Source organism: Diceros bicornis, chromosome 18 (assembly GCF_020826845.1).
Source record: "Diceros bicornis minor isolate mBicDic1 chromosome 18, mDicBic1.mat.cur, whole genome shotgun sequence".
Lineage (NCBI taxonomy): Eukaryota > Metazoa > Chordata > Mammalia > Perissodactyla > Rhinocerotidae > Diceros > Diceros bicornis.
This window is the reverse complement of record NC_080757.1, coordinates 55,089,917-55,230,424: the sequence shown is the minus strand read 5'-3', so window position 1 is coordinate 55,230,424 and position 140,508 is coordinate 55,089,917. Positions and strand designations below refer to the sequence as shown.

The 140,508-nt window shown below is 47.6% G+C and overlaps 6 protein-coding genes and 1 pseudogene across 14 annotated transcripts; 5 read left to right on the top strand and 2 right to left on the bottom strand.

Moving 5' to 3' along the window:
- Positions 1-33,401: 33,401 nt before the first annotated feature.
- Positions 33,402-44,335, top strand: CD300E (CD300e molecule). Its single transcript, XM_058562059.1, has 5 exons — positions 33,402-33,441; positions 39,262-39,609; positions 42,100-42,210; positions 43,056-43,178; positions 44,319-44,335. Exons 1-5 carry the CDS (start codon positions 33,402-33,404, stop codon positions 44,333-44,335), a joined length of 639 nt encoding a protein of 212 aa, XP_058418042.1.
- Positions 44,336-48,860: 4,525 nt separating this feature from the next.
- On the bottom strand, positions 48,861-56,743 carry LOC131417716 (uncharacterized). Of its 3 annotated transcripts, none has more exons than XM_058561517.1 (3): positions 55,244-56,743; positions 51,832-52,003; positions 48,861-49,317 (listed from the first exon to the last, which is right to left on the bottom strand). In XM_058561517.1, exons 1-3 carry the CDS (start codon positions 55,317-55,319, stop codon positions 48,939-48,941), a joined length of 627 nt encoding a protein of 208 aa, XP_058417500.1. In that variant the 5' UTR covers positions 55,320-56,743; the 3' UTR covers positions 48,861-48,938. The 3 variants fall into 3 exon arrangements, with proteins under 3 accessions (XP_058417500.1, XP_058417499.1, XP_058417501.1); XM_058561516.1 differs by having other exon boundaries at positions 51,832-52,006; positions 55,244-55,420; XM_058561518.1 differs by having other exon boundaries at positions 48,861-49,629; positions 51,832-52,006; positions 55,244-55,401.
- A 5,363-nt stretch (positions 56,744-62,106) lies between these two features.
- CD300LD (CD300 molecule like family member d) lies at positions 62,107-78,422 on the top strand. Of its 2 annotated transcripts, none has more exons than XM_058561515.1 (4): positions 62,107-62,229; positions 70,792-71,121; positions 72,517-72,580; positions 74,263-78,422. In XM_058561515.1, the coding sequence occupies exons 1-4, from the start codon at positions 62,175-62,177 to the stop codon at positions 74,408-74,410; spliced, it is 597 nt and encodes a 198-aa protein (XP_058417498.1). In that variant the 5' UTR covers positions 62,107-62,174; the 3' UTR covers positions 74,411-78,422. The 2 variants fall into 2 exon arrangements, with proteins under 2 accessions (XP_058417498.1, XP_058417497.1); XM_058561514.1 differs by having other exon boundaries at positions 72,463-72,580.
- A 1,522-nt stretch (positions 78,423-79,944) lies between these two features.
- LOC131417963 (CMRF35-like molecule 6) lies at positions 79,945-84,300 on the bottom strand (annotated as a pseudogene).
- A 6,728-nt stretch (positions 84,301-91,028) lies between these two features.
- Positions 91,029-99,260, top strand: LOC131417714 (protein CD300H-like). Of its 3 annotated transcripts, none has more exons than XM_058561510.1 (5): positions 91,029-91,097; positions 91,253-91,441; positions 94,509-94,865; positions 96,930-96,984; positions 98,907-99,260. In XM_058561510.1, exons 2-5 carry the CDS (start codon positions 91,300-91,302, stop codon positions 99,037-99,039), a joined length of 687 nt encoding a protein of 228 aa, XP_058417493.1. In that variant the 5' UTR covers positions 91,029-91,097; positions 91,253-91,299; the 3' UTR covers positions 99,040-99,260. The 3 variants fall into 3 exon arrangements, with proteins under 3 accessions (XP_058417493.1, XP_058417495.1, XP_058417496.1); XM_058561512.1 differs by lacking the exon at positions 91,029-91,097 and adding an exon at positions 91,122-91,158; XM_058561513.1 differs by lacking the exon at positions 91,029-91,097 and having other exon boundaries at positions 91,172-91,441; positions 96,930-96,965; positions 98,876-99,260.
- Positions 99,261-108,589: 9,329 nt separating this feature from the next.
- On the top strand, positions 108,590-116,049 carry CD300C (CD300c molecule). The gene is given in 6 exon segments (XM_058561509.1): positions 108,590-108,766; positions 110,517-111,704; positions 112,291-112,385; positions 112,387-112,639; positions 114,477-114,591; positions 115,742-116,049. Coding segments are annotated over 5 exon segments (672 nt in total). The 5' UTR covers positions 108,590-108,766; positions 110,517-111,643; the 3' UTR covers positions 115,890-116,049.
- An 8,671-nt stretch (positions 116,050-124,720) lies between these two features.
- CD300LB (CD300 molecule like family member b) lies at positions 124,721-135,658 on the top strand. 4 transcript variants are annotated; one of them, XM_058561508.1, is made up of 4 exons: positions 124,721-124,883; positions 131,289-131,618; positions 133,449-133,527; positions 133,726-134,219. In XM_058561508.1, exons 1-4 carry the CDS (start codon positions 124,844-124,846, stop codon positions 133,934-133,936), a joined length of 660 nt encoding a protein of 219 aa, XP_058417491.1. In that variant the 5' UTR covers positions 124,721-124,843; the 3' UTR covers positions 133,937-134,219. The 4 variants fall into 4 exon arrangements, with proteins under 4 accessions (XP_058417491.1, XP_058417490.1, XP_058417489.1 ...); XM_058561507.1 differs by lacking the exon at positions 124,721-124,883 and having other exon boundaries at positions 130,676-131,409; positions 131,485-131,618; XM_058561506.1 differs by lacking the exons at positions 124,721-124,883; positions 133,726-134,219 and adding an exon at positions 134,227-135,658 and having other exon boundaries at positions 130,676-131,618.
- The last annotated feature ends 4,850 nt before the right edge of the window (positions 135,659-140,508 follow it).

The window sequence follows — 140,508 nt, the reverse complement described above, 5'->3', positions numbered from 1 at the left end:
CTTTAATTTTAAGCTGTAAAGCGTGTTTCCAGCATTACAAATGCCACTATTATTGGACTCCATATATGCTGGATGCACAATGAATGTTGGTTAAATGAGAAGTCAGGGACCTGGGCCGTTTGTATATAAGAGACTCGCACCAAGTTTAGGTTGGGGGTTCTTATCCTAGGATATGTAGAGGAACCTGGGGGAGTGGGGTTCCTGAAATATTATGTAAAATCCAGCATTTTCTGGGGTGTGGATCCATAGCTTTCATTACAATCTCGAGGGGAACTGAGACCCTCTGCTTAGCCCCTCCGCCCAATAAAAGTTAAGAACACTAGCTTGGGGGACTCTCCCTCCCCTTGAATCCCCCCAGTGTTCTCTCACCAGCCCTGTCCGGAGTGGATATGAGGGCTAAGGAGACGCCTCAGCTGCTTCAGGCTCGACTCATAGGCCACTGTCCCTGGACCTCCAGACCCATAATGGTGGCATTGCTCACCTTCAGCTTTCCAGATCTTTTCTGTAGAGCCCTCTCTCCCATTCCAGGCTATGCTTAGCACTGTCAATGTGGTATCCCTTAGTAGCTTAAAATAGAAGGAAGAGAAGGAAATGAAAAATGAAAAAAATGAAAGCCGTGAGGAAGTTGTTCACAGGGATGAAGGCAAATGAGTCAGCTGGCCAGAGTGTTTGTGGAGGAAGACGCAGGAGAGCGGGGCGGGGGACCCGGGGCTCACCGCCAAAGGAGCTGCTCACCGCTCACTGTGTGCCTGTTGTCCCTCTGCACAGGTCCTTGTGGTGCACTGCCATGTCCCGACACCAGCACCCCTTTCTTAGGCTGGTCTGTGCTGGGATTGAGTGTTTAAAAAAAACACACCACGAGTGGGTTAATGTGAACAAATGGTTTCAGCCATAACCACAAGAATCTTCTTGTTTCACATCCCTGATGGGTACTTCACTTGCAAAATGCAAAGTCCATTAGACTTATGAAGAAAATGCAGGCCTTATCTGCCTGTTCTAAAGTCTGCCAAACGCACAGTTAGTCTCCTTTCCAGACCAGAACATGCTTGATGGAGATTAAGGGCACCAAGAGACAGAGAGTGGGAGAGGATCCCCTACTAAATGTCAAGTGCTCAGACACCATCTAGGTCATGACTTCCAACGTTTTTGTTTTTCACTGACTCACAGTAAGAAATTTGGTTTTCATTGCAATCCTGCCCACACTAGACGACACAGAAATAAAAGTTTCAGTATTTACCATTAATACCTGAGGTGTACTCTGATCTGTCCCAACATATCCTATTTATAAGAAAAAAATCTGGGGGCCGGCCCAGTGGCGGCCTGGTTAAGTGCTCAGGCTCCGCTTCGGTGGCCCGGGGTTCACGGGTTCAGATCACGGGCGTGCACCGCCGCACTGCTTGTCAGGCCGTGCTGTGGCGGCGTCCCATATAAAGTAGAGGAAGGTGGGCACAGATGTTAGCCCAGGCCCAATCTTCCTCAGCAAAAAAAAAGAGGAGGATTGGCAACAGACGTTGGCTCAGGGCTAATCTTCCTCACAAAAAAACAAAAAAGAGAAGAAAAGATCTGCTCAAGACCCACTACATTAGTTTCAAGACCCACTAATGGGTCGAAACCCTCAGTTTGGACAACACCGGCCTCATCGTTTTGCCCTCTGCCCAAAGGTACGAATCTTCAATGACAATCAGTGTTCAGGGCCCCAGGGCTGGCCTTGCTCACCCAGTGGTTGAGGGAAAGGGCAGGAATGGCAGAGGGCTGTTGCCTTCATCCTGCTGGGAGCCTCTGGATGAAGTATCACACACTGATTCCAGCATGGGAAAAGAGTGTCTGACTTCCTTCCTTTTTTTGTTTTTATTAATCAGTTTTTTTCCGGAGCAGAGATTCACATGAAACTCAAACACAACTTCCACCCATGCTGAATCCAGTTACAACTTCAGTTTTATTTTGCAAGCGGCACCTTTCTCCCTTAGCTAATCATGGAGAAAGGCACATCTGAAAAGAGCAGGCAAGAAGCATCTCCTAAGCAAGGGGCTTTAAGTGAGTGCTGTGCACGCTCTTCCTTCTCCCTCACCAGACTTGTGTGTCTCTTACAAGAAACTTGAGGCAACTTTGCCCTTCTCTACTTGAGAGCAGTGGCCACATTCTGAGTCTCCTCTGTGGGGAGGAAACAACTGCACTTGGCGTAGCAGGCAGCTCAGACCTGGCTTGGGATTTTCCAAGCGTTCCTGTCACTCAGTCTCTTAATTTGACTGAAATGTCACTGAAATTTGCTCACTCCTCTGTTGATGGCATGCAACGATTTTGTTTTCCTGGGCTTGTTTCCTGAGGACAAGGCAGCGGCAGGTCTCAGCGCCAGGCTGGTGGGCTGACAGTATGATCCTAGAGTGAGATCAACTTCCCTCCACCTCGTGTAGACACGTGTGTGAGTTTACTCGGGCTGCCGTAACAAAGCACCACAGGCTGGGCGGCTTATAAACAACAAATGTTTACTTCTCACAGTTCTGGAGGCTGGAATTCCGAGATCCAGGCGTGGGCAGGAACGGTTTCTTCTGAGGCCTCTCTCCTCAGCTTGTAGACAGCCGTCTTATCCCTGTGTCTCCACGTGGTCGTCCCTCTGTGTGTGTCTGTCCTAATCTCCGCTTATAAGGACACCAGTCATATTGGACTAGGGCCCACTCTAATGACCTCATTTTAACTTAATCACCTCTTTAAAGGCTCTATCTCCAAATGCAGTCACGTTCTGAGGTACTGGGGGTCAGGACTTCAACATGTGAATGGGGGGGGCACAATTCAGCCCATAACGACATCTCCATGCATGTGCACATTCTGTTTGACCCTAAATAACAGCTTCTCTTTCTGTAATTCCTTTCCCCATTTCCTATCTTCTCTGGGGAGACTCTGGGCGTAGTTGGGGTGACCACATATTCCTTTTTTTATGCTTCTCAATGGATGTGTTGTGATAGTTAATAGTCTCCCCTTTCACCTTCAGTAACCTGACTTTTAGGCACCAGATTGCAGTGGATAGACTGGGAATCCGGAGACCTGGATCCGCTCCTGGCCCCACGACCATCCAACCATGTGACCCTGGGCACAAGCACTCACATCTCTAGTTTGGTCCCCACATCCGTAAAATGGCAGAGTCAGCATAAATGATCCTGTAGACCCCTTTTTGCCTCTAAAAAAGCCCCTTGTGATTCATGTTCAAATTAGTAAATGGTTTCTTTGTGTTATAGCAAGAAAGAAATAATTTTGATATTTATTGAATGGATTTCTTTGAATATAGAATTCCTTTGACTAAAGATGAAGTTTTGTGTAAAAAATACAGCAGCATATAAACCAATTTTAAATTATTAGAAAAACACATTTTACGTATAAAAGCTAATTTTTGTGATCCTCTAAAATGAATACTTTTCCAAGAAATCCTGAGAAAGCAGGTATGGAATAAATTCACACACTGGAAGTCTGCCTGAGGGGCATTTTTTCTTGTGGGAGGGACTTATCATGCTGAGCTAAGTTTGCAAGTCAAAAGAGAGCTGAGAGGTTTTTTCCATGAATTCATTTTTTGAGGCTCAAAATTGCTCAATGATCTCTATTTTCAATTTCCTTTAATTTTAATGTGTTGCTTGGTTAATGCAAAATATTCTATCTCATTGGCAGAGCATTCTTTTATCTCTCCAAAGCCCTTTCCAGGCTGTTCTCTCCCCTCCCTCCCTTTCTTCCTTCAGTTTACTCTCATTAAGCCCTACTGAGCCACAGATATTGGGCCAGGTCCTGGGGATTCAAGAGGGGGCAAGGCACAGCTCTGCCCAGTGCAGTGTGGGCTGCAGACAATTCCATCTGCAATTACAAGACACCCAAGTTCGTGCTGGAAATGTATGGGGGACTGTGGAAATATGGAGAGTGAGATGACCCAGCCTTGAAAGGTGCCCCCAGGGAGGCTTTCTGAGCCCTGATGGGTGAGGGTGTAACTTCTGGCTTTCCACTGATTATATCTTCATAACTCCCCCCCACATGGCCTAGGCTGATACCACCCCAGTGGGGAGTGAGTAGGGCTCCTCGTTACTGCATGTACGTGTGTGGGGAGGAAGTCCAGGCTCCCCACGTGGTCTCCACTGACGCCTCCGAGTGGAGATGGCTCCCTACGCAGCCTGCTCTGATACCACCCTGGCAGAGGGGTTGAGGCTTCTCGTTACAGCCTGGTTGGTGGAAGTCTAGGAGCCCTGCTCTGCCTTTGGGGGCATGGGTGGGTTGGGCTGCCATTTTCTCTGTGGTTTGGCTGGGGTAGGGAAGTTATTGTCCAAGTTTCTGTTTTGCTAGGCTGCCCCTTTCCTGGTTCTTTGGCAACAGAGAGAGATGGCTTGTGTTGGGGCTTTTTTTTCCTGTGCCTGTTGATGGTTCCTGGTTGTTGGCTCCTCCAGTCTAGGACAGCTCCAAGTCTGGGCTATAGGAAGCAAAAAGAAAATCTGAAGAACTCACCGACTCCTATGTTGTTCCTTGGGATCCAAGATCCCAGCCAGTCTACACTCTCTCCACCTTCCAGAGTCTTCTTGTATTTGTTTTACCGGTAATATCCAGGGTTGAGTTGTACTTGGTGGGCAGGAGAGGAAAAAGACTGTCCACTTCATCTTCTGGAAGTGGAAATGCAAGTTTTTCAGGGCCAAGCATTTTGTTTCTGATGACATTCCACTAGAGATCCTCAGTCTCATGGTTCTTCTGGAAGTGGGTGGAAATGAGGTTTACCACTTCCATCCTGGCCATAAGACACCTACACAATTCCCCACACACTCCATGATGAAAATAGAGACAAGTGTGGAGGCATTGACATCACAAGCTGGAAGGGGTCTAGATCCTTCAGTTGCCACTTGGAGATCTGCCTGACTTTCCTTAGTCTATGATGTGAGTGAGAAATAAACCTTTATCATATTAAGCCACTGAGATTTTAGGGTTGATTGTTATAGCAGCTAGCGTTATTTATCCAGACCAGTGCATCATTTAAGATCTCTTTTCCTCACTTTCTTCCCTAACCAGGCTGGACCTCAAAGTTTATCACTTGAACTAGGTGTTAGGCAATATTTTTAATGTTATCCCCTTGTCCTTCTACTATACATATTTCAAATCTTTCGTTTTCCATCACTCCAGCCACCCATTTGTCCCTGTCTCATTCTGGGGCAGCTGAGTGCTGCTGGATACAATTAAATAATGGTGCCAGTTAATGCCACTCCATTATTCTCCAAATTCACTGGGCCCTCAGCAACGCTTAGCAATCCTGAGACGTGCCCGTGATCAGTTCCCTCTCCCAGTCTCTATAGCTGCTTTTCCAAAATTTTACCATAATCCTCAATTCCCCATTTCAACACCTTCTTGCTCCTTGTAGTGGAATAATCTCCTTCACAGAGGTGTAAATGTCCTCAGTTTGCTGTCCTCTCACTTCTAAGCTTTTCTGGATGTTTCTGGATTTTCCATATTGCCATCCTCCTCTTCTTTCCTCTGGTTCCAGAGAGAGATTACCTTTCTCTCTATATAAGTGTATGAATTTCCTAGGGCCGCCATACCGAGTACCACGAACTGAGTGGCTTAAACAACAGAAATGTATTGTCTCATAGTTCTGGGGTACAGAAGGCCAAGATCAAGGTGTCAGCAGGGTTGGTTCTTTCTGAGGGTTTCTGGTGGTTTGTTGGCATCTTTCACATTCCTGATCTCTGCCTTCGTCTTCACATGGTGTTCTCCCTATGGGTATCTCTGAGTCCAAATTTGCTCTGAACTCTATCTTTCCCAACACTTGCTCCTCTGTCTGTATCTCTAGCTTAATGAATTGCACTCGCCTCTATCCAAGATGGAAGATCATTATCAATTGCATTCAAAAGATGCCCAGTGATGCTCCCCCCCACATGGCCTAGGCTGATACCACCCCAGTGGGGAGTGAGTAGGGCTCCTCGTTGCAGTGTTCTTTCCAAGATGAAACTCTTCTTTTCCTACAGTTTTTTTCTGTGTGGTAAAATATACATTTAAATTTACCATATTTACCATTTTAAGTGTACAGTTCAGTGGTATTAAATATATTCACATTGTTGTGCAACCATCACCACCATCCATCCCCATAACTCTTTTCATCTTGTAAAACTGAAACCCTGTCCCCATTAAATAGTACCTCTCCATTCTCCTCTCTCCCCAGCCCCTGGCAACCACCATTCTGCTTTCTGTCTCTATGAATTTAACTGCTCTAAGTACCTCATATAAGTGGAATCATACAGTACTTGTCGTTTTGTGACTGGCTCATTTCACTTAGCATAATGTCCTCAAGGTTCATCCACGTTATATTATATTGCAGGATTTCCTTCCTTTTTAAGGCTGAATAATATTCCATCATATGTATATACTACAGTTTGCTTATCCATTCATTCATTGATGGACATTTGGGTCCACATTTTAGCTATTGTGAATATCACTGCTATGAACATGGTATACAAATATCTCTTCAAGACTCTGCTTTCAACTCTTTTCCAGAAGTGGAATTGCTGAATCATATGGTAATTCTATTTTTAATTTTTTGAGGCATTCCATACTGTTTTCCACAGGGGCTGCACCATTTTACATTCCTACCAACAGGGCACCAGGGTTCCATTTCTCCACATCCTTATCAACACTTGTTGTTTTCTGTTTTTTGGATAGTAGCCATCCTAATGGGTATGAGGTGGTATCTCATTGTGGTTTTGATTTGCATTTCCCTAACGATTAATGATTAGCATGTTAAGCATCTTTTAATGTTCTTTTTGGCCATTTGAATATCTTTGGAGAAAAGTCTATTCAAATCCTTTGCCCATTTTTGAATCAGGTTGTTTTTTTTTGTTGTTGAGTTTTAGGAGTTCTCTATATATTCTGGATATTAATCCCTTATCGGATGTATGATTTGCAAATATTTTGTTTCTTATGTCTCTTTTGATGCTGCAACTTTGCTGGAGCCCTTGGCACTTGCAGAGTCTGCCTGTTGAACAATCTTAGCTGAATGTGGGCGTGGGTTTGCGGGTTGATGGGGAGTGGTCAGGGCTATGCTAAAAATGCCACTGCCCATAGCACCCCGCCCTCCACTGATCCTCAGAATATCCCCAGAGTGGGGCAGAGTTGACAGTGCAAGTTGGTAACTCAGGGGTGGGGTATGACATTGGGACAAGCAGCCCTGTGTCATGTGCTCTGTGATGCACCATAGACCTGGATTTGAGACGGATGAAGACAGAAGTACCTGTTCAAGCCTGAGAGAGAGGAAGAGGGGAGTGGTGGGAAGGTAGAAGGAGACAGTGAGGGAGAAAGAAGGTGAGGCAGCCACCACTGGTTCTTCTGTCTTTGTAAGTATTATGATATTTTTGCAGTCAAAAGGGAGGGTTGCCCCTGTCACTCTCGCTTGCTATCCCACTGAGCTGAGAATTTTCCTGAGCCCCAGGGAGGGGCTGAAGAAGCAACAATTACTTTGGATTTTCACCAACTAAAGCTCTAAGATCTACGTTACATTGACTAGCTGGGGGCCTTCCAGGAACAAGTGATGCAATTCAGCCAGAGGTGAGGGTGACCTCAGAGAGAAGGGAGAGGCTGACTGGGTGAGTTGGTCATTTCTTCAACCAACTGTGTGTTTTGCATCGTTGAGGTAACCCAAGGTGAGAGAAAGTGCATCAGATCAGGGTTCCGGGTTCTAGCCTGGCTTTGCATCTGACCAAACAGGCTGGTCTTGTTCAAGTCACTTAACTTTGGTTTCTTCAACTCTAACTTGAGGGGATTGGACTAGGACAGTAGGCTATGACGAGTTACTATCACTAGGTTATAAAATCAACTTAGGGGGTTGCAACTAGCATTTGAAAAAATGAAATAGAATAGAAACATCCCAGTGCATAGTTTGTAGTAAGGGTGAGTATTATTTTATGAGATTTTTGTTTCAGACATAAATATGGGTGGTAATTCTGGGCTGACGTGTAAAGCGTATTTCTTATTGTGGTTTCAGTCAAAAAAACTTTTAAAAACACTGGATTAGATGAAGTTCCTTTCCAGCAACCATATTTAATATTTCTAGGTTAGTTATCAACTACCTCAAGTCCATAAAATTTTTTTTTATCATTTTCTCTCCTCACCTGCAGACACACACATATTTTTAAAAAATTTTCCAGGGATCTGCTTTTATTCATTTGTTTTGAGAACTAGTTTTTGAAAAATCAAGAAGCGATGTGATAGCAAGAATAGAAATGGAAGGAGGAACACAAAAAGAGAGGCAGGAACTTGGCTTTGGAGCTCCAGGGAACAAGAGGGCCTAGAGTTTTATTCCTTTTGTAGATAAACAGTCAAGGAATGATCCATCAAGGCCACAAGATGTATCTTTCCAGGGCCTTCCTGCTCCTCTGCCTCCCAGGTAAGTGGGCCTTTGGACTTGGGCATCTCCCCTCTGTCGAGCTGATAGGAGGGAGGAGATCCTATGGAGAGCTCCCTATAGGAGGTATGGAAGGCTAGGAAAATCTTCCTGGAAGATTTCAAGTACTCTTCTATTTACTTTATTTTCCCATGTATCCTCCCTTGTGGATGGAGAAGGGAAAAATTATGCTCGGGGTAATTGCCCACCAAATCTACCGTTTTGTGGTTTGAGGCATAAACTGCTATTGGAAAAGGGGCTTCTACATGTAGAATTGGGTGTTGTCCTTGTTGGGGTGAGAAAGGGGTTCATGTAAGGCTAGTTAGCGCGTACGCTTCAGCCTATGCCCAGCTGCCTCTTATTCGCTTTCCACCATGTCTCTGCTCCCACCTAACTCCCCTGGCTGGAAAGGAAGCATCTCCAACCCTCTGCAGGACCTGGTGAAAGCTAGATTACCCACCGTTGGGTCCTCTCTCAGAATCCAGATATTCCAGCCTCAGTCTTGTAACTTGAGAGGAACTCCCTTTCTCTCCCTTCCTTCCTCTCTGTTCCAATTCCAAATCCCACTCATCCTAATGCCATGTTAACTTGGGGATTAATGAAGCCCGATCATGATGGGGATGGTCATAGATGAGTCCTTCAGAGGGCTGCTTGGAGGATTAAACCCATCAACACCTGTAAAGAGCATAGAACAGCGCCTGGTCCTTCCTAAGCCCTCAATCAGTATTAGCTATCATAATGATGATGGTGCTGGATCCTTGCTCAATTTTCTTTCACCCTCCACTTAATGGAGCGGGGTCAAGTTGGGCTCACAAAGCAGTGAAAAATCACCCAAGGGAGGTGATTCCTGCTGATATCATCTCCAGAGATTTAGGAAGGTCAAAATGTCTTGAAGAGAGAGGTGAGTGTGGAGAAAGGGTTTGAGAGGAGACGAGTACATGTGTGTTGTATGGGTGGCGGTTAATTTACCAGGGGGAGCACTTTTCTGGTCTCCTAGAAAAGCAGCAGAAAAATCATTTTGCTCACAGAACTGAGGGGAACACAGCTGCCCGTGTAGGCATGTGTTTGTACAATTAGGTGTTTCCTGTAGGGGGGTGAGCATGTGAGGACATGGGGGGACACTCAGGGATGGGTGTCTGTTCATTCAAGGTTGCTGCAAGGAGCAGTGATGGGGGGCTGGAGCCCCAGGACGCACTGGCTAAAGGTGAATGGGTTTGTGTTTTTCAGGCTATTTCTCTCTGAGCATCCCCAGTATCTTAAACGGCACAGTAGGAGGGACGATGGTGATGAAGTGCCAGTACAGCGTGGGAGAGGAGGGGCACAGGAAGTTCTGGTGTCGAGGGCCCCACTGGAAAGACTGTGTCCGAGCCATTGAAACGACACAGGTGGCGGGGCAGGAGGTGAGGCGCGGCCGAGTGACGCTCCGAGACAGCCCCAGGGAGCACTTTTTCGTCGTGACCATGCAGCACCTGGAGGAGGGAGATGCAGACACTTACTGGTGTGGAGTGGACAGGGCCAGAGGTGTCCCCCAGGCCCCGCTGGCAGTGACTATTTTTCCAGGTAATACCTCCCCACCCGCTTTGCCTGGCATCGGCTGAGGTTGGGGGTACCCGGTCTCTCGTGCTGAGGGGTGGAGGGAGGGTCCAGCCCTGGCCCCAGGACTGGCTGCCCAGGGGGGGAAGGAATGCACTTGTGTGTGTGTGCACATGCGTGAGTAAGAGCATGCATCTGTGCCCATGTAAACGTGACAGGTGGGATGAGTTGCGTGAAAACTTGGGCCCTGGAGTCAGAAAGCTGTGTCTGAGTCTCAGCTCTGCCACTCACTGGCTGTATGGGTTGGATGAATTATTTAACCGGCCTGTGCCTCACTTTCCCCATTAGTAAAATGGGATTAATAATAGTATTGCCTCTGGAGGGAGTGCAAGTATTAAATGAGTTGACAGCTGGAAAGCACTGATCACGGCACTGGTAGTTCGTTAGGACTTATGAGACGCTAGCCATCGGTATAGACATCCTGGCCAAATCAGAGCTGAGACACACAAACCTCCAGGGTCTGGAGGGGACGCTGCTTTGCATCTAGGCTCCAGGTCATCCCCTTGATGCTCTCCCTTGGTCATTGCAAACCTTCATGGACCGGGTCTGGAGAAGTGGACTGGTGGGGGAGTAGAAAGACTCAGCCTCTGGCCTCATGAAGCTCACAGCCCACCCCGAGTGGGCTTGGAGGGGACGGCAGATGTGGACTCTGGAGTAGGGGGTGAGGAGAGAAAGGGACAGAAAGCAGAGGCACTTGGGAACACTGGTGGGGTGGGAAGAGCCCATTATAGACCTGAGGCCACTCTCATCTGTGCAGATGGTGACAGGGGCAATGGAAGAGGAGCGGGGGTAGGTAGGGAGGAAATGGTGTTGGGGGGGTGGGGCCTACTCTAGGTACTGGGCACACAAGAGAGGCCCTCTGAGGAGGTGATATTTAAGCTTTGTCACCTCCCCCAGCCCCACGGCTTCCCTTGGGTCCCCCAGGCCTGTCCTCCTGGTCCTTCTTAGCCCAACATGAACACATCTGTATGTAATTAGTCCCCTCACTTGGGCCCCCACTCAACATGTGCAAATCCCCACCAGTGTTTTTCCGTGTTTCTCTTTTGCACCCTGTGCCTGATCTGTGTGTGGGGGTGAGGGAAAGAGGGAGGGTCTGGGTCTTGCCCAGTGCTCCCTGGGCTTTCAGATCCCTACGGTGGCTGGAACATGACAGAGCCTCACCCAAAGGCCTTTTGGGGGGCTTTCTTGAGGGCTGGCTGAGGCCCCTGAGTGATCCCTCCTTCCCACAGGCTGCTCCCGAGGAGACATCACTCCATGCCTGGGGCGTCCTGGTGTGAGACAGGGCTGAGGGCCTCCAAAGGGAGTCATACTGGGCTCCTCTTGGCTGGCCTTGGCACCTCCCCAACCCCCCAAGGACCGTTCTCCTCTCTCTGCCCTGTCCCTTTCTTCCCAGTGTCCCTTGAGGAAGGTGAGATGTGCAGTTTCGTGATGACTGCAGACTCTGAGCCATTGGGAGGTTGGGACAGAGAGTGACTTGTGACCTGGTCTGCAGGCTCAGCGGCAGTAGCGATGAGGACCACAGAGACATCAGCTGGCACGGGAACGCTGGCTCTGACCAGCCACATGTCTGGCCCTGGCCTTCCTGCCTGGTAAGAAAAGCTGAGTCCCCACAGGGAGTTCTCACTGTCCTGGCTTTGACAGGCCCCTGATGGGGATGCTGAGGCTGGGGCACCTCTGGGCCTGGTGTGACACCTTAGTACCAGCTGCAGGTCCCAACTAGAGCACAGGGCCCTGTACAGTCTCTGCCGCTGTTCTCTGTTCTGTCTCCTCGCCCGTCTCTAGTTGTGACCCAATGCTTGGGTCCCCATTGCAGCTCCGCACTTCACTACAGGGTGAGGACACTGGGCAAGTTACTTAGCTTCTCTGTGCCTCAGTTTCCTCATCTATAAAATGAGGTGATTGTAGTTACTATAGCTGTTTTATGCCAAAATTTAGTGGCATGATGTAATCATTTATGATATTCATGGATTCTATGGGTCAGGAATTTGGACAGCGTGCAGCTGGGAAATTTGTCGCTCTTCCAGGATGTCTGGATCCTCAGCTAGAAGACTCAAATAATGGGGGCTGGAATTACCTAGAAGCTCTTTCGCTTACATGTGGATGTTCACTCACCTGGCATCAGCAGAGACTGTCGGCTGGAATTCCACATGTGGCCTCTGCAGGTGGTCTGGGCTTCCTTACAGTACGGCAGCTGGGCTCATGAGCAAGTGTCCCGAGAAAGAGCCTGGTGGGCGCTGCATCCTTCATATGACCTACCCTCAGAAGTCCCACAGCACCAGTCCCACCGTACAGTCAAAGTAGTCACAAGCCCACTCAGGTCCAAGGGGATGTGAAATAGACTCCACCTCTTGACAGGGGAGTGGCAATCTTCCGGAAGAGCACACGGGACTGGAAATATTGCTGTGGTCATTTTTGGAAAATACAACCTGCCACAAACATAATAACAGCATGGCCTCACAGGGTCATTGTGAGGAATACATTGTGTCACACGCACAGGGTCATTGTGAGGACTACATGAGATGAACTGGGAAAGCGCGAAGCCCAGGACACATAGTGAGCTCCCAGCCTCATCAGCCGCTAGGCTTTCTCTCTCCTGCTTTCCCTTCTCTCTCTCTGTCCTTCTCAGGCCTGCCTCTGGGGAACAACTTAACAGAACCAGTGTGAGGGGCTGCTGATGGCCCATGACTTGTGTCCTGAGTTGGGGACCCAGAGGTGGGGTACAGAGGGGCCTCCTGTGTGACTGTGCAGCAGCCTTCTTCTCCCTGACTCTGTTTCACCCACCTGGCCCTTCCTGCTCTTTGCCAACTTCCTGTTCCTGGCCCTGTTGAAGGTCGTCCTTTTCCTGAGCTTCTACCATGGTCCGACCTGGTTGGCCTGGCTTCAGAGTCACCCTGAGGGCTATGGTCAGCCTGGCCCAGGGAACCTGCAGCTCCTGCCCCGGCGACTCTCTGTCTGGTGACACAGCTCCTGGCCTCTCTGCCTAAACTCAGCTCTGACCCCTCCGTGGGATGTGAAACTGGAAGTGAGTTGGACCCACCACAGACTTTTGCGCCGGGAGCTGAGTCACCTTTGCTGGATTCTTTACTGGGGTGGCCTGGCAGACATCAGGACATGGTGTAAGGACACAGGCTCTGGACTCAGAAGGATGTGTGTTTGAACCCCAGTGATGCCACTTACTTACCATGGGACCCAGGAGAGGTTGTTTGGTGGCTCTCATCATCTGTTTCTTGGATCTGTATGTAACTGAGATAATACATGGAGGGCACTGGCCACGTAGGAGGGCCTCCCATATGGAGCTGCCATTACAATTGCTGGTTCAGGTCCAGGGCAGCAGAGAGGAGGGATGGGCAGATGAAGGACCTGAGAGGAGTGAGCCAGCCCTCCTGGGACTCCTGCTTGACTCAGGGGGAAGGTGGTGTTAGCTCCCAGAAGGTCACACCCACATCTGTCTGAGTGCACGGTGCCCAACATGTATCCAGTAACGAGCAAAAGGGATGAAGAATGGAGGCCTTACCTCAAAGGGCAGCTGAGAGCTCTGCCCCATATGCAGTAGATGCTGGAGGAGGGTTTCCTTGTGACAAGTTACAACCAGAGCTGGGCTCAGATCCTTGCTTGAGGGGGAGTGGCCCAGCATGAAGGGAGCCTGACCCAGATCCAGAATGAACCTTCCCCTCTCCCTCTCTCTCTTTCTCCCTCTCTGTCCTCTATACTCAGTGCCATCTGCCTGGAGAAAAGTTCCTTTCTCTCTCCTGGTTCAGCCCTTATGCCCTGGGTACAAACAGCGCACTTCATCTGCTCCTCTTCTTAACTCCCCACCTCCCATCCCCTGGACTTGTGTGACCTTCAGAAGAGTCATGCAGTCCTTCTATATCTTCATCCAAGTTGTTGGTAAAAATATTGAACGGGTGAGACTCAAGGTGGAGTCTTTGGGCATCCAATTGCAAACCACCTATTAGGTGACATGGTCTCTTTCCTCCAGGACAAGGAATGTGGCAGGCACCCTTGACACTGCCCCTCTAGACAGGTGTGACAGTAGGCTATTAATTGGTTGGTACATCACTTCTAGTTGAGGAAAGATGTCCTCGCACCTTTTGATGAGTTAATTAGCAAGACAATACATCTGTTCACTCCTAGAACCCTAAGTAAGTGGCTTTCTTTTCCACGCTGAGAATGAGTTGAAGTCACAGGTGAATCCAGGATTACCCCATCTGGGCATGAGGTGGACATGAGTAGGGGATGTTCACACACCGTCTTTGAGGAATGTGTGGCTGAGGGGCTTACAAAGGGAGCCCAGTCAGAGCTGAAGTGAAATGAATGTGAGCTCCACCTGCTGATTTGCTTCCAATAAATAGAATATGGCAAAGTAACAGGATGCCTCTTCTGCCATTAGGTTACAAAAACATTCTGGCTTCAGTCTTACTGGCTTTCATTTGTTTTCTGTGATTGCCATGTTACTAGCTTCCCATGGAGAGGCCCATGTGGCAAGGAACTGAGGGAGGCTTCTGACCGACAGCTAGAGCAGCCCTGAGTTCAATGGTCTGTGAGCAACTGAATCCTGCCAACAACCACGTGAATGAGTCTAGAAACGGATCCACTCTCAGTTGAACATTCAAATGAGGTTGTAGCCCCAGCCAACACTGACTGCAGCCTCGCAAGAAACCCTTAGGCAGAGGCATCTGCTAAACTGCACTGAGAGTACTGTGAGATGATATATGTTCATTGTTTTCTGCTAAGTTTTGGGGTTATTTGTTATGCAGCAATAGATAATTACAATCTCATGAGCTGCCTGAGAGCGGGGATGGGGTTTTACCTCTCTGCCCCCTCAGGATCTAGCACAGTGATGACACACAGAAGATGCACAGAAATGTTGGCTGCAGTGAAGTGAGTTGAAGTCACTGGTAAATCTGTTACCGGATACGTACCCAGGTTCTTTAACCACCACACAAGAGGGGCCAAATAAAAGTAGAACGCCATGCTTATGGCAAGGAAAGAGTTTTTATTTCGGGTGACGTTAGCTGGGAGACGAGAGCTCTCAAATTTGTCCCGTCTCCCTGAAAGTTGGGAAGCAAGGGGTTTTAAAGGCTGTGAGGAATGTGGCTGCTGGTAGGGAGGGGGAGCCTGAGGCCTTGCTGGTCGGCACTTTCCCACCAGCCTGCCTTCGGCCTTGTGAGGCGGCTTGCAGGGAGGAGGATGGCGAGATAAGGGAATTGCAGGTGGGTGTCCTTCAACTGTCTCTGTCTCCCTGGCAGATGGTGGATTCCAGCTCCAGCAAGTCAAGGAGTTGAGGTCTGAGAAGCTTTAGCTTCTTAATATCAGTTTCCCTGTAACAAACCTCAAGGACTGGTAATTAGCCAAAATATCACTGTGAGCCCAGCTTGAGGCCATCTGGGCTTTTAATAATTTGTAAAACAACCAATATCTATGTGCGAATGTAACTTAGAGAAGCAGGGAAAGAGGATGAGTGCTTTTGGTTTTAACCCCATATATGTTGGGTTTAATATAGGGGCACTGATATTAGGGCTGGCATCAAATCCAGGATTGTCCCACCTGGGCTTGAGGCGGAGATGGGTAGGGATGTTCACGCGCCCCCAGGTGAGGAATGTGCGACAAAAGAGTTAACATCATAGGTCTGTTTTACTCAGTTCTTGCTTCTCTCTGGGAATGCTTGGAACCATGGCAATGACTCTTGGCCAAAGTCAATGAACTAAACTCCTGGAATGTTCACATGACATCGATTATCTCGTGCATTCCTAACAACAATCCTATGAGGTGGATACTATCATCCTCATGAAGAAACTGGGAACTAGAGAGGTGCTCAAACATGCCAGGCAGGGAGGGGGGTGCTTTCTGAAGGGGTGGGAGGCAGCCCAGTTGTTGCTGTTGGGGAGTCAAACAAAGGATCCTGAATTGGCCTTCAGCTGCACTGGACAGTCTAGACTGAGGGATTTCAGTAAGATTCGAGAAATGACTACATTTTTTTAACCTGACTGAACAAAATCATGCAAAACTGCAGGCCAGAATCAAAGGGGGACGTCACACTGTGAACAGTTTGTGAAAACTCTGCTCCACTTAATAAAACAAGTTCTGGTTGTAGACCCTGGCTTCAAGAAACGAGACTCAATAGCTAAGTGTGGCCATTCTGGAGAGTGATCTGTCAGATTAAGTGCATGTTTATCCTGGGATGTAGCAATCCTTCTCTGGGTGTATATCCCAGAGAAATTCCCATGCACATCCTTGGGGGGCACGCTAGAGGATATTTGTTATGACACTGTTCATGGTGGCAGGCAGTTGGGGGTAACCTAGGTGTCCAACATGAGGGGACTGGCAAGTAAACTCTGGCTCCTGCTTTGGAATACAAGCTGAAGATGAAAACAACAAGCTCTGTGAACACACAGCAATATGGACAGGGCTGAAGAACCTGGTGCTAAGTGAGAAAAGTAAAATCAGAATGAGATCAAAGGCACAAAACCACTCATGTAAATTTAAACATACATGTGCAAAGCAAGCACATGCATCTTATGCTCACACAGAAGTAAGGATATATGCTCAAGGCGTTAGAATGGCTGTCCTTGGGGGCAGGCGCATATGAACGGGGAATGGAATTGGAAGGGCTAAATACAGAAATGACAAGAGAGAGGGGGCTTTCCTGGACCAGCTAACTCAACTTATAGGACCTGAGTAACCTCCCAAGACAAAACAAAACAAAGCAAAACTGGAAACAGAAAACCTGGAGAAGCATGTTGAGCCAGGTTTATGACCGAATGACGTAACCCAGGTACAGCTGTGCCTCTGAGGCAGGGGGTCAACTCTGCCAAATCCGGGGTGGGGAGGGAAGGCTTTATCTGCATCCTGAAGGATGCTGAGAGGGTCCAGGTATCCAGGGAAGGTGAGTGGCAGGCTGGAAGGGCATTGACAGGACACAGTGTGTATTGGCTTGCTGACTCGAGGGAGCCTCTACTATTTGGGAAGTAGCAATGGTTTGAAACAGCTGGAGCACAGAGTGTGAGCTATGGAGGACAGGGAGAGGCTGGAGGCCAGACAGAGGCTCGGCCCCGGAGGCCCTTGTTTATCCTGCTAGAGTCTGGACTTGACAATAGCTGAGAGGAGCTAGTGAAGGTTTGAAAGCAGGGAAGCCACTGAGTCAGATTTCATAGCCTCCTCGTTTTCTTTCGAAAGCACCAGCAACTTTTGCATTCTTTACACACTAGTGTCTGGATTTGAGACACGTTTGAGGACATCACCTCTCTCAACTCTGGGGGCTCCATTTCTGCGGGAAGGGTTTATTAGAGCTTGCTTTGGGTCTTCTCAAGAGTTGGACTGGCCCTGGAAAAATTCTCTCAGTCATTACTTTCCTAAAATTTTGACTCACATTATTTGTCTCCATTGTTTTTTTGTTTTCATCTATTTTTCTCCTTTTTCAAAATGCATGTTTTATCTAGTAATTTTATTTCATAGAACTTTATCTAAGTGCCTCTCCAGAGGCACGTGGATTTTTCTAAAACGGAAACGTTAAAGGAAGCAATTATGGGCGAGCTCGTGTTTGCTATGGCCTCATTCTTCTTTTGCTCAGACTGCCCGTATTGGCAGGTATCTAATTTTTTTCCTCCTATTTTGGTCACTGAGCTTTCCGAGTTTTCTCCTACTTTTGGGTCACCTACTGCCAAGCGAGAGGCGAGTGGGCAGAGGTCCAGGTACCTGTCGTTGGGAGGCAGCTCACTCGTGTCGCCCCAGCTCCCCTGTCCGGTTCCTCTCGCTTCCTGCTGCTGACACTCCTGAAAGCCCTGGTCTGCCCAAGCCCATGTGCTGTGCTCTGGATGCTGATACGGACCCTGAGGGGGAGGAGAGCGCCAGCCTGGAACCCACCCTCCCATCCCGCCCATCACTTCCCGACTGCGAGCCAGCCTCTTGACTCGCCGTGCTCACCTTTTTTTAAAAACAGCTTTACTGAGAGATAGTTCACATACCAAGCAATTCACCCGTTTAAAGCATGCAATTCAATGGTTTTCAGCATATTCACAGATTCAATCTTCAAGCGTTTTCACCACCTTAAAAAGAAACCCTGCATTTTTTAGCTATCTTCCATCCCCACATCCCCCTGAGCCCCAAGCAACCACTAACCTGCTTCTGTATCTATAGATTTCCTTCTTCTAGACTTTCACATGAATGGAATCTATAATATGCGATCTTTTGTGACTGGCTCTCTTCACCTTGTAACATGTTTTCGAGGGTCATCCATGTTGTGGGATGCGTCAGTACTTCATTCCTTTTGTGGTTGGGTAATATTTCATTGTACGGATACACCACATTTTGTTTATGCATTCATCCTTGATAGACATTTGGATTGTTTCTACCTTTTGGCTATTAGGAATAATGCTACTAAACATTTATGGGCCAGTTTTTACAGGGACATATGGTTTCATTTTTCTTGGTTACCGTATATACTGAAGAGTGGAATTGATGATCATATGGTAACTCCATGTTTGATCATCAGAGAAATTGCCAGACTGATTTCCAAAGTTGCTGCACCATTTATTTCCCATGAGAAGTGTATGGATGTTTTGATTTCTCCACATCCTTGTCAAGACTTGTTATCTGACTTTTTGATTCCAGCCATCCTGGTGAGTGTGGGGTAATATCGCATTGTGGTTTTGATTTGCATTTCCCTCATTACTAATGATACTGTGTGTGCTCATTTTGGACTGCCCCAGCTTCCCCCTCCTCCCTAGTGTGGTGGGGCAGGCAATGATAAGATGAGCCTTCTCTTCTAGGTGCTAAGCCTTTTCCCTCTGGCAGCTTCCCCCAGACGTACATGTCCCAGGTGCTTCTGGCAGTTGCCAGTGGGGCTGGGCAGACCAGAGCCCTACAGGCCTCACATTACCCCCAGGCAGAATGGGTCCGGGCGGTGGGTAGATGCCTGGACAGTAGTTCTCATGTCGTATAAGCCATGCCGTGGACTGTGCAGCCTGTGACCCCCAGCTGGGAGGCATGGGGGCAATGGGATGGAGAAGAGGCTGTGCTTCATTTGAGAAAGTGATCTCCCTCCTTATGAGCCACTGAGCTCTTGGTCTCCTTTATAAGCAGGTTTCCTGCTTCCTCCACTGGCTTTTCCCCCAAATCCCAAAGGACAACAAACTGAACTGGGATTTGTGAGGCTGGTGAGATGATGTCTGGTTTCAGGACCTGTCTGAACTTCTGTTTTCTTACTTGTAAAGTGAGGATAATGGTACTCACCCATGGCTTTGTTGTGGACTTTATAAATAATTTGGGTAAACTTCAACTTCCAGGAAGAACAGTAGTTACTGTTGTGACCAGGAAACCCGTGTAGCCTCTTCTGGCTGTTGCAGCTCAACCTTCTGTTTCCCTGAGACTCTCCAGGTCTTTCCTAGGAGCTTCAGATCCCACCCCTACATGACTAGCTTCCCACCCTGCTGTCAACTGGAATATTTGATTTTCCACTTATAGTCAGAGTCTTGCCCAGGAGGAAAGGCCCACCCCTTTCAGTGGTTGAACAGAACCCACTGACCCAGCCACCATTCTCTTCCCCAGAATCTCCACAGCAAGTGAGAAACGTCTGGATGGTATGGGCTTTGAGACCCAGACGCTTACTTTTATTCATTAAAAAAAATATGTGGGTCTTCTTCCAAGAATCAACTTTAGCACTTTCAATAAATATAATAACCATGTTAATAATAATGATTTAGATATAAATTCTAAAGTTTAGCTTATTTTGTTTTCCACTATTATTTCCTTTATAGGCTTCTTCTTCAAACTAATAAAACTCTTTGGGTTGATTTCTCGGTTGGGTGGAGTACTTTGAGTCGTTTTTTCCTCTTTTTTAAAGATAGTATAAATGGTTAGTGTGCTTTTGGAGTCCTTGCATTTTTAAGATATTTTTCTAGTTTTCTTTATGAGGTATAGCATTCTTGGGTATTGATTTTTTTTCTCTCAAAATCCCATAGACATTGCCCCATTGCATATGTATGTATATTTAATTGCATATATATAATATACATACATATATATGCATTTAATTATAAGTTATATCATACACAGGGAAGACCACGTAAAACATAGGCGTCTAGTTTACAGAATAATTTTATTTTTTTTTGTATTTTTATTTATTTATTTATTTTTAATTTTTTGTTTATTGCAGTAACATTGGTTTATAACATTGTAAAAATTTCAGGTGTACATCATTGTACTTCTATTTCTGTATAGATTACATCATGTTCACCACCAAAATACTAATTACAACCCATCACCACACACATGTACCGAATTATCCCTTTCACCCTCCTCCCTCCCCCCTTCCCCTCTGGTAACCACCAATTCAATCTCTGTCCCTATGTGTTTGTTTATGGTTGTTATTATCTACTACTTAATGAAGGAAATCATACGGTATTTGACCTTCTCCCTCTGACTTCTTTCACTTTGCATTATACCCTCAATGTCCATCCATGTTGTCACAAATGGCTGGATTTCATCGCTTCTTATGGCTGAGTAGTATTCCATTGTGTATATATACCACGTCTTCTTTATCCATTCGTACCTTGATGGGCACTTAGGTTGCTTCCAAGTCTTGGCTATTGTGAATAAAGCTGCAATGAACACAGGGGTGCATGTACCTTTACAAATTGGTGTTTTCAAGTTCTTTGGATAAATACCCAACAGTGGAATAGCTGGATCATATGGTAGTTCTATCCTTGACTTTTTGAGGAATCTCCATACTGTTTTCCATAGTGGCAGCACCAGTTTGCACTCCCACCAGCAGTGTATGAGAGTTCCCTTCTCTCCACATCTTCTCCAACACATGTTGTTTCCTGTCTTGTTAATTATAGCCATTCTGACGGGCGTGAGGTGATATCTCGTTGTAGTTTTGATTTGCATTTCCCTGATAGTTAGTGATTTTGAACATCTTTTCATGTGTCTGTTGGCCATCTGTGTATCTTCTTTGGAGAAATGTCTGTTCAGGTCTTTTGCCCATTTTTTAATTGGGTTGTTAGTTGTTTTGTTGTTGAGATGCATGAGTTCTTTATATATTTTGGAGATTAAGCCCTTGTCAGAAGTATGGTTTGCAAATATCTTCTCCCAATTGTTAGGTTGTCTTTTCATTTTGTTGATGGTTTCCTTTGCTGTGCAGAAGCTTTTTAGTTTGATGTAGTCCCATTTGTTTATTTTTTCTGTTGTTTCTCTTGCCCGGTCACACATGGTGTTTGAAAAGATGTTGCTAACACCGATGTCGAAGAGTGTACTGCCTATGTTTTCTTCTAGAAGTTTCACAGTTTCAGGTCTTACATTCAAGTCTTTAATCCATTTGGAGTTAATTTTTGTGTATGGTGTAAGGTAAGGGTCTACTTTCATTTTTTTGCATATGGCTATCCAGTTTTCCCAACACCATTTGTTGAAGAGACTTTCTTTTCCCCATTGTATGTTCTTGGCTCCTTTGTCAAAGATTAGCTGTCCATAGATGTGTGGGTTTATTTCTGGGCTTTCGATTCTATTCCATTGATCTGTGTGTCTGTTTTCGTGTCAGTACCACGTTGTTTTGGTTACTATAGCTTTGTAGTATATTTTGAAATCAGGGAGTGTGATACCTCCAGCTTTGTTCTTTTTTCTCAGGATTCCTTTAGCTATTCGGGGTCTTTTATTGTTCCATATAAATTTTAGGATTCTTTGTTCTATTTTTGTGAAAATTGTTGTTGGAACTTTGATAGGGATTGCATTGAATCTATAGATGGCTTTAGGAAGTATGGAGATCTTAACTATGTTAATTCTTCCAATCCAAGAGCACGGAATATCTTTCCATTTCTTTGTGTCTTCTTCAATTTCTTTCAGAAATGTTTTATAGTTTTCGGTGTACAGATCTTTCACCTCTTTGGTTAAGTTTATTCTTAGATATTTTATTCTTTTTGTTGCAATTGTAAATGGGATGGTATCCTTAATTTCTCTTTCTGCTACTTCGTTGCTAGTGTACAGAAATGCAACTGTTTTCGTATGTTGATTTTGTATCCTGCAAATTTACCATATTCGTTTATTACTTCTAAAAGTTTTCTGGTGGATTCTTTGGGGTTTTCTATATATAAAATCATGTCATCTGCAAATAGTGACAGTTTCACTTCTTCCTTTCCAATTTGGATCCCTTTTATTTCTTTCTCTTGCCTGATTGCTCTGGCTAGGACTTCCAGTACTATGCTAAATAGGAGTGGTGAGAGTGGGCATCCTTGTCTGGTTCCTGTTCTTAGAGGGATGGCTTTCAGTTTTTCACCATTGAGGATGATATTAGCTGTGGGTTTCTCATATATGGTCTTTATTATGTTGAGGTACTTTCCTTCTATACCCATTTTATTCAGAGTTTTTATCATAAATGGATGCTGTATCTTGTCAAATGCTTTCTCTGCATCTATTGAGATGATCATGTGATTTTTATTCTTCATTTTATTAATGTGGTGTATTACGTTGATTGATTTGCGAATGTTAAACCATCCCTGCATCCCTGGAATAAATCCCACTTGATCATGGTGTATAATCTTTTTAACATATTGTTGTATGCGATTGGCTAGTATTTTATTGAGGATTTTTGCATCGATGTTCATCAGTGATATTGGCCTGTAATTTTCTTTTTTTTTGTGTGTTGTCCTTGTCTGGTTTTGGTATCAGGGTAATGTCAGCTTCGTAGAATGAGTTAGGGAGCTTCCCCCCCTCCTCAATTTTTTGGAAGAGTTTGAGAAGGATAGGTATTAAGTCTTCTTTGAATGTTTGGTAGAATTCACCAGGGAAGCCGTCTGGTCCTGGACTTTTATTTTTGGGGAGGTTTGTGATTACTGTTTCGATCTCCTTACTGGTGATTGGTCTATTCAAATTCTCTACTTCTTCTTGATCCAGTTTTGGAAGGTTGTATGATTCTAAGAATTTATCCATTTCTTCCAGATTGTCGAATTGGTTGGCATATAGCTTTTCATAGTATTCTCTTATAATCTTTTATATTTCTGAGGTGTCTGTTGTAACCTCTCCTCTTTCATTTCTGATTTTACTTATTTGTGCCTTCTCTCTTTTTTTCTTGGTGAGTCTAGCTAAAGATTTGTCAATTTTCTTGATCTTTTCAACGAACCAGCTCTTGGTTTTATTAATTTTTTCTATTTTTTTTTTTTGGTCTCTATTTCATTTATTTCTGCTCTGATTTTTGTTATTTCCCTTCTTCTACTGATTTTGGGCTTTGTTTGTTCTTCTTTTTCCAGTTCCTTTAGGTGCATTGTTAGATTGTTTATTTGAGATTTTTCTTGTTTGTTGAGATAGGCCTGTATCGCTATAAACTTCCCTCTTAGAACCGCTTTTGCTGTATCCCATAAATTCTGGCATGTCGTATTTTCATTTTCATTTGTCTCCAGGTATTTTTTGATTTCTTCTTTGATTTCTTCATTAACCCAGTCGTTGTTCAGTAGCATTTTGTTTAATCTCCACGTATTTGTGGCTTTTCTGATTTTCTTCCTATAGTTGATTTCTAGTTTCATGCCGTTGTGGTCAGAAAAGATGCTTGGTATTATTTCAATCTTCTTAAATTTATGGAGACTTGTTTTGTGGCCTAATATGTGATCAATCCTGGAGAATGTTCCATGTGCATTTGAAAAGAACGTGTATTCTTCGGTTTTTGGATGGGATGCTCTGTATATATCTACTAGGTCCATCTGTTCTAGTGTGTCGTTTAAGGCCAATGTTTCCTTATTGATCTTCTGTTTGGATGATCTATCCGTTGGTGTAAGTGGAGTGTTAAAGTCCCCTACTATTATTGTGTTACCGTCTATTTCTGTTTTTATGACTGTTAATAATTGCTTTATATATTTAGGTGCACCTACATTGGGTGCGTAGATATTTACAAGTGTTATATCCTCTTGTTGGATTGTTCCCTTGATCATTATGTAATGCCCTTCTTTGTCTCTTTTTACAGTTTTTGTTTTAAAGTCTATTTTGTCTGATATGAGTACTGCTACCCCAGCTTTCTTTTCATTGCCATTTGCGTGGAGTATCTTTTTCCATCCCTTCACTTTCAGTTTGTGAGTGTCTTTAGGTCTGAAGTGTGTCTCTTGTATGCAGCATATATATGGGTCTTGGTTTTTTATCCAGTCAGCCACCCTATGCCTTTTAATTGGAGCATTTAGTCCATTGACGTTTAAAGTAGCTATTGATAAGTATGTACTTACTGCCATTTTTTAACTTTTTTTTTCTCAGTGTTTTAGTAGTCCTTCTCTGTTCCTTTCTTCTTCTATACAGAATTGATGGTCTCTTGAGTTTGACCTCTGTCTGAAAGCTGTACTCTTTAACTCCCCTCCTCCCTCCTTTTATGTTTTTGATATCATATCTCACCTCTTTTTTGTACATTTGTATCCATTATGTTCTAATCATGGAAATAGATAATTTTTCCTATTTGTGGTCTTCTCTTTTCCCCTTAAATCAGTCCCTTTAACATTTCTTGTAGCACTGGTTTCTTGGTGACAAACTCCTTTAATTTTTGCTTATCTGGGAAAATTTTGATCTCTCCTTCCATTTTGAATGATAACCTTGCTGGGTAGAGTATTCTTGGCTGTAAGTTTTTTCCTTTTAGCACTTTAAATATATCATGCCATTCTCTTCTAGCCTGTAAGGTTTCTGCTGAGAAGTCAGCTGATAGCCTTATGGGGTTTCCTTTGTATGTAACTTGACATTCTCTTGCTGCTTTTAGGATTCTCTCTTTATCTTTAATTCTGGACATTTTGATTATGATGTGTCTTGGTGTGGGCCTCTTTGGGTTTATCTTGTTTGGGACTCTCTGTGCTTCCTGTACCTGGATGTCTGTTTCCTTCCTTAGGTTAGGGAAGTTTTCATCTATTATTTCTTGAAATAGATTCTCTGCCCCCTAGTCTCACTCTTCTCCTTCCGGGACACCTGTAACACGGATGTTAGTGTGCTTGATGTTGTCCCAGAGGTCCCTTAGACTGTCCTCACTCTTTTTAATTCTTTTCTCTTTCACCTGTTCACCTTGGGTAATTGATTTTTTTCCTCTCAAAATCCCATAGACATTGCCCCATTGCATATGTATGTATATTTAATTGCATATATATACTATACATACATATATATGCATTTAATTATAAGATATATCACACACAGGGAAGACCACATAAAACATAGGCTTCTAGTTTACAGAATAATTTTAAAGCAATGTTTATATAACTACCAATGAGGTCAATAAATAGAATGCTGCCAGTACCCCAGAAATCCGCTTCCTGTTCACACCCTCTCCTTCCCCCACTAGAGATACCCATTACTCTGATATTTGTGATATTCATTCTCTTGACTTTAAAAATCAACTTTACTGTAGCATACTTTACATATGATAAAATGCACCCTACTTTATATGTACAGTTCAATGAGTTTTGATGAATATGTACATCCCTGTGACCAACACCACAATCAAGTTATAGGACATTTCCAATTGTCCCAGAAAGTTCCCTTGTGCCCCTGTATAGACAACCCCACCCCCAGCCTAGACAACCATTGATCTGATTTCTATCACCTATATACTAATTTTGTCTGTTTTAAACTTCATATAAATCATTTTCTTGATTAAAAAATATTTTGCTACCTTTATATATGTACCTAAATATTATAGTTTAGTCTTGCCTACTGTGAGACCTTATAGAAATGGGATCATATTGTATTTAGTGTTTTATGACTTGCTTCTTTCACTTAACATTATGCTTGAGATTCTTCATGTTGCAGCTGTAGTTTGTTCATTTTCGTTGATCAATAAGATTCCATTGCACGAAAGTACCACAACGTATTTATCCATTCTACTATGGATGGACATTTTGTTGTTGCCAGATTTTGCAGTTATGACCAGGGCTACATTCTGTGCTGATGCACAAGAGAATCTGTAGGACAGTATATTAGTCATTTGCCTGTTTTTTCTTAGATCCACTCCTTGTCCTTCATCTATCTATCTATCTATCTATCTATCTATCTATCTATCTATCTAATCCTCTATCTCTCCATCCATCATCTATCTATCTATATATCTATCTACAATAGTTTATAGTCTCTTATTGTTGGATAATCAATTTTTCACTAATATGTGTTCACATTTCCTATTTTTTCTTAGAAGAGAATGTGAGAAGTGGAGTTATTGGGCAAAGAGGAAGACCATCTTTAGAGTTCTTCAAACTTATTGCTAAGTTGCTTTGCAGAATTACAGCCATGTATCACCCACAAAGGGTATGTGGGTTTCCCTTGTGCCACATCTTTGCCTGCCTTTAGTGAGTATTACCTTAAAAACACCTTGACTAATACGGGAAAATTTATAATTTTGTTGATTACCAATGAGGTTAAACATATGTTTTCTTCTGAATATTAGCTCTTTGTATTTCTTCTTTTGAGAATTGTGGGTTCATGGTCTTGACTGATTTTTCTTTTATGGTTTTAGTATTTTTCATTTTGATTTGCATAAGCTCTTCATGTTTTTGGCATTTTTGTTTCAGTTTTTCTTATTTTATTATTTGTCTTTTTGTTACACTCAAATGATTTTAATGTAATTAAATCTATCTTTTTGCTTGGATATGCAAAGTTCTGTGAGCATCACAATGATATCCTGGGGACTGCCTATCACAGGGCAGCTGTACCAGCAGACCTGCCCGTCACCCTATCAGCATACTGGGAAAGTCCTCCTTTTAGTGAAAACACTCCTCTTAGCCCCCAGCCCTCTCCAGCTGTTGTTTTGTTTCTCTCTGCTTTCCTTCTCCAGAGCTTCTCGTAAAACAGTGTCGACACTTTCCCATTCCATTTCCTCATGGCTCGTTCACTCTTTAGTCATCCGCATCTGTCTCGACAAGGAGCCAGCAGCCCCCTCTTCCCGTCAAATCCAAAGACAACTTCTCTTTCTGCATCTTACTTGACCTCTCAGCAGCATTTGATTCAGTTCTCCCTTCTAGACACTTGCTCCTTTCTTTGCTCTCAGAGTCTCCCGTTTTCCTCCTGCTTCACTGTCATCCTCCTTACTTTCCTTAGCTGCCTTCTCCTCTTCTTGATCTATAAATGTTGCCAAGCCTGGCAACTCAGCCCTTGGCCCTCTCTGCTTATCCCTTGGGTATCCCATCCAGTCTCAAGTCTTTAAATACCAGGAACTACCGGGACTTCCCAATTTATGTCTCTCACTTGGATCCCTGAGTGTCTATTCAGTTCCCCCTAGACACCTCCACTTGGATGTCTAATGGGCATTGGGAGCTCACTATCTCCAGTGTGGGGTTCTAGATTCCATCCTCATCCCAAAACCCTTCTTCCATCTTAGGAAGTGGCACTAGTTGTCTTAGGCTGAGTTGTGTCCCCCCAAAATTCATGTGTTGAAGTTCTAACCCCCAAGACCTCTGAATGTGACTGTATTTGGAGACAGGGTCTTTAAAGAGGGACTTAAGTTAAAATGAGGTCATTGGTGTGGGCCCTAATCCAATATGACTGGTGTTCTTATAAGAAGAGGTGGTTAGCACACAGAGACACTCAGAGGGAAGACCACGTGAAGACACAGGGAGAAGAAGGACATCTACAAGCCAAGGAGAGAGGTCTTGGAAGAAACCAACTCTGCTGACACCTTTATCTCAGACTTCTAGCTTCCAGAATTATGAGAAAATAAACTTCTGTTGTTTAAACCACCCAGTCCATGGTGCTTTGTTACGGCACCCTGAGCAAATTCATAGAACTGACTCTTACCCTGTTTTGCCAGAACACTCTGATTCCTCCCCCTCCCTCCCTCTCCACATGTACTCCGTCACCAGTCCTGGTGGTACCGCCTCCAGAAAACGCTCAAGACTGTACACGTGGTCCATCACTATTTCAAGCCACCACCATCGCTCCCCGGGGCGACAGCAGAGCCTCCTGATTTGTCTCCTGCTTTGACTTTCTCCACGTCCGATCTGTTCTCCACATAGTGGAGAGTGGTCTTTTTAACATGTAAACCAGAATACACGCTGCCCCAAACTCTTCAATGGTTTCCCATTGCTCCAGCTCAAGATTCAAACTCCTTGCCACATTTTACAAGGCCTCTTCAGCCTCTCCCCCCAGCCTGTGGGGCTGCAGACTCACTGTTTCCTTCTTGTTCTTTGAACACATCAAAGGCTTTCTCATCTGCCTGAAGTGCTTTCCCTTAGCTCAGGGCTTCTCAGACTCAGCTTTGTTGACGCTTTGGGCTGGATAATTCTTTGTGGTGGCAGCTGTCCTGTGCCTCGTAGGGTGCTTAACAGCATCCTTGGCCTCTACGCACTAGATAACAGTAACAAATTCCCCAGTCCCCAATTGTGAGAATCAAGAATGTCTCCAGACATTGCCCAATGCTCCATTGAAACCCACTGCCTTAGCTTTTTAAATGCCAGCTCAGTCCCATCCTTCAGGTGTCAGCCTGAACATCGCCTCCTGAGAGATTTTCCCTGACCACTCTGGGTTACTCCCAGTCATGTCACTCTGTTTCATTCTCTCAGAGCAACGCTCACGATCTCTATTTGTCTTGTTTCCATATTTATTTACAACCAGCAGCTGGAAGGGTGGTGGATAAGGGCACAGACCCTGGAGGCAGGCTGCCTGGGACTACAAATCCCAGCTCCGCCATGAACTAGCCATGAACTCACCATGGGGACTTCAGCAGGTGGTTTGCCCTGTGTGTGCCTCAGTTTCCTCATCTGTAACCTGGGGTAATAGATGTTCTACCTCACAGGGTTGTATGGAGGATTAGGTGAATGGATGTATTTTTGGCAGTTGGAACAGCGCCTGGCCTATAACCAGCACTATGTAGCTGCCAGCTGTCCTTCTTCTCTGTCTCCTTACTAGAATGTTAGCCCTTCGTATCAGGGACTTACCTTTCTTGTTCACCCCTAGATCTCCTGGTCTCGTGCTAGTCTGGCACACAGTAGATGCTGAATAGATATTTGTTGACTGCATGAATGAAGAAGCAAGAGGCAGGATGCTTACTCTGTCTCCTAGGGGCTGCTGAAGGGATGGGTCTTTCTGGGCCCTCTCCTTTCTCAGCACCCCCAAGCCCAGGGGCCCCCGTCCAGAGATGCAGCCTCTTTAGGCTGGTTGAGCACAACCTCTTGACCCCGGGCCCTGTGTCTGGAAGTGGGCAGTGCTGGTGACTCTGAGGAAACAAAGCCTGGACTCAGGCCTTCTCCTTTGCCAGGTAAGGGCCGTGGGATGTTTCCTGTTCTGGAGCCTGAGCAGGAGGATGTCCTCTCTGTTCTGGGAGGACACCCACCCTGAGTCCTCAGGGCTGAGGAGGCCCAGGAGTCTCCCGGGCCCAACCCCTGTCTTGACTTTGTCCCTTCTCCTCCTCCTCCTCAGATGTCCGGGCGCCCTGCCCCGTGCCCACCAGACCTTCCCCGCCTCTTCTCAGCCCACAGGCCTCGGCTTCTCTGGGTAGTTCCTCCAGGACAGCAGGTGCCTTCTTCATGCCGACAGAAGGGGCCTGGAGGGTACAAGCTCTTGCACCTGTGTCCCTGAGAATCAGGGGACTTTCCTCACTCTTGGCAGAAATATACCATAAATCTCCGTCGATTGGCTAACTTAGGACCATCCATTTTTTTAAATTGATGTTTTAATAGTTTATAACATTGTGAAATTTTGAGTTGTACATTTTTGTTTGTCCATCACCATATATATGTCTCCCTTCACCCCTTGTGCCCACCCCCCACCCCCATTGCCCCTGGTAACCACAATACAGTTTTCTCTGTCCATGTGTTGGTTTATATTCCACATATGAGTGAGATCATACGGTGTTTGTCTTTCTCTTTCTGGCTTACTTCACTTAACATAATACCCTCCAGGCCCATCCATGTTGTTGCAAATGGGATGATTTTGCCTTTTTTTATGGCTGAGTAGTATTCCATTTGTGTATATATACCACATCTTCTTGATCCAATTGTAGGACCATCCTTTTTTTTTTTTTTTTTTTTTTTTTTTTTTTTTTTTTTTTTTTTTGTGAGGAGATCAGCCCTGAGCTAACATCCGCCAATCCTCCTCCTTTTTTGCTGAGGAAGACGGCCCTGGGCTAACATCCGTGCCCATCCTCCTCCACTTTATATGGGACGCCGCCACAGCATGGCTTACCAAGCAGTGCGTCGGTGCGCGCCCGGGATCCAAACCAGCGAACCCCGGGCCGCCGCAGCGGAGCGCGCGCACTTAACCGCTTGCGCCACCGGGCCGGCCCCCAGGACCATCCATTTTTTTACATTAAATATATTATATATTTGCCTTCTTTTTTTATATCTTCTCTCTTTTCAATTGTCTACAATTTTTCTAGCTACATGAGAAGTAAACTTCAATCTGGCTAATTTCCCTTTTCTATCAAGGAGGGTGTCCCCTGGGCTCAGGGTAGTTTGGGGACAGTGGCACTTATGATAGCCCTAAGAGCAGAAAGTGAAAGGTTGGGGAGAGGGGAGCTAGAGAGTGAAGGAAGAGAAGCAGGTTGTTGCTGTTGGTGGTGGGGGTAAGGGAAGGGAGAAGGTCGGGGGAAGGTCAGGTCAGCAAGAGGGAAGGGTTAGACTCAGTCATGTTGAGTTTGAGGTGCCAGTGGATTCAGGACGGAGGTGTCCCCAGGGTATGGGCACAGCAGGGCCATTGCGGGCGGGGCTGGAGACACCAGGCAGGGAATCCCAGGTGTGGCTGGAGGAGCGGATGAGAGCTGCTGCTTAGAGGGCTGGGGGATGTTCGCAGGTGAACACTGCCTGCTTATTCTGGAGCCATGTGGGGCTGTACCAGTGGAGAAGCAGGATGGAACCCAGAAGAGAGTGCCAACCTCTGGCAACCAAACCAGGCTGATGGGGGCCAGGCGGAAGCATCTGGGTCTCTAACTGGGTTGGGCTAGGCCCAGACTGAATCCTCTCTCTGGCCTGAGATCACTCTCTAGGTTGTTCGGACCCTGAAAAATCATCACACCATTGAAAGTAGCTCCCCTTGCCCTCAGGATGACTAGCCCAAGAGTGTTGGCTCTTCTTTCAGGGATCTACTTCTAATTACAGTGAGAATGATGGCCAGGGAGGGGCCCATCCTTTGGACCAGAGGATGGCAAGCTCTTTCTGCCAGGACCGGATAGTACACGTTACAGGCTTTGTGGGCCCTAGGGTCTCTGTCACAGCTACTCAACTCTGCCGTGGGAGCAGGAAAGCCATGTAGATGAGATGGAAAGGAACAAGTGTGGGTGTGCTCCAAGACAACTTATTTATGCACACTGAAATTTGAGTTTCATACAATTTTCATGTGCCATTAAAAATTTTTGTTTTGATTTTTTCCAACCATTTATAAGTGTAAAAAACTGTCCTTAGCTCATAGGCTGTACAAAAACAGGGGGTCAACTGGTTTTGGTTTTGCGTTCATCTCTTCCAAGGCCCTCCAAGCATCGTTTGCCAGCTTGTTTTTGTATTGATTTCTTTACTTGACCTTCTCATGCATGGGAAACGACGACTTTGAATCTCATACCTCTAACTCCTCATGGCTCTAGAGGACCAAGATGCCTTGACGCCTCCCTCAGCCCGTCAGCGAGGTTTGCCCTCGCTTCATTCCGAGAGGGTGATGACCCTTCATGGATCACAGCTTTCAGCAAGAAGGTCTGCTCCAGCTCCTCATCTAGTATGGACCTGAGGCACCAGCTCCTATGCCCGAGTGGCTGTTTAAATGCCAGCCTCTCTCCTAAAGCCATATCCACTTCTAATCGTCCCCAGTAGCTGTTTGGTATCAGATCCTGCTCATGGTCCTGGCTTTCGGTTCCCTTTACATCTCTGGCACCTGGGGGTTTCTTTGCTTGATTTTGACTTCAGTTATGTATTACAACTTTTGGGGTTGCATTTTATACAGATTTTCTATGTTTGGAGCTAGGAGGGAACCTCTTGCCTGGAAGTTGTACTTTCTTGTTGGATTATATTGAAATGTGACCACATTAGACATGTTTTATATTTTTTTCAACCATCAACACTCACCTTTGCTTACTCCCATTTCTTTTATTTTATGAACAACTCCAGGATCAGATTGGAAAAAAATGAAGAATAAAACAACATAAAAACAGAACCGAGGGGGCTGGAGATTTGTTTGATCTTCTTTGTGGGAGAACTGAAGCCTCCAACCACTGTCTATGCTGAAGAAATGACACAGGGGGACACAGCACAGTTGTGCCTACTGTCAGCTCTGATCATTCTGGGTCCCCCAAGTGAGTGACCAGTAACATAGTTGGAAGCAGGACCCATGTGCTTTGTTGTTCCGCCCAGGGCTCAGCCTGTACACTGTATTTCATCGGATATGGTGGAAGTGGGAAGATAAGAAGTTGTGCTCTTACAGTTTGAAATGGCAGGTGCTCCAGCAGAGAGTTCTAAAAACTAGTAAAGGTTAGAGGCTATGGCTATTGACCCCTGGGGAAAGAAAAGAAAAAGTGGAAACTGATAGGGGTTATCACTGGGATTATATTTTCAGATACCTGTGTCTTAGAGAAGAAAATGTTTCTGATGTGTAAATTGGATTGGAGGGAGTGTATAGCTGGCTGGAGACCAGATGAGAAGTGATTTCAATTGTCCAGGAATATTCTAAATGTGTTTACAATTTACTGAATTGTTACTCTGTTCTAGGCACTGTGTCAAGCATTTTACTTGCATTCACTCATTTGTTTCCTATGAGGTAAGAATGAGTACCATTGTTCTATTTTACAGATGAGGAAACTGAGGATGAGAGTGATTTCGTAACATGCCCAAGGGCACATGGTTAGTGAATAATGAAGGTGGGATTTGAGTTTGTGTGGGTTCAGAATCTATGCTCTAAACCAACACCCTTATCCTGAATTAGGTTAATAGTGTACAAGCAGGTGGAGCTTCCCCACAGGAAGTCAGAAAGTTGGGTCTGGAGCCCAGGAGGGATATTAGGTTGGAGGATGAGGCATGAGGTCATTGGCATGGAGATAATGGTGGAGAGAGATATGGGGAGTCCTCGCCCCACATCTTTAAGTGGGGGTATTTTGTGACCTCAAAGTAGGCAGCCAGAGAGGAGGGGCAGCTGATTAGCTGACCAGAGAGGAAGAAGAATGAGAGAGTCTGGGGACCAAGGGTCTTCTCTGTTGGAGGTTTCATACCTTGGGATTGACTTTTGTGAAGGCTCAAGGTGTGACCCAAACGTTATATTGTCATTAAATGGAAGAAAAATCAGCTGATTTCCCTCAAGGCTCTTAGTCCAGTCTCTGAAGTATCTGTTCTACTCTTCCCTTTTTGCTATGTAATGCTTCAAAATAGGAAGTAGCTAAGAGGTTAAAAAGGAAGTAGATGAGATAGACACACAGAGAACACTTGAACAAGTAGAAGGTGGATGACCTAGGCTCTGTGGCAAGCACTTGGATTCCAGCTAGGACCTGGATTAGCTGAGGACACCAGCCAGGGACAGGACCATGTGGCTGCTCCCAGCCATGCTCCTTCTCTGCATCCCAGGTGAGTTGGGCTGGGGCTTTGGGAACCTGGTATTGCAGGGGGCAGGACAGAAGGGGCAGGTGGAAGGTCTGTCCTGGATTCAAGCCAGAGGTGAAGTGTCAGCAGAAATGGGAAGGACACATCTGTTCATCCATCTGTAAATCCTTCGAAGATTTATCCACAGACCCTACATACACTTATTGAGCACCAACTGTGTGCCAGAACTGTTCTGGGTGCTGTAATTTAGAGCAACTCCTGCACTCAGGGACTTGTGGTTGAATGAGGGAGTCAAGCAATTATAATACAGCATAGAACTTGCTATACAAGAGATTCATTCACATGCTGATGAGACTGCACAACAGGGGCCACTAATTCCGCTCCTGGAAGGGTGCAAGTTTTGCTGAGGCTTCGCTGGAAGTTGGTCTTGAAGGATGAATGAGTTGGCTGAGTGGACAATGAGAATAGCTTATGCAAAAGTGTGGCGATATGAAAGATCATGGAAAATTCAGGAATTAGCAATAGTTCTGTTTTGCCAGAGCTTAGTATAAAGGGGTTGGAAAGGTTTGTTAAAAGGAATTAATGAAGGGTCTAAAATGCCAGCCTCGGCATCCACCTTAAATCTCTCCTGGAACAGGGTGTGGTGGAGGTAAGCAAATAAAATTGTCCCTCAAAGGTTGGACTTTCTGAAGAGAAACTCTTAAAAAAGACATTCAAAATGTATGAGAGCACATTTTTCTGTAGGGAGGAAGTTTAGGATAAAAATTAGAGGGTATGCTTCATGTTTATAGAATAATTTTTATGTTGGATTCCCTCACAAAACATAGAACCTGCCCAACATAAAGACAGACTCTTGCAGACAAGTGGATGAAAAAGGCAGAGATTTAAAGGAAGAAAACCAGCTGCGTGATACTGACCAAAACATAGTTTTCTTATTGGTAAAATGAGAGTGGACTGGAAGATCTTCAAGGTTTCCTAAGGCCCTCGTAATCACGATCTTAGACTCAGAAAGACAACCAAAAGAGATGCATCTCATTACACATGGGAGGTGCTTGAAGTGTCTTAAATGATGATGATGATGAGGATAATGGACATTTTGTGAATCATCTTAACTAATGAAGTGGGCACCCGAAGCGGTGGTGGCTGGAGCCAGCTTGCCCGTGTTTTCCCAACCACACGTCTAGCGAGAGCGCGTTGTTAGCTCGAAGTCAGTCATGTGAGGGTATTTACATGCAAATTAGCAAACACTGCAAATCAGGGCTTCTCTCTCACTTTGCCCAGAGAGTTGGTTTACCAGCACATCACTGCTTGTTTCAATCTGCTTGCTTAAATCTGATAAAATTATCTAAATGTCGTAGCCTGGGTGCGGTTAAATGGAAGATGGACACCTCTTCCCATCCCTTCATATGGAACTGGCTGACCTCTTCAACCTCACAGGTTCACCTTTGCATCCAGGGTATCTTTGCAGCTGGGGTTCCTCACAGGTCCCGATTAAAACTTGGAAGTCACTTGTAAAGACTTAAATTTTGTTTTTCCTTTTTCATCCCAGCTCCTGGCTCAGGTCCCTCCTATCTTTCCCAGCATTCTCCTCCACCCACCACACCCATGCAGGGTTACATATGCTGTTTGGAAAAATGTGACCGCTTTAAATTTATGGAGGGCACCCAAGAGGGTTATATTGCTAGCCTGAGAATGGGGAATGAGAAACGGACGTAAAGAGAGATGGTAAGGACAATTTCAGAGCAAGGAGAAGAAGGGCAAAGAGGAAGGAAGTGAATTCCAATATAAAATGAGCAGAAATAGAACTCTTATTTACTATGCATTTTACAACCTACAAACACTTTCAAATCTATGACACAATTTAACCCTTTGAGCAACTTTGTGACTGAGGCAAGGCAGATAGCATTCTCCCCATTTTACAGGTAAGATGGGGAAGAGATTAGCCCACAATATATCAACTAAGCAGAAGGACTTAAAATGAAATCCAGATCTGCTTCCTCCCCAGAGCTCTTTCCACTGGGCTTGGGGATGTCCAGAATAAAGCTAAGCTGGGAATATTCACAAAACTGTGCACGGTGCTTTCTGCTGATGACTCCGCTACATCATCCGGTATTTCCATTCTGAACTGATTGCTCTCCTACATTCCCTAGCTCCCAGGAACTTCAAGCAACCAGCAAGCACTTTTATTAAAAAAAGGAAATGCACACACGCATTTATATAATCCCACAAATAGTTTCCAGAAAAATGCCAGATTTCATTAAGACCTGTTGCCCTTGCATTCAGGCAACATTCTAGCAGGACAGAGAGTCCTCTTTCGGAATTAGTAGAACTTCTTTTTCTTCACTTCAGGTGAGCAGGATTAGATTGGCCGTGGTAATGATGCTTTCTCCTCATTGGTCCCTGCAAGGCCCTCTTGTATTTTAATTATACGTAATTTAACAAATATCTGTGAACCCACTGGCCAACTCAAGAACTAGAATGCTACCAACAGCTTATATCTACCTGCTCCTTCCCCATCCAATCTTGCTTCCTCTTTCAAACACCAGTAACCTGGGGTCATTAGTCAACATTTTGCATGAATATTTGCTTTTGCCATACTTGTGCACTGGATAGAAAGTTGGGCTAAGGAACTATAAGCCCCCAATCTAAATTAATCTGTGATTTAAGGAGCCACATCCCCGCGTCTCCACCTTTTTCTTTAGGTTTCTCAATCCAGATACTCCTTTCTGCAAGTTGCCTTAATTTTCCTCAGTTTTGGAGGTGGCTTTGTTGGCTTTATAAATGCGCTTAGGCACACTTCCTGTCCTAGCCCTGAAATTTAAGTCATGATCTCAAGTAATGAATGCCTCCAGCTTGGGGAGCAGCGGGTCAGGCTGTGATCCTCATTTTCCAGACACTGACGCCCAAGGTCACACGGCCAGCAAAAGGCAGAGCCGTGCTTAGACTCCAGATCTTCTGACCCCAGTCAGGGCTCCCTACACCTAGCTGCCTCCATGACTGAGGCACCTTCTTCACAATGACTCTGGGTGATGAACCTTTCATTCTCGCCAACCTCCTCTGAACACAGTGTGTGTGTGTGTGTGTGTGTGTGTGTGTCGGGGTGGAGGGGCGCACCCTCCTAGTCCCTGTGTCCTTGATGCCGTGGCCCAAGTTTCCACACTGTGCATTCTGCAAAATAGAGCTGGTACATCCTTTCACTCAGCCTGCAAGGGCACCAAAGCCCAGGGGCACCAGGGATGCGAGCAGTGGGCATCGTGGAGGAAAAGGAGCAGGAAAGAGGAAGAAGGGAGTGAGGGAGTCTTTCAGGAACTCAAGATTTCATGTCAGGGAGCTGCTGCCGGGTGGGGGTGGGAGCTGCCCGGCTGAGGTGAGTGTGTGTGTGTGTGTGTGCGCACGTGAGTGCATGCATGTATGAGAGTGAGAGAGAGAGGGAGAGTGAGAGAGAGAGAGTGAGAGAGAGAGCGCTCTACCTGCTTGCTTAAAGGAGCCCAGTGTGTAAGCAGTGGAGTGCAGGGTAGGAGGGTGGGTTCCAGCCAGCAGGGACAGAAGGCCAGACCAGCTCTTCTGTATATTGACTTATTTTATAGAATTGTAGACTCTCCAGGCTGGAAGGAACCTGGAAGTTTCTCTTCAGTCTGACTGCTCATCTGCTGCTGGAATCTCCTTGATTGGAGGGGCAGGAATTCTAGGGTGCGCTCAGCTCTGAAGGGGCTGGCTCCGAGCTCGGAGGGAAGGGCTCCAAGCTCCCCAAGAAGGACTCGCTCCTGAAGCTGCATGAGAGGCCTTGGGCTCCGCTCCCCAGGCTCCTGGCTGTGACATGTACTCTTCACCCTGATAAATTCCCACCGTGGGGAAATGCACTTCTGAGCTCTGTCCAGGACCTGGAAGGAGGCACTGTTGAGAATGCACCACCTCTAGGAGGGGGTTGGGGCAAGTTGAAGGGAGGAGGTGAGACCAGCTCTTTGACCTTGGGTGGAGGGCAGCAGTGGAGAGACACGTCCTGGGGGAAAACAGAGGTGTGGGCTAGGTATTGGAAAAGGGAAGGTTCCCCAAAGTGAGGTGTCCAGGGTGGGAAGGGTCCTCCCATGAATTAGATCAGCAGGAGAAATGGGGAGAGCTCAGAGTCTGCAGGGTCCAGAGTCACTTTCCTGCGGTCAAGAGAGAACACAGGCAGCACGTGGGCAGGGGTTGGGCTGAGGCTGACGGGTGCCGGGGAGTTTGGAGAGGCCAGGGGCTTGGGCAGCGACAGTAAAAAGTTCTGGGGCCAAGCATGGTTGGTGGGTGAGGAAGCAGCGCATGGTCGCCCCACACGTGGACACAAGAACAGGGAGAGCAGAATGCAGCCAGGTGTATGACAGATAGAGCCAAGGACAGAGAGGGCAGGAAAGGGCAGATGGTGGGAGGAAGGCAGAGACATGAGCGAAAGCCAGAAGTTAGGGCTCCTTCACCTGGCATGCGCCTCGAATCTGAATATAATTAGTTCAGATCCCAGCCAGTTGTGCAGCCTGCAAATGCCCAGGGCTCCTCCACCATTTCTGCTAATTCCCAGGGCCCATGCTTCTGTGGCCACTGCAAGCTCAGCCCCTTCACTGTTTTCACACACACGTACACACACGCAGGCATGTTCACACACACACATACACTCAAGCTCAAGCCAAACATTTCGTTAGTTTTTGAACATTTGCTCAAGAGTTGGGGGGCTCTGCTGAGTCACATCACAGCATACAGGGACTTCCCCCCACTGCAGCCTTTCTCCCTCCTTCTCCCTCCTTGCACATCAGCTTCTTACCTTTGCCTTCCAATCCTCACCCCCACGTTCCCCCTGGTCCAAAACCATCCCACTCGGCTATAGAGACCATGATCTCATGCAACCCCTTTCTCTCCTGAACACATGGTGTCAGTTGACAACCAGGCCCTGGGGACTATGATGGGGGTGGGTCAGCTTGTGCCCCAAACTTGTGTCAAGAAGCCTATCAGGGGGCCGGCCCCATGGCTTAGCGGTTAAGAGCGCGCGCTCCAATACTGGCGGCCCGGGTTCGGATCCCGGGCGCGCACCGATGCACTGCTTCTCCAGCCATGCTGAGGAGGCCTCCCACATACAGCAACTAGAAGGATGTGCAGCTATGACGTACAACTGTCTACTGGGGCTTTGGGGGAAAAAAGGAGGAGGATTGGCAGTAGATGTTAGCTCAGAGCCGGTCTTCCTCAGCAAAAAGAAGCGGATTAGCATGGATGTTAGCTCAGGGCTGATCTTCCTCACACACAAAAAAAGAAGCCTATCAAGGCCTCCTTTGGGAACCAGCCCTTCTTCCCAGCAATATGTTGACCCTCCCTAGAGAGTAGTTAAGATGAGGACCAGAGATTTATTTTTCCTCCCTTGAGGACACATGGAGAGCAGAGTAAACAAGTGGTCCTCTTAAAGAACAAGTTTGAGTTGCAGAAAACCCAGAGTGCAGAGGCTTCGCTCCAAGAGGAAGTGTTTTCACACATGACCAAATTTCACGCCTGGCAGAGGCTGCAGGGCTAAGGACAGGGCAAGACAGCCAGCTCTGTCTGCTCTCACCTCTGGCTTTGGTCCAACTCTCATTGTCCCCAAGGGGTGGAGTCCCTGTGTGGTTATTCAGTGTTTCAGGGCTCACGGAGCACAGGTCTCTACTCATCCTGCCGACTGCAGTCTCCAGACCCTCTGACTTAGGTCCTAAGCTTAGATGTCCCTCCAGGTCCCCATCCCCGAGCTCAGAACCATCCATGCCTCCCTGGGGACTTTCCCCCTGGGCTTCAGGCAGACAGCTCCTGATGAGGCCCATCAGGACGGACTCCTGGGATGTGGCTTGTGTTTTCCAGGCTGTTTGTCCCTGATGGGCCCCAGCTGTGTGACAGGCACCATGGGGAACTCTCTGAGTGTGCAGTGTCAGTATGAGGAGAGGTACAAGGCGTATAACAAATACTGGTGCCGAGGACAGTACGACACAACATGTGACATAATTGTGGAGACCAAAGGAGAAGAGAAAGATGAGAGGAATGGTCGTGTGTCCATCAGAGACCGCGCTGATAAGCTCACCTTCACAGTGACCATGGAGAACCTCAATGCAGATGATGCTGGATCCTACTGGTGTGGAATTCAGACAGTATGGATCCTGGACGCGTGGTCACGTGACCCATCAGTCCAAGTTAAGGTGTCTGTTTCCCCAGGTAAGAGCTCTCCTCACCCCCGCAGCAGAGCTTATGGGATATGACATGGGGACAAGGATGGGTGCTATACGGAAGAGCGTCTCTGGGTCTTGTCTTGTCCCCAGTGTCAGTGGTGTTGGGAAGAGTCTATGATGTGGGCAGGGATAGTAGTGGCTGATCCTTTAGCCTGGGGCTGGGTCGGAGGGCAGAGCTCAAGGCATTCTCACTCTCATAGCACCAGTGCCTCCCTCTATTGCCTGGGAGGCCCCTCCATGCTGAGCCACAGCTATTTCCACCATGCCTTTTGGAAATCTGTACCAAAGGAAATAAACTCTTCATACATAACATCTTCAGCTTGCTCATAGAACATTCCGTCTACCACGTTGTCCTGAAACTGGCCTCACTCCTCTTGTTCCAAGAGGTCGGCTTCTTGAGTGGATGCTGCTCTTTCTCCTACTCCCCATATGAAATAGGGCCGTGAAGCCACGTCCACGTTCTCCCAGCTCCCCATCACAACTTCCAACCTATTACTTTCCCGCCTGCTTTTTAAAAAATTAGTGTCACATGGCCACACGCCCTCTACCTCTCCTCTCCATTGGCTTCTAGGGTACTCTTCAACATTCGGTGGGAACCTGGCAGCTTCTCCACCCCAACCTCTGTCATCGTCTTGGGAGATTTTAATGGATAACTTGTCAAATATTCTTGTCTCAGGTTCCAGGTTTAGTGGCCTGCATTTCCACTCTCTTTCAGAATTCTGCTCCATGGCAACATCGCAAATCTTGTTGTCACTCCCAACTACTCCATGTCCAGAACCCTACACTCAAACATTCTATTTTCTGACAACTTTCCATGTGTCAGCCTGGAAACCCTCAGCCCCACCATTCCTATTCTCAACCTCACCAAGATCTCCAGTCCTTTGATCCTTCTCTCCACTTTCTCCCAATTTATTGCCTACCTCACACCTTCCCTGACCTCACTTCCTTCCTAAGCCAGTGCCAACTCTCATGATAGGCTGTTTTTTCGTCTCTTACCAGTACCCTCAGCTCCCATACACTATTCCCACTATTTCCCTTTCCAAACCCTCATCCTTGGATCCATCCTAAAATTAGAGTGACCAACCATCAGAGTTTGCCCAGGATTGAGAGAGTTTTTGAGACATAGGGCTTTCAATACTAGAACTGAAAAGTCCTAGGCAAACTAGGGCAAGTTGGTCACCCTTCCTAGCATCTATCTGCTCCAGTCCTGCTGGAAAAATGTCACAGATGGCGCCTATGGGTGTCAATAGAAGTTCATGGTTTCTGATATTACCCTCCCATTCTTCTACCTTCCAAGAGCACATGGGACATCAGATGTAAACTCATTCATTTTCTTTCCTTCTCCACCTACAAACTTCGGTGCAGCCTAACTCATTATTCCCTCTTTCCCTTTTAGGTTGAGGATAAGCTTTCCCTTCTTCTGTTCAAGAGCAATCATCCTGAGGATGGCTTCTCACCCTGTGGCTCCTTGCCTCCCATCCACTTGAGCCAAGTTCTCTCTTTGCTCATCCAATCCTTCCTCCATCAATTATGCTCACTCTCTCTTGTCCTCAGCCTCTTCCTCACCACTGCTCTTCACTTCAGCCTATAAACATGCTCATGTCTCTCATGTCCTAAAAATAACTGCACCTTCCTCTAGGTGCCACCATTTCTCATTTCTCTCCTTCCTGCTTGCCTGAAAGGTGGGTGAGGTACACTTCCTCCTTTGTGCTCCTGCTGTACCTGGTGGAGTTCCACCCCAGTGCCCACTTTCTATTGAAGTGAGTCAATCTGTTTAGGTGTATCTACCTTTCCATAAGGGTGGAGATGGTGCCACATCTATCAACTAATCCCCAACAGCAAGGACGTCAAAGCCTGCTGTTGGGTGAAGCAGAGCCTGTGTTGGGTGCTCTGGGAAGGGCTGATCCTCTGGGGCAATTGCTTTTTGGGGAGATCATGAGGTTGGTAGAGTGGGGGTGGGGAATATAGATTATGTCAACAGTCTGGACACCTGAGGTCTTTGGGAAGAGCTGGGTGACAACCTATTCCCTCCCCAGTGATGGGTGAAAGTAGCCTTAAGTAGTCTCCATCTGAAAGGTCTCTGAGCCCCCTCTCACAGTCTCTATGAGGCTTCTGGGCCACAGGCAGAACCATCTTCTCCAGACTCCTCCCTGCCCCTCCTCCCTCTAGGGCTCCTCATCAGGGTGGCGAAGCCCTTGAGAGACCCCCTGCTCTCACCCCAAGGAGAGTCAGAATTGGGATGGAAGAAACACCTGCCACTTATTAGAGATGACTCTTATGGCCAGTTCTGGAAAAGTCTCATTTGGTCCCGGAGGGGCTTGCTCCATCCAGGAGGTGGCCTGGGTCTAGCTTCAGAGCAGAGTATCTCTTGAGTCCCTTCTGTGAGCAGATGATTGTGTGTGACATCAGATCCAAACACATGCTCAGTGTGCGGCTGGGGAGAGAGCAGCTCCTCATGTATGATTTTTATCTCCAGCACCAGGTACAACCACAGGGACGACCAGATGTCCAGTGGCACCTGCCACCCTTCCAGTGGTGAACACCGGGCAGAACCTTAGCACCAGGAAGGTGCTGACCCACAGCTCAGGCTGAGGACCCAAGACCTGGAGACCATGGAGGATGAGGGGGGCAGCAGCCTTATGGGACTCTGAGGTTGGGGCTGACAATACACCACGATCTTTTTACCTCACTGTCTGCTGGGTTTTCCTCCAACTATGGTCCTGACCTTCACGTTCTCCAGGGCTGCATGGGGTTTCTGAGTGGAAAATATCACTTGTTCTGTGAACACTCTCCTCCGTGGGGCAGCTTCAAGGACACAGGCAAAGGCTGGTTTCAGATGGACATGCAGCCCCTCCTCCCATTCCCAGCCCTCCCCTCTCCTTCCTCATCTGGTTCTGGATTTGGAGTCCTGGTTCTGTGGTTCCTAACCAGGGCTCGCTTCCAAAGGTCTTTGCTCTACCAGAGATCCTGCACCCAGGAGCTACTCGTGGGTCTGTGAGGAGATGGGCTGGCTTCCAAAGATACCCAGAAAGGGCTGTGATGCTGCTGCCAGACCCTGAAGGGAAGGGAATGAGGGGCAGGGCTTTAAAGTGTGGGTGAGGATGGGGTTTCAAGAAGCCAGTTGATAAAGGGGGAACTGTGTGAGGGGAAAGGGGCATAGAGGGTGAGCTTGGGAGCATGTTTCTGGAAAGGAGCACTGCCTGGATCCCTCTTCTCTCTTCGCTCCATCGCCTCTCCTTCACGAGAGTCCCAAGGGCAGTTCTTGACCAAGGGAGGGGAGGTGACAGGGGCCCCAGAGTGGCTGCCCTGACCTGTGTCTGTTCTGGGTTTGACACTGAGTTATTTGGGCTCTGGAGTCAGGGCACAGGGAGGGGTGGGAAATGAAGAGTCCCCCAAGGAGGCAGCTCATTTCCTATCACCATGTCCCCCACAGGTCCCAGCCCAGCAACGTCCACTTTCTACTCCTGGTCTTCCTGAAGCTGCCCCTGTTCCTGAGCATGCTCACTGCTGTCCTCTGGGTGAACAGACCTCAGAGGGGCCCTAGAGGGAGACAGAGTCAGCCTGACCAGGGGAATAGACCATGCAGTGCACTGGCCCCAGGAAGGCTGTCTCTAGGAGGACAGCCCTTCAGACTGGACAAGAGAGACCTTCAGACTCTGGACTCCAGGGCAGGGGGGCTGCAGTGCCTGGATTCTGGAGGGACTCGGGTCTTCTGGGGGTGTTGTTCCTGTGCCTCAATGGAGAGTTCTGGGTCTCAGAGGACACTCTCTGAGTCCTCAGGTGGAGGACGGATGAGTCTCCCAGGCCCCTTCTTGGGGTCCTCCTTTCTCCTCCCCAGATCCCCTGGCTCCTTGTCCTCATGCCCAGCTCCCAAGGCCAAGAATTCTCTGGAAGTTGCATGCTCAGAAGCCTGGCCCTTTACTCTTCTCCCTGGCACAAAAACTCCTCAGCTCAGGGTCCTCCGGGGCAGTAACCACCTCCTTCCTGCAGACAGGAGGCTCCCTGAGCACACACCCCTCACAGCTTTAGTCTTTGGGCTCACAGGGCTCTATCCCCTCCTCTGGGACAATCCCAGGGGAGTTTGGTCCTGACAGAGCTTGCTCATGCAACTGCCCACGGTCCTGCATGCTCAGGGTTCCTTCCTCTCTTCCAATGCCTCTTGGGTCTCACTGATCTTCAATCCCCCTTGTATCCCTGTGACCAGAGAGTGTGGGGCTGGGCTCAATGCATCTCTTCCTGGGCCAGCCATGGTTGAGCAGCTTCAAGTTAAAGTTCTGGGGCTAGTTGGAGCAGTAGTGGGATCAGGAGGCAGTGAGTACCCCTAATATCACTCTGGAATTCCCCAATCTGGAGGTCTCTTGTGCAGAGATCTGATGGGGAGCCCAGCTTTATCTACTTTAAGAGAAGTCTGTCTGAGGCCACCTGTTGACTTTCCATGGAAGATGCAGACACAGTTTTCCAAAGACAAGGTTCAGGACACAGAGGTGAGGAGATACTTCACCACACTGGCATGGCACGATACCACAGCCACCACTTGGCACCTCAAGTCCAATAAAGGGCTCAGTTGGTTTTTGAATGCTTGTCAATTGCTCCCTCCCTGAAGTCTGCAGGCAGAAGTTGCACAGTCTGTCGCAATCAGCGTCACCATCTCCACTCAACTCCCTGCGTCTAGACCAGCCCTCTCCTCTCTGCCAGGCCCAAGCCTGCCCTGAGCTAGTGATGGCAGTTTCCAGAAAGCACTTTGAGAGCTCCTCTAAGTGCTGAGTCCTCAGGCAGGGCTGCCAAGCTTGGAACCTGAGCCCTGATGTGGCTCCCACAAGGGCCGGGTCATCCATGGTATCTCAAGGAGAGCTGGGGCTGGCCCAGGACTCAGCTGAAGGAGAAATTCTAATTAATGGGGCACATATTAATCATATTAATAAAACATACATAGGGGGATATAGGAAACATAATGATGGGCAAGAGAGGAAATTATGAAGCACTTTATAAAAAAGATAAGCTCACAAGTCAGTATAGTTTAGGCAGTATTGGTAAGTGCAACAGGAGAGCCATAGGCAAGATGTTTCATGAGGGAAACCTGTGAGATTGGGAAAGGAGATGAAATTTGAGAATGATGTTAAAGGAGGTGTAGGATTTCAGCTGAGCGTGGGTGAGGGGGAGCAGGGAGTGTGGAGACATAGTTAGAAGAACAGCATAAGTGAAGGCAGAGAGACAGGAAATAATCATCATAATTGTCATTCATAGAGGATCTATCATCAAATGGAATGTGGTGTTCACATACAATTTCTCATGGTGGAGGTGTGTCCAAGATTCCAACAGAGTGAAATTTTCTTTTTTGTGGCAATGCAGATGGAGCTGACCTAGGAGAACTAAGGTGGAGGTGTATTGTGGAGGCTTAGGACCCAACTCTTACTTAAACTTTGATTGGAGACATTTGGATGGGTTTGAGCAGATCAAAATGGGATCATGGATGTGTTTTAGGAAGGCTTATCTAGCAGATGTGCAGGATGGTCTGAAAGGAAGATTCTGGGAGTCTGGAGGTCTCAAGCCTGGAAGACCAGAAGAATGGAGCATCATTGACAGAAATAGGAAAGTCAGGAGCAGACTTGGGTGATGCAGAGCTTAGTTTTCTCAGTGTGACTGGGATGGCCAGGCAGAGAGGTCTAGTAGGAAGCTGGAGACGTGGGACAGCAGAGTACTGATGCTGGAGATGTACGGAGGTTAACTGGAGCCCACGGAGAGGTGAAATCTTCAAAGGAAGAGTTCAGAACCAAGGACAGAGTCTTTGGAGCCCCTATAGTTAGGGAGCAAGGGTAGAGGGAAGAGACAATGAACAAGGTGCTGGTGAAGGAGCAAACAGGTAGAAGGTGAGAAGCCAAGGGCCATGAAGGGGAGAGAGCAGAGCCAGAAAGGTAGAGGTGGATCAGGAATGAGAAGTGGCCGTTGAACTTACCACTCACAATGTCACTGGTTAAGTTTAGGAGAGCACGTCAACAGAGCAGTGGGAGCAGAAACCAGATAAGAAGAGTAAAGAAAGAGTAACCAGATGGTGAGGATGAGGAGAGAGCAGATGCAGGAGAAAGGGACAGCAGATTCCCCTTCCTTCCTTCCTTCCATTTTTCCTTTCTTTTTTCTTTTATTTACTCATTAATCCAACAAACTTTTTGTGTGTCAATGGTGCATTGTTCTGGGCAATTAAGATAAGAGTTTAAACAATGCAGACTCCCTACTCCAAAAAAGGGAGAATTGAGATATAGACTAACAATTGCAATGCTTATTTGCCACCTGTACATCTTCTTTGGTGAAAAGCTTGTTCATGTCTTTTGCCTATTTTCTAATTGAAAACAATTTTTTATACTACTGAGATTTGAGACTTCTTTATATATTCTAGATGCTAGTTCTTTGTTGGATATGTGGTTTTCAAATAGTTTCTCACAGTCTTTTCATCATCCCCACAAGGTCTTTCATACTGCAGAAGTTTTCAATTTTGATGAAGTACAATTTGTTAATTTTTTTTGGAGATTGTGCTTTTGGCATCATGTTTGAAAACTTTTCACATAGCCCTAGATCCCTAGTATTTATTTCCATGTTTTCTTCTAAAATTTTTTTAGTTTTTATGTTTTACATTTAAATTCATAGACCGTGATCTATTTTGAATTATTTTTTTATGCTACAGATTAATGTGTTTTTTTCCACCTGTGGTTGTCCAATTGTCTCAGAACCATTTGCTAAAAAGAATATTGTTCCTCCATTTAGTTGCACTTGCTTCTTTGTCAAAAATCAATTGGGCATATCTGTGTTGGAAGAGATATGGAGAGGTTAACTAGAGCCCAGGGAGAGTCAAAATCTTAAAGGGAAGAGTTCAGAACCAAGGACAGAGTCTTTGGCGACCCCCACAGTTAGGAACCGCGGGTTTGGGATTCTGTATTTTCTTCCATTGATCTGCGTGTCTATCCCTCCTCTAATATCACTCTGTCTTGATTACTATAGCTATATAAGTAAGTCTTAACATCAGGTAGAGTAAACCCTCCTTATTTATTCTTTAAAAAATTTTTTTAGGTATTCTAGTTCCTCTTCCTTTTCTTATAAATTTTAGAGTAAGCTACAAAAAAATCTTGCTGGAATTTTGATAGGAATTGTGTTAAACTTATAGATCAATATTGGGAAAATGGACATCTTTACTATGTTGAGTCTTCCAATCCACAAATGTGGTACATCTCTCAATTTATTTAAATATTCTTTGACTTACATCATCAGCATTTTATAATTCTTAACATACAGATGCTGCACATGTTCTGTTAGATTTATACCCGGGTATTTCTTCTTTTTTTGGAAGCAATTGTGAATAGTATTGTGTTTTTCATTTTGGTTTCCACGTGCTCGTTGCTAGTACATAGAAATATGATTGTCTGTGTGTGTGTGTGTTTCGATCTTGTATCCTGTGACTTTGTTGAACTCATTTATTAGTTCTAGTAGGTTTTTTTGTAGATTCCTTGGGATTTTATACATAGATAATCATGTCACCGGCAAAGAGGGACAGTTTTATTTCTCCTTTTCTAATGTGAGTGTTTTAATGGTGCTAGAGGCCTCAGGGAGCTCCTGGAAGGTTTTAAACTCTCTGACAGTCATGTGGAGCATGTGGCATTGTGGGCCCACTGTTTTCAGGCATTCCCACTTTCAAAAGAGAAGTCAGAGTGAAATTCCTCGTGTTTACATATAGGCAACAAATTCTATTTAAAAAATATTGTGATCAAAAAACAAAACATGTCTGCAAGTCCATGCAAATCATGGATGCAGTCTGTGGCCTCTGAGCAAAGCAGAGCACCTCTGAGAAATCGCAGAGCAGGGTTGTGTCAGTCTAGTATTTATGGCTGGGGCCATCTGGTGCCCTCAGCAGGCTTGAGAACTGACCTTCTCAAGTGCACAGATGGACCTGTGGGGACGATGTGTGGGCTGGCCCCACGCTGGCTCAGGGGCAGATCCAACTCTGCTACCTGGCCTTGTGACTGGGGACCAGGGGCCACAGCCCTTCAGGTCTCCCTGTTCTTATATGTGATATGAAGAGTAAGACTTGCATGTGGCAGTTTTAAAACATGGCTGCAAATTCCTTGACACCCCTCCTATGAAGTGTTGGGTTTATGTCCCCTCCCCTCGTGTCTAGGGGCGGCTGTGACTGCTTCAACCAGTAGACTAGAGCAGTGTCTCTCAATGTTTTGCCATTATCATCCTCCTAAGGAATCTGTTTAGATGGCTTATTTTTCTAAAAATCACCCCATCCCATAAAATCTTAATAACAAAGATATACTGTATATATTTTATGTTACGTATACCTATGTATGTAGATGTGTGTGTGTGCATATGTTTATTTATCTGTGTTTTGTATATAAAAACACAGATATTTATTTATCTGTGTTTTGTATATAAAAAGAGTAAAATTTTTTCACCCTCCAAGAACCAATGTTCGCCCCTGTTGGAATGCATGGAGAGAGCATGACGAAAGTGACCCTGTATGACTTCCAAGGCCAGGCCAGAAGGAACCCTGCAGCTCCTTCCTTGGTCTGTTGACCCCTCAGTGAGTCCGCTGTCCTTGGAGGTCACAGGGACACATAGATATTAACATGGTTTCAAAGCACTTCCCCACAAAACACTTATTAAGTACAGAGAGGAAAAGAGTAACTTCAATGAGTTCTGACAAATCTATAGTCATATATCCACCACCTCTATTAAGATCTTTATTGAGATGATAATAACTCAGGTGTTTACACCTAAAAAAACTCATTAAACTGTACACGTAGCCATGTGAAGACTTTATAATTTTTGAGGTGTATATATATCTGAGGCGTGTATATATATAATATATATATGAGGTGTATATATATATATATGAGATATATATATACCTACACACACACATATATACCTCAATACACTTACTTTTTTAAAATACAGAAAATAACCTTTAAAAAAATCATCCTAAAAAGTCCCCATGCTTTTCACTCTAACCGTCAATTAAAGTTTGTATCTACATATGGGAGGTCCTAGTCGCGACCTCTCTGAGGGGGTAAAAAGATATCCTCCAGGCCCCTCCCCGCTATAGTCTCCCAACTCACAATTACTAGATGCTTTCTAACTCTAGGATTTGACTTAGAGTCACTTCACACCCTGTAGAATGTATAGGTCATCCTCTCATATGTAAAAAATGGGAATAGTGTCTCAATAAAATAATCTCACAAGAGCACAGGAGATCCATAGATTTTAATAGGAAACGAACAGAAAGAGATAGGATGTGAGCTGGGCGATGGCCCAATCCTGTCTTCAATCATGTACGTTCAGGGGATTCTTCCTCCAGGAAGTACTGACGCAACAGAAGGTGGATTCAGCAGACATCTGTACACCCAGCCCATGGTGGGGGGGTGGTCTGTGCCCGGGTAGACACACTCTGAGGCTTTTTGGTTTAATTCGGGTTTTATACTTACTGGTTGGTCTGGAATTTTGAAACCCGTTATTGGCTGGAATCCTGGACCATGTAATAGTCAATTCTCTTTGGCAGAGCCGCTCTAGAGTCACAAGGAAAGGAGGCATTGGGAGGATCCACACAGCTGAGACTACAGGTGCCTCCGAGGACCCCGCGTGGAAGGGGAACGCCATCTCCTTTCCTCCCTCAGCTCCTGCCATGGAGGCCAGGGTCCTGGAGCTGTGCAGAGCAGGGAGGGAGCCGGTTCTCTTCCCGAGGCCAGGACGAGGGGAGTCCTCACCTCAGCGGGGACCCTTGTCTCTTGGAGCTGCCATCACTGCACTTTCCCTGATGAGAGGTCCGGAGGTTCTGCTCCTCCGGTGTGAGGGTGTCGATGGTGTGGGGGCTGCGGTTCTCCTGCTCACACTGGCATTATTTCCCCTTGGAGACCCCTGACTCCTGCTCAACCACATCACAGTACACAGCAGGATCCCAAGCAGGGGCACCTTCATGAAGGTCAGGAGCACAAAGTGGATGTTGCAGAGCAGGGCCCTGCACAGGGAACATGGGGACAGGAGTGAGCTGTCTCTTCAGGGCAGCCCCAGGCCCCTCCTCTCCCTGCCTCCTTGAGCCAAGACCTGTGTGACAGGCAAGCCTGGGTCCCTAGCCAGGAAACCCCCTCCGAGGGGCACAGTCAGATGCCCAAAGGCAAAGCCTTCAGGGGCCCCCCTACAGGCTCAGCCTGGGGCCCAGCACCTTTGCTCTCTGTCTCCATCCCCGCTTTGGCTGGTGTCCCATAATCCTCTTCAACTCATCTGCGCTCCAGCCGAGCTTAAAGGTCTGCCCTTTCCTGTTTTTTGATTCTGCTTCTGCCGTTCTCTCACCTGTGTCTCCCTTTGTACATTCCACCCTTCTTTCAAGCTCAGATCTAATATTACCTCCTTGAGGCAGAGGAAGGTCCCTCTAGCCCCGTCAACCTGGCTATTTACCTGCTGAGTTCTCCTGGGAGGGGCCTTTCCCGGCTCTGACCCTCATCTGATAGCACATACGAGATGCTCTATCTCAAATGTCCCTTATAATTGGCGCTTGGTCTAGCTAGACTACTGGGCCCTCGGTTACATACGTCCCTTGGTAGTTCCTATCAGTGCATGAGAATTTGATGCCCCCTCACCTTCTGCCTCATTCCCTCCCCTACAAGCAGTGCAAGGACCACCCCTTCCCGCCCCATGCGGACACAGGCCACCCTTGTCCTCTCGCTCAGCCTGCCTGAGCAGATGAGTCATGTTGATTTCACTAACAGGTCTCATGAGAGAGAAAGGGCATGCTGCGTTGCACAGTCTAAAATTATCCTTCAGCCACTGTGTTCTTTTCACAAGTTCCACTCCCTGTGGGGCGCTGCACCCCATCTCTCTCTCCCCGCCAAGTTTCCTCTTGTGCTTCTCCAGTCTTGCTAAAAGTCCCGCGTTCTGCGCTCTCAACTCAGCAGAACAACTGCCCTCCAAACAGCTTCATTCAGACTCATCATTGAACAAACTGTCCAGCAGGGGCCAGGCTCCAAGGAATAGGACCTTGACAAAGGAAGGGAGTTGGACTGGAGCAGGGAAGAGAGCCGATGGAGGGCTGTTCTGAGAGGCATGACCCCGAGAGAGAATGGACCTTGACCCTGGACTTTGGGGGAGCCTGAGGGCACCGGGCTGTGACGGGGTGAGACTGGGGCAGGGTGTTTTCTCTTTGGTGCAAGAGCTTACTGATTGCTCTTTGGATGCTTCTGGAGGGGGTGGGCTTCAGGTTGATGTCTGTACCTCTCTCCCACGTTTCCCTGTGAGAAAGCAGGAATCCCAGCTTCCCGCTCCCTCTCAGCATTTCCCTAGCACGTGGGGGAGAGGACAGCTGCAGCCATGAAACATGTACCTGCCCGTGACTGTCATAAGCAGAATAATGACCCTCAAAGATGTCCTAACCCCCAGGACCTGTGACTGTGTTATGTTACATGGCAAAGGGCAACTAAGGCTGCAGATGGACTTAAGGTTGCTAATCAGCTGATTTTGAGATAGGAGATTGTCCTGGGTGATCTGGGAGGGCCCGAGGTAATCACTGGGGTCTTTATAAGTGAAAGATGGACATAGGAGAGTCAGTATTAGTACGATGCAATGTGAGAAAGACTCAACCGGCCATTGCTGGCTTTGGAGATGGAAGGGGCTGCAAGCCAAGGAATGTGGGCGGCCTCTAGAAGCTAGAAAAGGTGAGAGAATAGATTCTTCTCTAGAGCCTCCAGAGGGAACTCAGCCCTGCCAACACCTTGATTTTGCAGTGAGACTCATTTCAGACTTCTGATCTGCAGAACTATAAGATAATAAAATTGTGTTGTTTTAAGCCACCGAGTTTGTGGTCATTTGTTACAGCAGCCACAGGAAACTCACACAGAGCGCTTCCCTTGCGGCACACTTGAGGCTGACCCTGCTACACCTCCTTGTGCTTCTTGGGAGTGGGGTGGCAGTTCGGAGGGAGACCAGAACCTTCTTTCCTGCAGCCCAGCTGAGGAACTTTGTTTGATTAGGTTCCTCGTAGGGAGTGAGTAGCTCTTTAAGTACTCAGAGGCATAGAGGGGGAGGGAGAGGCCCAGGCCAGACTTGGCTGTTTCTTTCTCGCACAGGAAACATCAGAGGGTCCCCACGGGGGTCCCTGACAGAGCGCCCCGAGGGGAGCAGCCACAAGCAGCAGTAGGAAGAGCCTGCGGGGGCCAGCTCTGCTCACCTGCTGAGGGGGCTGGTCAGAGCCAAGGGTTGGCTGCTGTTGACGCTCTGGGTAGTTGGAGACGAGGAAGCCAGACTGGCCGGTGTGTCTGTGGTCACAGGTTCGATGGTGTCTGTCGTCACAGGTTCAGTCCTGTCTGTTGTCAGCAGCATGGGTGGCATTGTTGAATATGCTGCTAAACGCACAGAGCAGAGCATGGTTCTGAGGGGGACCCAGGTGGCTCCCTGTGGCCTTCTCCATACCATACCCCATGGATTAAGAACTTTTCTGTCTTAGTGCCACCAGTCAGCCACATTGGTCTTCTCTCACATCTTTTTGGTTTCTTATTCAAGACATAACATTACTTCATTTACAGAGAAACACCATTTTACCACCATGTGAAGGATTTTGGGTGGCAAGCTATGTAGGCAGTTTACAAATATTCAGTTTAATTTCAGAGTCCTGCTTGGCACAGCTGAGCACATAAGAACTGTGTTCCCACTCCTTAGAGTTTTCAACTGGCTCTTTTCTGAGTCTGAGCCTTGGCTGAAGCAGGCTCTGTGCCACCTGCCCTGACGCAGTGTGACCCACGGAGCTGGCTGCTCCGGGATTCCTCTCTCTCCTGCAGCTGGGCCGAGCGCCAGCAGCCTCTGCTTTCCCCTGGAGTCCTTCCTGCCTCCCATTGGCTTCCTCATTTCCCCATGCCTGCCCAGTGAAGACTTGTCTGGCTTGGAGGGTCCCAGCCTCCAAATCTCCTGGAGCCAACTCCTCCACTCTTCCACACATCCACCCACCTTGATTGTCTTCTTCAACTAATTTCTGGAACACTGTAAAACCCGCAGACCTCCCCACTGCACACATATGCACACCGTATTTGCATACACCAAGTTTGAAAAGACTTTTCTCTGCTTTATAAATGGGCTCATGGATAACAGATATATTACCCACCTCGTGTGTGTGTGTGTGCGTGTGTGTTTGTGTATTAGTGGGGGACAGGGAGGGTAGTTTCCCTGGTGTCCAAAGTAGAGACAAGACTGAGGGATCTAGATGTGGAGCTGTGGGCTGGGAGCTAGAGCCTGCTCTCTTTCTAGGCCTCTGTCTCCGGGAAGGTCCAAGTGCCTCTGGGGCAGGTGCAGCTGAGCCCACGTTCCCCCTCGAGGCTGGGAGGCAGCCAGAGGAGCTCCGTGGGTGTCCCCTGCAATATGGTGGATCCTGCCTTCCCTTCTTCCAGAATGGAGTTCAGAATCTCTCACCCTCTCCTTTGCCCTTAAGTTGACAGAGGAGGGAGAGGAAGAGAGAGAGGGCCAGGGTTGCTTGCCCCGGAGCTGAGACAATCAGGATCATGTCTTTCTAGCACCCAACCTTCCCTGCACACTGGATAAGGCCCCGGTCAGGCTGCGGCTGCTCTGAGGGTAGAGGTGATGCCCAAATGACCTGGAAAAGAGGACCTGCCTTCCCTGGACAAGCCTGTCCAAGCCGAGTCTGTCTTTCCCTGCTCCCTCCGAGGACAATAGATGGAGACGTGCGAATATGCCGAGGCTCGCGCTCTCAGTCTTCCCAGACTCTTGGTGCATGCTCCCGCACATGCATATACACATGCGCTCGTCCACACAGAGACACGCAAGCAAGTGCACACGTGAGTTTCAGGCAAGACTTGTCTCCAGCCCTCGAGGCAGAGAGAAGAAAAGTTCTGAATCCTCTGCGGGTCAGGACCAGGGCCTCAGAGTACAGGCGGGAGTAGTTCCTACCTGCATCAACCATCACTTGCACTCGGACCCCCAGGTCAGTTCCGGTTCTCTCAATCCCACACCAGTAGGCATCTGCACCATTGCTCCCGAGGTCCTCCATGGTCACAGTGAACGTGCGCCATCTGTGATCATCCTGGATGGACACACTTGGCCCTTCTTCACCTCTTGCTCTGACCCCTTGGTTTAACGAGGGAGGATCTGGTAGGAACGCCAGGCCTTTCCATGGCCCCACCACTTCTTGTAGGTCTCCCACCCTGGATCATAGCGACACTGAACGGTCACCAAACCCCCTTTTGGGCCGCTCACTGCCGCTGGACCACTGATGGAGAAACAGCCTGGAAAACAGAAACCCAACATCCGTCTCCTCCTTCCTTGAGTCCAGGGCTGGCCTGGGCACTGCTCAGGGCTTGCGGCACCTCTTTGGGGGTTGACCGGGAGCCTCTGCCCTCTGCCCTAGGGTTCTCAAAACCCTGCATCCTGCCTGTTCCTCAGTCCTCTGCAGTGATTCTTTTACTGTCACCTCACTTGCAAAGTTCCCCTTTGGGCTCCTAACTGCCCATACAGTGGCCTCTGCTCACTCTCCATCCTACTGACCATCAACCACCCCCCTTGTTTTGGAAGTTCTTCCCTCCCTTGCCCTCAGGCAACACCTCCTTCCCCACCATCCTGTAGTCCACACTGCAGCCACAGGTTTATTTCTGAACCTCAGAGCTGGTGAGGTAGACGTATTGGCCTCCTCCCACTGCCACTCCCTAAGATTCTGCACCCACGCTCACCCTCTGAATCTACGCGTGTGTTGAAGTTACATGGAACCGAACACACACACTCATGCACACACAGTCACACACTCTCATACACAGAACACACAGAATTTTTTTTTAAACCTAAAAACCATGCTCTTTTGTGTCTCCATAACTCTGTACAAACTCTTCCCTCTGCCTAGGATGTTCTCTCTTCTCTGCTTAAAGGAATCAAGCCCTTATGACTTGTTCCTCAAGGCTTGGCTCAAATATCATCTCTTCTAAGGGTTCTCTGATTCTGCTGCCAACTCAGCCTCTCCCCGGTGCTGCCAGACCACCTGGTCCCCGTCTTGTTGTTGCACTTACTATACTGGACAACAGTCTGGTCTTTGGCTCGTCCAGGGCAGAGGCTTAGGCAGGCAGAAGTGTGGAGTTGAGCAACATGCCAGAGAGCCTGTTGCACTCCGGTTTTGCTGCTGTCTTCCTCCCTGAACTCTGAGCTCTTTGGAAGAGAGAGTCTCAGCTCTGGCTGCCAGTCAAGACCAGATGTGGAGGCTTTTAAGGGATCCGGATCCCTGAGCTCTGCCATGACTGAGTGAGTCTGAGCTGGAGCCTGAGCATCTGTGCTCTTTAAAAGCTCCTCAGATAATCATGTATTTATGTATGTGTGTATATATGTGTATATATGTGTGCATCCACCCATCTGTCATCTATCTGTTGATCTAACTGCCAAGATTGAGAAACAGTACCCTAGATATCTAGTATCCTTTCTTTCCCCAACACCTAACTTAGTACCTGTCAGATAACAAAATTTTTAATCTTTTTTTTAATGAATAAGTGCAGGGATGAATGACTAGGCCCTGCCATTTCCCCCTAGGACAGACCCTCTCCGTGTCCTGCTCCAGTCCTGCAGGCTCCAGTTCCCGAAGCCCCAGCCCCACTCACCTGGGACGATGAGGAGGAGCAGAGCCGGGAGCAGCCACATGGTCCTGCCTTGTCTGGGTTCCCTCCCTGTGATCATCGGATGCCAGCTGCCATCCAGGGCCTTGGACTGAGACCAGAGGCAAACTGCCTTCTATTTGTCTAAATTGTTATGTTTTAGTTTCTCTCGTCTACTTCCCTTAATTTTTTTTTCAGTTATTTCCTAATTTCGTTAATTAGGGGAAAAGCAGCATCATCTCTTGGGAGTGTATGACTGGTGTGAAGATGCGTCTTCAATGATTTTGGGGAAGCAAAGCATCTAGGCCTGGCCAGATCTTCAATTGCAGGTGTGTGAGGAGCTGAGAAGGTGGCTGCCAGCAAAACAGGGCATGAAGTGCAGCGGGCCGAGAGAGAGGAGCTCCAGGCCACGGGTCCAAGGGAAGGATGGAGCCCCCGGATCTGCACTCTGGAATGCAGCCCTCAGGGCTCACACCCAGGATCCCTGGAGACACAGCCCCACCCTAAACCTCCTTCCAGGCAGCCCCACCACAGTGCATCTCAGACCACCATTCCTGCCCTGGGCCACCCTCCCTCCCTGAGCCTGACCTGCTGCCCCTCCCTCGGGACGCCCTCCTCGGAGGTCTTGAGTCACTCTGAAGCAGAGGTTGCCACGGGGAGATTATAAGAAGGAGAAGTGGCCTTTTCCCGTCAGCCTCATTTTGCCCGAGATGCTTCCTCTCCCGTCTCTTTGCGTAGTTTCCCAGCTATGGGCTGATGGCCACCTCATTGCACTCAAACTGCTTCTTCCAGTGACCTCCTAAGTGGCTTCCCAACCTCTTCCCTCTTCCTTCAGATGTGCCCCTCCCTCCTCTGTCCCCCGTTCCCTCTCCCTCTTCTTTCTCTCCTCTGCTGAATCTCTCTCCTTACTCTCAGCCCCTCACCCCTAGCATCTCCTGGAATCTGTCCTTGCTGTTATTCTCTCAGGGAGCATCCCTGCCCCACTCTCTAGCATCACCTCCACACACAGGACTGTCACACGCATACCTCCTGTCACCCCCACCTCTCGGCTCAGTTCTTGGCTTTCATTGCCAATTCCTATTGGCCCTCTTGTAGAAATATCTACCCTGTTAGCAGCTCAGACATGCTCGAAGTGAAAGTCCTTGTCATCCCCACTCCTCAAATCATCTGTCACAACAACTGGGGTCCATGGGCCCAGAGCGTCCCCGTCCTGCCCGCCCCTGCCAGACTAGCCTTTCTAAGATGAAGCTCAACGAGTCTTCTTCCTGACACCTGCCACCCTCAGGGGGCTTTGCAGGGGTAGGGGGCTTGGAGGTGGAGTTGAAAGGGCTTTAGCGGTAGGAGCAGGAGAGGGTGTGGTGGGCCAGTCAGGGAGGGCGTGGGGAAGGAGAAAGAGACTGAGCAGCCTCTGTTTATCCTTACATTTGAGGGCTGCGCCTTCTGGGCTGGGGTGCCCCAGTGAGCCTGGGGCTTCTGCCTGCGGCCAAGAACTTAGCAGGGGTCAGGGCAGGACTGCAGGGAATGCTGGCCTCCTCCTAACCCCCCTCCCTCCCTTCCTTTCTTCACAGTTTTATTGAAGTGTAATTGGGATAAAATAAACTGCACACATTTACAGTGCACAGTTTGAAAAGCTTTTCTTGTTGTTTTTATTATTTTTTCAAATCTGACATATAGTGAAATTCATTTTGTTGGGGTGTGCAGTTCTGTGGGTTTTAACATACACATCACTTCATGGAATCACCGCCACAAACATACAAACAATTCCACCACCTCCCTCAAAAGGTCCTTAACTATGAATTTGTTTCTTTAACGGCGGGCAGTCAAGCTGGGGAGGTTAAGACTTCAAGCGCTGATCTGGCTTCTGTGTACCGTGGTTGGACCCTAGTTCAGCTTTCTGAGCCTTTGAGATGCATTCGTATCTGGCCCCTGTGCGCCACCCAGTGGCCAGTCTGTGAACCGCGCAGTGGTCTTCCCCAAGTTCTCCAAGTCTTGGGTCTTCTCTTCAAGGTCTGAGCCGGCATGCACAGCTGGGGGGTGATCCTGGGAGTTCTAGGTCCCTTTCTTGAGCTGCTTCCCCTTCTTGATCTTCCCAACACCCTCTCTCAGCTTTAAGAGCTGTCTACCCCGCTTCCCAGTCCTTTGGCTGGAAAGCTGGGGCTTTTCCCACCCTGATAGGCTGAGTCAGCCTCCAGGGCCAAGCACTGGAGAAGAGAGAGAAAATGCAACAGTATTTCCCCCATGTCTTCAGACCACAGTTCCTCCTCCTCCTCAGAGTTCCAGGTGTGGGCCCCCAGCTGCTGCAGACGGAATTGCAGCTTCTGTACTGAGGCTTGCTGGGGATGGGGGGGAGGGAAAGGAAACAAACACACACCAAGAAAACACCACGAATCCCCCCTTTTCCTTTAGGGCTCCCTCTTTCTGCTCCTCCTGAGCTCTTCCAATCCCTGCTAAGTGTGCAGTCAGGATATGGGCTGCAGGATTTGCGCCCAGGCAAGGGGAATATAGAAGGAAACAAACCCGGAAAAGTCACGGCTGGATTGGTCCTGCTCATTCTGTTTTCCTTCCCTAGTTTTCCTGCCACCATTCACTGTGCAGAATCCTCCAACAGTGGATCCACGCGTTCTGTTTGGGTTCTTGCTTGCAGTGAGTGGGAGAGATCCGTGGAGTGTGTTGACTTCATCTTACCTGGAGCTGGAAGCCTGCAGCGTAGATTTACAAGAGCAAGAGGATGGAAACAGGCTCAGTGGCCATCAACACAGGAGCAGTTAATTACGGTGAAGCCACCCAATGGGACATTAGGCAGCTATTTAAAGAATTAAGTGAACATACATGCAAAGGCTTGGAAAGATTTTCATGGTAAAATTTTAAAACTTTTTATTGGCTTGTAAAATTCACACGGAGTGTGCACATATCAAAAGTGCACAGTTCAATAAATTTGCACAAATGAAACACACTCATGCAACCGGGACCCAGGTTAAGACACAAACATTACCATCCCCTAGAAGACCCTCTCATGTTTCCTTCCAGCCGCTGTCTACAAAGCCATGGTGTCACATCTTCCTTCCAGTCACTGCCCATGAAGTCACCACCCTCCTGACTTCAGGCTAACAGCCTAAATTCATTTTGTTGGTTCTGCAACTTTGTACAAATGAATCACACAGTGTACACTCTTTCCTGTCTGGCTTCCTTTGACCACCATTGCGTTTGTGAGATCCATCAACGTTGTTACAATGTAGTTGTATTTGTAATTTGTTTATTCTGATTATGATATAATATTTCTTTGTGTGAATATAACAAATTTATCCATTCTGCTGTTGATGGGCATTTGACTAGCTTCAAGTTTTGGGCTATTATTAATAGTGTTGCTATGAACATTTTAGCCCATGCCTTTGGTGAACATCTGTATATCCTCCTTAGGAGCATTTAAAGAGACCCTCATCCTTTATCAAGAGGAACAATTGTGATGTAGGACCAGGACCTCATTTTAAGAGAAGTGAAACTTCAGCAGGGGTTAAATTCTCAGCCTCAGCAGGTGTTTTAGGACCAGTGTTTCCTGATAGGGAAAAGTGAGCCCCTGAGACTTGGGATGGCACATCTGCCCATGTTCTTGAACCCTTGATCCCCTCCATTTCCCTGGACCCTCTAGGTCTGCAGAAGTCGCTCATCCACTTATTAGGAGATAGTGACTCCCCATGAAGACTATGCAGAAATCTCAAAGGAAGCAGACCTCACAGGACACTGCTCATCCCCTGAGGATCTACTTCAGGAATCTGCCCTCATTTCCCCTCCTGACCACCAGACCAATAACTGAGGTTCAGGTCAGCACGGCCCACCTGGGGATATGCTGGGCTACAAAGGGGAGAGGAAGCTGATATGTACAGGCAGGAACCAGAAGAGCGTGCCTGGGATGGACCTTGAGGTACTGGTTCAGGGTGGTGGCACATAATGCTGAATTAGGAAGAGTTTCTCAACATAGGGGCACTCAGACACACAATAGAGGGACACTCGATACACCTGCAAGCCTGGGAGACTGGTACTAGTGCGCAGCTGGAGTGGTGCTTAGAAGCTTGGAAGCAATGAAGTCCCACATTAAATGAAGAAAAGACGCCAGAACGGCCATGGCAGAGTGTGGAAGAAGGGGTCAAAGGCTCAAAGAATTTAGCAGGCTAAAATAGAACTATTATATTTGACCTGAAAACCTACCAAATGTATATTATCCTTGGGAAATCCTGGAGGACACTCCATTTACAAGGAAAATAAGAAATATGCCAGTGAGGGGCACACGAGCATTGTCCAGAGGCTCTGTAGTGGCTGTCTTCTCTGTGCTGGGTTCATGGTAGGCGAGGCCATGACATATCTAACCTCCACTGGATCAGTGGGGGTGCTAGAATTCCAGAACAGCAGAGGGCAGGTGGAAGCACTTACTGTCTGAGGGAAGGGGAGCATAATTAGCGAGCCAGGTAGCAAGTTCTGAATGGCGCCCACCTGCAGGGATCAGCAAAGACAACTAGCAGAACAAGAGAGGAGATCAAGATCCTAGATGCCAGAGAGGTGCCTCGCTGGTCATTTTCTTGGTTTCTGGAAACATAACAGAAGTAGATACGTCTAGCAGTTGGCACAATCCTTCTATTGATTTTTTGGCTCATGAGGTAAGTGATCATATCGGGGAGGCTCAAGTTGAAGCCCTGAATTGCCCCTCTGCTGTGACCAAGAGAGTAAATCAAACACAACATCACATTCACTGAGAAATACCAGAGATGAGCGCCACCCTCCAATACTTTAAGGACACAGGGTGGTGGTTCCAGCATATTGCCTGTAATTCACCAGTGACAATGGGCTAGTGAAAGCTTACCCAAAGTGTAGCCAAACTGCAGCTGCTGTGCCGATAGTGATAACTTTGCTAGAGCAGGTGAACACAACCTGGTGTGTTGTGTGTGACTACCGTCCTGGCAAATGTATCCTTTTCAATGCCCATCAGAAAGCAGGAACAGAGGCAGTTTGCGTTCACTTAGTATGGACAATGGTATACTTTTGTAGTCATGTCCCAGGACTGTGTCAATTCTCTTCTTCTCTGTCACAGTATAGTCCTAAGGCACCTGGATCATCTGGACATTGCTCAGAAGATAGTTAGTCCACTATGTTGATGATATCATGTTAATAGGACTTGATGACAAAAAGAGACAACCAACTGGATGTGTTTATCTGGTAGATAAACCCTATCCAGATTCAGGACCTCCCGTGTCGGAAGTTTCCGAGATCCACTGATCTGAGGCATATTGGGCGTACCCTCAAAGTAAATGGCAGGTAAAATATAGTGCATTTTGCAATGCCTCCCTCTCGCTGACCTGCCTGATAGAACTCAGGGGAGGCTTTGAACTCAGAGTCAGCAGGGGTATTGGAGAGTGTGGGTGAGGGGTGGGACTGGAAACTGGGGAGGCGACTGGAGCTCTGTTCAAGGAGCAGTTCCCCAAACACGCGCGTCCTTGCATGTTCCACAAATGCCTGTAGGCAGGTGTCAACTCCTAAGCAAAAGATCAGAGAGCTCTTGAAGTTGTTAACATACCTGGGGAAACCACACAATTAGAGAGGATGCTGAAGGCCAGCTTCACTCCTCTTCATTCTGGAGCGTCGAGGACTCCTCTCTGCCCGCTCACCTTCACGCATAGCTTACAAGTCAAGAAGGGATCGAAGGCTCAAACAATTTGGCATGATAAAACAATGATTTACATACTATTTTGCTCCTTCGTACTCAGAGGCCTCAGTCAGCTATATTTTCGCTCATTCTCAATTATGATCAGAATATCAAGAATTATCAGACATTTGAGGAAGGCCTGTAACATAAAAGAAAAGGACCAACGGAACCAAACTGAAAACGTGACCCCAGAGTGAAGAGATACGATTCAGGGGACAGAAGAGAGTTATAAAAACATCAGCAATCAGAGAACCAAAAAAGGAGCTTTTGGAAATAAAAATGTAATTTCTAAAACAAGTATTTCATCCAGGGGATGGAAGAGAAAGTAAAAACACAACACAAAACAGCAACCTCCCAAAAGGTAGAACAAAATCCACAAATGTGGAACATATAAAAGAAGGAGAAGAGACAGTAAGAATGGATTCAGAGAGGAGAGCGAGAGGGAGCGGGCGGCAGAGGAGGGAGGGGCACATCTGAAGGAAGAGGGAAGAGGTTGGGAAGCCACTTAGGAGGTCACTGGAAGAAGCAGTTTGGGTGCAGTGAGGTGGCCATCAGCCCATAGCTGGGAAACTACGCAAAGAGACGGGAGAGGAAGCATCTCGGGCAAAATGAGGCTGATGGGAAAAGGCCACTTCTCCTTCTTATAATATCCCCGTGGCAGCCTCTGCTTCAGAGTGACTCAGGACCTCCGAGGAGGGTGTCCCGAGGGAGGGGCAGCGGGTCAGGCTCAGGGATGGAGGATCACCCAGGGCAGGAATGGTGGTCTGAGATGCACTGTGGTGGGGCTGCCTGGAAGGAGGTTTAGGGTGGGGCTGTGTCTCCAGGGATCCTGGGTGTGAGCCCTGAGGGCTGCATTCCAGAGTGCAGATCCGGGGGCTCCATCCTTCCCTTGGACCCGTGGCCTGGAGCTCCTCTCCACACTTCCCACTGCCAGCTCTGCCTGCTCCTCCTGGTAGAGATCCCCTGCCTCCTCATGTGCAAACCCGACCAGGCACGGATCCTTTTCCTTTCCCACGTGCACAGAGATCTTGACACAGTTCCCATCACACACTGTAAGGAATGATACTCCCTTCTCCTAATATGTAAAATGGGGAAGTAGGTGTAGACACAACAGGAAGTGAACGAGAGAGAAACTCAAAGGAGATTCAAACAGCTTCACTCGAATCTTGAAGGAGATTCAGGGCGTTCACTTCTGACCTTGGCTTCAAGTCCTTGAAGGATGTTGGGCACTTGTTATCACTGAGGATGGGAGACAGGACCCTGTGGCTGGCCCCTCCTCTGCTCCTTCTCTTCCTTCCAGGTGAGTGGGGCTGGGGCTTTAAGCAACTGGAATGACCGAGGCTGGGCAGGAAACAGAGAGCATGTGTCCTGAAGGAAGGGGACATGTCAGGGGACATGTCAGGGAACATGGCAGGGCCAATTCATTCATCCAGACACTTATTCGTTAAATAAAAACCAAATTTTTGCTATCTCACAGGTTCTATGTAAGGTGCTGGGAAACCAACCAAAAGGAAAACAAAAAAATGCCCCCCTTTTAAAGACAGTTTTTCAACCCTGGCTGTTCTACACAAACAGATGAACAAACTGATGAGCGAATCCATCCTTGATGAACTTTTAAAGAGCACAGATGCTCAGGTACCAGCTCAGACCCACTGAGTCATGGCGGAGCTCAGGCATCTGGATTGCTTAAAAGCCTCCACAAGTAGTCTTGACTGGCAGCCAGAGCAGAGAAGATTCCTTCCACAGAGCTCAGAGTTCAGGGAGGACGATAGCAGCAAAACCAGGGTGCGACAGGCTCTTGGGGTGTTGCTCAACCCACACATTGCCCTGCCTGAGTTTCTGCCCCGGACAAGCAAAAGACCAGACGTTCTCCCAGTGAAGTTAGCGCAACAGCCAAAACAATGTACAGAGCGGTGTCACCAGGGACTAGGTGTCTATTTCTGGGCTGGATGTCAAGTCCCTGGGGGGCAGCTGGCACTTCATGCTCAGAGAAGACAGGTGCTAGGGAGGCAGGACCATATGGCTGCCCCAGCTCTGCTGCTTCTCATCCTCCCACGTGAGTGCCACTGAGGAACTGGAACCACAGGGCTTGGTGCAGGATGCAGAGAGAGTCTCTTTGGGGAAGAAGGTTATCACGGGAAATAAAGCGACCCCGTTTATTCATCCATTGACTTATTCATCATATATGTAGGAGACAAAACTCTGATAGGGAGATTTGCACGCAGAAAATTTACTGGAGAAACTTGCATGTTATTATGCTCTTAATTTGGAAGTTAACAAGGGTAAGAGGGGTACATGCGTATATTACTCAGCTTGGGCTGTCATAGCAAAATACCCTAGACTGGGTGCCCTAAACAGTAGAAATTTATTTTCTCACAGCTCTGGAGACTGGGAAGTCCAAGATCAGGCTGCCAGCCGATTCGGTTCCTGAGGAAGGCTCTCTTTCTGACTTACATTTCTAAGCGTAATTATCAGTGTCTGCATTATATTTCGTTGTATACTTAATTATTTCCCTAAATGATGGAAGTTAACCTGTTTTCTTTGTTTTTGCTATTATAAATATTATGTAATGAATCTTTGTGCACACATTTTTGTTAGCCTCTCTGATTTTTTCCTGAGGACCAAATCCTATAAACATAATTACTGGAGCAAAGGTCATGAATATTTTTGGTACCTACAACTGCCGTATTGCTTCTGTAAGGGCTGAACCACTTACATTCCCACCAGCAGCTTCTCCCTGTGCCCACCCCCTCACCCGCTTCAGCGATATGTTAACACTTGTTTGGTTTGATACGAGAAAAATGGCGTTGTCTTCAACATATTTTATCAACTAGATTATTTAGATTTAACATTTTGAATTTTATTATCTGCCTGAATTTCCTCTTCGTGACTTGCCTCTTCTTATCTCATCAATTTTCTAAATGGGATCTTAATGTTTTTCTTGTATATACTCTTTATCAAGAGAAAAGATGTTAATTCTTACCTGTATTATTCTTACCTGTAACATTTCTCCCAATTGGTTCTTTGCCTTTTCAGTCTTTTTTTTTTTTTTACTTAAAACAACACAAATTTATTCTCTTACAATTCAGAGATCAGATATCCAAAATGAGTTGTGCTGAGCTAACACCAAGGTGTTGGCAGGACTGCGTTCTTTCTGGAGACTCTAGGAGGGTCTGTTTTCTTGCCGTTTCCAGCTTCTGGAGGCTGCCTACATTCAGTCTTTTTATTGGTATGTCCAAGTGTTACATTTGTATACTCTCAGATTTCTGGCTCCTGTGTGATGTCGTCCATTAATTTTAAGTTTAGAAAAAGTTCTCCCTTTGATCCAGAGATTTTAATAAAGATTCACTTCTATCTTCTTCTAGTTTAAAGAATGATTTGCTGTTTTATGCTGACCTCCCTAATCTCCCTGAATTTACCTATGGAGCTCGCTGAGAGGCGACAGCATCCTGACCCTCCCCTCTCCCACTTAGCTTTTTAGTCTTCTGTGGTGCCTGTGAACTTCTTCAATAGAGCAGGCCTGTTTTTAGGCTATTGACTGTTCTGTTGATATGTTTATCTAGTCTCACTAGATTTCCAAGCTGGTTTCTTTATTATGGCCTGATACTGTTTTAAAGTCTAGCAGGGGGCCGGCCCTGTGGCTTGGCGGTTGAGTGCGCGCGCTCTGCTGCCGGCGGCCCGGGTTCGGATCCCGGGCGCGCACCGACGCACCGCTCCTCTGGCCATGCTGAGGCCGCGTCCCACATACAGCAACTAGAAGGATGTGCAGCTATGACATACAACTGTCTACTGGGGCTTTGGGGGAAAAATAAATAAATAAAATCTTTAAAGTCTAGAAGAGCAAGTCTTTCCTCATTACTTATTTTTAAAATGCTAAAAATTCTCACCTGTTCATCTATTCAAATAATCTCTAGATTACATATATGTATATATTATATATAATATATAGTATTATATATATGTATGTAATATATATACATTTTATATATGTGGATTATATATATGTTCTAAAATAGTTTGCTGGTTTGATTTTGATTGCGCCAAATCTATAAATTCATTTGGGAAGCAGAATGTTTACAATATATCTCATTTTCATTCAGGATCTATATAGTATATGTTTTCTTTTGTTTAAACCTTTTATGTCTCTCAGTAAAATTTCATTGTTTGTGTTTTTACACAAGTCTTGATTGTTTCTCTCAAGGTCATTCCTAGGTACTTAATAGACTCCTATTGCTATATGAATGAGCTGTTTTCTACTTTATTTTTCAGTGTTTATTACTGGTTTATAGGAAAGTCACTGATTTTTATATATTTATTGTTTGTTTAGCCACTCTATTAACTTCAATTCTGAACTAAAACAGTTTTTAATTTAAGATTTTAAAATTGTTTCTCAATATTGTCATTTTTTTTCAATAAGTATAAGTTTTATATGTTTCTGTATCTCGTGACATTGGACAGAACTTGCAGAGTCAGGTTACTGTATATATTGGGAACTCATGTTTGCTCATGATTCAATTGGAATGCCTGTAGTATTTTACTGTTCAGCATAATTGGCTGTTGGTTTATAATATTCATACAAGTTTTCTAAATTGTGGAAAATAACACATGTACAGAAAAGTGCATAAAACATCAATGTCCAGGTTAACACATTATTATAAAATACACACCAATGTCTCACATTAATTGTATTAACTGAAGCTTTTGATAGATAATCTTTATCAGATAAAGGAAGTTCTATGCTTATTTTGCTAAGACTTTTTAAAAAATCCTGAATGAGTGTTGAATTCTGTCAAATACTTTTGTCTGCATCTATTGAGATGATTGTATGATTTTTCTCCTTTCTTCTGTTAATATGGCATACTGTTATTACACTGATTGGTGTTCTAATATCCAAACAATTTTGCATTCTTGGCATGAATCTGACTTGGGGATAATGTGTCACTTTTTTATGTATGCCTGGATTCTGCTCGCTGGTTTTTGTTTTCAGACTTTTGCATTTATGTTCATGAGTGACATTCAGCTGTAATATTTCTCTCTTGCACTGTCCTTGTCAGGTTTTGGCATCAAGATTATGCTAGTTTCATTAAATAGATTTGAGATTACGTCCTCTTTTCCTTTGTTCCACAATTTTTTGTATAAGATGGACATTATTTCTTCCTTAAATGTTTAGTAGATCTCTCCATTGAAGCTGTATAGGCCTGGAGTTTTCTTTTGTGGAATTTTTTAGTAATGCATTTGATTTATTTAAATAGTTCTAGGATTATTCAGGATTTCTATTTCTTTCTGTGCTAATTTTTTTAGGAACTTGTTATTCCATCTAGAATTTCAAATTTATTGGCATAAACTTGTTTATATATCCTTTTATTATCTTATCCCCATATTATTTTATCTTCTTCTTATCTTTTTATATGTGCAGGATCTGTGGTGGTGTCTCCCTTTTCATTCCTGATGTTGATTAGTTAGACCTCCTCTCTTTCTACCATGAATATCTTGTTAGCGGTTTCTTTTAAAACAATTGTTGGCTTTGTTGGTCTTCTGTATTTTCCTTTTATTTCCTACTTCATTAATTTTTGTTCTTTTCTTCGCTATTTCCTTCCTTCTATTTTCTTCTTGTTCTTCTACTACTACTTCTTGTTATTTTTTTGACTTTTGAAATAGATGTTTCACTTATTAAATTTAAGCCCTTTTTTCTTTCCTAATATATACATTTAAAGCTATAAAATGTTGATTCAAGACAGAGTGATATCAGCATCATGGCAGCATAAGAGGTCCCTCCTTTTTGTCCCTGCTTTTTAACAACTAAAATTTGGCATCCGTCAACGAACAGTAGTGCGTCTGTGAGAGCTGTGGCGTCCAGCACCATCCACCAAGGAACTTGGGAGGAGTCTCACCCACTTGTGCGTTGAGAAGTAGGCAGACAGACCTCGCTAGGGGCTGCAGAAGAGCAGGAGCCAGTGAACTGGCCCCCGCACCTCTCAGCCACAGTCAGGGAAAACCTGGAGAGTGCTGACTTGGGCAGACACTCATGGATGACAGAGCCTTTGTACAAATCCAGGATTCTGGAAAAGAGGTCTCAGCATTGCACTGGAACAACAAAAATATGTGTTTGGATGCATGGAGAAGGTAAGAGGAACTTGGCTAGAGCCACCTCGTCCCCAAGGTGGCACAGGATGGGGCTGAACTGGTCAGTGGCAACTTCTCCTATGGTGTCGTAAGAGGTTCGATGGATTCAATCGGAGGCGTAAAAAGGAACTTTCCAACCCAAACGAATGGACTGAATGCACACTTTATTATATAGAGAAGGGTAAAAGTGAAAGTCAGCAAATAGATCCAAATAGGTCAATAAAAAGAAGAGACAACATCAGATCGATCAAAGAGAGAAACATCAGATCAATCGAGAGAGAAACATCAGATTGGGTACTTACAACATCCATGCCCTTACATCGGGGAGAGTCCTTTTAAGTGACACGGCTAGGCGGGAGTGCTGATCGAAAGACGTCCTGGGCAAGGTGTCCCCCCCACAGGCAAGACTCTCATCAGGCCCCAGTTTCCAGCAGCTTATATAGTATGAGTAATTTCCAGAGTAAGCATTTGGTGTCTTCACGTACAAATGGTTATCAGTTGTGTACGTGCATTGAGCTCCACGGATGGCCAGTCCGTCCCGGGCTATGACGCCCGTGGACGTAATCTTATAATCTTACAAGTTGCAACTATCTCTGTGGGAGAAGGGCCAGTTCCCACCACATAGAAAGCTGCTTTATATTTCTTTGTGTGCTGCTGGCTGTAGGTTCATGGACTGGCCAAACATGGCTGTACACATGTCAAGACATATAGGGAAAGGGAGAGCAGTGAGTGAGTGCCTTGCTCCCCAGCTGTGCAGGATGCTGCCTTAGGAACCTGTTTCTCTCCTGCAGCACCAGTGTTGAGGCAGAAGCTCCATGACTGTGGGGAAGGAAGAGATGGAGACAGAGGCAGATGAGAATGTCACAGGGCATTAGAGGGAAGTGGTTCCTGCTGACTGCATTCAGGACTCTGCACGAAGTCAGCTCACAAGCTGCTAGGAAAACCTCACCTGAGAATCCCACCACCTGGACCATGGGTACTCCAAATGTCCCAAGTGCTAAATCCACACCTTCTCCCATTCTGCAGCTGGCTCCTTGTGCATGCTCCCGAGTGCGGTAGTGGTTCCAGTAGAAAGGGAGTGCACTCAGAAAACAGGCTGGTGTCTGAAGAGAAGGGACAAAGCACAAACTTGAACTGTAGTGCCACTTGTGAGAAAACAAAAGAGAGGTTTCAGGCAACCAGCCTGGCGAGTTATAAGATCAAGAGAACACATATGCTTAAGAGATCTGCCCCAAGAGGGAGCAAGAAGCAAGGAGCAGGTACATCCACACAAGACTGGAGAAAGTCCCAGATATAAGCAGGAAAAAGAAACATATCTCCCACTTGAAGGCAACTAGTAAAGATTAGAGGAGATGATGCTACTTCAAATGTGAAAACAGCAACACAAATCTCCAAGGAAACATGACATTGCCAGAAGATGACAATAATCCTCCAGTAACCGAACTCAAAGACATGGATTTTCACAATTTACCTGATAAAGAATTCAAAATGCCTGTTTTGAGGAAATCAATGAGCACAAGAGAACACAGAAAGACAATTAAATGAAATAAGAAAAACAATAAGTGAACAAAATGAGAAATTTAATAAAGAGACGGAAATTATAAAAAAGAAGAAATGAGGGGCCAGCCTGGTGGTGTAGCGGTTAAGTGTGTGCACTCTGCTGCAGCAGCCTAGGGTTCACAGGTTTGGACCCCAGGCACGCACCAACGTAGTGCTTGTCAGGCCATGCTGTGGCGGCATCCCATATAAAGTAGATGAAGATGGGCATGGATGTCAGCCCAGGGCCAATCTTCCTCAACAAAAAGAGGAGGATTGGCAACAGATGTTAGCTCAGGGCTAATCTTCCTCACACACACAAAAATTTAAAAACAAAAAAAGAAGAAATGAATTCTGGAACTCAAGTATTCAATGAATGAAATGAAAAAAAAAATGTAATGGAGAGTATCAACCTCAGAATAGACCAAACAGAAGGTAGACTCAGTGAGCTAGAGGATGGGAACTTTGAAATAACCCAGTGAGAGGAGAACAAAGGAAAAACAATGAAAAAGTGAAGAAAGCCTAGGTGAACTATGGGACTCCATTGAAAGAACAAATATCAGAATCACTGGAGTTCCAGAAGAAGAGAGGGAGAAGTGGGCAGAAAGTTTATTTCAAGAAATAATAGCCAAGAACTTCCCAAACCTAGGCGAGACTTGGACATCCAAGTTCAAGAAGCTAATAGATCACCCCATTATCTCAATCAGTGCAAAACAACCATTTCCAAGACACATTACAATAAGAATGTCAAAAATCTAAGACAGAGAGAGAATCCTAAAATCAGCAAGAGTGAAAAAGATGGTAACCTACAAAGGACCCCCGTTAGGATATCAGCAGATTTCTCAGCAGAAACCCTACAGGCAAGGAGAGAGTGAAATGATGTGTTCAAAGTGTTGAAAGAAAAAAATTGCCAGTGAAGACTACTCTATTTGGCAAAGTTATCCTTCAGAAATGAAGGAGAAATAAAGATATTCCCAGACAAACAAAAGCTAAGGGGATTCATCACCTCTAGACCTGCCTTACAAGAGATGCTGAAAGGAATTCTTCAAGCTGACGTGAAAAGATGCTAACTGGTGACGTGAAAACACTCGAAAATATACAATACAATCAGTGACACTTTTTTTTTTCTGCTGAGGGGGATTCACCCTGAGCTACTAACATCCACTGCCAATCTTCCTCTTTTGGTACGTGAGCCGCCACCACAGTACGGCCACTGACAGACAAGTGGTGTAAGTCCGTGCCTGGGAACCAAACCCGGGCTGCCGATGCAGACCTTGCCGAACTTAACCACTAGGCCACCAGGGCTGGCCCAAGCTGCCACTTGTTATCGTGCTTGAAGTGTTGTTTTTCCCACAGTAAAGAAGCATTTTTCTGTATCCTGATTCTTTCAAAGGTGAGAAAATGAACGAAAGAACAAGAAAAGCACGTTATGAGAAATGCTGCTTCACTCTATAATACCTGCTTTATAGCAAAGCTATAGTATTCAAGACAGTATGGACTGGCATAAGGATAGACAAATGGATCAATGGAACAGAATGGAAAATCCATAAATAACTCACATATTTACTTTTTGACAAGGGAACCAAAGCAATTCAATGGGAAGAAAATGGGATTGTGTGACATGGATTCCATAGTACATGGAGGCCAGTTGGCACCACTGTTTTGGTCAACTTCAAAGGCATTCTTGCCAGGGTGGTTTACTATAGAACCACTAGAAGCCATCAGAGCCACTAGGAACAGCCTCACCACAGCCATGAGATGTGGATGTTTCTGCCGGACCTCCTGAGGTCATTGATACAAAGTCAGGGAAGCGATCATCCTCCTGGGGAAATGGGTCCTCTGGTATTTCCTCCCCATCAGACCAGCATAACAGAGATGGCTGCAAAAGGACATTGGTTGAAATATAAAGTTTTATTGGCTATAGAGAAGGGGAGCGGGTGAATTACAGAAAGCTATTATTGCTCAGTGTCAATATTTTTGTTTCTTTGAGATCTGTAGTTGTGCTCGTAGGTGATTTTCCTGGTGGTTTGACCCAGTAGAATTTTAAAGGACAAAGATCTATCTTGTGGAAGGTGTATTCCTTCCTTGACTGCTATTCAACTCGACAGGCCCTGGGATTTATTGGAGCTATTCGCAATGCAGGAGGCTGTGGCCCTCCCTCAGGGTGGGAGATGATAACAGGTACCCGATTTGTGTTTTCCAGGCTTATCTGCCATCAGGGGTCCAAAAGCAGTGAGCGGCCTGGAGCGGGGATCGTTGACTGCGCAGTGTCGCTATGGCCAAGGGTGGGAGACCTACAAGAAGTGGTGGTGTCGAGGAGCCGATTGGAATCTCTGCAGGATCCTTGTTAAAACCACTGGGTCAGAGCAGATGGTGAAGCAGGGCCGTGTGTCGATCATGGACAATCAGAGAGACCGCGTGTTCACCGTGACCATGGAGGAGCTCAGGCAAGACGATGCGGACACTTACTGGTGTGGGATTGAGAGACCCGGAGTGGACCTGGGGGACACAGTTAAAGTGACCATTGACCCAGGTAAGGGTGTGTACATGTGGATGTGTCTCTTCAGGGCCTGCTCTGTCCTGGTCCCTGAGGTCCCTCTCCAGTGACTTAACCGTCACTCAGAGTGAGCTGTCACAGAGAGTGGTTGAGTCCTAGGAGGGGCTGGGCTTCTCTTAGATGCTCTCGTGGCTTCCGGGGCCTCCTCCAGGAAGGGATCAAGCCTTTCTGGGCACAGTTTTTTTCTCTGCACAGCTCAATGCCTGAGTGTATTGCCCTTAGAGATCAAGGTGATGGTCTCGGTTTCAGTCCATGGGCCAAAGGGACCCCATTCCATGGGACCCAGAGACCCCAATTCCTGCCAGTGCTTTCCTGGGACCTCTGGTGCCCAGGTGTCCCTGCTCTTTGTGGAGTTTGGGCCTGGGACTTCATAGCATCTGTTCCCACTCCTGCTCCCTATCCGATCTCAGGGGGAAAGAGGCCCAGCACAGTCGGGGCTCTGTGGTTAATTCCTGAGGTCTGGAAAGGCCTCCACAGTCAAAGGGCTGTTCCTGGTGCCTGACATCCCATCATGAGCCTTTCACACATCTGGACTTAGTGATGTTCTCTTCCTAAGTCCTTCTAGAATGCAAGCACTCGTGGGAGGGGCAGCTCAGAGGTCGCAGGGCCTCAGTTTGCACGAGTTTATCTGTTGGGCGCTGCTTCTGTTGACCCTTGGACAGGCAGCACCAGCTCACAGCGCACTTGTGGCAAGGAGGGGGCACATGTCAACAGAGCCCCCACCACCCCTGGAACCTGTGAGGCCTGTTACACTGGCAAGGCGCAGCTAGGCCATTGTCTCATGGAATCCTGACAACATTCTTGAGAAGTAACTGTCCCCATTGTGGAAGTTTAATAAGTTGCCCCAAGTAAAGGCTCATCCTGAACCTCATGATTTTGTCCAGGGCTGGTCCTGACCTTAGAGATCACAGATCTTGGGTGCGTTAGCCGCCAGGCAAGCCCCATTCTGGTCCTGTCCTTGCTGGATAAATAAGAGAGGGGGAGGCACTGGTCGAGGCCCTGTCATAAGCAGCAGGAGTGTTTCAAGTCCAGCTGAACTCCAGCTCCTTGTCCTGAGCAATCCTGGGCCCCCTCTAGCCCTCCTAGGGCCTGCTCCATGTCCTCCCTGGACCTTTGCCCAGCCCCACCTGCCTCTGAGGCTGTGCGTCTCCTAGAGGCCAGGGAGATGTGAGTGGTCCAGGCTCTAGACCCCTCCTCACGGGCCTGCTCCAGGCTCCTCAGGCCAGGGCAGCCCTCAGCCCCTAGGCTCAGAGCCACGTGCGGGGCTGCAGGCGGGTTAGCAGGGAGAGTAGTGTGTAATCTGGTCTGTGTGCCCAGCACCAACTACAGTGTCGGACACCACCCCCCCCACCACCACCACCACGTCCACAGCACCAGTCACCCCAGAAGAGACCCAAGTCTCCCCAACTGTGACCAGCCACCCCTCCAACAGCAGGTAAGCCAGCTCTGATACTGCTGTTCCCTGTGCCCACTTGGCCCAAACTGCTCAAATGGGGAGATGCTTTGTGGTCCCAGGTCCCAGCCAGAGCTTGTCTCTGGACCCTCAGGCTCCTTTGGGAGGTTGACGATGCCGGGGGGCTCTTCCCACTTGCTCTCAGGCGGCACAGTGTCCTTGGAGCGCCCCCAGATCCTTCATGCTGGAGCTCATGCAGTTTGTAGGTTTGTTGGTTCATTCATTCATCCGTCCCACCTGCGCTGAGTAACTTCTCCACGGCCGGCACCGTGTCGAGCTTTGGGAACATAGACATGGAGTCTCCCCCATGGAGCTCAGAGATCGAGTGCTCAGTGTGGGACACAGACAAGCAGGCAGTCAGTGTGGATGGCACGGCCAGTGTGTGTGGGCACAGGGGTCGTGGGGAGGCAGGGGTGGCTCTTGGTCCAAATTCTGGGAGAACAGGGAGGGCCTAGGGAAGACCTGTTTCCCCTGATTACTGTTATGGCGAGAAGAGTGATACCGATAGTTCTCATCTCTGTAGCACCTGGCAGCACACAGGGGGCTTTCCTGTCCCTTACCCTGTTAGTTCTTTGACCTGGCCTGCCCTACCTCGTGAGGAGCCACGGGCAGACGCACCTGCTCCCATTTAGCAGAGGGAGAAGCTGAGCCTCGCTCATGCTCCTTAGTGCCCTGCCCAGCCATTGCCAAGGGCACTTTCTAGAAGCTGAGGGGCCCTTTCATTTTCTCCCTTCACTCTCCTTGGCCCTCTTGACTTTGTTTCTAGATCTGCCATGATCTCCTGTTGCTGGGCCTTCCCATAGAATCGCTAGGGGGCATCCCCAATCTTTCTACACCCAGAGAACCCTTTTCCTTCCCCTCTCCCATTTGTCTTCTGTTTTGAAAGTTTCTTTCTACCAAATTGCTCTTCACAAGTAATAGCTAAGGAGTATCCTCATTTTATGAATCAAAGCCATGTGTAAACACCAGTTAGGGTTTTTGATCAGCATGAGATGGATAATTCATTCATTTATTCAAAAATCATTCTTGAGCACCCACTCATGCCCATGACTGTGTTAAGGAATATGAGAGGATACTGTAATGAGCAAAATAATCAAGCTCTCCACCCTCCACGTACTTATACTTGAGAGATAATTAATGTACCAAATAGAGTTAATTAATTAATTGGTTGATGAATATATTCTACAGATTTCTGTTAATAGTGATGAATAAGTCCTTGTATTAGTCAGCTCGGGCTGCCCTAACACAGTACCACAGGCTGGGCGGCTTCAACCACAGACACTAATTTTCACGCAGTTCTGGAGGCCAGAAGTCTGAGATCAAGGTGGTGGCAGGGTTGGTTCCTTTAAGGCCTCTGTCGTTGGCGTGTAGACGGCCCTCTTCTCCCTGCGTCTGCACGTGGTTTCCCCTTCATGTGTGTCTATGTCCTAATCTCTCCTTCTTCTTCTAAGGACACCAGTCCTGTCCCTCCCAGTAGAGCAAGCAAGGGTAAGACCAATAAGAAGTGAGGAAGGAGAGTTTGGGGGAGTGGAGGCCATTGTCAGCCTGGGGTCCCAGGCTTGCCCTCACATAGCTTATGGGAACCCAGGACTTGGGCACAGGAAGAGCTGGGAAGAGGGGGCCTGGGAGGCAGCTTATTTCCTGTCACCATGTCCCTCCCCCAGGTCCCTGCTCAGCAGCGTCCACTTCCTTCTCCTGGTCTTCCTGGAGGTGCCCTTGCTCTTGAGCATGCTCGGTGCTGTCCTCTGGGTGAACAGGCCTCAGAGAAACTCTGGGGGGATGCAGAGTCAGCTCGGTCACGAGAACCAGTAGCTCATCGATGTCTTGTCCAGAAACAAAGACCCTCAAACAGAAGAAAAAGAAGCTTTTATCAGGAAATGGCTGTGGTCAGCAGTGACTGTGGTTCTAGAGGCAACATGGGCCCCTGCTTCAGGAAACAGTCCCCCAGTCCCCAGGAATCTACAGCTGAGATGCCTGGGCCTCTGGGACTCGCTCTGGTTGCCTTCTTCTCTGTAAAGCCCCGGCCATCCTTCTTCCTGAGACCTCCAGTGCAGTAGAAAATACAAGTAGAGACAAATGCCTTGGAGGACATATATAATCTCAAGTCTGTGAGCTACCTGCAATGTTAATGGACTTTCTTTTGCATTCTGTGGGGTTCAGGGCTTCAGCCAACAATGAGTTTCAAACCTCTAGACCCCACGAAAATAGAAAAACTGAACTAAACCCAGGTAATGTGCCAACCACAGTGAAGACCTGAATCCACAAGTGGACAGAAGACTCGGGGATCCCCACCATGATGCACTTTTGCCACTTGTGGGGAAGGAAAGCCTGGCTCCCCTCCTTCCCTCGCCTCCCGGACGCTGCACACCTGAAGATGAGATGGCATCTCATGCCCTCGTTGTCACCATAACCCTTCCTGTTAATACCTCTCAATTTTCTTGCCTCTTTTGAGAGTATTCCGTCTGGCTGCCACTCTCATTTGGGGTACACAGGGAGATAACCCATGCATTTTGGGGACTGCGGAGTAATCCATCAATCAGACGCTGGAGCTGGAACAGATCTGGCAAGTGGGAGCAAGGGGTGGCTGGGGGAGGGATGAGGCTGGGAGACGTCTCCTGATCCTTCCAAAGAGCCCTAGGTAAGATCCCCCGATGTGGATGTAAGCTTTTCCTATGGTTAATTGTGGAGGAAGGGAGTCGGACACCAGGGAGCCACTCTGTAAAGAGACAGGGACAACTGCTTCCTTCCTCTCAAGTTCCTCTCCTGCACTTTTACCTCTGGGCAGCTTCCAGACCAAAACGGGAGGCCGCTAGAGCAGAGGGACAGCCGACCAGGCGCAGGAGAAGCAGCCTCAGCCCAGGCCAGGCGGAGCAGCGTAGGACACGCAGGGGCCGGTCCTCACCGTGCTCAGGCCCTGACACGAGGCCCAGCGGCCCCTCACCTGGACGCCCTCTGTGCTCTGCTTGGGCCCTGGGCCCCGCCGTCATCACCTTAGTTTTAACAGCACATTTAAACTATCTGTTGACTCTGTGCCCTAAAAGATGAGGACTTTAGCTTCTTACCCTTTGCCCACCCTCCTCTTTCCAGCCCTGATTTTGTTAGTATAGTAGTTTTTGAATATATGATATTTGTGTTTGCTTCTGTAAATATTTTCCATGGTCATTTAGTCTTTTTTCTATTTTTAAATATTCATTGCTCACCATGGGTTCTTTTTTTTTCATTATTTAACTTATTCCTTTGTTGGTAAAATTTCATCATGATGTAGTTTTTCTATTTTTAAAGGGCCGTGGGTGCTGTATTTTATAAGTTGTTCTACGCATAAGGACATTTGTTACTGGAATTTTCTTGAAAAATAACAATCCTGGTGCAAAATTCCTGGACCGTCCTGTCTTTTCCTCAGAACGTGTGGATTTTCCCTAACTGTCTTCTGGGATGCGGTGCTGCCGTGGCCTCTGAGGGGAGCCTCTTTCCTTCGTGTACACGATTACTCTTTCTGACTTGATAGCTTTTCTGACATGAGCTCATCTGACTCTATCTGTATCCTTGAAGTTCTGTAACTTTAGAATATTCTAGGTGTGAATCCTCAGTATCAGGTTTTTTCCTGGGACACTGCGTGGGTTTTCCATCGCGGATTGCAAGATCTCTTTATCTCAGGATAGTTTTTAATTCAATTAAATTATTTTTACTTCTGGCCTATTTTTTCTCTTCTTAGAGAACAGCCAGCGTACGTTAGTGGAATCACCTTTCTCTGGCTCCTGTAGCTACGTCTGCCTCTCCAAGCATTTTTCTATCATGTTCCTTTAAACTTCATTTTATGTAATTCCCGAAAGTCGCCAATCTCTGGGTTTCCAGTCATGCGCATCTCTGGGTTGTGCTTCTAGCCCCTGCTTCCTTCTTCCCAGCAGTGTCGGCTCTCTCTCTCCTGTTCCATTTCTTTCCTGAGACCTGCTGCTCGCTTTTCATCTCCGTATTTGGTATCATGCTCTGTTTGTTTATTTAGATAAATCCCATTGTCTATCATTTCCTTGAGACTGAATAGAACTATTCATATGAGCTTATTTTTCTGTTTCTTTGGATCTTTTCCCTCATGAGATATGTTTTATTTGCCTTTTGCTTATTCTTTTCTTTTCTTTTAACCTACAAGCTATTGAAGGTGCTGCTTCTCTTTTGAATAAGAGTTGGTATTTGCCAAAGTGTAGTGTGAGGAGGAGAGGGGGCTGGGAGGGGCTGTGAGCTGGAGCAGGTTTGCGGCCTGGATGTCCCCCTCCCGCCACTGAGGGCAGTGTCCTGTCTGTTCTCAGCGTACACAGAATCACCTGCCTAGTGGCTCTTTGATTTGCAGAGTCACTTTTGCCCCTTCTTCTCCTCTCTCTCCTCATCCCCTGCATCTGCAGCAATCTCCTCTACCTGAGGGTCCAGGTCACATGTGATCAATTTGCCCAGTCTGCCAATCAGATTGCTCAAGATAAAAAATTGACAATACCTATTGTTGGGGTTGGGGTTGGCATTTATTAACATATTTAGAGAAGAGTGTTGTTACAACCTCTTTGATAATCCCATCAAAATTGGAAAAATGCACAGATCTCTAACTCAGCTATTTTATTCATAGGAATTTATCCCACAGGTTTATTCACTAATGTCTATCAAGCCACACATGCACAAATATTCATTACAGAATTGTACGTAGTTGCAAAAAGCTGAAAACAACTTAAGTGTCCATCAAAAGGGAAAGAATTAAGCAAATCATGATATGGATCTTGTTCTGCAGCTTGCCTATGTGCACTTACTGTATTTGGAGAGTCATTCCATATCAACACCTATAGATTTTTGTTTTCATGGCTTTATAATATTCCACGATGTGTACATATCGCTTTTGTGTGTTTTCTTGTATTTCTCTTTCTAAAAGTCCACAAATAAATACAAAAGTTGGCATGTCTGCCCAGTTCTTTGCTAGCTTCGTTCCTCCGCTGTCCTCCAGGTTTAAAATGAGTGTCTGTGGGGTCATTCCTGCTTCCTCCATGACCTTCTATTCCCCTTGAACACGTTGCTCTAAACAAGGAGGATTGCACAGGCCTTTCAGCAGTCCAGAGAACTGTCACCTGCTCAGGTTCGAGGCCGTGTAGATTGGGTCACAGCTGGGGTTGCCAGATGGAGAAGAAAGAAATAAAGCAAAATGCTCGGTTAAATTTGAATTTCAGGTAAATGAAGAGATTTGCAGTGTAACTATGTCCCAAACATTGCATGGAATTCAAGTTTAACTGAGTGTTCCATGTTGTATCTGGCAGATGACTCAGCATCCTCTCCCGGTTTGATCCAGGTTGACAGTATTTAGCAGATAAATAGACTTCACAGTTAGGACAGGGGACCTCCCCATTAAACAAGAAATTCTTTTTTTCTCTATTTTCATTCCCTCCACTCCAACAGAGCACAGTAATGTCTTTGCCTTATTTACCCAGATTTCAAATCTTTCTTAGTATCTCTCAACAGAATTTTATAGAATTTTTTTTACCTGTCTCACATTTTACTTAAGTTAATTCCTAACCTTTTTAATATTTTTCTTTCCCATTGTAAATCCTTTTCCCCACTGAATTGTCTAAGTGGTCCATTGCTGATATATAAAAATTCTATCAATTCGTGTGTATTTCTCTGGAAAAGCCCTACTTACCCAAACCCTTTGGTTTCTTTGTTTGTTTGAAATAGTCCACATTGATTCTCTTTGCTGGGTGAATAAAGAAACACATTAATACTGGCTCATCTCTGCCTCTGAGGATCTCCCTGCATCCCCACGCTGGGATAGGGCCTCTGTGGCCCTGTCTGTCCTTTGTTACAGGCCCAGCACCCTCCACTACAGCCACAGGACAAGGAGCTGGACCATTCAGAGCTCTGTTGATGTTCTTGGACTTAATTTTAAGAATAAGAGCCATTGAAGGGTGTGGTGGTTGTGGTTTTAGTGATCGTTCTGCCTTGAGTATGGGAAATGGACTGGATTTGGGCAAACTGGAAGCAGAGAGAATATTAGGGCGCAGGTGCAGTAACACAGAGGAAATCATAAGCGTACCTGTACTCGGGCAACTGCAGTGGGTATTGAGACGAGGGGACAAATTCAAGAGATATTTGGGAAGCACCATCTGCAGAAATTACTGAATGATTAATCATGGGGCATGTGGGAGAAGAAGGCTTGAAGGGTGACATCTGGGTTTCTGGCCTAGCACTGGTGGGGACGGGGATGCCATGGACTGATCTTGAGAACTCAGGAGAAGGAGCCAGTTGGGAGGAGGAGGGAGAGGAAGAACACAGTTGGGATAGGTTGAGATGCCGATGACACATCGCAGAGGTGATGGCAGGTAGGTGGTTGGATACATAGATCTGAAACTTTGGAGAAATCTGTGAAGAAGTAAGCGACGTGAGAAGACTGATGGTAAATAAGATTGTGGATGCCATGAGACCACACAGTGGAAATAGAGAGAGTAAGAAGAGGCAGCCTAGGATGGAAGTCTCAGGAGTGGACAAAATTCAAGAGGAAGAACATTCCCAAGGTAGATTAAGAGCAGTCAGAGAAATAGGAGAAAAACCTGAAGAATTCAGTCACAGAGAGTGTGGGGTAGTGGAGGAGGGGCTACAAAGAGGTCAAGTCATTTAAGGACTGAGATGTGGATTTGACAAGGCCATCACCGGGGACTCCGAGGAGCTGGGATGGAAGCCATGTTTCAGTGGGCTGAGGAGTGTGACAGTGGGTGGTGCGAAGGTGGAGACAGAGCAGAGTACACACCTTTCTAAGAAGTTTCGGGAGGATTTGTAGGCCAGAAAACGTGAGGTCAAGAGAGGTGTGTAGGGAAATATTTGTGTATCAGTGGGAAACCAGGTATTGTCTAGACTCTGGGGGGCGCCCCTGGATTACCCAATCCCGAGAGTACGGAGGCTGTTTCACAGCTCTGCCTCTATTGGCACGTGGATCTACACAGGTGTCTGTTCTTCGGATTCTCTTTTGAACCAGGTATAACATCTGATTGGTTCCCTCACTGATTAATGAGTTGAATAAAATCTTTCACACATGTTCATTTTTACATCTATGTAGAGAGATGATTTTACCTTTTCTTTGGAAAATCATCCTATCATAGATATTTTACTTTTTTGTTGTTTATTTTTAAGTGGGGGAGAATGTTGAGTTGTTCAAAGGGGGAAGAATCCAGATCTTGTCTGCTTCCTGGGGACATGGGGTGGCTGTCACTCCTACATAGAGGGCTGTCCCCTCTGTAATCACAGTGTTGGCACATTTCTTGTCTCAAAGTCTGGAGCCCGAAAATTGTTCCCCCCTTGTCTGAGAGTCTGTGTTTCTGGACAGGTCGTCATGGGCACAGTGCGCTGCATGGTGGATTCCCCTGGTCAGACTGACTCTGTCTCCCTCCAGGGCCCCTCTGAGGCCTGTTCACCCAGAGGACAGCACCGAGCATGCTCAGGAGCAGGGCCCCTCTAGGAAGACCAGGAGCAGGAAGTGGACGCCACTGGGTAGGGACCTGTGAGGGACACGGTGACGAGCAGGGAGCTGCCTCCTCAGATGTTCCTCTCTTTACCTCTCCCTGTGTTCAGGTCACGTGTCCCCGTAACCCATGTGGCAGGAAGCTTGGGAGGGACAGTGGCCAGGGCAGCCAACCACTGAGGGGGTGCTGTCATCCATCTTTCCAGTTCCTCGCCAGGCCCAACAGTTGGACGGGCTGTGAAAGGGTGTGGGAGGAAGCATGGAGTAGGAAGAGGGCAAAAGGGACCTGGGCAGTCCTGTCCCACAGCAAACTAATTCTCTCTCTCCCCCATTCTCTTACACACACACATACACACACATTCCTCAGGGCTGGGCCGGGGGCATGCTGGTGTTTCTTCATGGCCATGTGACATTCCACAGAGGCTCAATCATGTGATTTTGTGGCTCCTCCCCCCAGGACCTGTGGCTGCACCCCCTCTGGTCCCAGCCCCTCAGCTCTGTGGGTGGGATCTGGTTCCTCCAGGACCTATAGTCCCTTTCTCAAGGGGATGAGAGGAAGATGTTCCACTGTGCAGCCTGGAGCTGCCCCGTGTCCCATGAACCCTCCAGACCCCGCAGGGCCAAGCCAAGCCCTGATCTTTGCAGCAGGGACCTTTGCTCAGCGACTTTGAGTTCCCTGTGGGAGGCCCCTGAAACCCACCCATGAGTCCTCTAGATGCCCCTGGGTCTTTTCTCCCTGCTCCAGGCAGCTGACCTCTCAGCTAGTGGCCTCAGGTCCCTTCCTGCCCAGCTGTGCCCCACCCCTTCCTTGGGCCTCCAATCTACTCTCTGCGGGCTGCCCCTGAGGGCCAGGGGGAGCTTCCGGCAGACAGGGCAAATCCTAAAACCACTCTGTTTTCCTGCCTCTTTCTCTCCCCCACTGCTTCACTTGGAGATCAGTATTGTGTGCTGCTTAAAAGCGTGGGCTCTGGAGCCAGACTCCCTGGGTTTGAAATCTAATTTTGCCGTGTAACTGGCTGGTTGACTTCGGGCAACTTAACCTCGCTGAGCCTCTGTTTGCTCCTATGTAAAGTAGATAATATAATGAGTCTACCAATTTAATAAAATTAAGTGGAATGCAGCACACATGGTTCTTAGCTTAGAGCCTAGCACACAGCGAGTCTTCAATACGTGTTAGTAGCAGCTGCTGCATCTGGCAAGGCAGATGGAAACTCCCAGCCCTGAACGGCTCCCAGGGAGAAACAGAAGGTCAGAGCCTGAGATGAAGAGAGAGGTCAGGATAAGAGCAGAAAGAGGCCCTTTGGGGAAGTTGGGGCAGAAGCGGGAGTCTGGAGAAGGGCCTCTCAGGCCACATGTGTGGGAAGAAGAAATGGAGGGTTCTGAGTGTACAGCAAGACCCTGTCCTGTATGTCCTGGGAGGGCTGGGCCGGGTGGAGGTGCAGAGGCCACGTGGACCCGGGAAGGGAAGCAGGAGGGAGACACAGGGGCCCAGAGCTCCAGCCCAGTAGGGTCTGGCTCCCGAGAGGAGAAGCCGCAGGGGAAGGGTCGCAGGTCCTCAGGCACCTCCCCCCCGAGGTAGGCAACTCTGGGGTGTGTGACAGCAACCCCTCCATGCCTGTGTGCAGTCTGGCAACTTCTTCTGGGGAGGGACGAGTTGCAGCTGGGCTTGTGGCACTCTCTGTGGACAGACACCCATCCGACCCGCAGTCTCTCCTCCTAACTGTCCCCTCCGCACACCAAGCACGGGCTGGGCTTTGAATTGCTCACTGGAGAGGGGGTGGGGGGATGATATGTGGCCAAGGGCTCCCTGAAGCCAGCCTCAGGCCTGGGGGGAGCCAGGTGACTCCTCTCCTGAGCCCGACCACAGCACCTCGCAGGCCAGGGGAAGACATCCCAGACCAGAACACAGGCCTCCAGTGAGCATCACGTGCCCAGCTGCCCCATCCCCACTTCTGCCTTAGCCAGAGAGGGGCCTGGGGCTTCCTCACAGGCATTTTTTGTGGCTCATGCATGTTATGCCACATTATACCAGAAGACACCGCTCCGGAATTTCCCCAAGAGTAAGTGAACACAGGACTGGGTGGAAAATGCAACCCTTTCTGGTCTAAAGACCTAGAAGAGGGCGGCCTGGGTTTCTATTTCTGAAGTAGGGACATCCAAAGCTACAGGCTGGGTTCTGGGCCTTCTCAGAGCTTGGACCATCTCCTGTACTTCTTGAAGGCCAGCCACCTGAGGCCAAGAGGAGGACCACCTCTAAACACTGGGATGCTGAGGGGAGCCAATGCTCCCAAATTTGGGCCATTCAGAGAGGACAGTAGAGGTCACGAGCCACAGCAGCCCTTTTGGGGCCATGAGGACAGAGAGGAATTCTATATCTCAGAACCCAAAAGCCAGCTGTTTCCCTGCTTGTTCTTGGCCGGGACCCCTCTGGCCCAAACTCGCTGTGTTATCATTAGAGACCAGGCCTGACACAGGGACACACACAGACAAGCAAATACAACCACACAGCCTCTCAAGTCACCAATACTCAGAGCTGGACTTGCTGTTTTTCCCTGAGGGCTTCTCAGGTATAAAAATGTGGGTCCTCAGACCTCAGCCCCAGACCTGGAGTGGGAGGGTCTCACCTGGGCAGACAGACACCACCACCTGGACCACAGGGTGAGGACTGAGTCCATCTAGTCCATCCGTCATCCCGTGCATTTCAATCCTGCCCCAGTAAGTTCTCGCATCATCTGCGTGAAGGTTCTCCATGGTCACTGTGAGGTTCAGGGTCTCAGGACGGTCTCTGATGGACACAGGGCCTCTCCTCTGCTTTCTCTCCAGTTTGGTGGTTTCCACAAGTTTCCTATAGGCAACGAGATATGTTGTTCTCTGCACCAGAACTTAGTGTTCATCTTGAATTTCTCCTCATACAGAAACAGCACACTCAGGGGTCCCCCTGTGGTGCCTTCCAGCTTTTTGGGGCCACCAGAAGCTAAAAGCCTGGAAAACATGGACCAGTGTCCTTCCCCTCACCGGACAAGGGAAAGGGTCTTGGTTAGTTCCCAGGAGGCTCCTTTCAACAGCTGGTATGCACCTCCCACTACGAGGATAAAGCGGCCCCTACTTAGTGACGCAGGGTAGCCACTGCTCCCTGCCTTTTATCATTATCTTTATAAATAACATCAAACCTTCATGGACAGCCACTGCATGCCAGGCAGACACACTCAAGTCTCCCTCAGGCATCTCCCGATTTTAGACAAATGGAGCTCGGGAAACCATACAGGTCATTTAATCCGTCCCCTCCACTTTACACATGAGGAAACTGAGGCCAGACAGACGGCCTGCCCCTGATGCAGGCCTTTGCACCCCCCAACCTCAGAGTAACCCTGTCTCCTGGTTGCTGCCTCCTCCAGCTGCAGGGTGACGGCTCCTGAGGAGCCTTCAGGGGACCTGCACCCCAGGTGTCACTGCACCAGGCCCATCTGGGTGGGGAGCTGGGACTCAGGCTTGTATTCTCCTGTCTGCTAGCCTGAGTGGCCCCTGCACCATGGGGGGCACCATGAAGAGGGGACATCTCTGAGCATTCTGTCTTGGAATGAGGAGGAATTCAAGATGTTTAACAAATACTGATGCAGAGAACCATGTCATCAGCCAAGGAAGAAGGCTAAAGACTTTGGGGCAAGAGGCGGTGGCAAGCAGAGGTTGGGTGTCCATCTACGGCCATATTTGGGACTGACCTTCACAGTGACCGTGGAGAACCTCCGTGAGGATGAGGCAGGCATTGACTGGTCTGGGATTAAAACAGGACCGCTTAGACGTGGAAACAATGGGTGACTGGCTCTCCTATCATCCCGGTGATACAGTCGATTTTCCCAGGTAAGTCCCTCTTTTGCTCCATCACCAGGGCTAACTCTCCTGGTCCCTGAGAACAGAACAGCTGGGCCAGAGCTGGGCTTTGATGGCTCTAGACAGACTCTGTGTGTGTGTGTGTGTCTCTGTGTGTGTGTGTGTGTGCGTGTGTGTCTCTCTCTCTCTCTCTGAGATCTTGGCCTCTGCCTCAGGCCTTGACTGAGGTCTTAACAAGCCTGGAGGATTCTGAGTTTTCTGGTTGTGATGGTAGTTGGGCCAGGGGGTGGGGTCCTGAATCCTCAAGGTAAAGTCAGCAGATTTAGCAATTTTACCTAGGTGACCTGTATTTTATGTGGCAGCTCTACCTCAGAGCCAGCAGGACTGTGGGACCCATAGCGCCCCACTCTGAAGGAGTCTCTATTCTTCCCCTGAGCCCATGTTTGGCCCTCCTTGTAGGGGTTGTGGCTTCTGTTAGCAGCCTAATGCCCAGGGTCTCTCACCAGCTGCCCTGGCACTCACGCCCCTGTGTTCTGGTTAACCTCAAGTCTCTAGCACCTGTGCGTGCCCTAGGTTCCTTCCTCAGCCTCTAGTTCTGCTTCTGTTCTTTTTCTGTCCCCTGGGAAACCCCAGGTTCTTATGTTTTCCGGAAGAAGCTCATGTGAAGAACGTGGGCCTGGTGACTTCTGCAGCTGCCGGAAAGGCAGTGCCCAGTGTACCTGTGATGTTTCTGGGCTCCTCCTGCATCCTGCTCCTCCCCTCTTCTCTCGCCCCTGGGACCCTTCATCTGTCAGGAAGGTGCTCTGAGCGGCCCCTGACTCTCCACTTGGGTGGAGGTCAAAGTCAGATGGGCAATCTCACTATTTGATTTTCAGTTTCAAAAAGCTCTCTTATTCTCCGAACATGTCCTTTAAAGTAAATCCTATTTTAGTTTTAGCAAATTAACATCCTCTCTTTTTTTCAAAATATGTCAATTTCATGTTTTAAATTGTTTTAGTTTTTTCCTGCTCCCTGTATTATGTCTGTTCCCTGAGTCCTTTCTTCTGCATACTTTGGTCTTTCCTTTCATGTTGAGACTGCTGTGTCCTCACCAAACCCCATTTCCTGTGCCTCCTGGACACACAGAGATCACTAGTGTCCCCAGCAGGTAAGTGGGGCCTTCAAATATGGAAGCCATGATGGTGACTTCCAGGCTAGGCCCTAAATTCTAACCCCATTCGATCCTCCATGTTTTCCCTCTTGCCCCCCCTGTTGGCGGGATGCTAAGGACCCAGCGGAAGCCCTAGGGGATGGTGATGCCCCAAAAATGAATGATACTGGACCCTAAAACATCTCATGAAAGGCCACTCACCACACACCCACGTTGCGACTCTGTGAGCCAGAAACCAAGCCCTGCTGTGTTAATCCAATGAATACCGTGCTTTGTTAGAGCAGGTAAACTAGCCTAAACGGAGGCTTTTCCCAAACATCCTTAGCAATGTATCAGTAGTAACCAGTGAGAGACAGATAAACCAAGTTGAAGACTCTGTGAGGGCAGAGTTTTCTCAATGGAGTCTCACCCAGCCATCCCCGGATCCAAACTCTTTCTCCATTAAAGTCTCTAGAAAATGAATTCCATCCCGGTCTTTGGCTGGTGGAGGAGGGAATCCAGGAGTCTCACTGCTCCTTGCACAGACTTTCAAATTCCACCCTGGATTCAGCAAATTCCTCCTGTGGTCACTTACATGACCCTGAAAGGGGAGGTTCACTCTCAAGGTCGCATGTGGCAGTTGCCACGTGGCCACAGAGCAGCCTGGGGTGGGGCCGGGGGAGAGGAGCCCCAGTGCCCTGGTCAGGCCTGGGTCTGCCTACAGGGAGGTGTTGCTCCCGGAGCTCGTCCAGCCCCTTCCCCGAGTGTCGTGTTCTGGGTGAAGTCAGAGCCGTGCAGGTGCCTGTACACAGTGGGGAGAGCCCGGGGAGCACCAGCCTCTGTGTTCTTCACTCTCAGCCCCCTCAGCCTCCAGCCCCCAGAGCTCCACAAGGGCACCTGGCCCCTCGTGTCCCTGGCAGTGAGTGCCAGGTGTGCACAATGTTCAGGACACAGCCACCCGGGGAACTGCCAGGGTAAGGGACCCGCTCACGTGGTTCCTCCCCAGACTGAGGCTCCTCATTCATTCATTCATTCATTCATTCCACAATTATTTATGGAGCACCCCCTGCATACCAGGCACTAGGCTAGGCACTGGGTCTACTTCTGTCAGCAAAGCAGAGCAAATCCTTTCCCTTATAAAGCTGACATTCTAGTGAGGGGGACAGTGAGCAAATGAATCAGTAGTAAGTAGCTGATTACAAATGCCGTGAGAAACTTAGTCAAGCAGAACAAAAGGAACAGGGCATCCTGGGGGTGAGGAGGGGTGGGCAGCAAGCAGCACTAATCATGCTGCATTTTGCAAAGGGAGGTAGGGAAGGCCACTCTGATAAGGTGACATTTGTGACAGAAAGCTGAGGAAGTAGGGAGCCAGCCTAGCAGGGCAGGAGAACTCTGGGCAAGGAGAAGAGCGAGTGCAAAGGCCCTGAGGCAGGAGCCCAAAGCGAAATCCTGACATTCTTCTGGTCAGGATGATCCCTGGGTTTCCAGGGTCTCTTTCTTCCTCCCTCCCCATTGCTGTGTAGGAAATATCTGACTGATTTCAAATATTTCAGTTCCCTGAAATGGGATAAAGAGCTGCTTAGGGGAGGTCTGTTATGTATCCATTCAGAAACTTCCTATTGAGTACTTATTCTGTGCCCACACTGAGCACACAGCTGTTCCAGGACAGCATCAGTGCCCAGGCAGAGGTACACATGGTACAGTTTCACCAGGTGCCAAATGGCTGAGTGTTCAGATTTGGCTGAAGCCAAATTCCACCATCACAGAATAAGTTTCTGGGATATGAGAGTATATTGGAAATGTATCAAGGAGATATGCATTTACATTAGAATTTCACTAGTTGACATGTTAGCAGTCAAGTTTTATAAGTAAACGTGATACGGGAACGCAATCTCTCAGCATTATCAGTGGCTGGCAGTGCTCCTGGGGCTTCGTGCTGCACAGCGCCTCCTGAGCCGGCCTCACGTCCTAAACAGGTGAACCGCTCCTGTGCCTCCAGGTCCGTGATGAGGCCGTGCCCGCCTCGGCCGGAACAGAGGGTGTTTGAGTATTGCCTTCCTATCTCCCAGGGGTGGAGGGCTCACGTGGTCCCTATGGAAAGTCGAATAGTCTCGACACCTGGAACCTGGGAATGTGACCTGGTTTGGAAAAAGGGTCTTTGCAGACTTGATTGAGTTAAAGATCTTGAGATGAGATCATTTGGCTTATCCGGGTGGGCCCTAAATCCAATGACTAGTGTCTAATAAGAGACCGAAGAGAAGACGACACAGGTAGAAGAGGAGGCCGTGTGAAGACGGAGGCAGAGACTGGAGAGATGCTGCCACAAGCCGAGGAATGCTGCAGCCAGCAGAGGCTGGATGACGCAAAGCAGAGTTCTCCCTACAGCCTCTGGAGGGCGCTGTCAACTTCTTGATTTGGGACTTCTGGTCTCCAGAACTGTGAGAATAAATGTCTGTTGCTTTAAGTCACCAGATTTGTGGCAACTTGTTTCAGCAACCCTGGGAAACTAACACAGCCCCCCAAAGGTGGACCCCCCTGTCCTGTGGGAACCCCAGTAATGACCATCGAGGAAGTTAGGGCTGAGGCTACTTTTCCTTCTGGGAACACGGGTCTGGACCACCCAGTGGCCCCTCTGGGGCCAGCCTCTGCAGCCAGGCCAGTTCCTCATTCACTCAATTGTTCATTCAACAAAAATGCCTTAAACATCAGCTAAACGCCAGGTCTAGGCAGCAGGGAGAACTGTGGCAGACAGACCAGGCAGGGCTGTGTGGCTGCACAGCTTCCATCCTAGTGAGGGAGGGGGAAAGGTAGTGAGCAAATGAAGAAATCAACGTGATACCACATTGGACGATCTTCGCAGGAAATAAACGGGGTTCAGTGATGGAGACTAAGAAGGGTGGCCCCTAGGAAGTGTGACCCGGGGCCACCTCTCTAAGGAGGTGACATTGAGCTGAAAATGATGAGGCCGGGTAGGCCGTGAGAAGAACTGGGGAAAGAGTGTTTCATGAGGGGACCGCAGGTGCTAGACCCCCCAGGGGAAAGGCCGCGGTGGCTGGAGCAGGAGGCCCTGCTCTTGTGGAGGCTACAGCCTCACAGGAAACAAAGGCCGTGAAGCAGATCAATGACAACACAGGTGCACGTGATTAAGTACAGAAATGAGCCTTGCAGGTGGCAGGAACGCAGAGGGAGGGCTCAGGAAGGCTGGGAGTAGACGGGACGGCTTCTAGCAGAGATGTGGCTCATCCTTGAAGACTGAGAAGGGAGTGGGGGCGGCCTTCGAGGAGATGGAGAGAGCAAACAGCACTGAGGAGGCAGGGAGCAGCACGTGGGTTGCCCACCCCACTCTGTCCTGCGGACACCCAGTGTTTGCTCTGAGAACGCACCCCGACAATACTTGTGGGAGCCCCATGAGCTGCCCCCAGGAGCAGGCGCTGGTGGGCCTCAGAGGGCAAGGGAGGCCGCAGGCTCCCTGTCCTGCTGTGTGCACCTTGCTGCTGGGGCTCGTTATTCCCAGGCCTCCCCTGGCTCTGCTCTCCTGGAGCAGGAAGCATTTTCCAGGACAGGAATCAGCGACGGGAGGACAAGGGCCTGCTCTGGAGCGGGCAGTACTTCCAGATCCCGGCCCTGACGTGGAAAAATCCCTGGATGCCCCACATGAGCCATCCCCTCAAGGAACCCGTCATCTACTGAGGGAGCTGGACAAGCGACATCAGAGTGTGCACCTCCCGAGGGCCTGGTGTGCATCTGGTTTAAAGCTGGGGCCCCATGGCATTGCCATGTGCATATGGCCAAGTGTCCTGGCTGTAGCTAAGGAAATGAAAACACACACCTGTGTTGCTAAGACAACCTGCAGCCCCTCCCTGCCTTGACCTGAGATGAGCAGGAAGCCTTGAGGTCTGTGTGCTGTGGGGTGACCTTCAGGCGGAGTTAATAGAAGCCTTTGATGGTAGGTTGTGCTTTTGTTTGCAATTACGTGCTGCCTCTCCCGGTAAGAGGATTATGCTTCTCCATCCCCTTGACATCAGGCTTGGCTGGATGACTTGCTCTGGCCAGGGAAATGTGAGCCTAAGTGACATGTGCCCCTTCTGAGCAGAAGCTCTAGGAGCCGCTGTGTGGTTTCCCTCTTCCTACTGCAGACAAGAGCTGCTCCTTCAGTCTGACCCCAAGCAAAGGTCACCCACTGCGCACATGTAGCATGAGTGAGAAATAAATATTTGTGGTTACAACATTCTGAGACTTGGGAATTTTGTTACAGCAGCATTACCTAGAATAAGCTGACTGATACAACCCTATGCACAATAGGCAGTTCAGCCAGAATGAGGATGGTGAGAATGCCTTTCTGGAAAAGTCTGTAGCTGTGAACCGTCCCCTTCCCCCTTAACCAGAGGGAGGCATGTTAAGGAGCCCTCGCTGTACCTGCCTTGCCACAGACAGGGCTCCTTCAGGGGACTGAGGATGAGGCACCCTTTCCTCAGATCCCAGAGCCATGAGCAGCTCGTGGGGCTCTGCCCTTAAAGGGCTGATGGTGTAAGGCAGGGAGTAGGGGCAGGCTGGCCTGTCACTGGCAGACGACAGTCACAGCAAGGACAGGCCTGCCCCTAATGAGCCCGCCTGAGCCGCCTAGGCCAACGCAGCTGTGACTCTCTCGGGGCTGGAAGAGGAGACATCCTTCACCAGCCCAGTTCCTGCCTTACCCAGTTCCTGCCTCCCCCCATATGCATGCACTCGCACACAGACGTGCACGTGCACAGCCGCGAACCCACTGCCAACTGCACCCAGATGGGTGAGTTGGGAAGGCGGGGCAAGTTTGAGTCCTGGACTGACAGCCTTCACGTGACGCCCCGAAGGTCACACAGCTGAGCGGCAAGTGAAACTTTCAGCTGCACCTCACAAATCACATTTGGGGGGAACAATTTTCTTTAGAGTCACATTGAAAAGCAAATAATAATTTTCAGATAAAACATCACAAAGACTAGTGAAAAAAAGGTAGAGAATATGAACAAGAATCTTTGTCCCTTTGACCAAAATCTTAAGGTTTAAAGGGAGAACATTCCCACGGAAGTAAATGGAGGCTAATGGACTGAAAAATCCTTCTGTTTCTAGCAATCCTTCCTTCTCCCTAGCTCTGTCAGCTCTGTGTGACTAACACGTTGTGCAGGAAACCGCCTTCCACCACAGGAGGGGGAGGTGTGCACATACACACACACAAACGTGCACACACACACACTAAACCCCAGAAAATAGGAAGCCTCCCATTGCAGCAAAAAATGAACAAGCGAGGAATGTATTTGCTGAAACACTCAACTAAGAGAAGATAGAATTCTAAGAGAATTCCAGAATTTTAGTTTTCTACTTACATGAATCTCAGTTCTTGGGTAAAGCATTCCAAATTTGTGTCTGCCTTTTAAGTCCTCTGTGGCTGTTTTGTGTGATTGCACACATTTCTGGCAGGTATGCCTGAGTTACCTTTCAACACACTGAAACTTTCCTACCCCATGAGAACCTTGACTTCTCATCTAACCACATAGGCTAAAGCGGAGGCTTGCGGATGGCTTGTCAAGTGCAGCCTGGTGCCAGAGCGATGGAGCGTGTGACCAAGACAAGAAAACATTCAAGGCTTCCGGGGTCTGGTGAGGCCAGATCAAGAGCTGGGGGCTCAGAAAAGCAGAGCCCCCAGAGGGTGGATCCAGCCTCACTATCTGTACCACCAAGAACCAGAGACAGGGCCGGCTTCATGGGGCTGCAGCCCGTGCAGTCATACCAGGCCCTGGACTTACCAGGGCCCCGTACTTGATTTAATGCTCCGTTGTTGCCATCTTAAAATTCCTAATAATTCTGGAACCAGGGCATTTTCGTTTTGCACTGGGCCCTGCAAGTAGCTGGTCTTGTCCAGAGAAAGCCTCGTCACGCCTGAACCGCATGGGACTGCCCATGCTGGCCACAGGACATTGGCTATTCATAAAGGGGACGACCAGCTCTGAAAACCTAGATGGAAATTAGCCCAGACTGGCACGGCTGTCGGGGCTATGCTGTGGTTTAGAGAAGGGCAGGCCTGTCAGCTGTGGGTGAGTAATGAAAAGGGTGTTGTCTTCACATGGAACAGAAATGGGGACTACACATTCAGCTGTATGTTATGAGGATGAACTTCAGCAAGTTTTCAGCACCATAATCGACTGACCACATGATGCCCTGGCCTCAGCTTCTCTTGTTTTCTGACCAGGTCTGAGGACAATACCAAGAGGCTAAAGAAGGAAGCAGACAAGTGCCATGAAGAGCAGAAGAGGGAGACAGGGTGAGCGGACCCTCGGGGAGGAGGCTCCAGCCTCAGGCCCAGCAACAGCGGGAGAGACCGCCCAGCGGGACGGGGCCATGTGGCTGCCATCAGCTGTGCTGCTTCTCTGTGTCCCAGGTGAGCAGGGCTGGGCCTGGACGGGGAAAGTCTGCTGGCAGGTCAGGGTGAGGAAGAGTGAGGAAGGGTGGTGATGCGAAGGGAAGAAATAAAGACATAAGGAAAAAGGGGATGAGGTCTGCATATGAAAACCCTCATGTAGCTCATCAAATTTCCTCATCAGGATAGAACGAGGATTAGAGGGTAACATGCTTCCCATGCAGTGAGCACATACTGAGCCCTAAATAAATCTGGTCATTTTAATCATTATTACCATCATTGTTAAAATCAGAAACACCGTCTTGATTCACCAGAGAGCGGCGAGGGGAGCAGAGACCTGATACTAATTGGGCTCATCACTGGGCTACCTGATTTTCCCTCCTGATCTAATCCAATCCTCATCACGATCCTTATTGAAACCAGAGTCTGAGACTCAGAGAGGTGCAAATAACTAAGATCAGTTCATAAAACACAAAGATTCAAACCAAAACACTTTATTTCCAAAGACGTCACTCATTTTATAATATGACGCCAGTTACTGCTAAGCCATCTGTGAATATCCATTCGTGTATCCCCCACCCACTGTGGGGGCCCTAGGCCTCGTGGCAGGTCTGGCTGCAGGTGGGGCTCTGTGCTGTGGGCCCCTGGAGGCCAGGCTGCTGGGAATTTGTGGTCAGTCCTGGTCTGAGAGTTTCCATAAATGGTGGTGGAAGGAGAAAGTCAAAGTTTCTTTTTGAGGCCCCATGGGCAGGGGGCTTGCTCTGGGGATGAGGTGGGGTGGGCTGGGAGGACGCCCGTGCTGGGTCTGGTGGAGGATCAGAGGAGAGGGACGCTCTGGGTGTAACTCAGAGTGTCCCTCATGTGTTTTCCACCCAGACCTGAGGAAGCAGCCCCCAGATCTTCAAGGGTCGGGCTTAAGCAACTGAAGATGTAGGCTAAGTCAGTGTCCTACCCTGAAGGGCACCTCTCCCTCAGAACCCCCACCACCCTCACCCCCGCCTTGGAATCAGAGAACAGTGTCCCCAGAGCCTGAGCCCAGAACAGCGATTGCAGAGAAGGCTCAGTGTTGCTGTCCCCTCTCCGCCCAAGCCCCACGGACCTGTCTGGAGATCCTCCAGCTGAGGCCTTTTGCCCCCTCGAGCAAGGTTCCTCAACCTCGGCAGTGTTGACACTGGGGCTGGATCACTCTGCGGGTGGCTGTCCTGTGCACTGTAGGATGTTCAGCAGCATCCCCGGCCTCTATCTACTTGGTGCCAACAGCAACTCCTCACCCCTCCAAGTTGTGACAGCCAAAAATGTCCTCAAACATTGCCAAATGTCCCCTGGGGTGGGGGCAGTCAACATGACCCCTGGTTAAGAAGCACTGCAGCAGGGAACGTTGGTGGGAGAGGCGGCCGGCGCTCTGACTGTGAATAGAGGCCAGTGGGCTGCGTGAGCATGCCTGTGTGGAAATAAAGTGAGAAAATCAATATATTTAAAATGAAGAAGCAGGGCCGGCCCCGTGGCTTAGCGGTTGAGTGCGCGTGCTCCGCTACTGGCGGCCCGGGTTGGGATCCCGGGCGCGCACCGACGCACCGCTTCTCTGGCCATGCTGGGGCCGTGTCCCACATACAGCAACTAGAAGGATGTGCAGCTATGACATACAACTATCTACTGGGGCTTTGAGGGGGAAAAGAAGGAGGAGGATTGGCAATAGATGTTAGCTCAGAGCCGGTCTTCCTCAGCAAAAAAAGAGGAAGATGAGCATGGATGTTAGCTCAGGGCTGACCTTCCTCACAAAAAATAAACAAACAAACAAATAAATAAATAAATAAATAAACAAACAAATAAACAAATAAATAAAATAAAAATAAAATGAAAACGTAAAAACTACTACTTTTCTTTTAATTTTAGGAAAAAAATAGCAAAAGTCTCACAATTTGTGGATGACAATATACTGCCTGGATGGCTGGATGGGTGGCGGGAAGGAGAGAGAGATGGATGGGTGGGCCGATGGACGGACAGAGAGACAGATAGATGACAGGTAGATTATATACCCAATATTTTTTCAAAAGTTTGGTATTTGCCCAAACCATTTCTCCCTAGCCCTTTGCCCTGGGTTAACCCCTTCCTGTCAAGAGCAGATCAGGCAGCAGCTGTTGCTTGGAGAAATGACGACCCCTCGGGTGTCTAGGGCCAGCATGGCTCTCCATGCAGGAAGCAGAGAGTGTAGGGGCTGGGTCCTAATTATTTGGAATGGAGCCTTCAGAGTGACTGGGGGAGGGAGGAAACGTCAAAAACATGGAGATGAGGCCCAGGGCATGCCAAGGCTGGTGGGGGGCTGCTGAGGAGTGAGAGAGGGAAGAACATCTGGTGAGTCATCAGTGTGTAGGTGTTAGGTGACAGCAAGTGTTGCTGCAGGATTCTGTCCCAGGAGGGAAATCAAAGTGTGATTGTCCTTGAATCATGGCCCCTTCCTAAATGGCCTCTTTCTACCTCCCAGCCAATGCCCATCTCCTGTGTGACCCAGACCTGTGAGCCAGAGGTTCCATCTACACAAGTGGGGATTATAAGCTTGGGACCTACAGATGAGCTTCTGGGAAGGGGGTATAGCCAGAAGCTAAAGGCTTCCTCCTGGGAGGGATGCTGTCAATACTGGGCTTCATCTAGTTTTTCTTGGTTCCCATCCTTATTTCCTGTTTCCTATTCCATCTGTGTGTCCATTCATCCATCCATCCATCTATTTATTCAGAGTATACTCAGTGGCTTCATTCAGTTCTTGGTGATTGATGGGGACAGGTGTCTCCTCTCGGGACTGATACTTCTGGGGACCCAGAAGGTGTCTGGGGCCACCAAAGTCTTCCTCCCCTGCTCACATTCTGAGTTGACTGAGCACACACAGCGTGGGCATGACCTCTCGAGTCTCATAATCCCACACCAGGCATCTCCTTAGATCTCCCCCCATGTCTGCAACAGCCCAGACCTCTCTGGTTCCTGACCCCTCCTTCCTCTGGCCTCAGGGTGACTTCTGGGCTTCCAGAGGACCTGACACTCAAGGACCCTCCGGCCCAGGCTCTTCATGGTGAACAAGGCTGACTGTGTTTTCCAGGCTCTTTGTCTCTGAGTGGCCCCAGCAACGTGACGGGCACTGTGGGGGGATCCCTGAGCGTGCAGTGTCGGTACGAGGAGGAATACAGGACGTTTACCAAATACTGGTGCAGACAACCGTGCTTGCCACTTTGGCAGCAGATTGTGGAGACCACAGAGTCTGAGACAGAGGTGAGGAGGGGCCGGGTGTCCATCATGGACCACACTGAGGACCTCACCTTCACCGTGACCTTGGAGAACCTCACTGCAGATGACACAGGAAAGTACAGGTGTGGGATTGCAACGATACTGCGGGAGGAAGGACTCCAGGGCTTCCTGCCTGATCCTTTTTTCCAGGTTCAAGTGTTTGTTTTCCCAGGTAAGACCTTCCTTTTCTCTGGTACCAGTGGTGAAGGAATCTGAGCGAATCTCTGCAGAGCATCCAAGGAAATTTCTACTTGGGAGAGAACTGGGCCCCGCGTTTGTGCATCAGAGATTCAGGACCAAGTGTGTTGTGTGAATGTGAGTGTGTGGGAGATGTGCATGAGTGTGTGAAAGTGTGAGTGTGTGAGGAAAGTGTGTGTGAAAATGTGTAAGTGGGAGTGTGTGTCAAGTGTGTGAGCGTGTGAGTGTATGTGTGTGGGTGTGTAAGAGTGAGCATGTAAGAGTGTGAGTGTGTGTGGGTGTGTGAGGGAGAGAGTGTGTGTGAGTGTGTAAGGGTGAGTATGTGAGGGTGTGAGTGAGAGCGTGTGTGTGACATCCAAGGTTCCTGTCACCGCCCTGGGTCCTGACAGTGTTTGTGGGCCTCAAGGCGTCTGAGGCTGGTGTAGGTAGGGAGGGCCCTGTGTCACGGGATCTATCAGGACTGAGGGGCTCGTGCCACCTTCCTGTCCTGTGTGTGGGAGGGTCTACTCCAAAGGGATTCCCTTCTCACTCTCCCTTGGCTCGAATTCTTTCAACAACCCAGGGCCCAGGGCCTCACCCAGGGTCAGGAGAAGGTCCCTGAGACGGTCCAGGCTCAGGGATGGCCCAGACTACCAGTCTCGTCCCTCTGACCAGGTGAACCCTGCTCCAGAAATCCAAGATCCAGCCCCAACTCTCCCACTGGCCTCTGTAGCAAACCCCCTTTGGGCCTTCCCTCAGCCTCTGATACCTGTGCTGGCCCTAGGGGGAGAAAACCCCATTTCTGCATTTTCTGGAGGCCCTGGCCCCAGGGCTGTGGGTCAAGGGGGTTTGTTTGAGGGCATGGGAAAGACCAAGAGGGAGCCCCCAACCCTCTGACCGGTCTCGATCTGTCTGTGTCTGTCTGTCTGTCTGTGTCTCTGTCTGGCATCATCTCTGGCCCCCAAGCCTCCTCCTGCTTCTGCCCCTTCTCCCTCTGACATTCTTGATAGGGCAGGAGGGAGCCCAGTAAACGCCTAGCCCTGACAGGGCAGAAGTGGGATGGGACACCTCTACCACATTTTTCTTTTCAAATGCAAACATATATATAGGCTTGTTCTTGTTTCATGAGAGCTACATCTTCCCTTAGCAATCCAAGGATATTCATTTTTTTTTTCCTTCTGCTTCCTGCATTGTCTCATCTTCCTCTGAGTTTCTTTTTTCTGTTTGTGTTGGTTTCTCTCTTTCATGTTGGAGGCTTTCCTTGAAAGGTCTTCACCCACGTGCATTTAAGAATGTGGCCCTAAGAAACTGGTTGTGAGCTCCGCGGTGAGGGATGGGCTTGTGGAGGGCTGGAGGAGAGCCTCGCCCTTAAGAGACTGCCCAGAGACTCAGCAGTTTTCTTCCGGGTCCCTGAGTGTCTGTCTCTCCTCCTGGTTGGCCATTGACCCAGTGAGGATTCTCCAGTCTCCTGCCTGAGGGAACACAGGTGAGGCTGCCAACGTTTGAGGAGCTGGCTGGGCTAAGGGGGCTGGGATCCTACTTTCTGGAGTACAGATTCCATCCCCCGTCCCTGTTTGGGGCTGGTGGCATTCTCCAGCCCTCAGCTGTGTGAGGCGTTCTTGCTTTCAAACTTTCCTGAATCAACCTCTACAGTCTTCTCCCAGGGTGGACAAGGTGTGGGTGGGGGGTGTGGGGTGGGCACACTGGCTAGGGGGTGGGACCTGAGGTCTAACTGTTGTGCTGACCTTCAAGCACTCCTGTTCTCAGCGAGGTGAGGAACACTGAAATGTTTAATGGTAGAAAGCGAGGACTCTCTGATCCTGGTTTGTAATGTGTCCACCCGGCTACAGAGCAGATGGGGCTGGGGTTGGTGGGGACACTCCTTTACCCTGGTCAGGCCTAGGTCTGACTATGGGGAGATGATGACCCCAGAACACCTGTCCAGCCTCTTCCCTGAGTTCCCTCTGCTTTGTGAAGTCAGAACCATGCAGGTGACAGGTACCTAGCTAGAGGGAGCCGTGGACAGGGCACCGGGCCTCACTCTCAGCTTCCTCCATAGCCTCCAGCAGCAAAAGCTCTACGTGGACACCTGGATGTTCCAGCCAACAGCAAGGGTAAGGTGCCCGTGTCCCAGTGTCTTCTACCACCCGCCTGGCTTCTTCCCTAGAGTAGGCTTCCTAGACACAGGTTTCTTCAATCATTCACTCACTCAACAAATATTTAATTTACTTGCTATGTGCCAGGAACTGATCCAAATGCTAGGGATGTCACAGTAAATAAACAGGCAAGGTTGTGCTCTCAAGGAAGTTTCTTTCAAATGAGTGAATTTAGACAAGGGCAAGATGGATTAGACAGATAGATGATAGATAGATAAATAGATGGATGGATAGAGAGAGAGAGAGATAATAGATATATGATAGGGATGGATAGATAGATATATGATAGGGATGGTTAGATGGTAGAGAGATACATAGATTGATGCATAGATAGGAATAGGTAGATGACAGTTGATAGCAATAGATAGATTGGGATATATGATAGGATGGACAGATAGATAATAGAGATAGACAGATGATAGATAGACAGATGATAGACAGACAGAGGAAATGTCTACTAATGACGATTCCTACGGAGGAAAATGAAAGAGGTGTTGGAGAGGTGACAGGGCCTGTGGGAAGACAGTGGGGCATGATGAAGGCTATCGAGATGCTCAGTGAAAACAAATAACAAAGAGACTTAGTTTCCTCAAAATCAGCTCCTGAGACAAGGATTTAGGCGCAATTAGTTTATGGAGAGGTGATCCCAGGAGATGTAGTGAGGGAGCGGGAAGCAGGGAAAGCCAACGAAATGTAGATGAACGAGAGCTCATCACTGGAGCAGCTGGGCTCAGTCCCGCCGAGCACCCTCGGAATGAATGAGTAGGACACTGCCCAGAATTGTCCCACTGAGAGGTGAGGAAGCTGGGGCAGTGATCCACACACATCTGTCCCTCATGGTGTGGGAAGATGGCGGGGTTTGCTATTTTCATACAGAGTGATGGCGGAAGGCCTCTCAAATAAAGTGACATTTGAGCAGAGACCTGAAGGAAGTAGGACCAACCAAGCAAGAATCTGGAGAAAGAGTGTTTCTGGGTCACTCCTGGGGGCGTGAATTCTGTAGCACTTCCAGCCTGCTCTGCTCAGCAAGCCCTGCACACTCCTGTAGCTAGAGACAGCCCTCAGGTAAAGAGATGCAGGACCTGGACGCGGGAAACCCTGTCGGGTCCAAGACTGTCAACGGCTGCCAGGAGCTCAAGTGAGCAAAGAGGATACAGGGAGAGAACCAGCAGGGTTTGCTACAGGGGCCCGATGTAATCTTGGAGGGCCAGGGAAGGCATCAGCCAAACCCTCAGGCTGCTAGCCAGGCAGAGGGTTGGGGAGGGGGAGAGATTAAACAAAGGTCCAGCATCGGGAGAGGATACAACATATGTGAGGAGCTGGAATGGAGGCAGGTACTGGGACCCAGGGGGTGAGGGGATTGGCCATGAGCTGAGCTTGGAATGCTCACTCCTTGCCTTTGAGATTGTTGAATGGTTTAAGCAGAAGAGCTGCTCCCATGATCATATTTAAGGCAGAGTCAAGACTTTAATTTGAATGAGGAGTGGTTATAAGGGGACATTTTATCCTTGAAGTTGGTCCCAGCAAGAGCTGAGTTCCTGTGAGTGTTGATGGCTGAGGGATCAATACATGGGTTCAGAAAGCTGTTTCTGGGAGCTGGGGCCTGGCTGGGTGCCTACATCTCTCTTCCTCTCCGTTCCTCACCCCCACATCCTCATACATCTGCCGGGTCCTGACACTCCAGGTCAATTCTTGAGTTGAAGGACAGAGTGTGTGGCCCTCAGCATGGGGCTGTCTGGCCCTGGTACCAACCGGGTTTGATGCTGATATTGAGTTTTGAAGACACAGGACTTGAGCTCAAAGGAAAAGGGGGGAGAGGCAGAGCCCGGGCCTCCCGTTGAGGAGGAAGCTCCCTGTCAGTCACCATGTCCCTCTCATAGGTCCCTGCTCAGCAGCGTCCACTTCCTGCTCCTCATATCCCTGAAGGTGCCCCTGCTCCTGATAATGCTCAGCGCCGTCCTCTGGGTGAACAGGCCTCAGAGGGTAATTTGTGGAGAAACAGAGCCAGCCTGACCAAGACAACCTGCGGCCATCCTTGCCCATCCACATCCTGTCCAGAGACACAGCCGCGCAGACTAGAGAAGAAGGAATTTCAGACCCTGAACCTTATATCTTTTTTCACCTTATTGCCAGAGACTTTAAAAACAAACTGTAAAAAATATTTTAATGAAATATATCACATACAAAAAAGCCTATATATAACGTATACGTACAGCTCAAGGACTAAAAATAAACATGAGTATCCACCATTCAGCCTAAGAAATCAAACATTACTAGGACCTTTAAAGCCCCCATATGCCTCTCCCTGATCTCAAATCCCTCCTTCTCCTACTCCCAGAGTCAACCACGGTCTTGATTTCCTTGTGATAACCATTCCCCTGTTTTTCTTTAGGGCTCTCATCAAGGGCATCATTGTTTCTGAATCTTGCACAAAGGAAATCACAGTGTTTCAAGCTCACCCATTCATGAACCATACTGGATTTTCCCTCCTCTATCAGCAGGTTGTAGGGAACTCCCTACAAGGCTGTAGGTGTGAGAGCTAAGGGAGCAGCACAGAACATCGAGTGACTACGTGGCTGGAGCTACTGATCAGGAGCCTGGTGACGTAGCATCCACCAGTTGTAAGGCTGGTCAGGCGTGTCGTCCACTTCAGCACAGCAGCAAATTAGGGGCTGCTCGGGGCGGGCCGGGTGGTGCAAGCGGTTAAGTGCACGCACTCCGCTGCGGTGGCCCAGGGTTCACCGGTTCGGATCCCGGGCGCACACAGATGCACTGCTTGTCAAACCATGCAGTGGCGGCATCCCATATAAAGCAGAGGAAGATGGGCAACGATGTTAGCCCAGGGCCAGTCTTCCTCAGCAAAAAGAGGAGGATTGGCAGATGTTAGCTCAGGGCTGATCTCCTCACACACACACACACACACAAAAAAAAAATTAGGGGCTGCTCATTAAATGAGTAGTTTTCTCTGGTGCAGGTGGTAAGCCTTTGCTCCAGGATCCTAGTGGTCTCCTGTTGGGGCTTGCCAGAGACACCACAGGGCATCCTTATCTTCCACAGAGACTTCTAGCACCGTGGAACCAACCAGGTCATACAGCACCAAATTACAGGGCCACTTTTACCTCAGCCTGGGTCTGCTGGAGAGGCCCCTCTTGCTCTGGGCACCGCTGAAAACTGGCAGCTTTTCAAGTCACCCAATAAGTGAGTCTGAGCAGTATTCCCAGGTATGGAATGTGACAGCCCCAAAATTCAAGCCCACCAAGCTGTGTGATTTTTCTTAGAGGTTTGAGGCACAAGACAAAAGAACTCATCCCAGACAATAGACTCCTAAAACTTGTGTCTATGAGATAGGCCCCTGAAACTCAGTAGGGTTTACTTCCCTCCTTCTGGTGCAGATGTGTTGTACCAGGGCGTCTAGAGTACTTGCTTCTTCCTGCTCTTCCTACTGTCAACCAAGTGAGCCAGCATGATGTTCCGTGGAGCGTCTAATGGAAGTCTCTTTGGACCGCATTGTGACAGTTTGGAAATGTTGCCATGATCCTGGTTGACTATGAATGTGTGTTGTTATCTTCCCAAGTAAATGTGAACTACTTCTGATCCTCCTTCTTTACAGGGATTGAAAATGCATCTTTATAGGGATGCATTTGCCATACCAATAGTAGCACACCAAGTACCAGAGGCTGTTCTCATAAAGATAGTACACTGACAAGAACAATCGCCATTGGGCTATCAATTGGTTAAATTTAAGTTGGTCCACTGTTATATGATAAACCTCATCTGAATTTTTCAGGCATTGGGCTAGTGAATTAAGTAGATGTCTTAAAATGTACCTAGGATTTGTTTTAAAAGGGTATGGTAAGATATGCAGACATGGAAATACTGTAATGAGAGAAGAAGTTTATACTCATAGATCCCTAGAAACAGGAGGCACGGCATACCACACAGGGCCATGTGAGGAAGCACCAGTGTGGGTCAGGAGGCAGAGGTAGAGAGAGGAACTGTGGGCCAGAGCCTTTATTGTGGTTTTTGTTGAAAGGGGTGGGTGAAGCAAGGTAAACAAACTGAGCAGTTTAGGATTGGATGGTTTGAATAATATCAGCAGGCTCTGGGCTACAGGGGTGGTCCCTAGTTGTCTGGTACCTGGCCCTGGGGTTATTTATGGCAGGGGAATAAAGTCCCAGACTGCAGGAGCCTGATAAAAGGAGACAAGGAAGAGTGTGGATTTGGCATTGGTTGGTTTGCATATCAAAGGCGTGCTTGCAAGCAAGTCATTTACTCTTGAGGAATTAGCTAACCCTAGGAAGGGCAGTCACTCCTTAGTCCACAAGGCCCCAAGATGTTAAAGCATTATAAAATATAGAAAAAAATTTTTAAAAACCCACATGATTAATTGAGATTAATAATTAATAGTAATTAGTAGTAATAATTAATCGAGATTAATTAGTAGAGGTATGATGGGAACTCCCTACTCCTGCATCCGTTAAGTCTTGGAGCCGTGTCGTTAATCTCTGCCATTTGCACTCAGAATATGGTATTGCTTATAACTTACCATCTGGATGGGGGGGAACACCGTTTCAGGGCTTTTCTACCATCATAGCCTTTACTCCATTGGACCAATGTGAGGGTTCTGCCTGCTCTTGAGAATATCTAACCCGATTATGCAATCATGGATCTGAGATACGGCCACAGGGTAAGTCCACAGAGACATTAGACACACCGTAAGACAGACTTGGGCCAGGCCACCGATTACAACCTGGTCTCCATTTCACACCAGAGTTGTCCTTTTAAAAGATCACTTTGCAATTGGACATCCATAGACAAAAAAATGAACTTTGACCAAAACCTCACACCTTGTACAAAAGTTAACTCAAAGTGGAGCACGGACTTATATGTAAAACACGAAACAACGAAACTTTTAGAAAAAAATAGGAGAAAATCTTTGAGATCTAGGGCAAGGCAAAGAGTTCTTCAACTTGACACCAAATCCATAAAATGAAAAACTGATAAATTGGACATTATCAAAATTAAAAACTTCGGCTTTGCAAAAACCCTGTGAAGAGGATGAAATGGCAAGCTATAGACTGGGAAAAAATATTTGAAAAGCACATCTGACAAAAGACTTATATCTAGAATATCTTCATAGAACTCTCAATAGTCAACAGTAAAAACAATCAAACAATCCAATTAGAATATGGACAAAAGACCTTGGTTTCCCACCCCAGGCTCTCCCTCAGGTCCTGCCCTGGCTCTGGCTGCCCGGCAATGGCCTCTGAAGGTCCTTGAGGAGCTGACCCCCAGGGCGTCACTAATCCAGGCCCTTCTGATGAGGCCTGGGACTCGACTGTGTTTTTCAGGCTCTTTGACTCTGAGTGGTCCTGGCACTGGGATGGGCACCATGGGGCGATCCCTGTGTGTGTGCAGTATGAGGAGGAATTCAAGGCAAATAGCAAATACCGGTGCAGAAACCCATGTTGGGCACTGCGGAAGAAGATTGTGGCAACAAAAAGACCAAAGAGAGAGTCAAGGAGTGGCTGCGTGTCCATCAGAGACTACCTGAAGGACCTTCCCCAGTGACCATGGAGAACCCCATAGCAAAAGACAGACCAACACAGGTGTGGGACTGACTGTCACTGTGGGCAGAGGAATTGATCTTCCTGATCGATCCCATTTTCCATGTCACAGTGTCAGTATCCCCAGGTGAGACCCTCTCTTGCTCCAGCGCCAGGCCTGCCCTAAGTGAAGCAGACACCTGCCAACCCCAGAGGCCAGTGAAGGGGGGCCAGGTCTATGTCAGTGACTTGGGACAGACTGCTTGTGTGTGTGCATTAGTGCATGTGTGGGCAGTGTGTGTGTGTATGAGCACACATGCATAGGTGGATGCATGGGTGTGGCTCTGTTCGTGCATGCATTGATCCATGATTCATGCCTGGGCCCCAGGACCTGTTGAGGTCTCAGCCTCCTCCCTGCTTCCCCCGCCCCCCAGCCCCGCAGGAGGCTGTCAGGAGGGAACCTTGCCAAGTCCCTAAATCTCCCTCCAGAAAAGGGTGAGAGTGGGTGATGGACATCTTCCTATCATATTTTTAATCTCCAAATTCTGTTCTTCTCTGATTGTGCTTTTTTTTTTTTAAAATCAAATCCTGTTGTTTCTTGAAAGCAATAATTTATATCTCATCCAGCTAAGGAAATTAAATGTTTTAAAACATTTTCTTCTGCTTCTTTCACTGTTATCTTCCTCTGAGTTCCTTTCTTCTGTTGGTGTTGGCTTTTCTTTCACGTTAGGGGCTTCCTCACTTAGACGCTGATAAAAATCTCTGTGGAATGGGGGGGGCTTGTTGGTGTGTGTGCACTGGGAATGGGGGGCTCCCCATGTATCTGTCATTATCCCCAACCCCATCCCCATGAGGATTCTCCCGCCTCCTGCCGGCTGCCAATGTCTGGGTTGCTGAGAGTCTTGCCTCTCAGTGCACACACAAAACGTAGCTTCCTGTTTTCCAACCGATGACTCACCCCACCCATCTTCCATGTCTGGTGTCCCTGGGGCCTCAGGACCAACCTCTCCCCAGTGCAAATTACTCAAATCTTCTGCCAGGGCAGGGGCAGCAGGTGGCTGCCCTGGCTGGGGATGGAAGCTGGAAGCTCTAACTGCTCTTTATATCAACTTTCGAGCACCCTTTTCCCCCGGGCTCAGTGTGACGAGATGCCTCGATGCATTTACTAGGATGGAACTGGGGCTGACTCTTGGAGTCTAGTCAGGGGGGCTTGGAATAGAGCTGAGGAAGAAGACTCTCCCTCTCCAGGTGCCTGGGGCTGGTGCAGGCAGACATTGGTCGCAGGCCCCTTCCAGCCCCTTCCCCGAGTGACTTCTTCTCTGTGCAGCCAGAACCAAGCAAGTGGCTGGTGCTTGGCTGTGGAGAACCGGGGAGAGCACGCCACAGGGCACCTGGAACTCCTAATTCCGTAGCAGAGAGCACCAGGCACAGCACGATGCTTTTCTGTGACCTCACCCTCCTGAGTACACCTAGATGTGGCTTCTCAACTCAAGCTTTCTTCATTTACAATTTCTCCAGAGAAAATTAAATGCTTAAGTATAAACTTAACAAACTTGCACTATGTGCAGGATATGTATGTTGAAAATTACAAAATGATGATGACAGAAATCAAAGAATACTTCAATAAATAAATATCAATTCTTCCCAAATTGACCTTGAAGTTTAATGCAATTCCTATCAAAATAAAGATGTCTATGTAGACATAAACAAGATTATTCTAAAATTGATATGGAAAATCACAGGCACTAGGTAGCTAAAACAATCTTGAAAAAAGAAGAAAATGGAGGAACCCTTCTACTCTATATTGAGCCTACTTTACAGTGTCAGTTACCAAGATGTGTGGTATTGTCAGGGGGATAGACACATAGATCAATGAAACAGAATAGAAAACCAAGAAACAGATCCACAAAAATACGCTCAAGCAATTTTGACAAAAGTGCAAAACCAATGCAATCCATGAAGGATTGCCCTTTTCAACAAATGGTACTAGAGGCATTGGGCGTCTGTAGGCAAAACAACATTTAAACTTTAACCTAAACCTCATACCTCATAGAAAAATTGACTCAAAGTGGTTCATGGACTTAAATATAAGACATAAAACTTGGGATATAAGGCTAAGCAAATAGTTCTTAGACTTGAAAAGCATGATCCAAATAAGGAAAAAAATCATAAATTGGGCCTCATAAAAACTAAAAACTTTTGCCTGCAAAAGACTCTGTGATAAGGATGAGAAGATAAATTACAAACCGGGAGTAAATACTTGTAAACCACACATCTGATGAAGTACTAGTATTTCAAATACATAAAGAAATCTCAAAACTCAACAGGAAAAAAATCAAACAAATCAATTAGAAAGTGAGCAAAAGACATGAACAGACATTTCGCCCAAGGAGACACACAGACGGCAAACTTGGCCGCTGGCGTAAGCCGAGTGTGACAGCGCAGGGGGGAGCATGGGCTCCAGGGTACTCAGACGCAAGCTCTGTTATGACAGAATCTCTCTGTTGATACTTCCTATTTCTCCTAGAAGACGCGTGCTGTCAACTAGGAGTTCTAGACTAGCCACCCAACTAGATCCCCTAATCCTATTTTTATGCCTCTGACCCATTTCTTGGGCCATGTTTAGTTTTTGCTTAAAACTTGTTGACTGCGTCCACCACAAGCACCTGCTCCACCTGAAACCGCCGCCTCTAACTTGTCTTCTAGTTTACGTCTAAATGGGTTTGTCACATGTATGTGGGGAGCTTTACCCAAGCATTTGCCCAAGAAAATGCTTCTCTCCCTAGCATCCTAACCAAGCCCTCTTGGCGGCTGTGTTATTTCCTCCAGGTAATCCAACATCAAAAACACTGTCTCAGTAAAAATTTAGCCTCTTGATCTCTTAGAGTTGGGAGCTTGTGTAGAGATGCATTTTGCCTCGTTAGGAGCCTTCTCCCATGTCCAAGCCACACGTCAGTCCGAAGGCTTACTGGTGGGGGGGCTCTGGCCCAGACCCTTACCCTGGAGAACTGTAGCAGGGAATGGGCAGGAGAGGAGGGGGAGCCCCACTGTCCTATCTGTGCCTTCTCAGTTCCATACCTGGGTCCCCCAAAATTACCTGCAGATACAGCATTGCCCCAGCTCCGGAACCAGTTCTGCCCCAGAGGGTAAGCAAACCCATACCCTGAGAAGTCCCAGCTGGACTGTCGCCTCTCAGAACTGTTCACTCAGCCAAGCCAGCTGCGCATTGTGGGTTCCCCAGGGCCTCACCTCCTGCATGCCCAGTGCCCCCAACTCTCTGCACCAGCATTCTCGGGCCCCTCCTTGGGAGACAAGTCCTTAGAGGATCCGCCTTGTTTCTATTTTTGTTCTTGCAAATCACCCTACTCCTGCCCAAAGAAGGAGTCTGAACCTGAGCTCCAACCTATCTCACTCAAGACTTTTTCCAAGGGGCTAGAGCCTTTCCTTGAGGTCCAGCACTCTGTCGGGAGGGATCTGGAAAGACCAATGACATGGCTTGATACTCAAGGACAGAAGCATTTCTATTTCCCCCCCTTCATGAGCAGGAACCAAAGTAACCACCAGAATATGCTTGTGGCAGTTCTTCAAGCCACCAACAGATGGCGCTAGAGGCCATTTGCAAAGCTTCACCAGGGATGACTTCAAGGACTTACAAACAATTCTTCTCTAAGAGGATTGCTTCTCAGCTGCTGGGTCCCTCCTGGCTGATTTGAATATCCTGATGCTGACCACTGCAAGTATTAGACCTAGACCCATTATATCCTGACAGCTTTTCCTCTCTAGGCTGACTCCTACAGCCTGGTCCACTCCACAGCCCCATCCCGCTCATCAGCCTGAGCTAGTGAGTAGGGATCACCTTCTCTCCCTCGGGGCCAACCAGACACGGACTCAGACTTTCAGGGGCTCAGGGGCCAGGGCTCAAAGTGCAGCCAGAAATCCGGAGCCCATTGGGCAGTTCAGACTGGAGTAGATCAAGGCCCTAAAGACCCATGCCCAGGGGACAGGATAGAGCCAGGCGGGAATGAGGAAGACACATCTTTCTCCAGCCCAAGGCTTCAGCCTTATTGAGAAGCAGCAGCCACACTGCTCTTCTGGATTTCTTACTCCCTAGGAGAGACTCAGTACCTCCCACTGCCCCTTACTGAACATGTTCCGCCAGCTTGCAACTTGGTGTGGTAACAACGGCCAATACTTCCTCTTATTGTCCATGAACAAGGGAAGCAGCTCTTTGAAGGACTAATGATCAGAGCCAGGAAAGGTCTGAAGGCAGCTGTGAGGATGAGAAGCAAGGAGACAGAGGTGCAGGGGCCAAGAGAGACGGATGGGTGGGAGGGGCTGGGGGGAGAGACCTGCAATTTGGCCCTGGCCTAGCATCCCACAAAGGGCCTCAAAATTAGTCTTTAAATCAAATTATCTATACAACCACAGGGCTGCATTGACAGAAATGTTTATCCTATGTGTTTGCATGTGTGTTTTATTCCTGCCAAACCATCAGTAAATTAAATTTTTAACACAATAATCTTTTCTTTCTTTCTTTCTTTTTGGTGAGGAAGATTGTCCTCGAGCTAACATCTGTGCCCATCTTCCTCTATCTCGTACGTGGGACGCCACCACAGTATGGCTTGACGAGCACTGTGTAGGTCCACACCCGGGATCTGAACCCGAGAACCCGAGGCAGCTGAAGCAGAGTGTGCGAACTTAACCACTACACCACTGGGCCAGCCCCAACCCAATAATCATTTTTATAACCAAAATAATTATGCTTTATGGTAATTTGTGCATCAAAAAGTTGATTTGTGAACTTTACACATTTAAAATATACCATGATTTTTGTAATCCTATTTTGACATCTTTCTTTTTTCAATGCTGGCTGAGACCTTCTAAAAATAAAAGTGGCCCATGCATCTCTGGACCTCAGAGAGACCCTGGAAGCCAGAGAGAAATAAAGCAGATAATTCTGATTCCACCCCAAGAAAGGCAATAACATTTGGCTTTAACTTTATCTTGGCTTAATTATTTTTTCCGAAAGAGAGACCTAATTCACTCCGCGGATGGTTCCCACGCTATTTCATGCTCAGCCTGTTGACTTCTTAGGGCTTTTACTCTACTTTCTCTATAGCAGCCCCTTGAAACACAAACATTTCATCATCTCTGGGAAATGTCTTTGGGACGACAGGTGAGCTGGTCAGATTTGGGGTCTTCCTATGTTGAGTCTTCACATGGACCTTCCTGAGTTAGGTCCTCATGTGCAGGCTTGAGAATTGAAGAATTAAATTCCCACAGGATCAAACACATGTGTGTGTTAGTCAAGGTTTTCTAGAGAAACAGAACCAGTAGGAAATATATGTATATGAAGGGATTTATTATAAGAAATTGACTCATAAAATTATGGAGGCTGCAGAATACCACCATCTGCTGTCTGTAAGCTGGAGACCCAAGAAAGCCGATGGTATAACTCAGTCCAAGCTTGAAGGTCTAAGAACCAGAGGTGCCAGGGGCAGGAAGATCGATGTCCCAGCTGGGGCAATCAGGCAGGAAGGAGCGAGTTCTTCTTTCCTCGCCTGTCACCCGTCGCCTGTGTTCTATTCAGGCCCTCCATGGATTTGATGATGCCCACCCATGTTGGGGAAGGCGATCTACTTTACTGAGTCCACCCATTCAAATGCTAATCGCATCTGGAAACACCCTCACAAACACTCCAAGAAATAGTGTTTAATCTGGGTAGCCTGTGACCAGTCAATTGACACATAAAATTAGCCATCACAACACACACTCAAACCTAAAGCCAAATGCGTATTCTCAAATTACTGTTGTTTTTGCGTTGTCCCCCTGTTGGATGTTCCAACCTATTAGCACAGCCAGGAGTTGGCAGAAACTATTTTTAGTTCAAGAAGTGTTTTCTGAAAAGGAAGATGCGCTGGGGAAGTGAAAGAAAAGGGAGAGATAGTGGGGGCAGAGAAGACGGGAAATAGTCACTCACTGTCGCGTTTCTCAATTTGGGTTACCATGGCTACCAACTGCCTAGCAAACCTCTCATTCTGTCTTGTGGGTCTGAAGGCTGCGCTTCAGCCGGTTGCAGGCCCTTGGCTACTCTCTCCCCTTCAGAGTCATGGGAAGGTGGAAAGACATGTGGGCGGTCATGCCAGAGAAATCCGGGTTGCAATCCTGACACCATCACTTACAATCTGTTTCTGGTAAGTTTGTTTACTCTCTGATCTGTTGGCAAGGTAGTTGGGAGGAGGAGAGATTAATATACATAAGCTCTTTGCTATGTGAAAAAAGACCAATAAATAATAACCAAAAAAAGGAAATCAAGCAAACTTTCAGAGGTATGATTTCATGTTTTGGTTTTTGTTTTTTAAATTCTTTTATTAAGGTATAACATACAAGCAGAAAATTATACAAATCATAAATAAACAGCTCAGTGAAATTTTAGGAATTGAATATCCTTGCGTAGCCAGTACCCAGATCAGATATTCATGCCCTTGTGTAGGCCCCTTCCACTTTGTGTCAGGATGGGTCTATGGGATCCATAGATGTGGCAGAAGCAATGATATACGACTTCCAAGGATGCGTCACAAAAGATATTGTGCCTTACTCTCTCTTGGATCACTCATTCTGGGAAAAGCTAGTTGCCATGTCATGAAGACACCAAGCAGCTCTCTTGAGCAAGGAGCTGAGGCCTCCTGCTTACAGCCATGTGAGTGTGCCATCTTGGAAGCTGATCCTTCAGCTCCAGTCCAACCTTCGGATGAGTGCAGCCCTGGCTGACATCTTGACTGCAACTTCATAAAGGAGACACCCTGAGCCAGAACCACCCGGATAAGCCAAGCTCAGATTCATGACTCTCAGGAAGTGTGAGATAATAAATGTTCACTGTTTTCAACCACTAAATTTTGGGGGAATTTGTTATGCAGCGATAGATCTCTAATATAGTCGGACCACACTTGTCTAGGGCCAGTCTCTGTGGCCAATTCAATCTTTATTTATTCACTCAATCACTCATTCACTCATTCAGCAAATATTTATCATAAGCTGACCATTGGTCACATAGTGCAGTTGGGCACTGGGTCATCCCCTGATGAATAAAACAGACCCAAAATGCCACTATGATATCAGCTATATCCTAGAGGGGGAGACGGATAGCAACCACCAAAGGAAAATATAATAACAATGTTTGGTGAACTATGGAGAAAATAAACAGGGATCAGTGATCAAGACAAGCAGGGTGACCCCTAGGAAGGGTGATCAGGGAGGCCTTTCTGAGGAGGTGACATCCAAGGTGAAACCGAAAGGACGAAAAGGAGCAGGCAGTGAGGAGAGTGGGGGAGGGATCCAGGGGGAGGGAGCAGCAGGGGCTAAGGTCTGGGGAGGGTCAAGCGCTGTGGCTGGAACATAGGGCCATACTGGGGTGCGGGGAGCGAGATGACACTACAGAAGCAAGCAGTGGGCTGGTCCACTCAGGCAGCGCAGGCCAACCAGAGAGAGCTGGTTTCGTTTGAAGGGCATGGAGCGAGGAGTGACACTGATGACTACTGACGTCTGTTAGAACTCTCCCTTCCTGATGAGTGGGGAGAAGGGGGGGGGGAAGGGCATGAGGGGGTTGGGAGGAAGAGGGATGTCGCCGTAGTGTTGAGGGGAGAGAGGACTTTTTTGTAACATCAGGGGAAAAGGAGGGAGATGGCAGATTAGAGAGTTGGAGTCAGGATTGATGGGGAGTGGAGGAGAGAGGAATCTGGATTACAGCGTTGAGCTGCAACAATTCTGGGAATATCATCGCCTTTGACCATGATAAGATAGTGTGGGAGAGGAACAGATCTGGGGAGAGAGTGTTTGGGGGAAATCGATAGACTGGTTTGTGCGTGGTAATATTGAGAAACTGGCATAACTGGGTGAGATGCTAAGTAGGCCCTGCACCTTGACCTGCCTCGCTACCATTTCCAGGGTGAACGGACCCTAAACCCACTGTCGTGAGAACAAGCCACTCTGAGTTAGGACAGATCTGCCTCCCCACCTCCTGGGAAGGACCACGCCCATCTCTGCACCTTGAAGAGGCCCCTGCTCATCACTGTGAACCCAAAAGAGACACCAACTGCCAGTGCCTTTGGGGAGACTGCCCTCTTGTTATATGACCACCCTCTCTGTGCCATTGGATGGAGAGGAGGGATCAGTCTCAGCTTCACATGCTCCCCAACTTCTTGTCAGCACCTTCACCCTCTGAACTCCCCTTGCCCATTCTCGGTACTCTGTCCTGAACTTCACAGTGGAATGAACTTTCAAAAGAAGAGTAAAAAGTGAAGTCCCTGCAGAGTGTTGGAGATGGCTGCTCCACTGCTATGTTGGGGAACAGGGAAGTGCACGAGGAAGGAAGCTGCAGCCTGTGGAATCTGTGCCCTCGTTAGGAACCCAGAACCAAGTCGGGACCTTTGAAAGCATCTGAGGTCATAGGGCCAAGGTGGGTGGCCAGAAGAAAAGCTAGGGGTCCCATGGGGGCAGAGCTCTCCATAGGTGCCTGGAGCTGCAGGTTGAGGGGGTCAAAATACCTCTTTGTTCACCACCAAGGCCAGAGAGGATGGATGGATCTGGTCTCCACCTCCAGGATTGTCCATCTTCACCACAAGGAAGTGATATATCACAGATGCGGGGACGCCCCACTGAGGAGGAGGTGCCCCAGCTTGGCTCTGCTGTGTGGGAGCGTGTGGAACAGTGAGAGGAGAGGGGCAGCTGTGGGCTGTGCGGAGGGGCAGCTGTGGGTTGTGCGGAGGGGCAGCTGTGGGTTGTGTGGAGGGGCAGCATCCCTAACCAAGTCCAGGGCCTGGCCTGGCCCTGTCCGGTCACTGGGATGGGGAGAAGCCAAGGGCACTGGTGCCGGGGGGTCTGCACCGCCCACGCGGCTTCTCTCCCTGCGCTTCCTGCACCCTGACCCGCTGCAGCATCAGACCTGGCTCGGGGCTGGACGAGGAAGCAGAAAGGTAGAAGTGGAGATGCAGAGATTGGATCCCATGTGAGGAGGCTCAACCTTGTCCCACCAAGGGGCTGGCGCTGCTGCAGGTGAAGTCTGTGCTGGAGAAATGACCCCGAAGAGTGGGGCCGCGTGGCTGCCTTCAGCTCTGCTCCTCCTCCTTGTCCCAGGTGAGGGGCTGGGCCTGGGCAAGGAAGTCTGCCCTGAGTGGGGCAGAGGAAGAGCAGGATGAAGGGGGGTGGAGGAACCGCCCAAGGGGAGGGAAGGGGAACGTGGGATGGAGGAGGGAGAGGCAGAGAAGCTTCCAGAAGCAGCCAGCACCTGCCTCAGCAGTGACCACGAGGATTCAGTGCATAAAGCAGGTGAGTCTCGTCCACTGCGCCGGACAGAGTAGCATTAGTGAGGGGGGTGTCTGTGATTGTCACTACCTTAATTGTCACAGTCAGGAGTGACGTCTCAGCGCATGACACAGACACACACACATGCATGTACACACATACACACACATGCACACGCATACACACAGGCATTTTATTCCCACCCTGGCCCTTCTTCTCTCCATGGGCACCCTATCCCTGTGCCACCTTTGTGAGGAGGGAGCTAGTCCCCCCTCTTCCCCTCTCCTGGCTCTGAGGAAGGCCAGTCTCCTGCCGCGGCCTCCTCCAGACCAAGAGGGCCCTTGAGGGTCCCGCACCCCGGGGCACCCCGGACCCAGGCCCATCTGGAGAGGAGCTGGGACTCGGCTGTGTTTTCCAGGCTCTTTGTCTCTGAGGGGCCCCAGCACCGTGACGGGCACCGTGGGGGGATCCCTGAGCTTGCAGTGTCAGTATGACAAGGAATACACAGAAAATGAGAAAATACTGGTACAAAAGCTCGTGTTCATTACCGTGGAGGGAGAAGATTGTGGAGACCACAGAGTCAGAGAGAGAAGAGAGGAGCGGCCACGTGTCCATCAGGGACCATCCTGCAAACCTCACCTTCACAGTGACCTTGGAGAGAGTCACAGAAGATGATGAAGGCACATACTGGTGTGGGATCGATGCATCGTGGCTGCAAGGAGTTTTACGTGACCCCGTCTTCCAGGTCGTTGTGTCTGTGTTCCCAGGTGAGGACTCCCCACCTCGCACCAGCACCAGGGCTGCCCGAGTCTGGGGCTGGTCATGCCGACCCTCAGGAAAGACGTGGGACATTGGATAGAAGAGCTGGGCAAGGTTGAGTGTCAGGGACTTGGTACACAAGGTGTGTGCATGCATACGTGTGAGTGTGCACGTGTCTATGTGTGCATATGTGTGTAATTATGTGTGCGTGTGTGTGTTGTGTTATCTGCACAGGCACACAAGCACATGTTCACCTCTGGCTGTTCTAGACCCTTCTGTGTGCTGCACCCTGACACCCTCTCAGGCCTGAAGTTTTCCTGGGAGGGGGAGGGGAAACTTGCCCTGAGTCTGGGGACAAGCTGCCTGCCTGTCCTCACAAGGGCCGTGGCCACTCTGGAGGGGACCCCGTGTCTCTTTTGCACCTCTGTCATTCCTCCCTATGAACAGGACTGCTAGGGCATCTGCTCCTCTCACTCACAGGCTGCCCATGCCCCTGAGCCCTAAGAGGACATCACTGTGTCGTGGCTGGTTCCTGAGGCACCAGCATCACAGCCGTGGTCCTGGGGGTCTGCAGCAGCCGTGAGAGGAGCCCGAGAAAGAGCCCCAGACCCCGAGGGCCCTCGAGGGACCCACACCTCAGGTTACCTGTGTCCCAGGCCCATCTAGTGAGGAACCAGGACTCGGCTGTGTTTTCTAGGCTGTTTGTCTCTGAGTGGCCCTTCTCAGAGGAACATTGGGCACCACTCTGTCCATCCAGGCTGATCCTGACCCCTTTCTATAGCACTTTGTACCCACAGAGGGAATCCCTGAAGCCCTAGAGAAACCCCTGAAATTGCTCCCCTTAGCAAAGGAGAAGAAGGATGAGATAATTGGGTCTTGGGTGTTATGGCCCCAGATGTACTACAATTCTTCTTTAACAAAGCCCTGTTCTTGGTTCCTAAGGACCAGATGGAGATCCTTCTCTGAGTCTGTGGTTTTTCCTTGGGTTCTTATTCCGACCTTGTCTCTCTGAGACAAGGCACCTCTGAGTGCCTTCCAGTTGGTCTTGGTTTCCCTCATAGGAGAGTGCCTCTGAGTGCCTTCCAGTTGGTCTTGGTTTCCCTCATAGGAGAAGTTTCTCTCAGATGCCGCTTGTGGGTTCCTATTTAAGATGAGGAACTGAAAATCCACTGGAACTGGTGGGTGTGTGAAGGAAAGGCGCTTTTCCAGTTGGCTTCCACACAGGCCACATTCTATAGGATCATCCAGGTGCATGTCTCTCTAGATCTTTCTTTCTGGTCATTCCCTGCCCCAGAGAGGGCTGTCCAGTGGCCACCTGGGGCCATAGGCCTGGCTGACAGTTTGGGGGTGAGTGCCCTGAGCGATGTGGGGTCCCTTCATTCATGCAGACTCTGCTGCACGTCCTTGTTTCTTTGAGCCTCACTCCAGCCATCAGCCATGCCCCAGGGCCTTGTCTCTGCCATCGCTCTGGATCAATCTCTACAGAGTAATGTCACCAATCTGTCCCCTGACAGGGTGGACAGGGAGGACAAAGGTGTGGCTGTGGCTGGAGTGTGACCTGGAGTCAAGTGCTCTCCACAGACTCCCAAATCCCCTGGTATGCAGCATGACCTAGCATCTGGAAGAGCCCACCAGGCCAGGGAGCACTTGGAGAGGGGGCTGCAGAGGGGCCCAGGGTCCTCGTCAGGTCCTGGTGTGGCCATGGGGGACATTGGACCCAGGCCATCTGTCCACATAGTATGAGTGACCTCAACTGTGTGAGTCAGAGCCCCACAGGTGACGGAGAGTGGGAGAACCGAGGGGAGGACACCGGGCCCAATGTGTGCTTCTCCCTTACCCCCACAGCAGTCCTCAGCCCGAAGATCTTCACAAGCACCCCAGGTCCTCCCATGACCCTGCCAGCACCCTCCTGGTCCAGCACGACAAGGCAGGAAACCCTAGATCCCAGCCAACACCATTGGTAAGGGGCCTGCATCCCAGGCCTTTGACACCTGGGTGACTTCTCCTCTAGGCGAGGGGGCAGGTAGAGGGGTTCGTGCCTCCCTTCTCCCAGGTCCCTCGTTTATTTACCAACTCCACACCTAATTGTGTGAGTCAGAGCCACACAGGTGACACCACACAAGTCCTACTAAGTGCCAGGCGCTCTTCTGTGGATACAGCAGCGAACCACACAGACCCAGTACTGCTCTGACAGAAGTCGTGTTCTAAGGGGGGATTCACACAACAAATCAACCCATAGTCAACACAAATATGCCAGTTCGTGGTGAACGCTTGGAGAAAATATGCCACATGGGTTGTGTGGGAGGGTGATGCGGTTTATTACACAATGATCAGGGAGGCCTCGCTGGTTTGAAGACATTTGAGTGGAGACCTGCAGGATTTGGGGAGCTGAGCACGCAGGCATCTGCAGAAATAGGGGTCCAGGCAGAGGGAAGAGCCAGTGCAAATGTCCTGCAAAAGGAGCCCACAGGACCCCGGCCCAGGCCAGGGCAGGAAGCAGATGCTCCAGGGGTTGGTGGCCCCTGCACTCTGTCCCCTACCTCCCCCCAAGTCCTGGTCAGAAGTGTCATCCTGTGAAGAACCCTGACCTCCAAGGGAGGTGAGAGCTGAGGTGGGTCATTCGTTCATTCCATCACTACCACTGACTTTCAAGGGTGGACATTTTGGAGGCACTGGGCAGGTACTGGTTGCTCACTGTGAATAAAACAAACAGTCCCTTCCCTCATGGGAAATGCTGTTTACAGGAGAGCAGATATCAGACGAATAACCTTGTTGTTGACCACTATACCACAGACGAAGTAACCCCCAAAAGTGGAGGGCTTAGGGAGAAATCTTTCTTCTGGGCCCAGGTCCCGCCTGGATCCCTGGGTCTCCCTCACATCATTCTAATGGCCGTGGCCTTCCTTATGTCACAGTCATAATTTTCAAGAGCAATTGTTAGGCACGGAGTCAGGGGCAGTGGTCTTTTGAGTGGGGCTGCTCTGTCCAGGGTTGAGCTTTATGTGGATTGTGTGGCCACAGGGCCTGGGCACAAGGACAGGGGGAATGTAGAGGGCACCAGAGCCTCCCCTGAGGATGTGGCTCACTGTCTGTCACCGTGTCCCCCACAGGTCCCTGCTCAGCAGTGTCCACTTCCTGCTCCTGGTCTTCCTGGAAGTGCCCCTGCTCCTGAGCATGCTAGGTGCTGTCCTCTGGGTGAACAGGCCTCAGAGAAGCTCTGGGGGGAGGCGGAGTCAGCCCAATTGTGAGCACCAGTAGCACCTGTTGGCTATCAATGCCCCACCCAGGAACACAGCCCCTGTGGTGGATGGCAATGACCTTCTGACCAATAAATCCAGTGTCATTGTCTATGAGAATACTATGACTATGTAAATTTTTTTGAAACTTTTTTCTTTCAATGTATCCTACACACAAAAGAATGTACCTAATAAATGTATACTCAACACTTGTGTGCCCGCCTTGCAGCGTAAGTAATGAACAAACATCATAAATTCTGAAGCCCGAAGGTCCTCCTCTGAGGGTGCCAACTCTGAATTTTATACTCACCTCCTTGTTTTCTTCATGGTTTTCCATAGTATTTCCAGAGTATATACATATATTTTTAACAATCCCCAAGCTTACTTTATTTTTATTTTTTCCAGCTTTATTTAGATATAATTGATATATGGTATTGTGTAAGTTTAAGGTGTACATGTGTTGATTTGATGCACTTACATATTGTAAAATGAGTATCACTGTAGCGTTAGCTAACGTCTCCATCATGTCGCATAATTACTATTTCTTTTTTGTGGTGAGAACATTTCAAATCTACTCTCTTAGCAACTGTCAAGCATATAATACAGTGTTGTTCACTATAGTCAACATGCTGTGCATTAGATCCCAGAAACTGTTCCTCTCGCCCTTTTCAATGCATCCAGTCTCGGATTCTTTTTTGCTCCAATGGTGTCCTGGAACGGCTCCACCGGACTCCCTCACTTCCACAAAGGCTCTCTCATCCCTGGGTGGTTGTCTCAACTGGCATTTTTGCAGAGAAGATGGTAGAAAACTCTTATTCTGCCATGTTGATGATGTCGCTCCCTCTTGCTTTTCCCTTGCTGCTATTATTTACAATATTGTTATGAACACTCTTGAACCTATGTCCTAGTGGATATATTCAAAACTTTTTTGTAGAGTCTAGTTCTAGGAGAGAAATTGCTAGCTTTCAGCGCATGAGTTTAATCAACTCTACTAGGCAGTTCCAAATCATCTTCCAAAGTGACTCGACCAGTTTGCACTCTAGTCAGCAGTCCCGCTGCTCTGAATCCCGTCACACTTTCTAAGTTTTGCCAAGTTAATGGGTGTGAAATGGTATCACATTGTTTTAATTTGAATTTCTCTGACTACTAATGAGATTAAACCCCCTTTTTTTTGCTTTTGTTTGTCATTTGGATTTCTTCTTTTGTGAAATGCCTGTTCTACAGTTTTGTCTGTTTTGTATTGTTTTTCTTTCTTTCTTCTTTTTTTTTTTTTTTTGTGAGGAAGATCAGTCCTGAGCTAACATCCATGCCAATCCTCCTCTTTTTGCTGAGGAAGACTGGCCCTGGGCTAACATCCGTGCCCATCTTCCTCCACTTTATATGGGACGCGGCCTCAGCATGGCCTGACAAGCGGTGGGTCGGTGCGCGCTGGGGATCTGAACCCCGGCCGCAAGCAGTGGAGCGCACGCACTTAACCGCTATGCCACGGGGCCAGCCTCTGTATTGTTTTTCTTATTGATTTGTATAAATTCTTTACAAGTCTGTTGTTAGTCACACGTATTGAAATATCTTGTCCTAGTTTGTGGCTTTACGGTGTCTTTTGAAAAATGGTTTTTAATTTTAATATAGCAAATTATTCAATATTTTGCTTTATAATTTATACTTTTGTACTTTGTTTAAGAAATTATTTCATAACCCAAAAAATTTTAAAAATCTTCTATATTTCACCTAAAAGTTTAAAATTTTTCCCTTGGACAAGTAAGTTCTGGATCCACTTTTAATTGATCTTTTGTGTCTAAGTTGAGATGGTAATCAATTTCTTATCTTCCATATGGATAAGCATTGTCCACATTTCCCCACAGATCTGCAACGTGACTCCTGGCATATATTGATTTCCTTGTATTCTTGGACCTTTTTCTGGACTCTTTATTCTGTTTTGTTTGTTTAATTGCTTATTTCTGAACTGATACAGTATTGTTTTAACTATTACAATTTTATTACAAGCCTTGATATCTGTCTGGTAGGACATGACTGTACATTGCTCTTTGATATCAGGAATCTTTGCAAACATTGGCCATTTCCTCTTCCGTATAAATTTTAGAATTAGGCAGTCATGTTTCTAAGAAACAAAAACTCTGTTGAAACTTTGAATCCAATTGTATCAAAACCATCTTTATGATAATTTCCCGATCCAAAAGATGTAACTGGACCGAAGAGTCCGATCGCCCACGTTCTTGGTCAGCGTGAGAGGAATTCAGACACGAACACAACGGTAACAGCAAGCAAGCAAAGCTTTATTAGAGGAAAGGTCAGATACGCTCCAAGTGAGGAGCGGGCAGCACCAGAGAATGCATCTGCCCTGTGTCTTGGGTTAGTTTATTTTTATTTGGGCTGCATAGAAGGGAGTTAGCATCATCTGGTTATCGGCCTATAATGGTTCTTCCTCCACCCACATATAGAGAGGCGGGGTTCTTGGCCTTCTAGGGGAATCTCTGGAACTGTCATGGCAGTCATCCCCCATGGAAGGGGGGCTAATGCATATGGAATTTGTATGTAAATTAAACAAAGGTCAGTGTCCTCTAGAGGTGTAGAGCAGAAGGCTTTGTATGTGCTGTTTGTGCTCTTGTTATTTTTATCATCCTGGTTGAAGGTCTCAGACTCTGGTGGTGGCGCCAGGTGAGTCTTAGTTCCCCTTTATCTGTGTCTTGTGGGATGCCAGCAAGACACTTCTTTGATGTAGCGAGGTCTCCAGCTGTGATTCCCCTGCTCATGTCTACCTAGCTACCTATCTCAAAACCTGGTATGTGACTTAGATTATTTTTGAGCTTTAACAATGTCTCTTAATGAAGAGGATTCTGGGAAGGTGGCAGAGCAGGAAGCACCAGGAATCTGTGTCCCCGTCTAGACAACAACTGCACTGGCAGAATCTGTCTGGCGTAACCAGATTGGAACTCTGGAGTCTATTGAAGGCTTATGAGTTTCAGAGGAAAGCTTGGAGGTAAATTGCAGTTAATTTCAGCTCTTAGCTGTAGCAAATACCCTTCCCCCACCCCAGCCATGCGGCAGGCAGCTGTGCACATGTGCCCGGAGCAACCAGCATGCAGGCTGTGGGAGCCAGGGAAGGCAAAAAGGATCCTGTCCTCCAAATGACAGAGATTTGTGCTCTGATCACAGGGGCGCAGACAAAGAAGAGGGTGGGTATAGACCTATAACCAGTAGGGAGATTGAATCAGTAATCAAAAATATCCTGACAAATAAAAGCCCTGGACCTGATGGCTTCACTGGTGAATTCTACCAAACATTTAACGAAGAACTAGTACCCCTTCTTCTCAAACTTTTACAAAAAATTGAAGAGGAGGGAACACGTCTTAACTCATTTTATGAGGCCTGCATTACCCTGATACCAAAGGTAGATGAAGACACTACAAGAAAAGGAAACTACAGACCAATATATCTTATGAACATTGCTGCAAAAATGCTCAACAAATACTATCAAACTGAATTCAGTAGCCTATTAAAAGGATTATACACCATGACCAAGTGGGATTTATTCCTGGAATGCAAGGATGGCTCAACATACAAAAGTCGATCGACTACAATAGAAACAATCACTACATTAACAGAATGAAGGAAAAAAACTCACATGATCATTTCAATTGATGCAGAAAAACCATTTGACAAAATTCAACACCCTTTCACGGTAAAAACACTGAACAAACTAAGAATAGAAAGAAACAATCTCAACATAATAAAAGCCATATATGAAAAATCCACAGTAAACATCAAACTCAGTGATGAAACTGAGAGTTTTTCCTCTAAGACCAGGAACAAGGTAAGATATCTACTTTCACCACTTCTACTCAACATCGTCCTGGAAGTCCTAGCCAGAGCAATACGCAAGAAAAAGAAATAAAACATATCCAAACCAGAAAAGAGGAAGTAAAATTATCTCTGTTCACAGATGATATGGTCTTATATGTAGGAAACCCTGAAGATTTCACAAAAATCTGTTAGTACTAATAAATGAATTCAGCAAAGTAGCAGGATACAAAGTTAACACACAAAATCAGTTAATTTCTATAAATTAAAAATGAACCATCTGAAAAGGAAATTATAAAAACAATTCCATTGACAATAGCATCAAAAAGAATAATACTTAGAAATTAACTTAACTGAGGAGGTGAAAGATTTGTACAATGAAAACTATGAGGTGGGGCCGGCCCCGTGGCTTAGCGGTTAAGTGTGCACATTCCACTACTGGCGGCCCGGGTTCGGATCCTGGGTGCGCACCAACGCACGGCTTCTCTGGCCATGCTGAGGCTGCGTCCCACATACAGCAACTAGAAGGGTGTACAACTATGATGTACAACTATCTACTGGGGCTTTGGGGGAAAAAAAGGAGGAGGATTGGCAACAGATGTTAGCGTGGAGCAGGTCTTCCTCAGCAAAAAAGGAGGAGGATTAGCATGGATGATAGCTCAGGGCTGATCTTCCTCACAAAAAACAAAACAAAACAAAAAAACTACGAGGGCCGGCCCCATGGCTTAGCGGTTAAGTGCACGCGCTCCACTACCAGCGGCCCGGGGTTCGGATCCCAGGCGCGCACTGACGCACTGCTTCTCCCGCCACGCTGAGGCTGCGTCTCACGTACAGCAACTAGAACGATGTGCAACTATGACATACAAATATCTACTGGGGCTTTGGGGAAAAAAAGGAGGAGGATTGTCAATAGATGTTAGCTCAGAGCAGGTCTTCCTCAGCAAAAAGAGGAGGATTAGCATGGATGTTAGCTCAGGGCTGATCTTCCTCACAAACAAACAAAAAATGAACCTCTCCATTTAAAAAAAAAAAAAGGAAAAAAGAAAACTACGAAACATTGCTGAAAGAAATTAAAGAAGATATAAATAAATGGAAATACATCCGGTATTCATAGATTGGAAGACTGAATATTGTTAAGATGTCAATACTACCCAATGCGATCTACAGATTCAATGTAATCCCTATCAAAATCCCAACAATATTTTTTGCAGAAGTAGAAAAACTCATCTTAAAATTCATATGGAATCTCAAGGGACCCCAAATAGTCAAAACAATCACGACAAAGAACAAAGTTGCAGGACTCACACTTCCTGATTTCGAAACTTGCTACAAAGCTACAGTAATTAAAAGAGAGTGATGCTGGCATAAATTCAGACATATAGATCAGTGAAATAAAATAGAGTCCAGAAATAAATCTTTGCATATATGATTTTTGACAAGGAGGCCAAAGCCATTCAGTGAGGAAAGGACAGTCTTTTCAACAAATGGTGCTGGAAAAACTGGATATCCGCATGCAGAAGAATTAAGTTGGACTCTTACCTAACAGCATATACAAAAATTAGCTCAAAATGGATCAAAGACCTCAATGTAAGACCTAAAACTATAAAACTCTTAGAAGAAAACATAGGGCAAAATCTTCACAACATTGGATTTGGCAATGACTTCTTGGATACGACCCCAAAGGCAAAGGCAATGAAAGAAAAAATAGACAAATTAGACTCGTGAAAGTTTCAAATTTTTGTGCATCAAAAGACTCTATCAACAGAGTAAAAAGGCAATGCACAGAATGGGAGAAAATATTTGCAAATCATATGTCGGATAACGGGTTAATATTCAGAATATATAGAGAACTCCTAAAACTTAATAACAAAACAAACAACCCAATTCAAAAATGGGTAAAGTACTTGAATAGACATTTCTCCAAAGAAGATATATGAATGGCCAATAACATGAAAAGATGCTCAACATCACTAATCATTAGGGAATGCAAATGAAAATACAGTGTGATACCACCTCATGCTCATTGGGATGACTACTATCAAAAAAAAAAAAAAAAAGATAAAGCAGAAAATGACAGGCATTGGCAAGTATGTGAAGAAATTGGAAATCTTATACACCATTGCTGGGAAAGTAAAATGGTACAGCAGCTTTGGAAAACAGTATGGCAGTGTATCAAAAAATTAAAAATAGAATTACCATATGATCCAGCAATTCCACTCCTGAATATATACCCCCCAAAATTGAAAGCAGGGTCTTGAAGGGATATTTATACACCATGTTCATGGCAGCATTATTCATGATAGCTAAAATGTGGAAGCAACACAAATGCCTATTAACAGAAGAATGAATAAACAAAATGTGGTATATACATAGAATGGAATATTATTCAGCCTTAAAAAGGAAGAAAATTCTGACACATGCTAAGACAGAGATGAACCTTGAGGACATTATGGTAAATGAAACAAGCAGCCACAGAAAGGCAAGTACTGTATGATTCCACTTATATGAGGTACCTAAAGTAGTCAAATTCATAGAGACAGAAAGTAGAACGGTGTTTGCCAGGGGTGGGGGTGGGAAAAGGGAGGTTATTGTTCAATGGGGACAGAGTTTCAGTTTTACAAGATGAAGAGAGTTACAGAGATGGATGGCAGTGATGGTTGCACAACATTATGAATGTATTTAATACCACTGAACTGAACATTTAAAATGGTAAATTTTATGTTGTATATTTTACCACAATAAAAAAAATTTTAATGTCTTTTAATAACATTATGTTATTTTCTCCCAAAAACTTGTTTACACATTTGTTAAATTTAATTTTGGATATCTTATTGGTCTATTTTTTTGCTGAGGAAGATTTGCCCTGAGCTAACATCTGCTGCCAATCTTCCTCCTTTTGTATGTGAGCCGCCACCACAGCATGGCCACTGACAGACGAGTGGTGTGGTTCCACGCCCAGGAACTGAACCCGGGCCACCAAAGCGGAGCACACTGAACTTAACCACTAGGCCATCGGGGCTGGCCTTCTTATTATTTTAAATGGTATCTTTTTCACTAAATTTTGAAGCTATGCTTTGCATGTGTGATATTTGTATGGTGATCTTGTATATACATAGCAACTCTACTGAACTCTACAACTTTGACTAATTCTGGAGGCCAGCCCTGTGGTGTAGTGGTTAAGTTCGGCGCACTCTGCTTCGGCAGCCTGGGTTCGAGGGTTCGGATCCCGGGCGTGGACCTACACTACTCGTCAGCCATGCTGTGGTGGCGTCCCATATACAAGATACAGGAAGACTGGCACAGACGTTAGCTCAGGATAATCTTCCTCAGAAAACAAAAACAAAAATCTGACCAATTCTTTTCAGTTGTATACGTAGACAATCAATTCATCTGTAACTATTTAAAATTGTGTCTCTTCCTTTCCAATTCTCATTTCCTTTGCTGCTTTTTCTTGTTGTATGGTATAGGCTAACCAAAGTGTCGAATCAAAGTGGTGATTGTGGGTATCCTTGTCCTCTCCTGCTTTTAAAGGAAGGACTTCTCATGAATTACAAGTGGTTTTAATATTTGAAGAATGTTTGCTTATAGATACCCTTCTACTCCTAGTTTATCCTGAAAAGTAATGGATTTTATGTAATTCTTTTTTTTTTTTTTTTTTGTGAGGAGATCAGCCCTGTGCTAACATCCGCCAATCTTCCTCTTTTTTTGCTGAGGAAGACGGCCCTGGGCTAACATCTGTGCCTATCTGCCTCCACTTTATATGGGACGCCGCCACAGCATGGCTTGCCAAGCAGTGCGTCAGTGCGCGCCCGGGATCCGAACCAGCGAACCCCGGGCCGCCGCAGCGGAGCGCGCGCACTCAACCACTTGCGCCACCGGGCCAGCCCCTGTAATTCTTTTCATGCATCTAATTACTTGATTATGTGGGTTTTCTCCTTTATTCTGTTAATGTTGAGAGTTATATAAATTTTTTATACTGAAACAAACTTGTTCCACTTTCTCAGAGGAATGAAGATGGTGGGGCAGTGATCCTGTCTGAGGAGATCTGGGCAGACCCCCATCCCAGACCCCTTTGCTATTTCCCACGGCTTTCTTGGTGCCCCCAACCCCCAGGGCCTGACTGAGCCCGCTTACGTCTCTCAGCCCTTCTGAATGTGTCCTGAGCCACCACAACTGCAGGACTTCTGGGGACGGCTCCTCCCTCCACAGCTGGCTGTGGATCCCTGGGAAAGAATGCCCACACCCGCTTCCCCAAACGGCTCTTCAAGAGTTTTAGCTACTGGGTTATACATCAGGATTCTAATTCAGTTATGTCCAGTTAAGGCTAGACTTTGTCTTACTACCAGTGAGGAAACCCAGTCCCCAAGCCTCCTCCCAGCCCCTGCCCTGGGCTTATTTCATCCTGCTCTTCACCTAGTGTCGGAAGTTTTGCCATAATAACACAGAGTGCCAACCCCCTTCCAGGACTCTATCCTCGGAGCTTCACATACATTTCCTCATTTAATTCTCGTGACAACTATTATGAGCCCAATTTACAGATACAAAAACTGAGGCTCAGAAAGGTTAAGTAGGTTGTCCAGAGTCACACAGCTTGTGAGGGGTGCTGGGGGATTAGAGCCCAGGTCTGTCTGATCCCACTGCCTGCACTTTTACGCATTTGGCTGTAACACTTGAATAAATGCACCTCCAGGTGTGCCAATCACGATCACCTTACACCTGAGGGCAGGGGCAGGGTGAGGGGAGGTTCCCTGCTGCTAGGACCCATTGTTGTAAAGGAGAACTATTTCTGGAGTTGACACCCAGACTGTACCCCTTGAACCCAAGGCATGATAGGCCAGCTGCCCCCTCCTCTGACCCTTCTGCAGACACATCTCCCCCATTCCTTCTCACCATTTACAACCCCCTTGCTTCCCCCTAGTGGGGACTCTCATGCCCTGTGACCCAGCCCTGCAAAGATATGACACTGCTTTTGCTGAATAATTAAAAGCAGGAAATACTCACTCTATAAAAGGAAGTGAAGAGTAAGAAACTCAAAGGCGGTCTGGACAAGCAGAAGGTACAAGCCCAGGCTGAGGCAGAGCGTCGAGAGTCCAGCTGGGGTCCGAGTGTGCTCTCCGGTTGTAAGTCAGAAGGGCAAGGAGCTGGGGAGTCGGGACCATGTGGCTGCCCTCAGCTCTACTCCTTCTCAGCCTCCCAGGTGAGTGCGGCTGGGCCTCAGGAACTTGGTACTACAGGAGCAGGGCAGGAGGCAGAGAGCATCTGTCCAGGTTTAAGAGGAGCTGTCACATCCGGGGAAATGACAGGTGGCTTTGTTAATTCATTCAGCAAAAGTGCACCTGGGTCCTACTTCCTTACAGGCATGCGTCAGGCCCTGAGGACACGAAGGGAAAAGAGAAGGGGACTGGCCGTTAGAAAGAGGACCCAGACTTCTCAGTGGGTGAGACATACAGATAAACAACAACCGATGGCAGGAGACCTAAGGCGTGGACGGAGGTGTGCTCAGAGGACGAAGCCCGTCTGGCTGGGGGAGCTACAGAAAGCCCCACAGAGGCTGTCCATTTGATGAACCTTGAAGAAAAGGATCAGCCCTTCCAGCAGAGAAGAGAGAAGAGCATTCCAGGGAGGGGGGCTGCTTGGCTAAGGGACAGAGGCTCGAGACAGGATGCTGCGTTCGTGCAGAGGGAGCTCTCGGTGTGCAGCGCGCCGTGGGTGGCTGGTTGGATGTGAGGTTGAAAACGCAAAAGGCAGGATTATGAAGGCCTGCGACACCATGCCCAGGAACTGAAACTTTCGAAGAGAAAATTACTCAGGAACTCGGGTGGGAGATGGGAGGGGCTTGAGTATCTTTTCTCCCCTGTTGAAAACTACTGCACACTCGTAGAGGACATTAGGAGACAATCTGGAAGTTGGCACCATGTATGCAGTATGTATGGGTCATACAGTCCTCTGTCGGGGCCTGGGGACTGACCATCTGGCACAAACGGACTGGTTCATGGAGGGGCTGCAGGACAGAGCATAGCCAGGGAGTTGGGACATCTGAGTTCCAGTCCTGATGGGGGCGCATGACACCGGCAAGTCCCTCCTTGTTCTAAGACCTGGATTTCCGGTGTGAATGGAAAGGCCCTGAGGCCCTTTCTAGCCCTAGGGTTGTAGGACTCTACAATTCAGAAGGGTTATACATAAGCGAGGGCTGTGGACATTCCCGAATTAGCGCTGCCGTTGTTGGGCGTGTTGATGAGGAAGAAGCCCGGGGACGAGGCCTATCACCGGCTGCAAGGGCAGCAGCTTCTCTGTGACCGCCATTTAACTACGCAGGACTCCCGTGGGCCCTGAGCTCCCAGAGGCCAGCAGTTCAGAAAGTCTCCATCTCCCCCTGGGCTTCGGCTTTGCAGTGGACTTCAGAGACCCCCCCACCTGCTCCCTCCTTTAATCCCAACGTCCAGCTCACCTGGAGGCCAAGGAGAGGGCCATGGGCACACTGTGCCTGAGCTCACGCACGTCACACACTCACACTACACACATGGGGAGTCAAGCACACACCCCCGTGCAGTCACACTCCTGTACACATCCATATCCTCACACACTCCTACACAGTCGCACCCCCATACTAACACACACAGAATCACACTCACAGCCATACAAACACAGACACACACATGCACATATACTCACACAGAGGGACACGAAATGACACATACACTGCACACACTTTCACAGTCACACACATACTCACACATAGTCTCCCATTCACACATAAATTTGCTCTCATACTCACACACACACATGTATCACACACACACTCAGACACACACACATACACAGTTAAATATGTACTTGCACACACACTCTCTTCCCCCCAGATGAAAGCAGAGACCCACAGTGGCTGTCCTGTGCTTGTGGAGGGTGGGTGCTGCAGAGACAGGGTGGGGTGTCCTTGCTCGTCCGACTCTGTGAGTTAACGTGGGAAGCAGGCGATGTTAGGAAGAAAGAAAAGCCACCTTGTCAGGTTTTCACCAGTGGACTGCCACTAGCCACTCGGATTATTTCTGTGAAATGAGGGGGAGAAAGTGGGCGAGTTGGAGTCAGGATGACCCACCTTCTGTAGGACGTACTCTTGTCTGCTTGGTGATGGAAGCCCCCCACAGCCCCAGAGGAGGGAAGGACACTGCAGAGCACAGGTGCTCAGTAAGTGTTTGAAAGTGGAACAACAGACCCCTGTTCTCTCGACAAGGAAAGTGACACAAGAATGGCCAGGGACGCAGACTTGTACCCTGTAAATTACTCTTCAGATGTGGAGCTGGCGGGACTGCATGGGGCCATCGGCGGAGACTCCCTGCCCCATACATGCAGATAAGATGGGCTCAAACTTCATGGCACACCCCATGCTCCCATGTGCACCTCTGCTCTGAGCTCCCCCCTTGGATCCTGTTGACTCATTTTGCGTGTCATTTGTCACCTGGTATCAGCCCAGACATGGAGCTAAACCATTGTCCTGATTTTGAAACAAGACAGTTCACACAAGAATTTCACAGGTGTGGCAAACTTGCCTGAAGGCTTGACGCGAAGGGGGAAGTTTACATCTCAGATTCATGAAAACGTAAAGATTGAAATTCAAACAGCCTTACGCTTTTAAAGCCCATCGGCCTGTTCCCCGGAGTTCTGCTCCCCACCGTCTGCTGTCCTACCCTTCCCGCCTCTTCCTTCAAACCAACTCTTGAAAACTCACATAGGCCTAGCCGATAGCTCCATCCACCCTCCTCTGTGTTTATAAAACCTCCCATATATTTTTAAAAACGAGCCAATCATGTTACAAATGTTCTACTGTCAGATTAAATTACCAACGCTGGGACTGATGAGACTCCTATTTTGAAGCAGCACCATCTGCTTCCTGCTGTGTGTAATTGCTGGCAAATACGATAGACTGAACCCTTGCTTTCTACCACAGCTACGTGATTTTTTTTTTTTTTTAAAGAAAATGACCCTCTCTGTTGACTCTTGCATTTAATTTTTTTTCTTTTGTGAGGAAGATCAACCCTGAGCTAACATCCATGCTAATCCTCCTCATTTTGCTGAGGAAGATCAGCTCTGAGCTAACATCTATTGCCAATCCTCCTCCTTTTTTTTCCCACAAAGCCCCAGTAGATAGTTGTATGTCATAGTTGCACATCCTTCTAGTTGCTGTATGTGGGACGCGGCCTCAGCATGGCTGGAGAAGCGGTGCGTCGGTGCGCACCCGGGATCTGAACCCGGGCAGCCAGCAGCGGAGCGCGCACACTTAACCGCTAAGCCACAGGGCCGGCCCAACATTTAATTTTAATTTACATCAATTGCTGTCTCTTAGCAACTCTCTTCTCAATTGATTCCTTTTTATTTTTTGAAATTTTTCTTTGTTGTTTTATCAGTTAATGATATTGTAAACATTTTAACATAATAGAAATGTATGATTTAGAAAGCGAAATTTCCCCCCACAAAACCCAATCTCAGCACTAATCACTGCTTAAAAGTTAGAACACGTACTTTCAGATTTTTTTTTCCTATGCATGCACTGTAGAAAAACCATAGAAATGGAATCATAAACACTCTGTTAGGCAACTTTTTTAACCTAATAATAATATATCAGGGACATCTTTCCTATCATTGTCTGTGATTTGTCTTTTTCTTTCAACCATGTTATGGGTGGACCACAATTGATTCGCCCAATCCCCATGAACGGCATCTGAGTTGTTTCCAGCATTTACTGTTACATTAGCACTGCAATTAGCATCCTTATACTTCCTCGCCCATTGGTGTGGAAATTATACTTAATCTTAGAATTGAAATGATTAAGTCCAAGATCACTACGACCAGATTCTTTTCAAAAACAATCATAAGCTTGATTGGTACCTGCCAGGATCCAGACACTATGCAAGACATAGGGGCCTGGGGTGGGAAGAGAGAGGAAAACCAAACATCAAATCTCTGCTCTTTGGGACTGGGCATCCTAGGAAGGGGGACAGAGAGAGAGAGAGATTGCCAACAATAGGAAAGTACCAGTGCCACATTCAGGTGCCTATAAAGGGCCAAGGGAGCAACAGGAGGAAGCGGTTCTGGCTGGGAAGGGAAATACGACTTTGCAAAGGAGGCTGAACCTTGAAGGAGACGTCGAGGGTGACCAGTAGATGGGCAAGGGTTGGAGAAGGGGTTTCCAGGCGGAAGGAAGGACATGAGCAATGGCACAGCCACCTGGGAGGCACATCGGGGTCAGGGAAGAGAAAAGTGGGGGTGGATTACAGGGTAGAGTGAGAGACAGGGAGGGGCAGAAAGTGGTGCTGAACATGGACCTAGATTGTAAAAAGACTTGAATGCCAAACTAAGGTATTTTAAATCGTTCTGAGGCAGTGAGGAGTGGCTGGAGGAGAGTTTCTGAAAGATTTTTAAGTGCTCACTGCAAGTACAGCTGAGGACGAGGTGGGGACAATTTCAGTACATAACTCCAGCAGAAATATACAGAGGAGACTGGAGGAGGGCGCAGCAGGAGCTGGGACACCCCCCCGGACGCTGCGGCCACCATCTAGGCACCAGATGAGGTCCCAGCCTGTTGACAGGCTACTGCTAATGGAGCAACCCCAGATGTCTGGATTTTGACACGTATCCAAGTCTTCTAACAACCTGCATGGTGGAAGTAGCGTAGCCAACTTACAAATAAGGAGGCAAAACTCAGGCAGATTAAGTAACTCACTCGAGGTTTCCCAACTAGTTTGTGGTAGATGTGTCTGTCCGAGTCCAAAATTCATTCTCTTTCTCCTATGGCATGCTGTCTTCGTGGACTGCGACAGTGGGAGAGGAAAGAAGAAAATCATTTTGAGGAGCATTTTTGAGGCAGAGTTGACTGAATTGGTTACCAATCAGTTGTGGAGGGAGAAGGAGGGGACGGGATCAATGAAGACGCCAAGTTCTCTAGTTAGGTGCACTAGTGGCGTTGTGGGTTTGAAGAGCATAAAGTTAGTTCTGCTGATTGAATCCTACGTTACTTTCTGATGGGTGCTGTAACAAATTACCACAAACCTAGTGGCTTGAAATGACACAAGTTTATTATTTTACAGTTCTCAAGGTCAGAAGTCCAAAATGGTCTTACTGGCCAAAATCAAGGTGTAGGCAAGGTTGCATTCCTTCTGGAGGCTCTAAGAAAGAATCTGTTTTCTCGCCTTTTCCAGCTTCGAGAGGCTGCCTACATTCCTTGGCTCATGACCCCTTTCTCCATCTCCAAATCTCTCTCTAACACTAACTCTCCTTCCACCTTCTTTCACTTATAAGGACCCTGGTAATTACACCAGATGCCCCTGGATAATCCAGGATAAACTCCCCAACTCAAGATCCTTAATTTAATCACATCTGCAAAGTCATTTTTGCCATTAAGGCGACATGTTCACGGGTCCTGGAGATTAGGACATCAACATCTTTGGGGGGCATTATTCTGTCAACCACAAATGCAAACCACAAGTAAACGAAAATAGCTTCAGGGAGAAGGTCAGAGGCGTGAGGAGGCAGCACCTGCCTGGTGCAACAGACCTGACTCCCTCTACCCCACAGAGACCCCCGGCCTGGCCTTGAGGCTCTGGGGCCATAAAATGGTCAACAGAGGCTTCCACTGTTCTTCTTCACTTCTCTGTGGTAAGGAACACGTGCACATTGCCAAGGACGGAGAGAGTGTCTGAACACAATCGGCTGAAGTGGGGTCAATCCATAGAACAGCAAAACCGATTCCACTTACGCTCGTCTCTAACCTGTTCCACCCCCATCAGGCCTCTGCTAGTCTGTCCACGTGACCCTCCACTAGAGGGAGGAAATGCCGAAGAAGAGTGAGTTCAGGGTGGAGGAGGTGATGCATTTAGTTCTGTAACTGTTTCTTTGGGGGTGGAAATAGCCAGCGTGTATTTGCAAAGGGCAGGCAGGAGCTAAGGTAGGAATTTGGGTCACAAGAATGGATTTGGGAACCATCAGCATATAGACATGGAGGCGTCACTCCGTGCGGTGCGCGAGGGGACAAGATAAAGGCTGGCGAGGGCCCTGGGGACCCCTGTGCAGCTGGCTCACGCTGCTTCCTGAGAGCTGCTTTGGGACTCCTCTTCCCAACTCTGTGTTCAGTGACATCGCGTTGATAGCCTGAAATCAGCCATGGGGGGAGTATTTACACTACAGAAGTGGGAAAATACCACAAACCAGAGATTTTTTTTCCCCCAGAGGGCTGGTTGTTAAATATTTACCAACACACCACTGTTTACACTGAGATTTGAAAAGAAGAGAAATCAGTAGAGACAGAGTAGTCAGAGAACAGCGTTGAGAGGATGAGGAAAGAAAGTGTCAGGAAATCAGGAGTGTCACATGGTGCGATCAGGTCTAGGGAGAGGAGGACCAAAGAGGCCAGAGCATTGTCACCGAGGGAGCTGATGTGGAAGCTGGATGGAGGAGAGGGTGGACGTTAGGGGTCAGCTAGGGGGTAGTCGGGAAGACTGGGGACCCTGGTCCAGTCCCTGGACATCAGTCTGGGGCCATGTGAGCAGGGGGCTCCCAGGCCAGGGAGGTTCACAGGGCAGGAGCTGTATCTTGAGATTCTGTTTTCCAGGCTGTTTCTCTATCCAAGGCCCAGAGTCCGTGAGAGGCCCAGAGAAGGGCTCAGTGACCGTGCAGTGTCACTATAAACCAGGATGGGAGATCTACAGGAAGTGGTGGTGTCGAGGAGCAAGGTGGGATTTATGCAGGATCCTCATTAAAACCACTGGATCAGAGCAGAAGGTGAAGGAGGACCGTGTCTCCATCAGGGACGATCAGAGAGACCGCGTGCTCACCGTGACCATGGAGGAGCTCAGGCGAGACGATGCAGGCACTTACTGGTGTGGGATTGAGAGAACCGGAGTGGACCTGGGCACACGAGTTAAAGTGGCCATTGACCCAGGTAAGAACTTCCTCGTCTACACTGTGAGCCCTGATGCTCAGGACTGGAAGAGTGAGGGCATTTCTCCCTCTTCCCCAAGGGCAGAAGGGGAATGACTGAGTGCCTGAGAGCAATTGTGTGAGAGAGACAGACAGACAGACAGATGGAGGGGAAACGAGAGAAACTAAGGAAGACCAGCAGCCCTGCCCCGCTGTCTCCATCCCAGTCCCTGAGGTCTCCCCGAGGTATCCAGCTGACGCCCGGAAAGGCTGGCAGAGATTGGGGTGAGGGTGGGGACGTGGACCCCGGCTTCAGTCACCCGTGGCCCAGCCCTGCTCTCCCAGGAACTGGACAACCCTGACAGCCTCACATTCTCGCACCGGAGCCCTGGGTGGGCCGCGGACGTCCGCAGAGGGTGGCCGGCATCACTCTAGGAAGTGGCCTATCTCTGGTAGTCACACCACGGACCTGTCATTACATGAAGGGGGGCACCTAGGGCAGCCCAGAAGGTCCCAGTGCTGCACCCTGGGAACTTGGCCAATCCAGAGTGGGTCTGGGCATTTATAGTGCCTCTCCTCTCTGGGTCCCTAGCCGCCCCCTCCTCTACTTTGTCTGCATAAGAGTGAGCAAGGGGTAAGAGGGAGCCAGCGAGGAGCTCGGGTAACAGTGGACACTTTAAGGACAAAGGAAGGCCTTGACTGTTAATTAATGTCAGGGTCCTCTCTGGCTGCCCTCGGGTTTCCTCTGGGCCTTGACTCCATCAAGGGATTCCAGGGTCTTCCTGGCAGCACAGCTCTGCTGCTGTGGCTGGTGCTGGAGAAATAGCCCCTCTCCACTTCCACCCAGCACACGTGTGCCCAGTCATGCCTCAGCCTGGCGTCTGCTTAGCCATGGTAGATGGTGATGGGCAAATAGACACACCAACTTTAGAACAAGCCCATTTATTGCTGGGTTGGAACCAGAGAGAGACACTGGATGGAGTGGAGTCCAGAGAGGGCTGGCCAAGCAAAACTTTCCAGGGCTGCCGGGTAGGAGAAGCCACAATCTGTGGGGACAGAAAAGGGATTGATGAAGATGTGAGCAGGGACCGAGACAGGCTAAAAATGTGCCCCCGGGGGAGCTTTAGGGAGAAAGGCATTTAGGGGTCTTGGGTGGGGGGCTCAGGGAGGCACCAGCCTGTAAGGCCATCAGGGGCCTCCAGAGGAGCTGTTCTGACTGCAGTCACCTGGAGCTCAGCCAGGAGCTACCTAGCTTGACCCAAGATTGCGACCCTGCAGAAAAGAGTTTGCCAGGCCTAGGACTCAAACAAAAGGTCGGTCACGGCTACTCAGCGCCAAGCTGGTCTCAGGAACCCGTGACTAAGCTGCTCACCATAAATTGTCAACATAGTTTCTCTTAAAATGTTCCATTCCTCACAGTCGCTGTTCATTATGTAACCTAAATGTGCCCTCTGACTCACTAGCCTTCCCGAGGCCACTCCATTTCCAGAATCATCTGTTCTTGAGCCCTGCTCAGGCACTGCTCGGGCAGAAAGGACCAGAGATATTTTTCTCCCCAACCAACAGTCCCACTTAGAGGGGTAAGAGGAGAGAGCATGAAAAGGTTTCTCTCTCTCCGGGAGAAACCTCAGTGCTTACTCCTATTCAATTTTTACTTCTTCTTGCTACACCTGAAAATGATGGAAAAAACGACTGTGTTGTGATTCAGATGACTCAGTAGAAAAGGGAGAAGCCTTATTCCAGGGGAAGGGGGGTTTCCTGGTGAGGTTGGCCGGGTGCGAGTGGAGTTGCGAGCCGCGCACGAAACCCCAGGCTGTGCTGATAACCTGTGGCCGACTTTGCCTGTCTCTAGAGGGAACAGTTCTGAGCACACCAGCAAGCCCGCCAACTGCCAACAACCATACAGGAGTCTCCTCTGGCACCTCCGTCAGGTGAGTGGCTGTGGTTCTTTCTACCGCCCCTACCTCTCCTATGGGCCTCTCCTATGAGGCAGCTGAGCCTGGACACCCCTCTGCCCCTGTGCTGTCACCTGATGCCAGAGCCTGTCATAGCCAGAGTCAAGGCCCAAAGCCCACCCTCCGTCTCCCTCCTGCCTGTGTCACTCGTCATCTGCCATCTTCCCATTCTAGTCCTCACCAGAAAACCACTGGCTCTGCAGAACTCTTCTCTATAAGCACCAGCTGCCCATTCAATTGTCAACAAAAATGGGTGCCAAGGGGAGATAAGACAGCAGTCTCCACCCACAAGGCATCAGGTGCCACAGAGCAGGAGAGTGAGTTAGCAATCTGGAGCTGGCATTGGCGGGAGCAACCTGGGGGCAGCAAACACTGCCTGTCGTGAGTGACCCACAGGCACTTCCACTGGGCCGAGATGCATCTCAGGCAAAGGGGAGTCCCAGGAGGTGAAATGAGAAAGGGGATGGACCCAGAACAAGGTGAAATCAGGAAGCTGAGGCTGCTTCTGAGGAGCCATCGTGGTTGAGCCATCGAGGAAGTTCATGGGGGGCTTCGCAGTGGGGCTGCTGGGCCTTGCCTCACAGGCTTTGCTGAGCCGGCTGATGGCTCCACAGTGTCAGGGCATGACAGGCCTGGAGGGGCCCAGGGCTCTGACCACTCTGCCTCCTCTCACAGGACCCATTACATGCTCCTGGTATTCGTGAAGGTGCCCGTCTTGCTCATCTTGGTTGGTGTTGTCCTCTGGTTGAAGGGGCCCCAGAGGGTCCCCAAGGAGCAATGGGAAGAGCCTATCTATACAAACTTGTCCTCTGACCTTCTGACCAAGGACACAGCCCCTTAGACGGATGGATGGGAAGAAACTTCTGACCCTGGACCCTATTTGCAGGGGAGACACAGGATGTGGAAGAAATGCCTCTGGGTCCTTAGGAGGCAATGACTGAGGCTGGGGGCCCTGGGGACTGGCCGAGTGCCCTCCCTGCTCCGCACAGCTCAGGGACACAGCTCAGTCTCCTCCTAAGGCAGCCTCACCTCCTGGAGTGCCAGCACCTTGTTCCTACTTCTTCAGGTAGCAAACGCCCCACCCCACCCCATCAGGTGTTGGGGCTTATGGTCAGGAGCTGTTGGGATGGAGTCCAAGTGTCGACGGCAGTGTCCCCACTGCTGAAGAACTCGGGCACAGAGCCAGAGACACAGAGAGAAGCAGCAGGGGTGTGGGAGACAGAGAGATGGAGCCCTGCCCGGACCCTGGTTTCCGTCGTTCCTGAGAGCAGCTCAACACTCGCTATGTCTGAGCTTCTGATATATGTTTTTTAAGATCTTTTTTCTTAAGCTAGTCAAGTTGGGTTTTGATGTCTTGTGCCCATGAGAACCCCAAATGATGCGCGCGTGTGCACACACACACACACACCCCCCCCCACACACACACCCCAAGGAGGGTGATTCTGTAGTGAGTTCCTGGTTCTGGGGCGTGAGAATTTGGACATCCTCACTGCCCAGGGAACACACTGCTCTGAGTACTCCTGGCTGAGGAGGGACCAGGAACCTCCCTGGGCCCCGCCCCAGTGCTAGCCTTCCTCCTCCTCCTCTTCCTCCTCTTCCTCCTCCTCCTCCTCCTCCATCCAGGCGCCCTAGCTCCGTGCCGCGCTCCCCCCTCAGGGGCTGGGGCTTCCTGGGAGCTGTGACTTGGGAGTCCAGCCTGCGCTCCCCCCTCAGCACAACTGCTCAGATCTCCCGTGGGGCTGCTGGGCCTGGAAACTACCTCAAGGTCGGGGAGGGCGGTCATGAAGACTGTCTGAGGGAAACAATGTTGCCTCTCTTAAACGCTGTTGTTTAAACCATCTTAATAATGAAAAATGTCTGAGGAAAATGACGTCGCCTCTTTAAAACGCCCCCCTCACAGCAACGATGCCCTTGGACTCGGTCACTTTGTGCCATATGACTCACGGGTCCTCACACCAAGGGGAGCTTCGCTTCACCTGAGGAGAAACAGTCTCATCTGAGACGTGCCCCCACATGCAAACACACACGTACATGCGTTCAGAATGTTTCCCTTTGGTTCCCCTTCTCAGCTTTACTGAGGTATATTTGACAAATAAAAATTCTATATGTTTAAGATGTACAATGTGATTTTTTAAAGGTGTGCACCTTTAAAATGTTATGATTTAATATACATATACATATATACATGTATGTATACACCGTGAGATGTATGATTTTTTTTTTTGTGGTAACATTGGTTTATAACATTGTATAAATTTCAGGTGTACATCGTTATACTTCTATTTCTGCATGGATTACATCATGTTCACCACCCAAATGCTAATTACAACCCATCACCACACACACGTGCCTAGTCTTCCCTTTCGCCCTCCTCCCTCCCCACTTGCCCTCTGGTAACCACCAATCCAATCTCTGTCTCTATGTGTTTGTCTGTTGTTGTTTTTATCTTCTACTTATGGGTGAGATCATACGGTATTTGACCTTCTCCCTTTGACTTATTTCGCTAAGCATAATACCCTCAATGTCCATCCATGTTGTCACAAATGGCTGGATTTCATCATTTCTTATGGCTGAGTAGTATTCCATTGTGTATATATACCACATCTTCTTTATCCATTCCTCTCTTGTTGGGCACTTAGGTTGCTTCCAAGTCTTGGCTATTGTGAATAATGCTGCAAGGAACACAGTGGTGCATGTAGCTTTACGCTTTTGTGTTTTCATGTTCTTTGGATAAACACCCAGCAGTGGAATAGCTGGATCATATGGTAGTCCTATTTTTAATTTTTTGAGGAATCTGCATACTGTTTTCCATAGTGGCTGCAACAGTTTGCACTCCCACCGGCAGTGTATGAGAGTTCCCTTCTCTCCACATCCTCTCCAACACTTGTTGTTTCCTGCGTTGTTAATTATAGCCATTCTGATGGGCGTGAGGTGATATCCCATTGTAGTTTTGATTTGCATTTCCCCGATAGTTAATGATGTTGAACATCTTTTGATGTGTCTGTTGGCCATTTGTGTATCTTCTTTGGAGAACTGTCCGTTCAGATCTTTTGCCCATTTTTTAATTGGGTTGTTAGTTGTTTTGTTGTTGAGATGTATGAGTTCTTTACATACTTTGGAGATTAACCCCTTATCAGATATATGGTTTGCAATATCTTCTCCCAACTGTTAGGTTGTCTTTTCATTTTGTTGATGATGTCCTTTGCTGTGCAGAAGCTTTATAGTTTGATGTGGTCCCATTTGTTTATTTTTTCTATTGTTTCTCTTGCCCAGTCAGACATGGTACTTGGAAATATGTTGCTAAGACCAATGTCAAAGAGCGTGCTTACTACGTTTTCTTCTAGAAGTTTCATGGTTTCAGGTCTTACATTCAAGTCTTTAATCCATTTTGAGTTAATTTTTGTGTATGATGAATGATAATGGTCTACTTTCATTTTTTTGCATGTGGCTGTCCAGTTTTCCCAACACCATTTGTTGAAGAGACTTTCCTTTCTCCATTGTATGTTCTTGGCTCTTTTGTTGAAAATTAGCTGTCCACAGATGTGTGGGTTTATTTCTGGGCTCTCGATTCTATTCCATTGATCTGTATGTCTGTTTTGTGCCAGTACCATGCTGTTTTGGTTACTATAGTTTTGTAGTATATTTTGAAATCGGGGAGTGTGATACCTCCAGCTTTGTTCTTTTTTCTCAGGATTCCCTTGGCAATTTGGGGTCTTTTTTTGTTCCATGTAAATTTTAGGATTCTTTGTTCTATTTCTGTGAAAAATGTTGTTGCAACTTTGACAGGGATTGCACTGAATCTATAGATGGCTTTAGGAATTATGGACATCTTAATTATGTTAATTTTTCCAATCCAAGAGCACAGAATATCTTTCCATTTCTTTGTGTCTTCTTGAATTTCTTTCAGCAATGTTTTATAGTTTTCAGTGTACACATCTTTCACCTCTTTGGTTAAGTTTATTCTGAAGTATTTTATTCTTTTTATTGCAATGGTAAATGAGATTGTATTCTTAATTTCTCTTTCTGCTACTTCGTTGTTAGTGTATAGAAATGCAACTGATTTTTGTATGTTGATTTTGTATCCTGCAACTTTACCATATTCATTTATTATTTCTAAAAGTTTTTTGGTGGATTCTTTAGGGTTTTCTACATGTAAAACCACGTAATCTGCAAATAGTGACAGTTTCACTTCTTCCTTTCCAATTTGGATCGCTTTTATTTCTTTTTCTTGCCTAATTGCTCTGGCTAGGACTTCCAATGCTATGTTAAATAAGAGTGGTGAGACTGGGCATCCTTGTCTGCTTCCTGTTCTTAGAGGGATAGCTTTCAGTTTTTCACCATTGAGGATGATATTAGCTGTGGCCTTTATTATGTTGAGGTACTTTCCTTCTATACCAATTTTATTCAGAGTTTTTATCATAAATGGAAGATGTATCTTGTCAAATGCTGTCTCTTCATCTGTTGAGATGATTATGTGATTTTTATTCTTCATTTTATTAATGTGGTGTATCACATCGATTGATTTATGGATGTTGAACCATGCCCTCCATCCCTGGAATAAATCCCACTTGATCATGGTGTATGATCTTTTTAATATATTGTTGTATGCAATTTGCTAGTATTTTGTTGAGGATTTTTGCATTGATGTTCATCAGTGATATTGGCCTGTAATTTTCTTTTTTGGTGTGGTCCTTGTCTGGTTTTGGTATCAGGGTAATGTTGGCTTCATAGAATGAGTTAGGAAGCTTCCCCTCCTCTTCAATTTTTTGGAAGAGTGTGAGAAGGGCAGATATTATGTCTTCTTTGAATGTTTGGTAGAATTCACCAGGGAAGCTGTCTGGTCCTGGACTTTTATTTTGGGGGATGTTTTTGATTACTGTTTCAATCTCCTTACTGGTGATTAGTCTATTCAAATTGTCTGTTTCCTCTTGATTCAGTTTTGGAAGGCTGTATGATTCTAAGAGTTTATCCATTTCTTCTAGATTATCCAATTTGTTGGCATATAGCTTTTCATAGTATTCTCTTATAATCTTTTGTATTCCTGAGGTGTCCATTGTAATTTCTCCTCTTTCATTTCTGATTTTACTTATTTGAGCCTTCTCTCTTTTTTTCTTGGTGAGTCTAGCTAAAGGTTTGTCAGTTTTGTCTATCTTTTCAAAGAACCATCTCTTGGTTTCATTGATTTTTTCCTACTGTATTTTTATTCTCTATTTCATTTATTTCTGCTCTGATTTTTATTACTTCCTTCCTTCTACTGATTTGGGGCTTTGTTTGTTCTTCTTTTTCCAGTTCCTTTAGGTGCACTGTTAGATTGTTTATTTGAGATTTTTCTTGTTTGTTGAGGTAGGCCTGTATTGCTATAAATTTCCCTCTTAGAACTGCTTTTGCTGTATCCCATAAATTCTGGCATGTCGAATTTTCATTTTCATTTGTCTCCAGGTATTTTTTGATTTCTCCTTTGATTTATTCATTGACCCAATAGTTCTTCAGTAGCATTTTGTTTAATCTCCATATAATTGTGGCTTTTCTGATTTTCTTCTTGTAGTTGATTTCTAGTTTCATACCGTTGTGGTCAGAAAAGATGCTTGATATTATTTCAGTCTTCTTAAATTTATGGAGACTTGTTTTGTGGCCTAATATGTGATCAATCCTGGAGAATGTTACATATGCATTTGAAAAGAATGTGTATTCTTTGGTTTTTGGATGGCATATTCTGTATATATCTACTAAGTCCATCTAGTCTAATGTGTCATTTAAGGCCAATGTTTCCTATTGATCTTCTGTTTGGATAATCTATCCATTGGTGTAAGTGGAGTGTTAAAGTCTCCTACTATTATTGTGTTACTGTTTCTCCTTTTATGTCTGCTAATAATTGGTTTACATAGTTAGGTGTTCCTATGTTGGGTGCATAGATATTTACAAGTGTTATATCCTCTTGTTGGATTGTTCCCTTTGTTATTATGTAGTGCCCTTTTTTGTCTCTTGTTACAGTTTTTGTTTTAAAGTCTATTTTGTCTGATATGAGTATTGCTACCGCAGCTTTCTTTTCATTGCCATTTGCATGGAGTATCTTTTTCCATTCCTTCACTTTCAGTCTGTGAGTGTCTTTAGGTCTGAAGTGTATCTCTTGTATGCAGCATATATATGGGTCTTGTTTTGTTTTGTTTTTTTTTTAATCTAATCAACCACCCTATGCCTTTTAATTGGAGCATTTAGTCCATTGACATTTCGAGTAGCTATCGATAAGTATGTACTTACTGCAATTTTTTAACTTTTTTTCTCAGTGTTTTAGTAGTTCTCTGTTCCTTTCTTCTTTTCTTGCTCTCTTCCCTTGTGGTTTGATGGCTTTCTTTAGTATAATGTTTGGGTTCCTTTCTCTTAGTTTTTTGCATATATATTATAGGTTTCTGGTTTATGATTACCATGAGGTTCGTTTATGGTAACCTACATATATAGCAATCTATATTAAGTTGATGGTCTTTTTAGTCTGACCTCTATCTGAAAGCTCTACTGTTTTACTCCCCTATTCCCACATTTTATGTTTTTGATATCATATCTAACTTCTTATTTGTGCGTTTGTATCTGTTACCATCTTATCATGGAAATAGATCATCTTTCCTATTTGTGCTCTCCTCTTTCCCCCTTAAATAAGTCCCTTTAGCATTTCTTGTAGGACTGATTTCTTGGTGATAAACTCCTTTAATTTTTGTTTGTCTGGGAAACTCTTCATCTCTCCTTCCATCTGAATGATAACCTTGCCGGGTAGGTATTCTTGGCTGTAGGTTTTTTCCTTTCAGCACTTTAAATTTATTGTGTCACTCTCTTCTAGCCTGTAAGGTTTCTGCTGAGAAGTCAGCTGATAGCCTGATGCAGTTTCCTTTGTATGTAACTTGTTGTCTTTCTCTTGTGGCTTTTAGGATTCTTTCTTTATCTTTAATTCTGGACATTTTAATTATG

Coding starts and splice junctions, on each gene's coding strand:
- CD300E (XM_058562059.1), top strand. CDS start 33,402: ATGTGGCTGCTCCCAGCCATGCTCCTTCTCTGCATCCCAG. Junction 39,610..42,099: donor TAAGGTGTCTGTTTCCCCAG/GTAAGAGCTCTC, acceptor TTTTATCTCCAG/CACCAGGTACAACCACAGGG. Junction 42,211..43,055: donor GGTGCTGACCCACAGCTCAG/GCTGAGGACCCA, acceptor ATGTCCCCCACA/GGTCCCAGCCCAGCAACGTC.
- LOC131417716 (XM_058561516.1), bottom strand. CDS start 55,319: ATGATCACAGGGAGGGAACCCAGACAAGGCAGGACCATGTGGCTGCTC. Junction 52,007..55,243: donor GCTCCTCCTCATCGTCCCAG/GTGAGTGGGGCT, acceptor CTGTGCGTTTAG/CAGCATATTCAACAATGCCA. Junction 49,318..51,831: donor CTGACCAGCCCCCTCAGCAG/GTGAGCAGAGCT, acceptor TGCTCTGCACAG/CTCCAGGACCCTGGCCTCCA.
- CD300LD (XM_058561514.1), top strand. CDS start 62,175: ATGGGAGACAGGACCCTGTGGCTGGCCCCTCCTCTGCTCCTTCTCTTC. Junction 71,122..72,462: donor TAAAGTGACCATTGACCCAG/GTAAGGGTGTGT, acceptor CTGTGTGCCCAG/CACCAACTACAGTGTCGGAC. Junction 72,581..74,262: donor AGCCACCCCTCCAACAGCAG/GTAAGCCAGCTC, acceptor TCCCTCCCCCAG/GTCCCTGCTCAGCAGCGTCC.
- LOC131417714 (XM_058561513.1), top strand. CDS start 91,300: ATGAAGAGCAGAAGAGGGAGACAGGGTGAGCGGACCCTCGGGGAGGAG. Junction 91,442..94,508: donor GCTGCTTCTCTGTGTCCCAG/GTGAGCAGGGCT, acceptor TGTGTTTTCCAG/GCTCTTTGTCTCTGAGTGGC. Junction 94,866..96,929: donor TCAAGTGTTTGTTTTCCCAG/GTAAGACCTTCC, acceptor CTTCCTCCATAG/CCTCCAGCAGCAAAAGCTCT.
- CD300LB (XM_058561505.1), top strand. CDS start 131,126: ATGGAGGAGAGGGTGGACGTTAGGGGTCAGCTAGGGGGTAGTCGGGAA. Junction 131,619..133,448: donor TAAAGTGGCCATTGACCCAG/GTAAGAACTTCC, acceptor GCCTGTCTCTAG/AGGGAACAGTTCTGAGCACA. Junction 133,528..133,725: donor TCCTCTGGCACCTCCGTCAG/GTGAGTGGCTGT, acceptor TTCCCATTCTAG/TCCTCACCAGAAAACCACTG.